The 120501-nt window shown below is 44.5% G+C and overlaps 3 protein-coding genes across 7 annotated transcripts; 2 read left to right on the top strand and 1 right to left on the bottom strand.

The window, feature by feature from the left end:
• The first annotated feature begins 5945 nt into the window (after positions 1-5945).
• Positions 5946-55439, top strand: AGMAT (agmatinase). Of its 3 annotated transcripts, XM_030185895.1 has the most exons (8): positions 5946-6208; positions 29891-30087; positions 36945-37147; positions 39208-39256; positions 42056-42251; positions 44432-44611; positions 49842-49926; positions 54528-55439. In XM_030185895.1, the coding sequence occupies exons 1-8, from the start codon at positions 5981-5983 to the stop codon at positions 54599-54601; spliced, it is 1212 nt and encodes a 403-aa protein (XP_030041755.1). In that variant the 5' UTR covers positions 5946-5980; the 3' UTR covers positions 54602-55439. The 3 variants fall into 3 exon arrangements, with proteins under 3 accessions (XP_030041755.1, XP_030041756.1, XP_030041754.1); XM_030185896.1 differs by lacking the exons at positions 29891-30087; positions 36945-37147; positions 39208-39256; ... (2 more) ...; positions 49842-49926; positions 54528-55439 and adding exons at positions 10412-10614; positions 10933-10981; positions 13429-13624; ... (1 more) ...; positions 21580-21664; positions 23203-23556 and having other exon boundaries at positions 5946-6405; XM_030185894.1 differs by lacking the exon at positions 5946-6208 and having other exon boundaries at positions 29534-30087.
• Positions 55440-57027: 1588 nt separating this feature from the next.
• DNAJC16 (DnaJ heat shock protein family (Hsp40) member C16) lies at positions 57028-91889 on the bottom strand. Its single transcript, XM_030185897.1, is given in 20 exon segments — positions 57028-58391; positions 61455-61519; positions 61521-61579; positions 61582-61623; positions 63043-63111; positions 63114-63139; positions 63249-63320; positions 63322-63336; positions 66369-66445; positions 68503-68685; positions 71787-71970; positions 72505-72635; positions 78028-78186; positions 79851-79955; positions 80069-80253; positions 85866-86196; positions 86764-86830; positions 87511-87687; positions 90382-90427; positions 91850-91889. Coding segments are annotated over 18 exon segments (2331 nt in total). The 5' UTR covers positions 87678-87687; positions 90382-90427; positions 91850-91889; the 3' UTR covers positions 57028-57997.
• Positions 91890-92770: 881 nt separating this feature from the next.
• On the top strand, positions 92771-119734 carry CASP9 (caspase 9). 3 transcript variants are annotated; one of them, XM_030185920.1, is made up of 11 exons: positions 92771-93022; positions 100161-100299; positions 103040-103247; positions 106873-106950; positions 108801-108847; positions 109280-109456; positions 109548-109637; positions 110848-110995; positions 115097-115279; positions 115375-115484; positions 119048-119734. In XM_030185920.1, exons 2-11 carry the CDS (start codon positions 100168-100170, stop codon positions 119138-119140), a joined length of 1266 nt encoding a protein of 421 aa, XP_030041780.1. In that variant the 5' UTR covers positions 92771-93022; positions 100161-100167; the 3' UTR covers positions 119141-119734. The 3 variants fall into 3 exon arrangements, with proteins under 3 accessions (XP_030041780.1, XP_030041783.1, XP_030041781.1); XM_030185921.1 differs by lacking the exon at positions 92771-93022 and adding an exon at positions 94207-94273; XM_030185923.1 differs by lacking the exon at positions 106873-106950.
• The last annotated feature ends 767 nt before the right edge of the window (positions 119735-120501 follow it).

Below are 120501 nucleotides of genomic sequence, written 5' to 3'. Positions count from 1 at the left end.
TTAGAAAAAGTTTGGTTGCATGCAAAAAAAACGTCATCATCGACTTGAAACCACCCCGTGGCTATTAATTTTTTAATTATTTTTTTTATATATCCGAAATATTCAAAACACTGTTCATGCATCAATTTTTTCTTCAATCACAGTCTTACAAAAAGTGCCTCAATACACATTAGAAAGTATGCTCCAGTTTGCGTATTGATTCCAACGGTCCCGTTTCGATATTCTTCCTCAGGGAACCAAACCGCAAAACATCATTGAAGCTTCATGCTGGAGATTTCATCTGCTTACATGAAGCTTCAGTGATGTTTTGCGGTTTGGTTCCCTGAGGAAGAATATCGAAACGGGACCGTTGGAATCAATACGCAAACTGGAGCATACTTTCTAATGTGTATTGAGGCACTTTTTGTAAGACTGTGACTGAAGAAAAACGGATGCATGAACAGTGTTTTGAATATTTCGGATATATAAAAAAAATAATTAAAAAATTAATAGCCACGGGGTGGTTTCAAGTCGATGATGACGTTTTTTTTGCATGCAACCAAAAAATTTTCTAAGTGATTGCTGCAACGGTTGAGACTTTTTCCCCCTTTCGAAATAGACACCACAGTACTGCTAGTGTTGTATGCAAATTACGGCACCATATATAGAATCCAGGGGATTGTTTGTATGATGTTCTGCGCCCCCCCCCCCCCCCCCCAGCTCAGAGCTGTTGTGTGTAATGCACTCAGGGACCAGTGCAATAAAGTTCACTCAGGCTTTGCACAGGATTAGCGCAGCTTTAGCACACGATTTTGTGGGTGAGCAATGAAGAAAGGGTTTTGCACATAAGCATGTCATTATCTGCTATCACAGACTATGGGGCTCATTTTCGAAAGAGAAAAATGTCTAAAAAGTGGCATATAGCAGCATTTTGGACGTTTTTCTCACAAATACGTCCAAATCAATATTTTCAAAACAAATTTATAGACGTTTTTATATGAAGTCTGTCAGAAGCGTGTTCAAAACACAAGGGGCATGTCGGGGGGGGGGGGGTGTTAAGGGCGGGATTTGGGCGTTCCTAAGACTTGAACGTTATACAACCATAACGAAACAAAACTATCCAGGACTAAAACTAAGACGTTTTGAGCTAGACCTATTTTTATAACGAATAAGGCACAAAAGGGTGCCCTAAATGACCAGATGACCACCTCATTGTTTGGTCACCAGACGTCAGCTCTGGCTCAAGGGCACATCCGTGTATTCAGTGGCTGAGTTAAATGTATAAGCCAGCTGAATACATATTGTAAGGTCTCCACCACCGGGAGACTCTTGAGTCCCTCGGCCCTTTAGCTGAGCTGTTGTTTATGAGCACAAGTTATGCATTATGGAATGGGTTAAAAGGCCAAAGATTGATAAGTCTGTATGACTCTGGAGTCTATCAGAGATTGATGAGTCTGCATGACTCTGGAATTTATGATACCCTTAGGGGGCAAGCAGGCCTGGGAAGGAGACTAGTGTAAACAGCAGAAGAGTGTTGTTTTACCAGCTTAAGAGAACCAGACGTTGGAAATTGGATAATAATCTGTGAGAGAGACAGTTTGCAGAACTAGAGTCATGTAAATCATTGTCTGAAACAAATGTTATAAGCTGCCGTCTCAGAAGAATATTTCAGAGATGCAGACAGAAAAACATCTTATGTTACTGAATTGATCTCTCATGAGAAACTATGGTGAATAAAATTATACTTTCTCATATGCCCTTAGCATTGGTTTCTTTTACTCCTCCCTGTTGAGAATGGCTGGTTTATGCTAATTTGGGAAGGGATACAAGCAGCCTAAAAACACTGTGTGCTGTAATCCACTACTAAAGAGCACACTGCAATCCACAAGGTCAGATCATTATACTTTATTGTAATCCCTTTGTGTCAACTGCTCCTCCAAAGGTAGTTCCCACCACAGCATTTCTCAAGAAGCATAGCAGTTCAACAGCATAGTATTCAAAACAAACAATCCCCCCCCCAAAAAAAAATGTTCCAAAATTTCAGCGGTTCATATAAAGCAGTTATGCAAAGCAATTCTTCAAACAAAGTAGCTCAAAAAGGGCTCAAACTCCCAGCAGTTCATGTATAGCAGGTATGCAAAGTAATTCTCCAAACCCGGTAGCTCCAGAAAGGGTTCAAACCCTCCCTGGCAGTTCGTGTCAGCAGTTAGGCAAAACAATTCCCCAAACACAGCAGAAAGGGTTCAAACTCCCAGCACCCCAAATTACACCTTCCCCATCTCAGACAGCCTGAAAATTCTCGGAGTTATAATCGACCGTAACCACACGCTAGAGAGCCAAGTGAAATCTACAACAAAGAAAATGTTCCACTCAATGTGGAAACTCAAACGAGTGAAACCTTTCTTCCCGAGGGAAACATTTTGCAACTTGATACAATCAATGGTACTAAGCCATGCAGACTTCTGCAATGGAATCTATGCGGGATGCAAAGAACAAATCATAAAGAAACTTCAAACTGCTCAAAACACGGCAGCCAGACTTATATTTGGAAAAACGCGATTCGAAAGCGCCAAACACCTACGAGAAAAACTGCACTGGCTCCCAATCAAAGAACATATTGCGTTCAAAATCTGCACCATGGTTCATAAAATTATCTACTGCGAAGTCCCGGGATACATGACAGACCTCATAGACCTACCAACCAGAAACACAACAGGATCAACACAAACATATCTCTACCTCCACTACCCAAGTCGCAAAGGACTCAAATACAAATCAACTTATGCATCCAGCCTCTCCTATATAAGCACACAACTATGGAATGCACTGCCAAAAGCTGTGAAAACAACCTACGACCATCTAAGCTTCAGGAAATCACAACAATCCAACCTGTTCAAAAAGGCATACCCTACCGACCCAACTTAAATGCCTGAACCCTTCAACACAACGAAACCAAAGCTTGTACTGGACATAACTTAACTCTTCCTCCCTACGATTCCCTAATGTGTCTGTTACACATGATCTTTATTCTACCACAACATCACTTTGTATTTGTTCATACCGGAATTGGCGATCGCCATTACGGTACTGTGTAAGCCACATTGAGCCTCCAAATAGGTGGGAAAATGTGGGATACAAATGTAACAAATAATTAAATAAATGTATAGCAGTTATGCGAAGTAATTCTCCAAACACGGTAAATCAAAAAAGGGTTCAAACTCCCCAGCAGTTCATGTAAGCGGTTATGCAAAACAATTCCCCAAACACAGCAGTTCAGAAAGGGTTCAAACTCCCAGCAGTTCATGTGTAGCAGTCATGCCCAAAACCACCACTCCTCCTCTCTCCCTTTCAAAAGAAATGAACCTAGGGAGAGTGGCAAGGGTCCCTCCCCAACCAGGCCAGCATTATACCCTGACCACCACCCGCATGACCCTCATGGGATAGCCGCCTTTTCCCTTCTTCTACCAGGCTCTCTTCCCGAGCAGCCCTCTCCTGTTTCACCTCCTTTCCTTCCAGTTTAGTCAGAGCAGCAATCTCCATCGGCTCCTCTTGCTCTAGTTCCTCCCCCTTTTTTTCCCCTTGCCAGTCCATAGGTTCCTCCCTACACCCATTGCTCAGCTGCTCTCCATGTGCTTGATTGGACAGGTTCAGAACTCCTTCCCTCATCCTGGCTCTCTGGGACAAGTTTTTCAACTCCCTTCTCTTGCCCGTCTCCTGACCTTCTCTAGGGGCTGTTGGGGATTGAAGTCCCTGTTTCTACCATGGGACCTACTCGGGGAATTCCCAGGGCTGCTGGGAATTGTAGTCTTTTCCTTTTCTCCAATCCCCCAGGGGGAAAGACTCCTTCCTTTCTCTACCCAGTCTCCCTCCCTCTCGAGCCTCCTCGTTCCTCCATGTGCCTTCATTCTCCCTCTCACCCTCATATTCTTCACAATATTTCTCCTTTTTGGGCAGTCAGCTTTGGAATGCTCTACCAAGATCCATCCGAACAATTAACGACTATCTACCCTTCAGGAAAATGTTGAAGACACATCTTTTCAAGCAAGCTTACACTAATGACCCAACTTAATCCTACCAGCCCATCTACACTACTCTTGCTCTGACATCGACACTGACTCTGACACCGATTATACCTTTGACCTTATCTCCTAATCTCCTTATACTCACCCTCCAATCTTTTCTTCTTTATCGCTTGTAAGAACTAATTTTATAAAATCCCATTCACATGGGTAAATCAAATGTTTTTATGTGCAAAAACTGATCCAACAAAACCAATAGAAAAACCAACCCTACCTCACATGTAAAAGCAAAGAGAAAAACCATGGATATGCAAGTGAATAAATCAATAACACACAATACTATACCACAATAAATAAACAATAAATAATATTTTTAAACTAGGATAAAACCCAGAAAAACAATAACGTATCTACAGCAATGTAACAATGTCCATTAATGGATTAATTGCATGACCTGTTTCGCACAGATCCTGCATCAGAGGACTTTGGTATCTGAAAATTGATGCCAAACAGAGACAGTCAAAAACGAGGGCAGATAATAAAAGTCCTGACCGGTACAATTTTTAACTATTAAAACACCCCTCTGGGATTGGGTTGTGATTTTTAGCTTGTATATAATGAAACTAACAGTGCATATGGGAGTGTACTAATGGCGTTATCTTTTCTCTTTTACAATCCAATAACTGCAGTACTCGATAGCACTGAAGGGTACTGTGGGGGCAGAGGGCAGAAATGAGAGGAGGTGTGTCTCTCAGGAGGAGTGTCTCTTCTGCAAGTCAAAGGGAGAGGACTGGGGGCAGAGGGCAGAAATGAGAGGCGGTGTGTCTCTCGAGGAGTGTCTCTTCTGCAAGTCAAAGGGAGGGGACTGGGGACAGAGGGCAGGAATGAGGAGGTGTGTCTCTCAGGAGGAGTGTCTCTTCTGTAAGTCAAAGGGAGGGGACAGAGGGCAGAAATGAGAGGAGGTGTGTCTCTCAAGAGGAGTGTCTCTTCTGAAAGTCAAAGGGAGGGGACTGGGGGCAGAGGGCAGAAATGAGAGAAGGTGTGTCTCTCAGGAGGAGTGTCTCTTCTGAAAGTCAAAGGGAGGAGACTGGGGGCAGAGGGCAGAAATGAGAGGAGGTGTGTCTCTCAAGAAGAGTGTCTCTTCTGAAAGTCAAAGGGAGGGGACTGGGGGCAGAGGGCAGAAATGAGAGAAGGTGTGTCTCTCAGGAGGAGTGTCTCTTCTGAAAGTCAAAGGGAGGGGACTTTGGGGACAGATGAGGAATGAGAGGAGGTGTGTCTCTCAGGAGGAGTGTCTCTTCTGCAAGTCAAAGGGAAGGGACTGGGGACAGAGGGCAGAAATGAGAGGAGGTGTGTCTCTCAGGAGGAGTGTCTCTTCTGCAAGTCAAAGGGAAGGGACTGGGGACAGAGGGCAGAAATGAGAGGAGGTGTGTCTCTCAGGAGGAGTGTCTCTTCTGCAAGTCAAAGGGAGGGGACTGGGGACAGAGGGCAGAAATGAGAGGAGGTGTGTCTCTCAGGAGGAGTGTCTGTTCTGCAAGTCAAAGGGAGGGGACTGGGGACAGAGGGCAGAAATGAGAGGAGGTGTGTCTCTCAGGAGGAGTGTCTCTTCTGCAAGTCAAAGGGAGGGACTGGGGACAGAGGGCAGAAATGAGAGGAGGTGTGTCTCTCAGGAGGAGTGTCTCTTCTGCAAGTCAAAGGGAGGGGACTGGGGACAGAGGGCAGAAATGAGAGGAGGTGTGTCTCTCAGGAGGAGTGTCTCTTCTGCAAGTCAAAGGGAGGGACTGGGGACAGAGGGCAGAAATGAGAGGAGGTGTGTCTCTCAGGAGGAGTGTCTCTTCTGAAAGTCAAAGGGAGGGGACTTTGGGGACAGATGAGGAATGAGAGGAGGTGTGTCTCGCAGGAGGAGCATCTCTTTTGCAAGTCAGCAGCTGCACTTTGAGCCTTCAGGAGAGACCCGAGGGCTACCTCTGCCAGTGACAGGTGGCATGGCGGCTCTGATCACTCCCTTTAAAAGCAGACTCTGCAGCTTTCCAGGAAGATTTCTGACAGCCAGTCCTCACCTAGCTTTGAAGAGACAGCCTTGGCTGAGCAGTAGCACCAGCAGCAGCAGCAGAGATGGTGGAAGGGGCACATCTGCTTCTCTGTTCCCTACAGCTCATTATCCACCTGCCCACCTCCTGCCTAGATCTAGGAAGCTTTTTCTGCAGTCCTGGGTGAATAACCAACCCGTCCCCCAGCGATGGGCTTCTCATGGTCCATTCAACATGCCACCCTGTGCTGATGACACAGCTGGGATGGCAGGAATCTGCTCAATGATGAAACTGCCCATCCAGGATTCAGCAGAGGGACTGGACGCAGCTTTTGTCGGGGTGCCCCTGGACACAGGAACTTCCAACCGTCCTGGAGCAAGGTAAGAAGCCAACAGAGAAGTCAGCTCAGAAATGTAAAGGTGTGTTGCTGGATTGGACATCTCATGATCCCACCTAGAAAGCAAGACAATACTGATTCCATGCTCAAGCCTGGATTTTGCATTAGTCCATGCAGTCAGCTGCCTACAGGTTGACAACTTTTCTTCCTCCATCTCTATATACTTTGAGCATGGTTTATTATAAGATAAACCCTCTTCAAGGTGCATGAACTCAAAGCCAAGCAGCTCTAGGTATCCATTTAGTACATAAGTAATGCCATACTGGGAAAAGACCAAAGGCCCATCAAGCCCAGCATCCTGACCCTGACAGTGGCCAATCCAGGTCAAGGGCACCTGACAAGCTTCACAAATGTACAAACATTCTATACACGTTATTCCCAAAATTATGGATTTTTACCAAGTCCATTTAGTAGCGGTCTATGGACTTGTCCTTTAGGAAACCGTCCAAACCCTTTTTAAACTCTGCCAAGCTAACCGCCTTCACCACGTTCTCCGGCAACGAATTCCAGAGTTTAATTACGCATTGGGTGAAGAAACTTTTTCTTCAATTTGTTTTAAATGTACTACACTGTAGTTTTATCGCATGCCCCCTAGTCCTAGTATTTTTGGAAAGCATGAACAGACGCTTCACATCCACCTGTTAGTTATTTTTTTAAAAAGCCCTTAACATACCACTTCACCCAGCATAAACATCAAAGTAGTGTACATTAAAACGCAGTCCCCCCCAATATTTAAAACCATTTAACTGGCTGAATATCCCCCTCTGATTATTGCCGGTTAGCGCTTAGCGGTTAACCTGTAATATTCAGCTCATCGCCAGCTAGGTTTGGCAACCAAATTAGGCTGCCAAAATAGCAGGAATATCTTTGGCTGGTTTAAACTTAACCGGCTAATGCCGAATTTCGGCTTGGCCAGTTAAAGAAACTGAGCAGATCAATGGTAGGTACATACAAACTTTATTCGTTGAGTAACAAACAATGTATTGCCCGACACAGGCCGTGTTTCGCCCATAAAGGGCTGCATCAGGGGCTATAAAATAAATAAACAAAAAATAAATAAACCAAGTAAAAGGTATATAACATATTAAAAAGCATAAAATAATTGGCAATACCATGACAAAACAAAGGAAGATAAAAGTTAAAATACATGGACCAAAATACAACATAAACAAATATATAAAGTATACTTCAAGTATATTATTTGAACTACCTAATACTACGTGGTAAATATCACATACAAACAGATGCGGTGAGAAATATTTTTTTATTTTTCAGCACGGGAGGTGTGGCCATGGGTGGAGAGTAGGTGTGTCTTGAACCAATCAGGTAGTGCGTCTTGAACCATGGGAGTAGCGTGGGAGCCCTTAGTGCAGAGTAAATACTTGGCAGTAAGGACTCACAGTGGTAATGGCCATTGTACTGCCACGCTAAACCAGTGGTGTAGCTACGTGGGGGCCTGGTCCCCCGTAGATTTGGTCCTGGACCCCCCCCCCCCCCCCGCTGACAACCCTCTTGACCCCCCTCCCGCCGACAACCATCCCCGCCCCCGTCGCCGTGGGCTACCTTTGCTGGCGGGAGACCCCAATCCCCACCAGCCGAGGTCCTCTTCTTCCAGCGAAGGCTTCATTCTGTTTCTGTGAGTCTGACGTCCTGCACGTACAACATGCAGGACGTCAGAAACAGAACGAAGCCTTCGCGGGAAGAAGAGGACCTCGGCTGGCGGGGATTGGGGTCCCCTGCCAGCAAAGGTAGCCCACGATGGCGGCGGCAAGGGAGAGTTGGCGGCGGGAGGGGGGTCATTGGCAGGGGTCGTCAAAGTTGGTGGTGGCAGCAGCGGCAGCGGGGGGGTCGGCGGTGCCGGGGGGGGGCTAAAATGTGCCCCCTCACCTCGGGCTCTGGACCCCCCTCCCTCCGAAGTCCGGCTACGCCCCTGCGCTAAATGTGGCCACAGAGTGTGGTAGACCCACTACAGGCGAACAAGAATATCTCCATCAAAACTCCAGCCTTCATTCCACCACCTGTCATTCCCTTGACAAGGGAAACACCCGATATGACCACATTTGACCAAAACAGGCTGTATCGGGAGTCTTTTGTGCAGACACATTAAAATAAAGAATAAATAAAAAACAAATATAAATTACAATTATTAACAGAAAGAATGATAATACTTAACCTGTAAACACATACACCCAAAATTCTCATTTGAAAATTAGCTTTTAAATATATTAATGCCAGTAAAAATCATTATCAGGCTTATTTTCAAAAGAGAAGGACGCCCATCTTTCGACACAAATCGGAAGATGGGTGTCCTTCTCTCAGGGTCGCCCAAATCGGCATAATGGAAAGCTGATTTTGGTCGTCCTCAACTGCTTTCCATTGCGGGGACGACCAAAGTTCCCGGGGGCGTGTCGGAACCATAGCGAAGGCGGGACTGGGGCGTGCTTAACATATGGGTGTCCTCGGCCGATAATGGAAAAAAGAAGGGCGTCCCTGACGAACACTTGGCTGACTTTACTTGGTCCATTTTTTCTTGCGACCAAGCCTCAAAAAGGTGCCCAAACTGACCAGATGACCACCGGAGGGAATCGGGGATGACCTCCTCTTACTCCCCCAATGGTCACTAACCCCCCACCCACCCTTAAAAAAACTTTCAAAATTTTTTTTGCCAGCCTCAAATGTCATACCCAGCTCCATTACAGCAGTATGCAGATCCCTAGAGCAGTTTTAGTGGGTGCAGTGCACTTCAGGCAGGCGGACCCAGGCCCATCCCTTCCTACCTGTTAGACTTGTGGTGGTAAATGGGAGCCCTTCAAAACCCACCAGAAACCCACTGTACCCACATCTAGGTGCCCCCCTTCACCCCTTAGGGCTAAGGTAGTGGTGTACAGTTGTGGGGGGTAGATTTGGGGGGGGGGTTGGGGGCTCAGCACACAAGGTAAGGAGCTGTGCACCTGGGAGCAGTTTGTGAAGTCCACTGCAGTGCCCCCTAGGTTGCCAGGTTGGTGTCCTGACATGTCAGGGGGACCAGTGCACTACGAATGCTGGCTCTTCCCACAAGCAAATGGCTTGGATTTGGTCGTTTCTGAGATGGGCGTCCTCGGTTTCCATTATCGCCGAAAACCGGGAACGACCATCTCTAAGGTCGACCTAAATGTTGAGATTTGGGCATCCCCGACCGTATTATCAAAACGAAAGATGAACGCCCATCTTGTTTTGATAATACGGGTTTTCCCGCCCCTTCGCGGGGATGTCCTGCTAGGACGCCCTCAGGAAAATTTGGGCGCCCCATTCGATTATGCCCCTCCACGTGTTCTTGTATGTTAAACAGCAAATCGTTTTTTGTTTACATCCTATTGTCAAATTTAAATTTCAGTGGAGGCAGTACTGAATTAGTTCTCACCTTCACATTCAAGAAAAATCACCTTCAGTCTGATGAATTTGCTCAATGAAGCTGGTCTGCTTTTGCCCCGCTTGAATTTGACTTTGTGTGGGTATATCTTCTCGCTTCGTTTCCTACAGTTCTATCTTCCCTAACCTCTCATAAAGAACATAAAGGATTGTGTGCCGCACTGTCTCTGCTGCAAGGGCATAGTCTGAGCCAAAGGTGGGTGGGCGGGCAAGGAATTACCTCCTCCCAACCCCGCTCAGCTGTCTTCTGACTCTCCCCCGCCCCAGCTGCCCACAAACCCGAAATATTAAATACCTGAACTGGTGGGATCCCCAAACCCCGCAGCTAGCAGCTTTTGTCTAGAGTTGGTGATGATGCCAGCCGGCCACATATGCTCAGTGCTTACACATGTGCAAAAATTGAACATGTGTAGAGTGGCTGCTGTTGGCATCAGCTCGAGGCAAGTCTTTCCTGGCTGCCATTTTGAAATGTGCTGGTTGCCCAAGGAGGAGGAAGCCTTCAGCTGGCAGGGTTTTGATGGGCCTGACCCCAAATTGGGCAATGTCCTGAATGACTGAACCTGGCACTCTTTTCATTACAGATTTGGTCCACGGTCTATTCGAGCTGAGTCAATATTGGTGAGGAGTCATAATTCCATTACAGGAGCAGCTCCGTTCCGCTCCATTAACGTAGCCGATGTTGGAGACGTGAATGTGAATCTCTACGATCTAAAGGACAGTTGCAAGAGAATCCGGGAGGCCTATCAGAAAATAATGGCCGTGAATTGTACCCCCTTAACACTGGGTAAGGAAGATAATAGTAAGAGTGGGTCTTGAGCGTGTTATGCCCGCATTGTGCCATTAACCCTGGATAATGCACAGCGTTTCCCACATTCGCTCCATAATAGGTAAAATCCAATAAGATCAGTCAAACAAACACCGTTCAGGAACACTCAAGCAGACGGATCAAACTGCAGATGAACTTCCAGCCCAGCCAACCTCAGCTCAGTGGAGTTGTGGAATTGCCTCCCTAGAGTCTCTGTGTGTTACAGCTACTCAGATAAAGTTATGTTTTCTGAACTTGAGTTGTTTGTGAATTTGTTTCGTTTCTTGGTTTTTGCAGGGGGCGATCACACAATCACATACCCTATACTACAAGCCGTGGCAGAAAAGTAAGTTCTAACACAGAACATTAATGGCAGAAGAAAACTGGGGGGGGGGGGTAAGAGGAAGGAAACTGACCGATCTTTCTTATATTTTTCTTTTGCGGTTAAGCAATTGGAGAGGGATTACCATGTTTTGGGACAGCAGATAGTATAAGGTTCCCAACTCGTTGGGTCAACCCACTCATTCGGGCTTACAGGATATCCACAATGAATATGCATAATATTCAAATATATCTCACAGAAGCAGAGAAAATGACAACAGATAAAGACCATATGGCCTATCCCGTCTGCCCATCCATACAAAGTATTAGTCGCTATTATCATAGTAACATAATAAATGACGGCAGATAAAGACCTGAACAGTCCATCCAGTCAGCCCAACAGTCACGCTCATTATCAAGCTATGATTAAACCAACAATGAATGTGACATAAAATACATTGTCTCTCTTTGGCATTTGGGAGATAGACCTTAGAAGTCCTCCCGGCCCTGTCCTTAGGCTCCAATTACTGAAGTTGTCATTGAAGCCCACTCCAAGCTATCCAAATCCATCTTGTCATTTGCGGAACTCCCTTAGAGATCCTCTTTGCCTGATAGTATTCTATAAGTTGTGCGTGTCAATTGATGACACACCCATGGCCAGACCATCCTCCTCTCTCACTCCATGCTCAATACCCTCCAACATATTCCATCCAGCCCCATCACTTTATCTACCTTTAGTTTAGCTAGCTCCTCATGACAATCTTCCGAACATCATTCAAGGTCTACCTCACTACCGTTTCTATTGGTTTTTGTCTTCTCTGGTCCTACCCACTGCCAACAGAAATAGTTGTTAAGGAAGTCCACTTTATCTTCATCAGTTTCAACATAAGTACATAAGCATCGCCATGCTGGGACAGACCAAGGGTCCATTGAGCCCAGCACCCTGTCACCAACAGCGGCCAAAAGAACAAGCAATTTGTCCCGCCCATCCTAGAAATACTGTATTCCCTCGTCTATTCAATAACATTCTATGGCTTTTTCCTCCAGGAAGCCGTCCAACCCTTTTTGAAGGCCTCCCCTTCACCCTTGAGTCTCACAATACCACATTCAAACTTCCTCCTATCACTAACGAATCTAAAAAAATCTTGTCCTCCCATTTTCCTGTATTGGCTATTTTTATTTATTTCATTTGCATCATTACTTTCCTGACTGATTTATCACCTTCTCTTAGCTTTTCCTGATACTGTTGCCTGTCTTTCACTTTCTGCAATCTCTTGTACTCTGTGAAGGCTAACCTTTTTTGCTTTGCATTTTCAACTACTACTTTTGAGAACCAAAGAGGCTTCCTTTTCCTCTTACTTTTATTGAATTTCTCAACAAAAAGGTTTGTTGCCCGTAAAATAGCTGTTTTCAGTTTTGCCCATTGCTTTTTCTGCTTCTCCTAGATAAGAACGTAAGGACATAAGAATAGCCATATTGGGTTAGACCAATGGTCCATCTAGCCCAGTATCCTGCTTCTAACAGTGGTCAATACAGGTCACAAGTACCTAGCAGAAACCCCACTAATAGCAACATTCCATGCCACCAATCCCAGGGCAAAGCAGAGAAGCTTGCATCCTGGAGATGAAGGCATGACCATCCACATGGTCATGCCTTCATCTCCAGGATGCAAGCTTCTCTGCTTTGGCCTTTACCTTTGACAGGGAGGATCAATGAGAAGACCACTTCATGCATATTCCTCATGGATATGATGAAAAAAGACTGACTGAAATGAGAACCAGTGGTGCAATGCAGGGCCACCAAGAGGAGGGGCAGGGGGTTAAGATTCCCCGGACCCGGCCTCTTAGGGGTCTCTCATGCTCCTGTGTGTCAGGACCCGGGTGATTGCATTAACACAATAACCCAGGGCCCAGCACACAGGAGCAGCAAGAATGACAGACCAAGGAAGGAGAAGAGAAGATGCAGGAAGGTAAAGGGATGGGGTGTGGTGGGTGCCTGAGCAAGGGGGGGCGGGGGCCTGAAGGGGGTGGGGCAGGGCCCGGCTCTGTCTCTCTGCGGCCCTGGTGCAAAAGGCTAGGAATGATGCTGCCAGATTTATGAATTTGGCACTCATGGGAAGGGCCGAAGAGTGGTGTGGAGAGGTGGGTTTTCTCCCCCAGAGATTGTAGACTATAATCTCAAAACATATCTCTTTTACCCCATTATTTGGAATCTTAAACTATGGCACCCTAGGCAGTTGCCCACGTGGCCTAAGTTCAAGCCCATACCTGGGGAATGATGCTGTTTATATGGATGGTTCAATAGGTGGACTGATGTGGAGAGATTGGAAGACTGTTGTTTTATTAATCTCTCCACAGCATGAAGAATTGAATAGTATAGATATGCCAGTTAATAAATGCGGTCCAAACAGGATGTCGTGAGAAAGAAACAGGCAATGAGAGAAGGTCATTGTGGTTTATCTCTTGATATTAGACATGGTCCAGTAGGATTGGTGCACATCGATGCCCACACAGATACAGGAGACAAGGCCTTGGGTGAGAAGATCTATCATGGGACGCCTTTCCGCCGCTGCGTAGACGAGGGACTCTTGGACTGTAAACGGGTGGTGCAGATTGGGATTAGAGGTTCATCATATCAGCCAGATCCCTACAAATTTAACAGACACCAGGTAAGGGATAATTATCTGTAATAGTCATTTTATAGGTTTTATATATCAAATAAATTAAACTTTATACCTTACTGTCTAAAGGTCTACTGTCTATTAGCCACCTGGAAACTGTCTGCTTTGCCTTTGCAAACGCCAAAGGTCCAGGTTAGTGTTTGGTGCTGATAGGAGCACTTCTGTCTTGCTGTACTGTTAGGATCACTTCTGCCTGCTTGTTTAAGCTTCCCTGTTTTACCCTTTTGGCTTCCCTGCTTTACCCTTCTGGTGCTGATAGGAGCACTTCTGCCTTGCGTGTTTGAGCTTCCCTGCTTTACCCTTTTGGCTTCCCTGCTTTACCCTTCTGGTGCTGATAGGAGCACTTCTGCCTTGCTTGTTTAAGCTTCCCTGCTTTACCCTTTTGGCTTCCCTGCTTTACCCTTCTGGTGCTGATAGGAGCACTTCTGCCTTGCTTGTTTAAGCTTCCCTGCTTTACCCTTTTGGCTTCCCTGCTTTACCCTTCTGGTGCTGATAGGAGCACTTCTGCCTTGCGTGTTTGAGCTTCCCTGCTTTACCCTTTTGGCTTCCCTGCTTTACCCTTCTGGTGCTGATAGGAGCACTTCTGCCTTGCGTGTTTGAGCTTCCCTGCTTTACCCTTTTGGCTTCCCTGCTTTACCCTTCTGGTGCTGATAGGAGCACTTCTGCCTTGCGTGTTTGAGCTTCCCTGCTTTACCCTTTTGGCTTCCCTGCTTTACCCTTCTGGTGCTGATAGGAGCACTTCTGCCTTGCTTGTTTAAGCTTCCCTGCTTTACCCTTTTGGCTTCCCTGCTTTACCCTTCTGGTGCTGATAGGAGCACTTCTGCCTTGCGTGTTTGAGCTTCCCTGCTTTACTCTTTTGGCTTCCCTGCTTTACCCTTCTGGTGCTGATAGGAGCACTTCTGCCTTGCGTGTTTGAGCTTCCCTGCTTTACCCTTTTGGCTTCCCTGCTTTACCCTTCTGGTGCTGATAGGAGCACTTCTGCCTTGCTTGTTTAAGCTTCCCTGCTTTACCCTTCTGGCTACCCTGCTTTACCCTTTTGGCTTCCCTGCTTTACCCTTTTGGTGCTGATAGGAGCACTTCTGCCTTGCGTATTTGAGCTTCCCTGCTTTACCCTTTTGAGCTTCCCTCCTTACCCTTTTGGTGCTGTTAGGAGCACTTCTGCCTTGTCTTGTGTCTTACATGCATGCCTTGGTGCCTGTGGGCACTCCTGTTTTGAACCCTAACCCTATTTCTGTCAAGCTTGTTCTGTATCCTATTCCCTGTCTGAGAATCCCGTATCCTCAGTAGTCCCAGTAGTAGTGTTAGTCAAGCTTGTTTAGTATCCTGTTGGTCTAGTCTGTCTGCAAGCTAGGTCCAGTAAGTCCTGCTGGCCGCCTGCACCTGGGGGGTCAACCCCTGGGGAATGGTGGTCAAGCGCTGCTAAAGACCGGTTGCTCTGTCCTGCTTATTCCCTGCCTGCCTACTGCTGTCGTTCCAGTTTGGTTGTTCCAGCTTTGCCTGTCTACAGCTTCTCCTGCCTTGCTTGTTTACCCAGTCCTGGTTGAGGGTCTTGCCTACTGCTGCCGCTTGTCGGCAGCGGTCCAAGGGCTCATGTGGTGCCAGTGTCCGAGAGCCTGAGACCGTGACAATGCTCACCATAGTACTTGCATGGTGCCAAAGGAGCTTCTTTCTGGAGTTCATAAGATGTAACATGTATAGGCAACTTATCCGGGTGCACTTGGTGCTCTGTAATATATCTCTTCACCATCATTGACTCAGCTTGAATACAAGGTGGGCCATGAAGGCCAGGTGCAGTCATCCAGGACATCACCTCCTGCAGATACAGCACAGCAAACAATCCAGGGGCGTAGCCAGACAATAGATTTTGGGTGGGCCTAGGCAAGAAGTGGGTGGGCACCAAGTGTTCTCCCCCACCCCCCAACCACCACCAAAATAATATCTCAACTGACGGAAAAAACACTTCTTTCCACTCTGGCAGTCTGCAGCAGGCATGCGCTGAAAACTGAGCATGCTCAGGTGCCGGTGTCGTGGAGAGTAGCGCTTTTGTCACTATCAGGGGGACGTCTTCAGCTGGCCAAGCTTGAGATCCCCACCGGCTACTGCTACATGTGTGCTACTGTTGGGTGGGCCTGAACCCTAAGTGCGTGGGCCCAGGACCACCTGTGGATACGCCCAGGGCTGCCGAGAGGGAGGGACAGGGGGGACAAAAGTACCTGGGCCCGGGCCTCCGGGGGGGGCCCGGCGCCACCGCTGCAGTCCAGCCTGCCCGCCCTTCATCGCTCCCTGGCATTGAACTTAAGCGCCTCACCTTCGAAAGCGCAGCAAGCAGCGGCAGACCATTCCTTCCTTCCGTGTCCTGCCCTCACCTGATGTAACTTCCTCAAGGGCGGGACACGGAAGGAAGGAGTGGTCTGCCGCTGTTTGTTGCTGCACTTTCAAAGGTGAGGTGCTTAAGGTCAGTGCAGAGGGCCTGGGGGTGTAGAGAGAGCCCGGTGGCGGGTGGAGGGGGGGCCTGGCGACCTAGGGTTACCATATGGCTCCAGAAAAAGGAGGACGGATTGAGCCAGCTGGGCTTTACTTCCATTGCTTTGAAAGCTTTGAAAGCAATGGAAGTAAAACCCGACTGGCTCAATCCGTCCTCCTTTTTCTGGAGCCATATGGTAACCCTAGGTGGGGGGGCCCCGGGGGCGGCCTTGTCCTGGGCCTGGCCCAGTCTCTTGGCGGCCCTGGCTACGCCATCCTTTCTGTTCTCAATCGGAGGTTAGGGAACACAAGAGTTAGATGTTTCAAGTTATACCTGCTAGGTGTGGAGGCCACATAAACTTATGGAGGGTCATTTTTTAAATGGTCGTCTAGCTTAAACAACTAAATATCCAAACCAAACCAAAGTTTCAGCGTGCTTGTCTGACATTGCTGTCTGGATGTCTCAACGCCACCTGAAATTAAATATGACCAAAACCGAGCTTCTCATTTTCCCCCCAAACCCACCTCCCCGCTCCCCCCGTTTTCTATTTCTGTTGATGGCTCTCTCATTCTCCCTGTCTCCTCAGCTCGAAACCTTGGGGTCATCTTTGACTCTTCTCTCTCCTTCTCTGCTCATATCCAGCAGATTGCCAAGACCTGTCGTTTCTTTCTTTACAACATCCGTAAAATCCGCCCCTTTCTTTTCGAGCACTCTACCAAAACCCTCATCCACACCCTTGTCACCTCTCGTTTAGACTACTGCAATCTGCTTCTTGCTGGCCTCCCACTTAGTCACCTCTCCCCTCTCCAGTCGGTTCAAAACTCTGCTGCCCGTCTCATCTTCCGCCAGGGTTGCTTTACTCATACTACCTCTCTCCTCAAGACCCTTCACTGGCTCCCTATCCGTTTTCGCATCCTGTTCAAACTTCTACTAACCTATAGATGTACTCACTCTGCTGCTCCCCAGTATCTCTCCACACTCGTCCTTCCCTACACCCCTTCCCGTGCACTCCGCTCCATGGATAAATCCTTCTTATCTGTTCCCTTCTCCACTACTGCCAACTCCAGACTTCGCGCCTTCTGTCTCGCTGCACCCTACGCCTGGAATAAACTTCCTGAGCCCCTACGTCTTGCCCCATCCTTGGCCACCTTTAAATCTAGACTGAAAGCCCACCTCTTTAACATTGCTTTTGACTCGTAACCACTTGTAACCACTCGCCTCCACCTACCCTCCTCTCTTCCTTCCCGTTCACATTAATTGATTTGATTTGCTTACTTTATTTATTTTTTGTCTATTAGATTGTAAGCTCTTTGAGCAGGGACTGTCTTTCTTCTATGTTTGTGCAGCGCTGCGTATGCCTTGTAGCGCTATAGAAATGCTAAATAGTAGTAGTAGTAAATAGGACTTGAAGATATTTCTATGTGATTTGTATTTTTTCTTGATGTATAATTGGCTTTCTTTTTCTATATTATTTGTAGAGCAAAGTTAAAACTTTAATTTAAAAAATAGTGATTGGCCATCATTCCCTCTACTCCTCCCCATGTTATGTGTTTCTTCTCTCAGAAGTTGTAAGCGATAGCATCCCATCTGAGCATTAGATTGGATGTACCCACTGATCATGTCTTTCTGTTGTGGCTCCGGTGTTGCAGGATTCTCTACCGTCGGATCTTGATAAGGAACTGTATATTTAGAGATGCTTTAAAAATGTATTTTTTAGTCAGTCCTCAGAGTCGTTTACACTTTTTTTTTTTCTGTCCTTACAACGCTGCTTCTGGCCCTCTATTGAAACCCACTAATTTACGGTTTTGTTTTGTTCATAATTCCTCCCCTCCTTTTGTATCTCTGTTACTGTAACTTTATTATTTATTTATTTTTGTTACATTTGTACCCCGCGCTTTCCCACTCATGGCAGGCTCAATGCGGCAGGCAATGGAGAGTTAAATGACTTGCCCACAGTCACAAGGAGCTGCCTGTGCCTGAAGTGGGAATCAAACTCAGTTCCCCAGGACCAAAGTTCACCACCTTAACCACTAGGCCACTCCTCCACTGTTGCTACTATTTGAGATTCTACATGGAATGTTCCTATTCCACTAGCAACATTCCATGTAGAAGTCGGCCCTTGCAGATCACCAATGTGGCCGCGCAGGCTTCTGCTTCTGTGAGTCTGACGTCCTGCACGTACGTGCAGGACGTCAGACTCACAGAAACAGAAGCCTGCGCAGCCTTCTACATGGAATGTTGCTAGTGGAATAGCAACATTCCATGTAGAATGTCCAATAGTAGCAACATTCCATGTAGAATCTCCAATAGTATCTATTTTATTTTTGTTACATTTGTACCCTGCGCTTTCCCACTCATGGCAGGCTCAATGCGGCAATGGAGGGTTAAATGACTTGCCCAGAGTCACAAGGAGCTGCCTGTGCCTGAAGTGGGAATTGAACTCAGTTCCTCATTTCCCCAGGACCAAAGTTCACCACCTTAACCACTAGGCCACTCCTCCACTGTTGCTACTATTTGAGATTCTACATGGAATGTTCCTATTCCACTAGCAACATTCCATGTAGAAGTCGGCCCTTGCAGATCACCAATGTGGCCGCGCAGGCTTCTGCTTCTGTGAGTCTGACGTCCTGCACGTACGTGCAGGACGTCAGACTCACAGAAACAGAAGCCTGCGCAGCCTTCTACATGGAATGTTGCTAGTGGAATAGCAACATTCCATGTAGAATGTCCAATAGTAGCAACATTCCATGTAGAATCTCCAATAGTATCTATTTTATTTTTGTTACATTTGTACCCCGCGCTTTCCCACTCATGGCAGGCTCAATGTGGCTTACATGGGGCAATGGAGGGTTAAGTGACTTACCCAGAGTCACAAGGAGCTGCCTGTGCCTGAAGTGGGAATCAAACTCAGTTCCTCAGGACCAAAGTCCACCACCCTAACCACTAGGCCACTCCTCCACTGTTGCTACTATTTGAGATTCTACATGGAATGTTGCTATTCCACTAGCAACATTCCATGTAGAAGTCGGCCCTTGCAGATCACCAATTTGGCAGCGCAGGCTTCTGCTTCTGTGAGTCTGACGTCCTGCACGACTCACAGAAACAGAAGCCTGCGCAGCCTTCTACATGGAATGTTGCTAGTGGAATAGCAACATTCCATGTAGAATCTCCAATAGTAGCAACATTCCATGTAGAATCTCCAATAGTATCTATTTTATTTTTGTTACATTTGTACCCTGCGCTTTCCCACTCATGGCAGGTTCAATGCGGCTTACATGGGGCAATGGAGGGTTAAGTGACTTGCCCAGAGTCACAAGGAGCTGCCTGTGCCTGACGTGGGAATCGAACTCAGTTCCTCAGGACCAAAGTCCACCACCCTAACCACTAGGCCACTCCTCCACTATGATGATTTATGATCCTGCTTTAACATGTCAATTCATTAATTCATGAATTATTGTAACCTAGACCTCCTTTGTCTTTCTTTTTTATTACTCGTCCCCCCTTTATTCTGTGTTTGATTTTTTTTTTAACTGCTTAGCTATCGTTATGATAGGCAAGTATACGAAATAAAGGTGCAACTTTAAATTGTAAATATGATTCAGGTCACATGTTCAGAAAATGAGGCATGGATTTCTTTTGACTGGAATCCCCTTCCATAGCTCTAATTTCTGCTTCTGTCCCAGGTTTACCTATGTTTCATTTTTGTTGTCCTGTTTTCTACAGGGATTTCGTGTGGTTCCTGCTGAAGACTGCTGGTTTAAGTCACTAGTTCCACTGATGAGTGAAGTGAGACAGCAGATGGGAGAGAAACCGGTTTACATCAGCTTTGATATTGATGGACTTGATCCGGCCTACGCACCTGGAACTGGCACACCTGAGATTGCTGGTCTTACCCCCAGTCAGGTATAATGCCAGTAAGGAAGGATAAATGGATGGTCTTACGGATAAGTGGGCTAACCCTCAGTTTTGACAATTTGCAGATTTCCAGGTCTAGTGCATCAATACATCAGTATTTAAAAACATAGGAACATGACGGCAGATAAGAGCCAAATGGCCCATCCAGTCTGCCCATCCACAGCAACCACTATCTCCTCCTTTCTCTAAGAGATCTCAAGTAACATAGTAACATAGTAGATGACGGCAGAAAAAGACCTGCATGGTCCATCTAGTCTGCCCAAGATAAACTCATATGTGTTTACCTTACCTTGCATTTGTACCTGTCTTTTTCAGGGCACAGACCATATAAGTCTGCCCAGCAGTATTTCCCGCCTCCCAACCACCAGTCGCGCCTCCCATCACCGGCTCTGGTACAGACCGTAAAGTCTGCCCTCCCCTATCCTAGCCTCCCAACCACCAACCCCTCTTCCCCCCACTTGCTCCGCCACCCAATTTCAGCTAAGGATCCATTCCTTCTGCACAGGATCCCTTTATGCATATCCCACGCATGTTTGAATTGCGTTACCGTTTTCATCTCCACCACCTCCCGCGGGAGAGCATTCCAAGCGTCCACCACCCTCTCTGTGAAAAAATACTTCCTGACATCTTTCCTGAGTCTGCCCCCCTTCAATCTCATTTCATGTCCTCTCGTTCTACCGCCTTCCCATCTCCGGAAAAGATTCGTTTGCGGATTAATACCTTTCAAATATTTGAATGTCTGTATCATATCACCCCTGTTTCTCCTTTCCTCCAGGGTATACATGTTCAGGTCAGCAAGTCTCTCTTCATACGTCTTGGAACGCAAATCCCATACCATCCTCGTAGCTTTTCTTTGCACCGCTTCCATTTTTTTAACATCCTTCGCAAGGTACGGCCTCCAAAACTGAACACAATACTCCAGGTGGGGCCTCACCAACGTCTTATACAGGGGCATTAAAACCTCCTTTCTTCTGCTGGTCACAAGTACCTGTCCCATGCTTTCTTAAATTTCAGACACAGTCCTCGTTTCCACCACCTCCAGCGCGTGCACAGCGACTGAAAACAGGACAGGGCGCCAGGCAATGTGAGACCAGTGCGGGACAAACTCTTTAGCTGGTGGGGGTTGGGGACTCCCGCTAGCCAAACCGGGAGCCCCAGAGCCAATTTGGGGGGGGGCCCAGGCCCCCATGGCACCCCGTAACTATGCCACTGGACTATAGCTCCAAATCTTCTCCTCTTTTTGTGGAGAGGAACCACATCCACTTTTCTCCAGTCCTCCAGGACCTCTTCTGACACAAAAGAACCAATGAAAAGGTCAGACGACAGAGCCTTCAGAACTTCCCCAAGTTCCTTCATTATCCTCAGCTGTTGGCCATCTGGCCCCGTTGCTTTGTCTACTTTCAGTTCAGTTTCACACAAACATAGTCTTCTGAAAATCATTCAAGGTCTTCCACACTTCCATTTCTATTTAAGTTTGTCTTCTGCAGTCCTAATCCTGGCCATTCCTCTGTGAACACAGAACAGAAATATTTGTTAAGCAATCCTGCTTTCTCTTGTTTTCTAGGCCCTGGAGATTATTCGTGGCTGCCAAGGACTGAATATCGTAGGGTGTGACCTTGTGGAAGTGGCACCAATGTATGATGCTTCTGGTGAGTTTCAAAAAAAGCACCCAACACTCAGTAGGTTCAGATTCCAGATGAAAAATCCCTCACTCTTCCTAATTCTATCTCTGACAGAGACAATTATTACAGGAATTACTGTATCAGTGCCTCAAAGGTCACAGACAGGTCTAGTTTTCAGGCTATCCAAACTATGCAAATGAATCCCATTCTTAGGCCGTATGTCTGCAAACGTATCTGATTAACATTCATTGAGGATATCTTGAAAAAAACATCAATTTCCTTCCATCACTGGGAACCCTGTACAAGATTACTGGTTGGCAGGGCCGCCGAGAGGGGGGGACAGGGGGGACAAAATTCCCTGAGCCTCCGGGGGGGGCCCAGCGCCGCCACCGCAGTCTGGCCCGCCCGCCCTCCGTCGCTCCCTGGCATTGAACTTAAGCGCCTGACCTTCGAAAGCGCAGCAAGCAGCGGCAGACCACTCCTTCCTTCCGTGTCCTGCCCTCGCCTGACGTAACTTCCGCGAGGGCGGGCCACGGAAGGAAGGAGCGGTCTGCCGCTGCTTGTTGCTGCGCTTTCGAAGGTGAGGTGCTTAAGGTCAGTGCAGAGGGCCCGGGGGTGGAGAGAGGACCCGGTGGAGGGGGGGCCCGGCGACCTCGGGTGGGGGGGGGGGCCCGGGGGCGGCCTTGTCCCGGGCCTGGCCCAGTCTCTTGGCGCCCTGGTGGTTGGTACCACATCAGTCCATAGGCACTAACATTTCAGAATGATTGGGGGTGTGAAACACAATGGGGAGTGGAGGAGTGGCCTAGTGGTTAGGGTGGTGGACTTTGGTCCTGGGGAACTGAGGAACTGAGTTCGATTCCCACTTCAGGCACAGGCAGCTCCTTGTGACTCTGGGCAAGTCATTTAACCCTCCATTGCCCCATGTAAGCCGCATTGAGCCTGCCATGAGTGGGAAAGCGCGGGGTACAAATGTAACAAAAATAAAATAGATACTATTGGAGATTCTACATGGAATGTTGCTACTATTGGAGATTCTACATGGAATGTTGCTATTCCACTAGCATGTACGTGCAGGACGTCAGACTCACAGAAGCAGAAGCCTGCACGGCCACATTGGTGATCTGCAAGGGCCAACTTCTACATGGAATGTTGCTAGTGGAATAACAACATTCCATGTAGAATCTCAAATAGTAGCAACAGTGGAGGAGTGGCCTAGTGGTTAGTGGTGGTCCTGGGGAACTGAGGAACTGAATTCGATTCCCGGCACAGGCAGCTCCTTGTGACTCTGGGCAAGTCACTTAACCCTCCGTTGCCCCATGTAAGCCGCACTGAGCCTGCCATGAGTGGGAAAGCACGGGGTACAAATGTAACAAAAAAATGGGGATGTTTTACTAAACCGCAGTAGCGTTTTTAGTTCATGGTAGAAATCAACTGGCGGTAAACGCCGAGACGCCATTGGCAGTAAATGCTGAGACGCCATGGCCTCTCGGTGTTTAATAGAATAATTTTAGCCCGAAGTTAGTCCGTAGCAACCAAGTTTTAAAAATTTGTCATCTTTCTTTCAGGCAACACAGCTCTGATTGCTGCCAACATGTTATTTGAGATGCTGTGTGTTCTGCCAGGAGTGAAATGCTTCTAATCAAATCTATCCCAGCCGGGACGTCAACTCAACCGATGCACTGAAATCTAAGCTTGACTCCAGGATTGTACACAAATCTTCTTTCCATGTGCCAAAGTGTGCCTTTCAATAGATTCATCATCACAATTAGTGCAAATGCTGAAGCCCTAGGAAGGATGATTACAAAACGCACATGGAAATGGTGCCAAAAGGAGCACAAACATGTGATAGAACATAAGAGTAACCATACTGGATCAGACTAATGGTCCACCTAGGCCAGTATCCTGTTTTCCAAATAGTGGCCAAGCTAGGTCACAAGTGCCTGGCAGAAACCCAAATCGTGGCAACATTCCATGTAGAATCCCAAAGAATAGCAAGATTCTGGAATCCTAAAGAGTGACAAGATTCCATGCAGAATCTCAAAGAGTAGCAACATTCCATGTAGAACCCCAAAGAATAGCAAGATTCTGGAATCCTAAAGAGTGACAAGATTCCATGGAGAATCTCAAAGAGTAGCAACATTCCATGTAGAACCCCAAAGAATAACAAGATTCTGGAAACCTAAAGAGTGACAAGATTCCGTGCAGAATCTCAGAGTAGCAACATTCCATACTACAATCCCAGGGCAAGGAGTTGCTTCCCATGTCTGTCTCAATAGCAGACTATGGACTTTTCCTCCAGGAATTTGTCCAAACCTTTTTTAAACCTAGATACATTAACCGCTGTGACCACATCCTCCGGGAAAGTGTTCCAAAGCTTAACTATTCGTTGAGTGAAAAAATATTTCCTCCTATTCATTTTTAAAGTATTTCCATGTAACTTCCTCGAATGTCCCCTAGTCTTTGTACTTTTGGAAAGAGTAAAAAATCGATTTATTTCTACTCGTTCTACACAGGAGTTTGTAGACCTCAATCGTATCTCCCTTCATCTACCTCTTTTCCAAGCTGAAGATCCCTAACCTCTTTTGCTTTTCCATATCCTTTATCATTTTGGTCGCTCTTCTTTGAAACTTTTCTAATTCCAATATATCTTTTTTGAGATACGTCGACCAGAACTGAACACAATACTCAAAGTGCGGATGCACTATGGAGTTATACAAAGGCATTTTAGTATTTTTGGTCTTATTCACTGTCCCTTTCCTAATAATTCCCAGCATCCCGAGTTGTAAAGGAGTGAGGATGCTTTGATGTCCCCATGCATACCCCCACCCTCCCACTCTGTCAGACAGTCAAAGTAATGCTTTGATGTTTCTCTCATATATACTATCTGCTACCTCATTTGCTTATTTCTGATCTGAGGAAGAAGGGCAACCTTCGAAAGCTAATCAAGAAATGTATTAAGTTATGTCCAATAAAAAAGGTATCATCTTATTTTCTTTTCCATGTTTTATTTTGTTTGATTTCTATTGATAACCTTTAAGAGTGGACTAACATGGCTACCACACCTCTCTACTAAAGGAGTGAGGGAATACCAGAGATCAGCTGGTACTGGAACAGGAATGATATTGGCAGACAGGATGGGCCTTAGGGTCCACATCTGCCAGCTGATCCCATTTCTAAAAGAGGGGGACAGAACAGTCGTCACCCTGGAAATTCTGATGTGTCAGGATTCCAACCAAACCTTTCACGCACTGCGGCAGATAGCAACCAAAAATCACGTAGGCCCACATCTTCCGGGTGGTAGAAATGTACAGGCACCTAGGTTTTAGGAACTGCTTTTCTGTTAAGTTCTGATGACTAGAAACCAAATCAGACCATACCACCCTGTTAGTCAGAAACGGGTTGAGGCAAGGGAGTAAATAACAGCTGTCCTCTAAGGACAGACCCAGGTGCAACTGTTATCACAATGAATGAATAGCTCAGCTCCATTCAATCCAGCAGACATCACACCAGCACACGAGATCTCCAACCAATGCCTATAAAGTCATGAATACACTTTCGCCTCCAGGGCATTATATCAAACAGATTCACATGTCAAAATGCAATATCAACACCAGTATGAATGTCTTAAAATAGTTTCCAATACAGTTTATAATTGCTTTACAAATAAAAATAATAATTAAAATGAAAGGATCAGTGCTTATTTTTCTTACAACAGATGTTGAGAAATGTTTGCTTATATGCTAAGAAGGCAAATTCCTCTATGATTTTCTTTGTGTTTTTTCAGCCTGAGAAAAGCATGTTCCAGCGAGGGTTAAAATTAATATGCGTGCATGCTTCCATGTCCAGCACTGTTGGAACATGTCCCATTCTTTCACTCCAGTCCTGAAATAACACACCACAACATCTGTTGAAGACACCCTACTGCCATTTTTCACTCTGTAAACATAGACCAGGACATCTTTATAATCATTGGTACTATCCATTACTGCACCATGCAAACCCACCTGTGAGAAACCAAAACTACATAAATACATAAGTAATGCCATACTGGGAAAAAGGCCAAAGGTCCATCGAGCCCAGCATCCTGTCCACGACAGCGGCCAATCCAGGCCAAGGGCACCTGGCAAGCTTCCCAAACGTACAAACATTCTATACAATCAAGCCATTGTGACATCACTAATGAGGTTGGCTCTTATTGGTGGAATGAGCCACTATGACATCACAATAGGTTAAATCACTGCTCTATGTAATAAAAGTGAGCCAAGTAGAGGACATAAGTACATAAGTAATGCCACACTGGGAAAAGACCAAGGGTCCATTGAGCCCAGCATCCTGTCCACGACAGCGGCCAATCCAGGCCAAGGGCACCTGGCAAGCTTCCCAAACGTACAAACATTCTATACAATCAAGCCATTGTGACATCACTAATGAGGTTGACTCTTATTGGTGGAATGAGCCACTATGACATCACAATAGGTTAAATCACTGCTCTATGTAATAAAAGTGAGCCAAGTAGAGGACATAAGTACATAAGTAATGCCACACTGGGAAAAGACCAAGGATCCATCGAGCCCAGCATCCTGTCCACGACAGCGGCCAATCCACGCCAAGGGCACCTGGCAAGCTTCCCAAACGTACAAACATTCTATACATGTTATTCCCGGAATTGTGGATTTTTCCCAAGTCCATTTAGTAGCGGTCTATGGACTTGTCCTTTAGGAGACCGTCCAACCCCTTTTTAAACTCTGCCAAGCTAACCGCCTTCACTACGTTCTCCGGCAACGAATTCCAGAGTTTAATTACGCGTTGGGTGAAGAAATATTTTCTCCTATTTGTTTTAAATTTACTACACTGTAGTTTCATCGCATGCCCCCTAGTCCTAGTATTTTTGGAAAGCGTGAACAGACGCTTCACATCCACCTGTTCCACTCCACTCATTATTTTATATGCCTCTATCATGTCTCCCCTCAGCCATCTCTTCTCCAAGCTGAAAAGCCCTAGCCTCCTTAGTCTTTCTTCTTAGGGAAGTCGTCCCATCCCCGCTATCATTTTCGTTGCCCTTCGCTGCACCTTTTCCAATTCTACTATATCTTTCTTGAGATGCGGCGACCATTGATATTATAAAGTTATCCCATAATTGCATTGTCAAAGGACTATCACTAACCACACCTTCTCCGAAAGACATTACACAATGTGATACCTGCAAGCAAGCCTTCTCCAGAGTGTCCCCCATACTCTGGAATGCGCTTAACGCAAGACTATCTCTACTTCAGGAAGCAGGTGAAAGCTTGGCTCTTCAACCAGTCCTTTAATGGAAGACGTAACTAACTTGTTAGTCTCACTCACACACACAAGGAGTGACTCGGTCTGCACATACTCCAGCAGGACATGTTTATCCACTCATACCCTAGCTGAGATAGTATTTAATCATCTCTCTGACCTCATCTGCACCTTTCTTTAAATTAGTCACCTTACCATTGGATGTAGGGTGTGGTAATGTTCTGACCACCAGAGGAGAGCGCTTGGGGATACCCACCAGCTCAGGCATTTATTGCGGTGGGGCAGTGGGAAGAACAGGGATGGGGAAAAACTGTGTGCCCCCCTTATCTTGGGCTCAGGCCCATCCAAATTGGCCTGTCTTGCTATGTCACTGTGCAAAACTAGCCAGTTAAATGTCATTGAATATCGGTGGCCAGTTTGCTCAGCGAGGTTTAACCGACCCTGAGGGATAAGTGTTGGTATTCCCCATGTCTACTTGAATAGCATTTTATGGACTTTTCCTCCAGGAACCTAGCCAAACTTTTTTAAAACCCAGATATACTAAGTGCTTCTACCACACCTTCCAGCAACGAGTTTCAGAGCTTAACTATTGAATGAAAACATATTGTCTCCAATTCGCTTTTTGAAAGCGTAAACAATCAATTTGCGTTTACCCATTCCACTCCATTCAGGATTTTGTAGACCTTTCTCACATCCCCTCATCCTTCTTTTCTCCAAGTTGAATAACCCTAACCTTTTAAGCCTGTCCTTATATGAGAGGAGTTCCATCTCCTTAATCATTTCGGTCACTCTTTGAACCTTTTCTAATTCGGCTATATCTTTTTTTGAGATACGGTGATCAGAATTCCACAGAATACTCAAGGTGAGGTCACACCATGGCGTGATACGGAGACATTATAATATTCTTTGTCTTATTTTTTTTTAATCCCTTTCCTAATCATTCCTAGCATTCCGTTCGCTTTCTTGGTCACTGCCACACACTGAGCAGAAGATTTCACAGTATTGTCCACAATGAAAGCTACATCTTTTTCTTGGGTGCCGACTCCTAAAGTGAAAGCTAACGTGGAGTAACTATCATTTGGATCATTCTTCCCAATGTGCATTATATTGCACGTGTCCACATTAAATTGCGTTTCCCATTTGCATGCCCAATCCTCCCAGTTTCCTGGGATCGTCCTGTAAATTTCCAGTCTGGATGCCGTTTTACAAGTTCAAATATTTTCGTGCCATCTGCGTGTTTAATCACCTCACTGCTGCTGCCTGCTGCTCCTGTTGTGTTTTGGGTAGGTTATCTGCCTAAACCTAAATTTATTTATTTGTTGCATTTGTATCCCACATTTTCCCACCTCTTTGCAGGCTCAATGTGGCTTACAATACATCATGAATAGTGAGAATGCATGATAAAGTATACATTTAGTAATAAGCAGAAAGATTTTGGGCAACATGATAATGATAAAACATGATAGTGTATTAACAAGCAAACATATTAAGAAGTATTTAAGTAAATGCATAACTTACCTATTTAGCAAGGTAATATTAATGTCAAAAGGCTTTAAGCAGTGGCTCAGCCTTCGACCTTCTCTAATGCCTTATTGTGCAGTGAAAACGTAGCCTTTTAGCAAGTTAAGCTAATGGGTTTTATCTGTATAAGGGCGGAATGTACAAAAGTAACCAAGGTTTCACTTTGCCACCTGCTGGCAAATGCATAGCAGTGCTTTGAATATCAACTCAGTTCACCAACAAAAATAAATAAATAAAAAGCCCTGAGCATAATGAAACTTTCATTCTTAACAATTAGAATTCCTTTCTGTTATCAGGTTTCATATCAAGTGGAAATAACAGTCTACATAGAAGTGCAGTCCTCATGACATTTTCTTTTCTCTTTTACCTTCTGACAACTGCAGTAGGTAGAAATCATTCTTTTCTTTAGGGACAGGACTTTCATTTTCTAGATAGTGCAGGAGGGGACCCTGAGGACAGTAATAAGAGGAGGAGTGTAGGGAGGGGACTGGGCACTGGGGACAGGGGGCAGAAATGATAGGAGGTGTGTCTCTCAGGAGGAGTGTCTCTTCTGCAAGTCAAAGGGAGGAGACTGGGAACAGGACAGGAATGAGAGAAGGTGTGTCTCTCAGGAGGAGTGTCTTCTGTGAATGAAAGGGAGGGGACTTTGGGGACAGAGGATGGGAATGAGAGGACATGTTTCTCTCAGGAGGACTGTCTCTTCTGAAAGTCAAAGGGAGGGGACAGAGGGCAAAAATGAAAGGAGGTGTGTCTCTCAGGAGGAGTGTCTCTTCTGCAAGTCAAAGGGAGGAGACTGGGAACAGGACAGGAATGAGAGGACATGTTTCAGGAGGAGTGTCTGTTCTGCAAGTCAAAGGGAGGGGACTGGGGACAGAGGGCAGAAATGAGAGGAGGTGTGTCTCTCAGGAGGAGTGTCTCTTCTGCAAGTCAGAGGGAGGGGACTGGGGACAGAGGACAGGAATGAGAGGACATGTTTCAGGAGGAGTGTCTCTTCTGCAAGTCAAAGGGAGGAGACTGGGGGCAGAGAGCAGAAATGAGAGAAGGTGTGTCTCTCAGGAGGAGTGTCTCTTCTGAAAGTCAAAGGGAGGGGACTTTGGGGACAGATGAGGAATGAGAGGAGGTGTGTCTCGCAGGAGGAGCATCTCTTTTGCAAGTCAGCAGCTGCACTTTGAGCCTGCAGGAGAGACCCGAGGGCTACCTCTGCCAGTGACAGGTGGCATGGCGGCTCTGATCACTCCCTTTAAAAGCAGACTCTGCAGCTTTCCAGGAAGATTTCTGACAGCCAGTCCTCACCTAGCTTTGAAGAGACAGCCTTGGCTGAGCAGTAGCAGCACCAGCAGCAGCAGAGATGGCACCAGCAGCAGCAGAGATGGTGGAAGGGGCACATCTGCTTCTCTGTTCCCTACAGCTCATTATCCACCTGCCCACCTCCTGCCTAGATCCAGGAAGTGGGTGAATAACCAACCCATCCCCCAGAGATCGGCTTCTCATGGACCCTTGAACATGCCACCCAGTGCTCAAAACACAGCCAGGATGGTAGGAATCTGCTCAATGATGAAACTGCCCGTCCAGGATTCAGCAGAGGGACTGGACGCAGCTTTTGTCGGGGTGCCCCTGGACACAGGAACTTCCAACCGCCCTGGAGCAAGGTAAGAAGCCAACTCAGAAATGTGAAGGACTGACAAGTGCTGAGATTGAGGCAAAGAACCGATGTAGGAGATTTTATACAACAGCTGTGCCAGATATTACAGTAAAATAAAACAGGTGTGAATCAGTGCCGTAGCCACAGGTGGGCCACTTAGGGCTCAGGCCCACCCAACATTAGCACACGTTTAGCGGTAGCCAGTGGGGATCCCAAGCTCCACCAGCTGAAGACTTCCCCCTGATGGTAACGAAAACGCTACTGTCCACAATACCGGCACCTGCGCATGCTCGGCTTTCAGCGCATGCCTGCTATAGACTGCCAAGGTGGAAAGGAGCGGTTTTTTCACCAGCTGAGATTATTTTTTTTGGGGGGGGGGGGGGGTGATGAAGGGAACACTTGGTGCCCACCCACTTCTTGCCTAGGCCCACCCAAAATCTGTTGTCTGGCTACGCCTCTGGTGTGAAGGGGTTTGGGGCTTTCGTTTACACCTTTTTCTGCTTGGCCCATGATTTGCGAGATGAGTGGTCTAAAAACCTCACTCCTCTAAGCTTTTGAGATCGTTTAATCACTGGGAGGTATGATGAAAGCTGCAGCCTCTTAGATCTTTGGTTTCTAGTGTGTTTGTGATATCTTTCCTTTTCCTTCTACTGTTTTGGATTTTAAATTGTACATGGCTTGGGACTTGGCGGGTCCAATTTTTGGCAATTAAGTTTTAGTAATAAACATAAACACAGATATTTCCCCATCCACGGAGATCCCACAATCTATTACCTGAGGCCATCTACAATTATTAAGTGACTTGCCGGAGCTGCAGTGGATTTGAACTGGGCTTCCCTGGTTCTCAGCCTGCTTCTTTAACCACTAGAATATTATTATTATTAATTACATTTGTACCCCACGCTTTCCCACACAAAGCAGGTTCAATGCGGCTTACAAAGTAAATAGAATTACAAAGTCTTGAAGGAGAATGTTACAAGTTGTAGTAAACATGGTAGAGGGGATAGGGCTGGCCAGACTTATATGGTCTGTGCACTGAAGAGGACAGTACAAATAAAAAAGTAGCACATATGAATTTATCTTCTTGGGCAGACTGGATGGACCGTGCAGGTCTTTTTCTGCCGTCATCTCCTATGTTTATGTTTAGTGGGGTTTTGAGGATATGTAAATTGAGCATGGAGAGGTAAACAAAGATAGGATGAGCAAAGGGAGGGGTAAGGAGTAGGAAGGATGGAGAGGAAGAGATTGAGGAATGAGCATAAGGAGATTGTGAGACATGGTCATGTTAATTTGTACAGCGCTGCGTAAGTCTAGTAGCGCTATAGAAATGTTTAATAGTAGTAGTAGTATAATAATCGTCGGGGCAGGAATCATGTGGATGGGCTTAAAACATAGAATGCAATTACTGAATGATTTGTATAAAGCCCCCCTCCCTCTCCCTCATATCACTGCTTGTGAAGTTATAACTTGCTAGAGCTTTGTAGTAAGTTCATTCCTCTGTAACTGTGCAACTGGTCACGGGACCACATTAAGGTCGACTGATGTCCTAAGCACGGCCCAAAATGGTGCCCCTTGGCCTTTCCATTGCATAAGTGTCATTAAGGGGGGATGGGACTTGATATACTCATTTTCTGTGGCTATAATCAAAGCAGTTCACATGTTATATAGAGATACTTATTATGTACCCGGGGCAATGGAGGGTTAAGTGACTTGCTCAGGGTCACAAGGAGCTGCAGTGGGAATTGAACTCACTTCCCCTGGTTCCCAGGCCACTGCATTAACCACTAGGCTGTTCTTCCACTTCACACTTCTCAGACTCAATGAATGCTGAGAAATATCACTGTTGTACAAAACAAAACACCACATGTATGTATAATGATTAGAAAAAAACACTGAAATCCACTTGGATATTGGGTGTGCAGACGGCAGTGAAACAGTTAAGGGCATGACAGCTAGGGGAAAAAACTCTGCGGTGCCCCCCCCCCCCCCCCCCCCCATTCCTTTGGTGCCCTAAGCATTTGCTTATTTTGCTTAATGATTAATTCAGAGTTGACTGGCCAGAATACAGTCAGAGCTGCAAAGCAGAGCAATAATGATCCCGTGCTCAGGGATCGATTTCATATTAGTCAGTTCAGAGAAGCTCCCAATAGGCTGCGTGTTGAAAACGCCTCTCCCTCCTCCTCCGTCTCCCTGTAATCCGAGCAATAACATCCCATAAAATCTGCCCTCTTTAAGGTGCAGGAACCCAAAGGCCAGGAGCACTAGTCATGTAAAAGGTGGGATAATGTGGGGTACAAATGCAATAAATAATAATAATTATAAAACCACATTACATCATATAGACATCAAAACGGTTTATATTCAAAATTATGGCCCTTATTTTACAAGCTCAGACATGTACAAAACCCGGCAATTACATGTATATATAGCAAACACCTGTAAAACCCAATTTCAGAAAGTTATGTGTGTACCATCTACATTTACTTTGCAAGGGGGCATGAGGGTGGGCCTGAAATTTACACATGTATTCCCTATTGCAGAATGGAAAAACACATGAATGTACCCTCGACCCTGGGATTTATACCTGCTCCTTCCCGCGCATATGTTGTGGCAAGGTGCTTCTTAGGGCAGGAAGTAAGGCTGAGCATACTTCCTGCTCAAAAGGGCCCCTTTACAAATCTACATTCGGCAAACTGACCTTCCCCTCCCAGCATCAGATCCCCCTCCCCCCGGTCAGGACCCTTCATATTGGATTCCCTCCTAGAACAGACCCTACCCCGGAGCCAATCCGTCCTCAGAACTGACCCCCCCCCCCCCCCCCCACCTTATTGACAAGCTTCTCCCAACACATCTTCCCCCATGTGCAGCCCCAGGCCCCCACTCATCTCCACAGCCTATGCAGAGGAGATCCTGGTGGTCTGTGGGGATCAGGAGTGGTCGCCCTCTGTTCTCACCCCATCCCACCCAAAGAACAAAACATTGCATCCACTACCCCTAGTGGTAGTCTGAAGGTACTACTGCTAAGGGGGTCAAATTTCCAGAAAATGGCAAAAGGCCTTCCTTATTTGAAAGGTTGACACCTAGTGGTAGTACCATGAGACTACTGCTAGGAGTCTTGGGTACCATTTTGTTCCTGGGGCATGATGAGGCAGGAGCAGAGGAGGACAACTCCAGACCCCCAACCTTGACCACCAGGATACCTTCCAGGTAGGCCCTGGAAGGGGGGTTCTAGAGCTGCCCGAGAGGGTGGGGATGGATTTGGAACAGCTGGGAGGGGTTTACCATCAGAGGGAATTCAAAAGAGGATTGGGGGGAGGGTTTGTTCCAGGTCAGAATCGGCTCCAGGGGGTCTAATACAGGGGCTCCTGATCTGGAGGGATCTGATAGGGGGGTGGCTTTGGTTATCATAGGTGCTACACATATGAGTTTTCAAGGTAGCTGCTTTACAGATGTCTATGCTGGCACATACAGGTAGAGGCTGATGCCACGCACGCTTGTAAGACCCTGTGCTTTCCCCATGTCCCACGTTTAAGTTGATCTTCCTCCCAGAGGAAGTTAGTCATCATCTAACTTACATATGTAGAACCTATCCTTGCCGGCACCTACACATGCACACCTGCCTTCTAAAATGATGACCAAATTCTCTACATGGTCACTTCCACATGTATTTTGGAGGATATACATATTTTCTAAAATGTATGCACACTTATATTAACAGGGGCCCTTTTACTAAGCCGCGTAACGCTCTGCGTGCACCCAACCTGCGCCAAAATGGAGTTACCACCCGGCCACCACATGGCTTTTGCGGTAATTTCATTTTTGGCACGGCCGATACGTACAACCGAAAAATTATTTTCTGACACATGTATAGGATGCGCGCCAAGTGGTATTTGGCGCACCTAGGTCATTACTGCCCGGTTACCACGTGAGACTTTACCGCTAGGGTCATTGGCTGGCAGTAAGGTCGCAGACCCAAAATGGACACGTGACAATTTTGATTTTGCCACATGTCCATTTTCGGCAAAAAAAAAAAAAGGCTTTTTTTACAGGCGCGCTGAAAAATGGATCGGTGCATGCCCAAAACCCACGCCTACGCTACTGCAAGCCATTTTTTCAGTGCGCATTTGTAAAAGGACCCCTTATTTCATACCATACCCCCAAGCTAAATAACCCTCCTTCTCTAAGTCTACCCCTTATAAAATGAGGAAGCTTTTCTAAGAAAGCAACGCAAAAGGCAGCCACTAAAGGGCCTTCCAGATCATGCAGGAATGCAGGTCCCTCACTTAAATTTTACTTGTTACTTCTGCAGGAAAATGAAGGGCAGCCTCAGACAGAGACAGAGGAGCAATGAATCCAGCGCATGAGGCAACAGCTGATCTTTCCTATACCTTAATCCAGCGCAAATTAGCTTTTCCATGAATTCGCATTATCAGCATCAATAGAAATCAAACAAAATAAAACATGGAAAAGAAAATAAGATGATACCTTTTTTATTGGACATAACTTAATACATTTCTTGATGAGCTTTCGAAGGTCGCCCTTCTTCCTCAGATCGGAAATAAGCAAATGTGCTAGCTGACAGTGTATATAAGTGAAAACCTTCAAGCATTACTATGACAGTCTGACAGGGTGGGAGGATGGGGGTGGGTCGGAGGTATGCATGGGGACACCCAACAGAAAGGACTTAACAAGGATCTGGGGTTCCTAGCCCATTATAAACCATAAAGCTGTATGTCTCTGTTGATCACCCTCCCCTCACCTATCCACACCCACCCTGTTAGAATATCAATGATATGCTTTGATGTCCCCATGCATACCTCCTACCCACCCCCATCCTCCTACCCTGTCAGACTGTCATAGTAATGCTTGAATGTTTTCACTTATATACACTGTCAGCTAGCACATTTGCTTATTTCCGATCTGAGGAAGAAGGGCAACCTTCAAAAGCTAATCAAGAAATGTATTAAGTTATGTCCAATAAAAAAGGTATCATCTTATTTTCTTTTCCATGTTTTATTTTGTTTGATTTCTATTGATAACCTTAAGAGTGGACTAACACGGCTACCACACTCCTCTGCATTATCAGCATGAAATTTACTGAATGGGTTTCTGAAACCTAGAAAAAATTTCTGAGGTTCAATGAACCTGTTTTTAAGATATATTTTTTTAACATTTTGGGACCCTTTTACTAAAGCTTAATGTGTGCTTAACAGTATTAGCACACATTAAAAACTGCACATCCTACATGGCACTGAGCATAAACTGTAACTACTCCCCTAAGCAAGGCTCATATATGGTTTTAACCTCCACCTTAACCATATATCATATAGAAATCATTCATATGTTTTTTATCGCCTCAGCAGTGCACATGACCAACTTCACTCTTTTATTGGACATTCAACAGCACCCAGATCCTCACTGGCGATAATATTTTATTAAACTGTTTCTTCATTTACTTATTTAACTGTTCATTTTACTTTTTAATCTCTAAGTTACTTATAAGCAATACTTAACTTGCACTGAACGGTCAGACCAGGGGTTCAACAATGCCTGACATGCATGTTTCGCCCTAAAATCGTCATTCTACGCGCGTACACCATTACCACCCGGTTAACGCGTGAAACCTTACCGCTAAGTCAATGGGCGGCGGTAAGGTCTCAGGCCCAAAATGGATGTGCACTAATTTTTACCGCACTTCAATTTTCGGCCCCCCAAAAAAGGCCTTTTTTGCAGGTTCGTTGAAAAATGGACTTGCGTGTGTCCAATACACGCGTCTACATCAGCGCAGGCCATTTTTCAGTGCACTTTAAGTACATAAGTACATAAGTACATAAGTAGTGCCATACTGGGAAAGACCAAAGGTCCATCTAGCCCAGCATCCTGTCACCGACAGTGGCCAATCCAGGTCAAGGGCACCTGGCACGCTCCCCAAACGTAAAAACATTCCAGACAAGTTATACCTAAAAATGAGGAATTTTTCCAGTCCATTTAATAGCGGTCTATGGACTTGTCCTTTAGGAATCTATCTAACCCCTTTTTAAACTCCGTCAAGCTAACCGCCCGTACCACGTTCTCCGGCAATGAATTCCAGAGTCTAATTACACGTTGGGTGAAGAAAAATTTTCTCCGATTCGTTTTAAATTTACCACACTGTAGCTTCAACTCATGCCCTCTAGTCCTAGTATTTTTGGATAGCGTGAACAGTCGCTTCACATCCACCCGATCCATTCCACTCATTATTTTATACACTTCTATCATATCTCCCCTCAGCCGTCTCTTCTCCAAGCTGAAAAGCCCTAGCCTTCTCAGCCTCTCTTCATAGGAAAGTCGTCCCATCCCCACTATCATTTTCGTCGCCCTTCGCTGTACCTTTTCCAATTCTACTATATCTTTTTTGAGAAAGGACCCCTTTGTAAGCCTATGTTTGAATTGTACAGTGCTGCGTAACCCTAGTAGCGCTTTAGAAATGTTTGTTAGTAAAAGAGTGAAGTTGGTCATGTGCACTGCTGAGGCGATAAAAAACATATGAATGATTTCTATATGATATATGGTTAAGGTGGAGGTTAAAACCATATATGAGCCTTGTTAGGGGAGTAGTTACAGTTGAAGGGCTCTTAAAGAGAGAGTTAGTGGTGCCAAGTACGGACTGAGCATAAACTGACAGAATTTCCTCAGTGAATCTGATCTGCTTTTGCCCCTCTTGAGTTTGACTTTGTGTGAGTTGACCTCCTCTCTTCATTTCGTACAGTTCTGTCTTCCCTAACCTCTGATTGACAACGTGAAAGGTTGCGTGCTGCACTGTCTCCGCGGCTGGCGATGTCCTGAATGACTGAACCTGGCATTCTTTTTTTTTTTTTGTTACAGGTTTGGTCCACGGTCTATTCGAACCGAGTCCGTAATGGTGAGGAGATGTAATTCCAGCACAGGAGCAGCTCCGTTCCACTCCATTAACGTAGCCGACGTTGGAGACGTGAATGTGAATCTCTACGATCTAAAGGACAGTTGCAAGAGAATCCGGGAGGCCTATCAGAAAATAGTGGCCGTCAATTGTACCCCCTTAACACTGGGTATGGAGAGTGGCTCTCGAGCGTGTTATGCCCGCATTGTGCCATTAACCCTGGATAATGCACAGCTTTTCCTACATTCACTCCAGTTAAATGTGTTATCACACATAGTTCCTTTAACACTAGTGAGTGCACAAAATCAGAAGCAGATGTAAATGTACACATAAGATGTACATAAACATAGTAAATGACAGCAGATAAAGGCCTGTACGGTCCATCCAGTCTTCCCAACAAGATAAAACTCATTTTACATGGCATGTGATTTGCTCTTCCCATTTTCAAGGCACAGACCGTAGAAGTCTGCCCAGCGCTGTTCTTGTACTAAAAGTTCTGAAGATTCTGGAATCCTAAAGAGCTACAAGATTCCGGAATCCCAATTAGTAGCAACAATCCATGTAGAACACCAAAGAGTAACATAGTAAATGACGGCAGATAAAGACCTTATGGTCCATCCAGTCTGCCCAACAAGATAAACTCATTTTACATGGTATGTGATACTTTATACCCGAGTTTGATTTGTCTGTGCCTTTCTCAGGGCACAGACCGTAGAAGTCTGCCCAGCACTGTTCTTGTACTAAAAGTTCTGAAGATTCTGGAATCCTAAAGAGTTACAAGATTCCGGAATCCCAATTAGTAGCAACATTCCATGTAGAACCCCAAAGAGTAACATAGTAAATGACGGCAGATAAAAGACCTGTACGGTCCATCCATTCTGCCCAACAAGATAAACTTTTTTTCACTTTTCCGCCCTTCCCCCATCGCCACCCACCCCATTCCCCTGTTCTAATGATCTAACCTCGCTTAATACAGGCAATAATAGCCTAGAACCATAACAAGATACACCTACCAGTGCTTGCCCCCACTCAAAAGGTATGTTGTGATTATACAGGTGCATTTTTTAAAGTTGTCTCCTAGGAGACTGCTTTCCGTTAGAAGAACCACGACACACAAAGTGGGCTGAGGAGTCTTAAAGAAACCCACTCCTAGAGGACACCTCCCAGTGGAGACTATTTACTGCTAAACATTTCTAAAGTGCTAATGGACACACACAGTGCTGTTCACATTATGTGTAGGTACTTTCTCTGTCCCTAGAGGGCTCACAATCTAAGTTTTGGTACCTGGGTCAATGGAGGGTTAAGTGACTTGCCAAGTGTCACAAGTAGCTACAGTGGGAATCGAACCCAGTTCCCCAGGATCAAAGTTCACTGCACTAACCATTAGGCTACTCCTCCACTAGCAACATTCCACGTAGAAGCCTGCCCTTGCAGATCAGCAATGCAGCCGCGCAGGCTTCTGTTTCTGTGAGTCTGACGTCCTGCACACACGTGCAGGACGTCAGACTCACAGAAACAGAAGCCTGCACGGCCAAGTTGCTGATCTGCAAGGGCAGGCTTCTACATGGAGTGTTGCTAGTGGAATAGCAACATTAACATTCCATGTAGAATCTCAAATAGTAGCAACAGAATCTCAATAGTAGCAACATTTCATCTAGAATCTCAAATAGTATCAACCTTCCATGAAGAATCTCAACTAGGGAAAGGAAATGGGACTTGATGTACTGTCTTTCTGTGGTTTTTGCAACTCCATTCCAAGTGGTTTACATAGTATATACAGGTACTTATTTGTACCTGGGGCAATGGAGTGTTAGGTGACTTGCTCAGGGTCACAAGGAGCTGCAGTGGCAACTGAAGCCAGTTCCCCAGGATCAAAGTTCACTGCACTGACCACTAGGCTACTCCTCCACTAGCAACATTCCATCTAGAATCTCAAATAGTATCAACCTTCCATGTAGAATCTGAAATAGGGAAAGGGAAATGGGACTAACCACTAGGCTACTCCTCCACTCCAGAGTATATAAGATACAAGACACTCTTCATTTCTGCTGTTTTAACTCATGGACACTATTGTGACAGTCAGTCTCGGTTTCGCTTTCAGTGTCTAGTATTTTGTACTTCTTCTTCTTGCCTTGAGTTGGGCCTCTAGTATCTGTGTTACAGTAACTCATGTAAAGTTATGCTTTTTTATTATGTTTGAAAATGTCCTTTGTTTCTTGGATTTTGTAGGGGGCGATCACACAATCACATACCCCATACTACAAGCCGTGGCAGAAAAGTAAGTTCTGGCCCAGAACATTAGTGGCAGAAGAAAACTATCAGGAGAAAACTTGGGTGGGGGGGGGGGTAAGAGGAAGGAATTTGACCGATCTATCTTAATCTTTCAGTTTTGCTGCTGATCAATTGGAAAAGAATTACCATATTTTTGATGGGGAATAATATAAGGTTCTCAACTCAGTGGCTAGAGACCACCCAACCAATCTGGTTTTCAGGATGTCCAAAATGGACATGCATCGTATTCAAATACGTCTCATACATATTCATTGTGGATATAATGAAAAAAAGTGGATGGAAATGATCCTCTTGATATAAACGGTTCTATAGATGGAATGGTGTGATAAGATTGGGAGACTATGTTTTATTTTTCTGTAGACTGCTGAGGATTGAAAACTAGAGGTACAACCATTAAGACATGGTGAATAGGGAAAACAGATGCAGTCTGGTCCATTCCCATAAGATGTTTGCACGTTTGGAGGGGGCCTGAGCCCGAAGTGGGGGGCCCAGACCCCCCAAGGCCCCCCATGGCTATGACACTGGTCCTCAGGGACCACCTGTCCAATCAGGTTTTCAGGACATCCACAATATATATGCATGAGAGAGATTTACACTCACTGCACTCTTGGTATGCAAATCTCTCGTGCACATTCATTGTGCATATCCTGAAAACCCAACTGGCCAGGTGGTCCCTAAGTCTAGGCTGAAAACCACTGATTATTCTAGAAGATGCTACTCATATTTCATTTAGGGCGAGATGCGGTCACAATTAATAAAGCCTTGACCAATATTTGTATGGCAGGGATGCAAATCTCACCTGTTACTGCTGGAAATATCAATGCATAAGAGGGACGGGGTGGATTAGCACTTCCAGGTTTAAAGGTCTATCATGTAGCTTCTCTTATGTCCCATGCCAGGAAGTGGAACAGGGGCTTTTCTCATTACACGCCTGCAGTGGTGGATAATCGCCCAACCAGACCCTTAGATCTTAGATTTGTGTCACAATCTGCCCATACATATTGCTTAGATCTTCCCTCTTGTGACTCCGTTGTGCAAGGCTTGGAAATAGCTTTGCACCAGATTGCAATGTAATTCCCAGACCACTGCCCCATTGCCATTCAGAGATAATTTAGACGTCAGCTGGGCATGTAACGGGATATTCCAAAGGTGTGAAAAGAGAGCATTTATACGATAGCAGATATAACACCAAGTCCTTTCGAGCTATGAGTCAGCCGTTCTCCCTCCCCACAAGGGAGTTTATTGCTTTTTTGCAGTTCAGGCACTATGTAAGGAGTCTGGATAGAGTTGCCTTAAGCGCTCCTAATTTAGAAGCCCTGCAGGAAACTTTTATTCTGGAAGCAGAAGTTAAGGTCTTGGTATCTCGGCTATGTGTAAGGTTGGCCCTTTTGAGATTTTGTTATAATTCTGATCTGTTAGCAGCTATGTATCAGATTTGGCCCAGATTATTTGAATTGGCCATAAAAGAGATACTGAATCTGTCTGAGAATATTATACTTCAAGAGACACAAAGTAAGGTTTTCTTGCACGTCTCCAGCTCCCGTAAACTCAGGTGTGTGTATCAAATGTAACATGGTAATAGGTTCCTTGGACCAAGCTGTTTTGGCTGTGCCTCTCTGCCATTAAGCAATTTGGGGTTTTGATTACCAAATGGAGTTATAGGGGTGATATGAATGCTGGACCCTGAGTTTATGATCTTTGATAATGTCACTAAAGTGCAAAAGAGGGATACATTCTTGAAGCTATTTCAGAAAGCTTTCCTTCAGAGTAAAAAAGTACTGTAAGTCACTGGAGGGCCCTTACCTGCAGACTTTGTCACACTGGTGGTTGGCTTTACCAGGGGCATAGCCAGACTTCGGCGGGAGGGGGGTCCAGAGCCCGAGGTGAGGGGGCACATTTTAGCCCCTCCCCGACACCACCGACCCCCCCCCACCATTGCCGACCCCCCCCCCACCGCCGCCACCACCACCAACAATAACTTTGACCCCCCCATGACACCGACCCTCTTGCCCCCACTCCCACCACCAACCCTCCCCCGCCACCTACCTTTGCTGGCGGGGGACCCCAACCCCCACCAGCCGAGGTCCTCTTCTTCCGGCGCAAGGCTTCGTTCTGTTTCAGTGAGTCTGACATCCTGCACGATGTACATGCAGGATGTCAGGCTCACAGAAACAAAACGAAGCCTTGCGCCAGAAGAAGAGGACCTCGGGTGGTGGGGGTTGGGGTCCCCCGCCAGCAAAGGTAGGCGACGGCGACGGCAGGGGAGGGTTGGCAGCAGGAGGGGGGGGGGGTCGAGAGGGTCATCAGCAGGGAGGTCCAGGGCCAAATCAACAGGGTCCAGGCCCCCATGGCCCCACATAGCTACACCACTGGGCTTTACATGGTATAATGGTCACGGAATAAATTTCAGCCAGATTGGCACAGTGAGATCATGAGCCTACTTTTATGCATACCTGGACTCCATATTTGCACTCATTTCCTTATAAGAATGCAGCCCTCAACTTCTAACGCCATGATCATACTGCCCTTCCAGTGAAATAGTCAAGAACTTTAAACTTTCTGTTCAGGAGGGGGAGGGGTGGAAGAAGGTTGGTACCATTCCAGTATGCACGGTGTCCATATTTTATTGGGTTTTGGCTTATATTTTAAAATTTGATTGGCACCTTGTCTATTGGTAAGATGGGAACCTGGAAAGATGGTTTAAAAAAAATAGGGGACCAAGCTGTATGTAAAGAGATACGAAAAGGCAATGGTGGGGTCATTGTGGTTTATGTCTTGGCATTAGACATGGTCCAGTAGGGTTGGTGCACATCGATGCCCACACAGATACAGGAGACACGGCCCTGGGAGAGAAGATCTATCATGGGACGCCTTTCCGCCGCTGCGTAGACGAGGGACTCTTGGACTGTAAACGGGTGGTGCAGATTGGGATTAGAGGTTCATCATATCAGCCAGATCCCTACAAATTCAACAGAGACCAGGTAAAGGATAATTATGTATCTGAAATAATTTTTCTTTAAAAGTATAACTCACTGAATACCAGCTCAAGCATCGTTCACAGCTTTTTGAGCTGATTATGGCGTCAGACTTCGGGTCAACTATAATTTCCATTTTCACCTAGGCGATGCTCGATGTAGAGTCAACTTACTTTGTGCATAACTCGCAGAAGTGAGGTACTTCAGTCAGTGTATGTAAATTCATAAAACTACTATTTTCTAGCTAGAAAGGATTATTGATAAGCAATTACAGATTCTTCAAAGGCAAGTATTTTTGGTGGATTCGTGAGCTCATAGGAGCCAACTTTTCAAAATGATTGGGGGTGCTGAATTTTTTTTTTTTACAGGTGGTGCATTCCCCCCTCACCCTCATCCCCCCCTCCCCTGTCCCCCCTCCACCTCCCTCCGAGTTCCAGGGTACCCCCTCCCTCTGAGTTCCAGGGTCCCCCCTCCTCCCTCCCTCCCTTCGAGTTCCAGGCCCCCTCCCTCCAAATTTTAAAAGTCATCTATCTTACCTTGTCGGGGTTAGGGCGGCAGCAGCGGTAAAAAGCATGCAGGCTCTCTCTCTCAGTTCTGGTCCTGCCCTCATTTCCTGTTTCTGCAAGGGCAGGACCACCAGAGCTGAGAGAGAGAGAAGGGAAAACAACTTAGCACTGAGCCGAGCCTGCATGCTTTTTACCGCTGCTGCCGCCCTAACCCCGACGAGGTAAAATAGATGACTTTTAAAATTCGGAGGGAGGGGGCCTGGAACTCGAAGGGAGGAGGGAGGGAGGGAACGAACTTCCGGTGGGTGAACAAACTTCCGGTAGGTGAAATATTGGGGGTGCTCGAGCACCCACGGAGTCAGCGCCTATGCATGAGCTTAAAGCAGCGTTTGCCAAACTGCACGCCACGACAAATTCACAGGGGTGCCGCGGGACATTTGGAAGTTCACACGCTGAGTGTGGAACAACGATTGGCACGGTATCGTTCACTTTCCTCTCTCCACCGCCCACCCGCTCGCTCGCTGCAGACTGCCGGCAGTGATGTAAGCGCTGCCTTTGGCCTGCCCCCCCCCCCCCCCCGAAGCCTTCTTTGTACAGCATCCCACCTACAGGGGAACAGGAAGTAGCTGTACAAAGAAGGCTTTCGGGGCAAGCTGAAGGCAACGCTTACACATTGCTGCTAATACCGGCAGCCTGGAAGTTTGAAGGCCTGCTCCCACCCAGGGACCCTGGCTGCTCACTACTCAGGGAGGGAGGACGGGGCTGCAGGACATTATGTTGCCTCCTTCCTGTGCTCAGGGCTCTTCTTCATCCTCCTCTCCCCAGGAACAAGGTAAAAAATGGATTATAAATGGATTACAAGGCGGCATGGGTTGGGGGAAGGGACATGGTAGAAGGGGGAGAGAGGGAGAAATATTGGACATGATGTGGAGCAGGGGTAGGGTTTTGCAGCTATTCCAGTGAGACATTTAGATTTTTTTAGCCAGACTCTTCTATAACGATTTTTGTCAGATCATGCACACAGCCTTTTTAAAGGTAGAGTGATTTTGATTAAGGCTGCGTGTAATTGAATACTCTTCAAGGACTGATATTACCAGAAAATACATACATGGTGTAACAGACTCCTGATGCAGGCCAGTTGGGCCGAAACACAGCTGTGTCGAGTCATATCACCTCAATAAATTCATTTCGGTTTTTTTTCATTATACTTGTGTCGTCCTCCTTTTTTTTTATTTTTTTATTTTTTTATTTTACCCATAGTTTTGTTTTTTATAGTTCTTTCTTCCAATTGTGGATTTTGCATTTTTTACTTTTTATTTTTTTATTTTTCACTGTTCCTTTTTTATTTTTGTTTTTTTCCCTCCTTTTCCCCTTTTTTTCCTTTTTTCTTTTTTTGCGTCATCTTCGCTGTCTTTTATTACTGCAGGGCCCGGGGGTTGAGACTTGTGTGGCTGGGGGGGGGGGGGGGGGGGGGGGAGATGCCACAAAAAGTTTTTCACACACCAAGCGTGCACACAAACCCAAAAAGGCTTAAAGGATGTTTCCAAGAGAAGTCCTGGAATCCCCTTCCTTACCTCTAAATTGTGCTTTTGTCCCAGCTTGCCTTGCTTTCCTTTCTTCCACAAAATTTTGCAATTTTCCTGTCACGATCAGTTTGTTTTCATTTTTTTTTTTCTACAGGGATTTCGTGTGGTTCCTGCTGAAGACTGCTGGTTTAAGTCACTAGTTCCACTGATGAGTGAAGTGAGACAGCAGATGGGAGAGAAACCGGTTTACATCAGCTTTGATATTGATGGACTTGATCCGGCCTACGCACCTGGAACTGGCACACCTGAGATTGCTGGTCTTACCCCCAGTCAGGTACAATTAAGTTATTATAAAACATTTATGTACCACCTTTCTGAAATGACCACTCAAAGTGATCCACAAAACAAAGGTTGATCTAATTCAGCTGCTCAAATCATTCACATAACAAAATAAAAATTCATAATAAAAAATGTACCTAGAACAATGTAATGAAAGATAAAAAGTGAGGAGAATGGGTGAGGATACCAACACTTGTATATTTAATTTTTTAATTTTTTATTTTTTAATTTTTTAATTTTTAATTTTTTTATTTTTTATTTTTTATTTTTAAATAAAATATACAAGTGTTGGTATCCTCACCCATTCTCCTCACTTTTTATCTTTCATTCCACGGTTTCGTGAGGGTTTCACCTCCTTTTTGTTTTTGTTTTGCCTAGAACAATGTATCCAGTTCCTCTCATTAAAAAATCATATGCGCATTTTAGTATAAACTACCAAAAACAACAAAGGTTCATAGGAGTCCCAAAAGAAATGTGGATCACAGAGGTCACCAAGACCCTCTGAGCCTTTAATTCCTCCTTTGATCAGCAGGCCAGGAGGGAGGAAGGAAACCAACGAAACAGATCAGTAGTAAATTCAAACAAGGTTTATTAATAAAATAGCATCTAGAATATACTTCCCAACACAGGATTTGTTTATAGTAAGGATCAAAAAATAGGTAGGTGTCCTAGCTTTTGCCTTTGAGTATACATATGTGGTTTCATTTATTTAATTTTTGAAAGAGACGGCTTGTTAATTATCGCTCCCTATAGTGTATGTAAACCATATGTACATTTCTATACAATTCGATATGATGGATTTTGTAAAATTAGTTGTCTTAAAATTTGATTTTATATGTTCTGGTTTGAATATGTGTAAGGGAGTTGTTTTTTCTATTTGCTCTGTATGTCTCAATATAAATTTGTCTCATATTTTATATGTTTTATCGATATATATATATATATTACCCTGTTCCCCCGAAAGTAAGACCTAGCAAATTTTTGTTTGAAAGCAGGGCCGCTGAGAGCCGGACAAGGCCGCCCCCGGGCCGCCCCCCCACCCGAGGTTGCCGGGCCCCCCTCCACCCACCCTCCATCGCTCCCGGAACTAACCTTAAACGCCTCCTTTCACCTTCGCAGCAAGCAGCAGCAGTGCAGATCTCTCCTTCCTTCCGTGCCCCGCCCTCGCGGACGTTACGTCACGTGAGGGCGGGACATGGAAGGAAGGAATGGCCTGCCCTGCTGCTGCTTGCTGCGAAGGTGAAAGGAAGCGTTTAAGGTTAGTTCCGGGAGCGACGGAGGGTGGGCGGGCCAACCCCGATCCAACCCCGATGTTTCCCTGAAAAATAAGACAGCCCCTGAAAATAAGACCTAGCGCATTTTTGGGGGCAAAAATTAATATAAGACAGTGTCTTATTTTCGGGGAAACACGGTACTACTACTACTATTTAACATTTCTAAAGCGCTACTAGGGTTACGCAGCGCTGTACAATTTAACATAGAAGGACAGTTCCTGCTCAAAGAGCTTACAATCTAAAGGACATATGTACAGTCAGTCAAATTGGGGCAGTCTAGATTACCTGAAAGGTATAGAGGTTAGGTGCCGAAAGCAACATTGAAGAGGTGGGTTTTGAGTAAGGATTTGAAGATGGGTAGGGGGGGTCTTGGCGTATGGGCTCAGGAAGTTTATTCCAGGCATAGGGTGAGGCGAGGCAGAGAGGGTGGAGCCTGGAGTTGGCGGTGGTGGAGAAGGGTACTGAGAGGAGGGATTTGTCCTGTGAACGGAGGTTTCGGGCGGGAACGTAAGGGGAGATGAGGGTAGAGAGGTAATGAGGGGCTGCAGACTGAGTGCATTTGTAGGTAAGAAGGAGAAGCTTGAACTGTATGTGGTATCTGATTGGAAGCCAGTGAAGTGACCTGAGGAGAGGGGTGATATGAGTATATATGAGTATCTCTCTATATAAAAGGCAAAACCAACGTTCTATGAAGCCTCCAGCTGGAAGTGTGAAGGGGGCGAGATATCCGGTTTCCCTATGAGTGTCTGCCCCACCCTCTCTGTAACACAGTCAGTGAAGGAAAACAGCAGAGCACGAAATCAAATCGCTCGCTCTGTAACAGTGAAGGACTCAGAGGGGGGAGGGGAGAGAGGCCAGAGGGCAGGGACACACACACACTCCCACATGCACACAGAAGAAAACATTGCTAGCCCCCGTTTCATTTGCATCAGAAACGGGGCTTTTTTACTAGTATATATATAATATGTGATGTGTTTTATTTATTTATTTAGTATAATTTGATTGAGATGTCTATATAGTGTTTTACTATATATGATTTTGGTTGGTTATGTCATGGTATATGTGTATTATCAGCTGATATTGGTTTTATCTATTTATGTATTTGTTATTGATTAGTGTTTATATTTTATTTGATTTTTATAGCGCCTGACGCAGCTCTGCTGGGCGAAACACGGCCTGTGTCGGGCAGTATATTCTAGATGTTATTTTATTACTAATAAACCTTGTTTGAATTTACCACTGATCTGCTTCGTTGGTTTCCATCTTGGAGTTTGCGGATCGTTTGCCTTGCTGTTTTCAGGTACTGGGGAGGTGCCGGTTACCTGAATCGCACTCCTCAATGCTGTGGCTGTGGATGTCTGATCACACCACAAGCCTTTAAGCTATCGGTTTCAGGAGCTTGCACTTCTTCGATGAGAAAGTGTGCGCTAAGAGGCCCTTTTACTAAGCCACGTAGGTGCCTACGCACGTGCTACGTGCATCAATTGTGAACTACTGCCCAGCTCCTACGTGGCCCGGGTGGTAATTTCATTTTTTTTAGGCACGTCCACTAAGCGTGGCGCTTACCGGGCAGCAATTGGCATTGTACATGCGTAGACCATTACCGCCCGGTTAACGTGTGAGACCTTACCGCTAGGTCAATGGGTGGTGGTAAGGTCTCAGGCCCAAAATGGACGCGCACCAATTTTTATTTTGCCACACGTCCATTTTCAGCCCCCCAAAAAAGGTCCTTTTTTGCAGCTGCACTGAAAATGGACCTGCATGCGTCCAGTACACGTGTCTACACACCAGCGCAGGCCACATTTCAGTAAAAGGACCCCTAAAGGACCTCACAGTTCAGCTTTCCAAGACAACAATCTGGCCACATCAGGAAAAAGAAATATGACTCGGAAACGTTCTTCCGTGCCATTTTGTATTCTGATTTGACTCCTTGTTTTCAATAATTTTCAGTAAGAAAGGCCGTTTTAAATAATAAGAACCTAGCAAAATCATGCTGAGCCAGACCGAGATCCAGTGGCCAGTCCAGGTCACGAAAAGTACGTCTATTTCTCATACAGTGGGGGAAATAAGTATTTGATCCCTTGCTGATTTTGTAAGTTTGCCCACTGACAAAGACATGAGCAGCCCATAATTGAAGGGTAGGTTATTGGTAACAGTGAGAGATAGCACATCACAAATTAAATCCGGAAAATCACATTGTGGAAAGTATATGAATTTATTTGCATTCTGCAGAGGGAAATAAGTATTTGATCCCTCTGGCAAACAAGACCTAATACTTGGTGGCAAAACCCTTGTTGGCAAGCACAGCGGTCAGACGTCTTCTGTAGTTGATGATGAGGTTTGCACACATGTCAGGAGGAATTTTGGTCCACTCCTCTTTGCAGATCATCTCTAAATCATTAAGAGTTCTGGGCTGTCGCTTGGCAACTCGCAGCTTCAGCTCCCTCCATAAGTTTTCAATGGGATTAAGGTCTGGTGACTGGCTAGGCCACTCCATGACCCTAATGTGCTTCTTCCTGAGCCACTCCTTTGTTGCCTTGGCTGTATGTTTTGGGTCATTGTCGTGCTGGAAGACCCAGCCACGACCCATTTTTAAGGCCCTGGCGGAGGGAAGGAGGTTGTCACTCAGAATTGTACGGTACATGGCCCCATCCATTCTCCCATTGATGCGGTGAAGTAGTCCTGTGCCCTTAGCAGAGAAACACCCCCAAAACATAACATTTCCACCTCCATGCTTGACAGTGGGGACGGTGTTCTTTGGGTCATAGGCAGCATTTCTCTTCCTCCAAACACGGCGAGTTGAGTTCATGCCAAAGAGCTCAATTTTTTGTCTCATCTGACCACAGCACCTTCTCCCAATCACTCTCGGCATCATCCAGGTGTTCACTGGCAAACTTCAGACGGGCCGTCACATGTGCCTTCCGGAGCAGGGGGACCTTGCGGGCACTGCAGGATTGCAATCCGTTATGTCGTAATGTGTTACCAATGGTTTTCGTGGTGACAGTGGTCCCAGCTGCCTTGAGATCATTGACAAGTTCCCCCCTTGTAGTTGTAGGCTGATTTCTAACCTTCCTCATGATCAAGGATACCCCACGAGGTGAGATTTTGCGTGGAGCCCCAGATCTTTGTCGATTGACAGTCATTTTGTACTTCTTCCATTTTCTTACTATGGCACCAACAGTTGTCTCCTTCTCGCCCAGCGTCTTACTGATGGTTTTGTAGCCCATTCCAGCCTTGTGCAGGTGTATGATCTTGTCCCTGACATCCTTAGACAGCTCCTTGCTCTGGCCATTTTGTAGAGGTTAGAGTCTGACTGATTCACTGAGTCTGTGGACAGGTGTCTTTCATACAGGTGACCATTGCCGACAGCTGTCTGTCATGCAGGTAACGAGTTGATTTGGAGCATCTACCTGGTCTGTAGGGGCCAGATCTCTACTGGTTGGTGGGGGATCAAATACTTATTTCCCTCTGCAGAATGCAAATAAATTCATATACTTTCCACAATGTGATTTCCGGATTTAATTGTGATGTGCTATCTCTCACTGTTACCAATAACCTACCCTTCAATTATGGGCTGCTCATGTCTTTGTCAGTGGGCAAACTTACAAAATCAGCAAGGGATCAAATACTTATTTCCCCCACTGTAGATCCCTTCGCAGGGATAAGCAACAGTTTTCCCAAGTCTCTCTGGCTAATACATTTTTATGGACTTTTCCTCCAGTAACTTATCCAAACCTCTTTTGAACCCCACCATGTCCTGGAGTAACAGTTTAATTATGCACTGCATGAAAAGAAAAAAAACATGAATATGATTTGTTTTCAATCTGCTGCTCATTAGTTTCATGTAGTGTCTTCTTGTTTCAGTGTCTGAAAGGTTTCTAACCCACTCATGAGTTCATTAATAGCGGACATTTTGCTACACTAAAAAGTGATTCTTCTCTCTTTCCTTAGGCCTTGGAGATTATTCGTGGCTGCCAAGGACTGAATATTGTAGGGTGCGACCTTGTGGAAGTAGCACCAATCTATGATGCTTCTGGTGAGTTTAAAAAAAAGCATCCAACCCTCAGCAGGTTCAGAATAGATCCCACACCAAAAAGAAAAAAAAGAGTCACTCACTCTTCCTAATTCTCTCTCTGACAAGAGACAATTATTGCAGGAATGACTACATCAGGTCCAGCTGTCGAGCTATCCAAACTACACAAATCAGCCCTATTCTTAGGCCGGTTGTCTGCAAACGTCTGATTAACATTCGTTGTGGGTATCTTGAAAAACCAAATTGATATTCAGATCTCATCAAGAGCCCCTGTACTAGATTACATGATCACAAATCAGTCACACTCTTCCAAATGGAAAATAGGTTTGCGTAGAATGGAAGGGAATAGCATTTATTTATATGCACTTGAATTCATCTGAAAATATACAGAAGCACAACATTTGCAGACCAGAGTTTTTATCTTCCTGCTCTCCACTCCTTTTCTGATCATAAACAATTATTGAGCATTAATGGACACAACAAAAACACGAATTTGCAATTTAAAAGGGCAAGTTTCAACCTGCCTACATACCTGTAAAGTCCATGGTTCAATTTACTTACTTAACTTACTTACCAATTCCCACTGCAGGCACGGGCAGCTCCTTGTGACTCTGGGCAAGTCACTTAACCCTCCATTGCCCCAGGTACAAATAAGTACCTGTATATAATATGTAAGCTGCATTGAACCTGCTATGAGTGGGAAAGCGCAGGGTACAAATGTAACAAAAATTTAAAAAAAAAAGCCCGTTTCTCATTGAAATGACAGGCGCTAGCAAGGTAATCACCTTCTGCCATTAATGTTTTTAAGGGAAGTTCCAGTGTCCCCCCTCCCTCCCAGTTCCAGGGTCCTCCCTCCCTTCTTCCCAGTTCCAGGGTCGTCATCCCTCCCTCCCTCCGAATTTTAAAAATCATCCTGACTTACCTCGTCAGGGTTACAGCGGCCGGCAGCTGCGGTAAAAAGCATGCAGGCTCGGCCCTTACTTCAGTTTTCCCTTCTCTGTCTCTCAGCTCTGGTCCCGCCCTCATTTCCTATTTCTGCAAGGGCGGGACCAGAGCTGAGAGACAGAGAAGGGAAAATTGAAGTAAGGGCTGAGCCTGCACGCTTTTTACCGTGCGAGGTAAGTCAGGATGACTTTTAAAATTCGGAGAGAGGGACGATGACCATGGAACTAGGAGGGAGGGAGGGGGGACGCTGGAACTGGGAAGGAGGGGGGATATTAAGGCCTAGTTTCTAAATCTGTATACCCCTGCTCAGCTCCAAGAAACACAATTTAAGCTTTTATATAATACTTACATGACTAGGGAGTGAGGGACAAAATTGGGATTTTGGGCAGACAACAATTCTTACACTGTGGGACAACAGGCTCACTCCTTCATATGGTTATAGATTGCCCTGCACTCACTTTTTAGAACCAAGACTTTGATGTGTTGAACAAGACTCTTCAGGTCACTTTGGATTGGAATATGCAAGCTCTACTTTTAGGGGACAAAAGTTTTATTAGACCAATCAGTGGCTCCAGAGGCGAGAAAAATGGTTTACAATTGCCACCTTGCTGGTTAAAAAGGTTGTACTCAGTGGATAAACATCTCCCACACCTTCTCCTTTTCAGTTTTAGGCAGCGAGAATGAAAGAAGTTGCTGCTTTTGAACTTAGAACCTAGTGGAACAAGCATCAGCGTTTGGTCGTCTTCTCCAACAGTTGGCTGCAACTAGACAGTAGACCCCTTACTCTGCACTGTTCTCCTACTGAATTTGTGTGTACTCACATATTTTATACATGCTACCTGAACGCAACAAAACTTGAACTACTGCAAAAGGTGTTAACTAAGGTGTCCTTTTTACTAAAGCATGCTAACAGATTTAGCATGCACTAAACGATAAGATGCCCATTATAGTCCTGGGGGTGCCTTATTATTTAGTGCACCTTAGTAAAAGGACCACGAAATCTAAACTCAGTTTACAGACATGTGCAACTCTGCCTCTGCTCTGCCCAAATGATACCTCCAGAAATGACGACACATGAATCATTTAAAAGCAGGTAACATGTCCTGTACACAGGCATGTACTTTTCATGTGTGCACATTATGGATCTGTTCAGTGGTGCAATTTTACAAAAATCCTTTACACGTGGAAAAGCCTTTTAGCGGGATTATACCTGTAGGACAATCAACTAGAATGAGAAATTCTACAAAGGCCTGTTTCTACAGATGAAGAACCATTTTATCCATGCAAATGGTTTTGTAATTGCCTTCCCTGTATGATAAATCTCCCAGTTTGAAGAGAGGAAGGTCCCAGGCTTAAAGAAACACTACATTTTAAATTAATTAATAAAAATATTGGCTGGGCTAAAATGTTCCCTGTGGGTATGCAACGTCCTAGAAGTTAGTTCAGAGCAGAATATGATCATAACAAATGCGATTCTGATTTACAATGAAAGAATAGGTAAATTGTTAAAACTCAAGTCGAGTGCATAGCTGAAAGTGCTACAAAAGTCTGTTGATCCTTGAATAATGTAATTCAGGTGATCCTTCACAGTTTTGGAAGAGTCACCTTCCGAACTACATTGGCTACAATGCTTAGATTTTTTAAAAATAAAAGGTCAAGGGGAAATGGATTTGATATACTGCCTTATAGTGGAGGAGTGGCCTAGTGGTTAGGGTGGTGGACTTTGGTCCTGAGGAACTGAGTTCGATTCCCACTTCAGGCACAGGCAGCTCCTTGTGACTCTGGGCAAGTCACTTAACCCTCCATTGCCCCATCTAAGCCGCATTGAGCCTGCCATGAGTGGGAAAGCACAGGGTACAAATGTAACAAAAATAAAATAGATACTATGGAGATTCTACATGGAATGTGCTACTATTGGAGATTCTACATGGAATGTGCTATTCCACTAGCAACATTCCATGTAGAGGCTGCGCAGACTTCTGTTCTGTGAGTCTGACGTCAGACTCACAGAAACAGAAGTCTGCGCAGCCTTCTACATGGAATGTTGCTAGTGGAATAGCAACATTCCATGTAGAATCTCCAATAGTAGCAACAGTGGAGGAGTGGCCTAGTGGTTAGGCTGGTGGACTTTGGTCCTGGGGAAACTGAGTTCGATTCCCACTTCAGGCACAGGCAGCTCCTTGTGACTCTGGGCAAGTCACTTAACCCTCCATTGCCCCATGTAAGCCGCATTGAGCCTGCCATGAGTGGGAAAGCGCGGGGGTACAAATGTAACAAAATAAAAAATTTCTCTGGTACAACTAAAGCGGTTTACATTGTATCATATGCAGGTACTTTCTCTATCCCTAGAGGGCTCACAATCTAAGCAGTTCTTTTACTAAGGCACACTAACAGATTTAGGATGCGCTAAATGATAAGATGTCCATAGGAACATAATGGGCATCTTATCATTTAGCACACGCTAAATCTGTTCATGCAGCTTAGTAAAAGGACCCCTAAACCTTTGTACCTGGGTCAATGGAGGGTTAAGGCTTGCCCAAGGTCACAAGGAGCCACAGTGGAAATGGAACCCAGTTACCCAGCCTACAGCACTAATGATTAGGGGCACCCGGGCAAAATAGCCCTGACAACATAGCCTTGTAACAAATTGGCCCTTAACAAAATAGCTCTTGACAAAATGTCCCCTCCCACGTAATAACCCTTGACAAAATAGCTCTTCTTAAAAATAAAAAGTATAGGCTATCCAAATGGAACCAATCCTTAAGGAAAAGAAGAGGGAGATTAAAACAAGTGCAATAATCAATTAACATTTCTCCCCTCTTCCCTTCTTATCCCTTCACATGCGGCTATCCCCCCTTCAGATGTCTCTCTCCACCAATGATGCCCCCTCTGTCTTCCCCCACCATTCAGTATTGCCTAGCTCTCTCCCCCTTTCCACTCCCTGCCGACTCCCCGATTCGGTGGTTGTCAACACAGAGAAACTGCATGCCGCCGATAGCGCTGCCGTTCCTGCCCCTTATGATACAACTTCATGTTTGGGTAGGAACGGCAGCGCTGTCAGCAGAACGCAGAGCTCTGTGACTCCATGTAGACTTTCTCTGTATCGACACAGCAACCGAATTGGGGAGACTGCAGGTTCGGGCGGAAGCTCCCAGTTTGATTTTCACACTGCCGCTGGCCCTGAATGAAAGTGAGAAGAGAGGAAGGTCGTCTTGGGATGAGGCATTTGTCCCACCCATGCCCCCCCTACAAAGTGACACCTATGCTTCCAGAGTTGTCCAGGGATCAGTATTCATCAAACGCAGGAACAGTTTGTTCTGCCCCTGTCGGGGCCTTTTGTCTGTTTTGTGGGCAAGCTTTTTTTGTTGGGGTCTATTTTGTCGGGGGGGGGGGGGGGGGTTATCAGGGCTATTTTGACCCAGTACTATGATTAGGCTACTCTTCTACTCCTGGTGGATCTCAGGGCCAATGGAGCTCTCTATTCTATTGAAGATTAAAGATCACCATTGCCAATGGCTTCTGCTAGCTGCTAGTCAAACAGGCACCCGCTCTCCGGATGGAGGACACAGTATGCACAGGACACGATGTTTATGTTTTTAGCCATAAGCTAGTCCGTAGCAACCAGGCTTTAAACATTTGTCTGTCATCTTTTCTTTCAGGCAACACGGCTCTGATTGCTGCCAACATGTTATTTGAGATGCTGTGTGTTCTGCCAGGAGTGAAATGCTTCTAATCAAATCTATCCCAGCCGGGACATCTACTCAACTGATGCACTGAAATCTAAGCATGACTCCAGTATTGTACACAAATCTTCTTTCCATGTGCCAAAGCGTGCCTTTCAATAGACTCATCATCTCAATTAGTGCAAATGCTGAAGCCCTAGGAAGGATGATTACCAAACGCACATGGAAATGGTGCCAAGGGAACATAAAAATGTGATGTGAGGGAAAACCAGAGATCAACTGGCACTGGAGCAGGAATGATATTGGCAGACAGGATGGGCCTTAGGGTCCACATCTGCCAGCTGATCCCATTTCTAAAAGAGGGGGACAGAACAGTCGTCACCCTGGAAATTCTGATGTGTCAGGATTCCAACCAAACCTTTCACGCACTGCGGCAGATAGCAACCAAAATCACGTAGGCCCACATTCCAGGTGGTAGAAATGTACAGGCACCTAGGTTTTAGGAAATGCTTTTCTGTTAAGTTCTGATCACTAGAAACCAAATCTGACCATACCACCCTGTTAGTCAGAAACGGGTGAGGCTCCAAGCTGGAACTGAGGTAAGGGAGTAAATAACAGCTGTCCTCTAAGGACAGACCCAGGTGCAACTGTTATCACAATGAATGAATAGCTCGGCTCCATTCAATCCAGCAGACATCACACCAGCACACGAGATCTCCAACCAATGCCTATAAAGTCATGAATACACTTTCGCCTCCAGGGCATTATATCAAACAGATTCACATATCAAAATGCAATATCAACACCAGCATGAATGTCTTAAAATAGTTTATTTTAGTTTCCAATGCAATTTATAATTGCCTTACAAATAAAAATAATAATTAAAAAGAAAGGATCAGTGCTTCTTTTTTCACAACAGTTAAAAAAAAATGATAAAAGCACAATTTGCCAAATAAATTATTCTTCTAAGAGTATCAAAAGTGCAAAATATTTGCCTTGTTTCTGAGCCATCTCTTGGTCTGAGGTAGCTCACAAAGCCAAAAAAAAACAAAACAAAAAAGGTGAATTCAGCAGCTTAAGGACGTGCTACAGTCTCTCACTAGTATAGTGAACAGCTCAGGAGCTCAGCAGTGCTCCGGAAATGAGGAAGCACTTCCAGCCCTTACTACGCTAGTTGAAAGTCAGACTCGGAACCTGGCATGTGCTATGGCCCATTCCAGACTCAGCAGAAAAGACAGGCAGGAAGTTTTGGCCAGATTTTCCTTGATTAAATTAGAAAGGTGCTTTGCTTCAGTTTTAAAAGATTCTGCTCACGGTTTGTTCTGAGACATCAAAGCAATCCACTCCGCCTGACTGCTTTCCAAATCACTTCAACCTTTGATTTCAGTGCATGCTTTATCCAACTGCACTGTCCCTATGCAGTTTGATCAAATCACCTTTACAGAAGTCTACACACACAATGTACACCATCTTGTAAAATGACCAATGAAAAGTTAGAAAATGATCTGCAAATTCAAAAAAATAAAAAAAGGCACATACATAAAGTAACAATTGTGGCATCCTATGATAAAAAGGAAAATTGTTTTTCACTTCATAGCCTCACAAAGACAAACATAAAACTCTTGATTTTGATTGCATTATGCCTTTTCATAAACAATTCTACGCACCAAGCCTGCAGCCCTGGTACTGTTATATTTTCATTATTTGCTCTTCCTTTAGGAGAGCAAATTGCATAAACCGTTTTATAGGTAAAGTACAGCTGTACCTGCTGAACCTGTGTGATTGAAATCCCGGGCTACATCAATCAGGCACGGTTTCCCAATTTGTAGGAGACAGAGAAGGGACATAAACGTTTTCAAAACTAGGTGAAGACCTGAAAGTCCCAAATATAACAATATAAAAAACCATACTGCCCGTTCCAGCTACACAATTTAGATTTTCTTAAGGGGCTGGAGAAACTGGAAACCATCAGTACTATGTGCTATGGAAAATTTATGTGTTTTGCTTTGGGGTTTTAGTTAACCTTTAACACTTCATCATGCTGAAACTGAGCGATGACCATTGGACCAGAAGTGCTTAATTATTATCCCAAACCTTCTAACTTTGGTATTTGATTTTGGAATAGCCCTTGAGACTCACTGGGCTGGTCATGTTACCCCCCCGTGTTGCAAAAGACAAGTTTCCTTACTGTTTTCTTTATATTTTTCAGCCTAGACGATTCATGTTTCTAAGCACCACCTCTGTCAGATTTGTTAACAGACAAAACTCTCTTTCAAACAAAAGACGTTGATAAGGGAATTATTAAATTATACCTAAAACAGAAGCAAGCACCTCGGAAAATGTTACCTAACCCCACACCTGTTCCTGGTAACTTGAGAGCATTTTTCTGGATAACAAAATCATTACAGCATAAAGTTCCTTGATACAAAGAAAACGTCTGGTTCATAGTAAGGCCAACTGTCCATCCCTGTTCTCCTTGTCTTGTCCTAAGGCTGGACCACCAAGTTGTTACGCTAGTGTTCAGACCGACTAGGAAGCATTGCGATGTAGACTTCTACTGGCTCAGAGCAGCTTCACCCTAAAGTACAACCCGAGAAGCTACTGTTTATGGCTCCTAGAATACACACACACACTAAAACCGACACACAGACGTAGAAGGGATTTGTAAACGTAGAGTGAGATGATGCAACATTTTTACTACTTGTTCTGTGCTCTCCCCAAACCCCCACCCCCATCATAAAATCAGGATCTTTCCGTACAAATGGGTTATAGCTCACAGAACAGCAAATAAAAATATATATGTGTGTCTGTGTATATTATCTAGAGAGACGCACACAAATATATACACACACACAAATATTTTCACCTGCAAAATACAGGGCCTGATGTCAGTATCCCCCACCAAATGTACCATAACCACACGTATCTGTGTTCTGCACTGCTCAGCTTTCTGAGAGGCAAGCTTAAATTATATACGCACAGACGCACACAAGTATATTGTTACTGCTTCTGAAAGCAACGTGTGAGGGTGGCAGTAACTGAGTACACATACAAGGAGAACGTTTATTCCAAGTACCAAGGTGACTGCTGGCAGACAAGGCTTTTGCTGCCCCAGAGGAGGGTACGTGGAGGTCAGCAGCAGTGAAATGGATGAGGCTTTATGGAGGGCAGCATATCGGGGGAACGGTGTTGAAATGTTCAGAGAAGATTTTCCAGAGCGATGCATTTTTCCTTTGCACACTGAGCGAGCCCCAGCTTTCAGTGTTTGCTCCTAGGGTAGAGTTTATGCTTTCCTAGTGAAAGAAATATAAATATTTTAGTCATGTGCCCCAGGAGCATGAAGCTACGGTCTACGGCTCATTTCCTTTGGAAGTGAAATTCTGGAAAGCACTGTTCACAGCTCTGCTCTTGCAAAGTTCATAGTGCTGCAGTGTCTGTCCAATCTCTCAGTCTAGTGCTGGCCACGAGGGGATATAGAACCTCTGCAAGGAGCCCTCTAAGAGACGCTCCATCCACAAAGACAATTTGTTTAGTTTCCTTTTGATGTGTCCAAAGTCTGGGCTAAAGGAGACTTTTCTCAGCGTCTCTCCAGAGGGCGGAGAGTTTGGCTCCTCACAGGCTTGCGTTTTCTCATCGTCCACAACAGGCTGAGCCTTGAAGAGGCAGAAGTATTTTTTATGGCCGTTTAACGCTAGCACATAGCCAGTGTAGTCACGTTCCAGAAAGTGCTCATCGTACTGGTAGGCAATGGGGGCTACGTCCTGAGCAAACTCCAGGAGATATTCCAACCACTCCCTGTGCTTTTCGATGTTCAAGAATGAGAAGTGAAGAGAGCTGCTTCTGTAAACAATTAAAAAAAAAAGTCACAATTAGATTCCAGGAGCTACTACTTCTATCTAGCAAATGTTACAGGATTCACATGCCAATATATAATGGATACCTTCAACTGAGTTGTCAGCAGAGGTGAACAAAAGTAAATTAAATTAGCGACAGAATTCAAATATACATAAGCCCAGAACAGCAGAAATTCACAAATGGCTATCTGACAAAACTTATTCTCACTGAATGGCAGTACAAATGCATCAAGATCCCAGGAAGACATGGCAAGTTCACTCAGCAGGGAATGGTATGTTCTCAGTTACAACAGGAGGAGGTGACAAGTCACTCAGCAGAGGCAACGTGGCTACACTCACCATCTAATGGCAAAAAGGATGTGGCATTATCCCCCTGTGTGCCATCAAGCTCTTATGGATAGCAATTGGGCAATATCCTTAGCACAGGTTAGGATAAGAGCAACAAAGGGCACTAACCACCAGTACAGAGCACGTAGATTTTGTCCCTCAGCCAGCAGATGGGGCAGAGACTCTAAGAGATGTGAGAGGTACCTTATAAGAGGCACCGTGCAGTCACTTGCTCTTCAGTATTCTCTGTCTCCAGCAGATGGGGCAGACTCTTAAGAGATGAGCTCTACCTTATAAGAGACAACGTGCAGTCACTTGCTCTTCAGTATTCTCTGTCTCCAGCAGATGGGGCGGACTCTTATGAGCTCTACCTTATAAGAGACACCGTGCAGTCACTTGCTCTTCAGTATTCTCTGTCTCCAGCAGATGGGGCGGACTCTTATGAGCTCTACCTTATAAGAGACACCGTGCAGTCACTTGCTCTTTGGTATTCTCTGTCTCCAGCAGATGGGCAGAGACTCTAAAGAGATGAGCTCTACCTTATAAGAGACACCGTGCAGTCACTTGCTCTTCGGTATTCTCTGTCTCTAGCAGATGGTAAAAGTTATTCCATGAAGCAAAGGATTAGTCTGGTCAGGTAGCTCAGGCCTAGTTTGAAAACTGGTCAGAGGGGTATCCAGAATCCTGCCAGGGGCCACATTCTTGGGGGATATTAGAGGAGTCCAAGTCCTGCCCCATACCCAGTAGACCTCTGGGGGTTTTATTTTGGAGCATCTTTTTCCCACTCCCACCATCACCACCATCTTTTTTCTGATAAGGACTGGAAAAAAAAAAGACTAGCAAATTAAATAAGTGAATGCACTTCTGAGTCAATAAGAGGAAATTGAGCTGTATTCGGAAATGGATAGGGAGCCAATGAGGTGGTTTGAGGAGAGGGCTAATGTGAGTGTAGCGACACTGGTGGAATCTAAGTCATGCAGCAGAATTTTAAAGGGGAGAGAGATGGTTTAGTGGGAGACCTGTGAAAAGCAAGTTGCAGTAATCTAAGCATGAGGTGTGGCCTAGTGGTTAGGATGGTGGACTTTGGTCCTGGGGAACTGAGGAACTGAGTTGGATTCCCACTTCAGGCACAGGCAGCTCCTTGTGACTCTGGGCAAGTCACTTAACCCTCCATTGCCCCATGTAAGCCGCATTGAGCCTGCCATGAGTGGGAAAGCGCGGGGTACAAATGTAACAAAAATAAATAAATAAAAAGGAAACATGAATATAAAAAGTAGATATTAATTTGGGGGGAGGGGGCACACTGGCAACCGTAAGAAGGAACAGAGGGAGGGGGCTTCCTAAGCTATTCTGTCCTTCCTTTTCCACCCAAGAGACTTGATCGTGTTGGAGCAGCCTAGAGTTGTACCTCTGAAGCAGTGCAGTGACAGGCAGATCGGTGCATATGGCGATAGAGGATCAGATCTGCACAGCTGCAGCAGCTGTTGTATCGGGCAGATAAAGGTTCCATTGGAACACATTAAATGCTGCTCCTATTGTAGAAGTCACCAGGACAAAAGTTAGGATAAACTTAAGAAGTGGCCAACCAGCTGTTACCCCAACTACTTCGTCATCCCAAATGTCATCCAGCCCATCTTGCATTTGGAAGGAGAAAATCAGGCCCTGTGGGTTCCACATTTCCAAATGGAGATATTGTTGTCAGTGATTTCAGTAGTACACAATGGAGAGTTTCTTACTACACTAAATCTCAAAGACGGGAACCTGCATATTCAAATGTGGATGCCGCATCAGAAGCTTTTAAAGCTTGCTGTTCTGGGCCACCACTACCAATTCCAGGCACTTCCTTTCGGACTAGCAAGAATCTACGGAAGGGTGTCTGTTCATACAGTTCCTTTGGTTTCTTCCGAAGGTGGGTGTCAACTTTCCATCTCAATTAAGTGGTCATGTTACTGTCATTTCAGGAGGACGACTGTGGAGATGTACATAAGTGAAGCCATACTGGGACAGACGGAAGGTCCATCAAGACCAGTATACCGTTTCCAACAGTGGCCAATCCCAGGTCACAAGTACTAGCTACTTAACATTTCTAAAGCGCTACTAGGGGTTACGCAGCGCTGTACAATTAACATAGAGGGACGGTCCCTGCTCAAGGAGCTTACAATCTAAGAGACAAGTGAACGGACAGTCCGATAGGGGCGGTCCAATTGGGGAAGTCTGGATTTACTGAACGGTAAGAGTTAGGTGCCGAATGCAACATTGAAAGAGGTGGGTTTTAAGCAAAGACTTGAAAATGGGCAGGGAAGTACCTGGCAAGATCCCAAAACAGTACAATATATTTTATGCTGTTTATCCTAGACAATAAGCAGTGGATTTTCCCCAAGTTCATTTTAATAATGGCTTATATGGACCTTTTCTTTTAGGAAGCTATCCAAACCTTTTTTAAACCCTGCTAAGCTAACTGCTTTTACCACATTCTCGGAAATCACAGGTTATGAATCTGGCTACTAGATTTCAGCCATAAGCATAAACTATGGTCCCTCCTTCCCCCATCCCCAGGGGCTATGAAACTGTCCTCTGTGGCATCTGTAGCCAAACCATTTAAAAACCCAATTCAGGAATCAAACCAAGATCTTCCTGCAGGTGTGGCCTGAAGTTATATGAAATGATTTTAAGCAATCAGGTAACATGAATTCTCAGAAACAATGAATAAGTCTGTACAAACCCTGTAAACGTATAGACCTCCTGTGCAAATTTATGCAGTAAGCTGGCCTTAGTAGAGCTGGATAGAAATGAGAACCACATTAATGTGCCCAGGCCGGAGGCGAACCAGGTTACTGGTGTAGTTACGTCTGTGAGCTCGGTACTTCCACAAAGCCCTTTCTTAGGAACCTCTGTTAGAAAAGAAATGTTGAAGGTGAGGGAAGGAACAGGTGCAACCTAATACACATCCTTTAATGTGCATCTACCATGAGGCGAAGCTTTCCAAAATATCACAAGAGATACATTTTATGCCAAGAGTCTCCAAATCTGGTCCTTGAGGGCTACAAACTAGCCTTTAAAAAAAATTGGATTTCTCTCTGTTACTGGCCAATAAACACTTTATTATAACATACAAGCATACATTTTAACTCGGTATAAGACATATCCATTTTATGAACCTTTTTCTGTGTGTAAAGAATCTTTATGCACTTATATAAAATCGTGAGGCTGCCACCTGCTCACCGTAGAAATCCTGAAAACCACACCGGTTTTGTGACCCTGCAGGACCAAATTTGGAGACCGCAATCTAATTCCTTCATGGAAATCAGCCACGGAATAGCCCAACTGCTTTCACACAACATTTCTTGAAAATGATGGCAACCTCCCCATTAAAAGCTTTCACAAATGGACACAAATCCCCAAGACAGAAACAGCCAAATGTCACATACTGAACATAAATGAAACATACATACATTCCTGATCACTGGGAATATCGGTTCACATTAGCAGGCTGATGCTTTCAATGAATAATGCAGCATACAAAGTTTAATGCAAGCTGTTATTTGCATAATAATGATTTGCTTTGCATACATCCCTAGCATTATGCTGTATTATTGGCAAATAACTCACATTATTGTCCGTTAATGTGCGTTGTCATAACATGTAATACAGCTTAGTAAATGGGACCCCAAGTTTGCACCTAAGACAGCAGAGGCTGATGGACTTGCCCAAAGTCACAAGGACTGTCAATGGGATTTTAACCTTGGGGTCTCTGGTTCTCAGCCTGCTGCTGTGACCACTAGGTTACTCCGAGCAAGTAAACTGGAATAGGACCTGGACCTCTGCAGAAACTGCAAGAGACAGAAATATAGCAAGGATGGTCCAGGAAGGAGAAACAACCAATGATCAAGTGTGGTATTTTAATCGGAGGAAGACCCAACTTGGCCAATTTTCAAACAGCAGCCTTCATCAGGGGTCATCAGATTCTTAAATAGACAATGCAACATGGTTGGACACAATTTCCTGCCAATGCAATGACACTTCTTCACAAGAACACATTGCACTGGCAGGAGACTGTGTCCAGCTGTGTGTTTATTGTATTTTTCTGATGAAGGCTAATGTCGAAACTTGGCCAAAGTTGGGTCCTTCTCTGACAAATGCCTCACTTGCATCATTGGGTTGCTCCTCTTTCCTGGACCATCTTTGCTGTTTTTTGTGTCACTAAGTTACTCCTCCTCCTGTCTGTGTAGGTCACAGACAGAAGGGGGAGTGGAAATACTAAACCTGGATGTCTCTGTGTAGGTCAAGCACAGAATATGTGGTACGGATACCAGACCTGGGTGTCTCTCTGGTATAGGTTGTTTCATTGGCCTTTTCATCCTTTTCTGTAGTCTCTTCTTATCTTGAGAATTAGTTCTCCTCTCATCACTTGAAGGTCACTGAAAGCAACACCGCAAAACAGCATATTAAGAACTTTGAACGGGGGTTGCTAAGTGACCTACAACAAAGAGCTAATACTTCAAACATTTATTTATACTCTTCTTACCTGAATGCCTGAACAATAACTGTCCCAAAGAGGATGAAAAGCGCAGAAAATATCAGGGAAAAAGGGCATCATTTCTCGCCTGAAAAACGGGAAAGTGCAACATCAGATGTTTTCCATCATAAGACTGCCATACTGGACAGACGAAGAAGGTCCATCAAGCCCAGCATCCTGTTTCCAACAGTGCCAATCCAGGTTACTAGAACCTGACAAGATCCCAAAACAGTACAATACATTTTATGCTGCCTATCCTAGAATACGCAGTGGATTTTCCCCAAGGCCATCTTAATAATGGCTCAATGGAATTTTCTTTTAGGAAGTTATCCAAACCTTTTTAAACCCCGCTAAGCTAACTGCTTTTTTACCACATTCTCTGGCACGAATTCCAGAGTTTAATTACATGCTGAGTGAATAAATATTTTCTCCTGTGGGTTAGCAGGATTCCAGCTGGTTTAGTCTGGGTTTCTTTTTGTTTTTTTTCTGCATTGCACATCCTGTGGTCTCCCCCAGTTTTAGAGCAACTTTCTACATGATCAAAGTGTGTATGTAGAGATGCCAAAAGAAAAACTCTGATGCAGGTGATGTACAATGTCACAGAATGACCTCTCCCCAGAATACTGAACACGCTTATGAAGCTTTGTTTAGAACATATCTCAAAAAGAAAAGCAATATGACAAAATACATTGTGTTGTCTGGCCTTTTTTTTTACATAATTGAAGGGCATCGATATTCAATGCTGATTTAAGCAGCCAAAAACTGTTCCCGGCCAGTTAAATCATTTGCTCATGGCTATCCGCCGATATTTAGTGGCAATCAACTGGTTAGATCCGCTCAGTATCATTATAGTAAGCTCAAACACATCCCTATCCTGGAGGTGCGTACTTAGGTCCTATTTCATAAAGAGAGGCAGAGGCCTACTTTTCTTTACAAAATATCAGTTTACTAGTAAAAAAGCCCCGTTTCTGATGCAAATGAAACGGGGGCTAGCAAGGTTTTCTTCTGTGTGCATGTGGGAGTGTGTGTGTCCCTGCCCTCTGCCCTCTCTCCCTTCCCCTGTGCTGTCTGTCCTCTCTGTCCCCTCCCCCCTCGGAGTCGAGTCCTTCAGTGTTAAGCTTCCTGCTGTGCTTGTGTTACAGAGATAGTGAGGGCTTCTGCCCTCTCTCCCCTCCCCCCTCTGAGTCCTTCACTGTTACAGAGAGAGCGATTGATTTCCTTCACTGTTTGTGTTACAGAGAGAGCGAGGGTGGGGCAGACACTCATGGGGAAACCGGATATCTCTCCCCCTTCACACTTCTGGCTGGAGGCTTCATTTAGAACGTTGGTGGTGCCTTTTATATATAGAGATGTAGCTTACCCATGCCTACATTGCAGGTGTAGAAGTGGTATGAAATGCTCATAGCTAGATTTATGAAGAATGCTTGTACATTCTAAGATTTTACAATCTGCCACTAACTCCACTCATGAGCATGCTCTTTTGCAAAGCCTGTGTATACTTATAACACCAAATTACTGCTTGTATCCCAAACACTATTTAATCTCATCAAACATATAAACGGCGAGTGACCGTACTCACTCGCAAATGCGCAGTAGAGACATCCCTCTCTGCCCCGCCCCCGCTTCAATACGTGATGATGGGGGCGGGACAGAGAGGGAAGTCTCTACTGGCATGCTGCAGACGCCGGAACCGCTCCCCCTCCCCCCCCTGGAGTCGCCGCCGCCCCTCCATCTGGCCCGAGCACTGTGAACTTACATCAGCACGCAGCAGCAGGCACATCAGCAAAGCTGCCGTCGGGCTTCCTTCTCTGCCTTTGTCCCGCCCTCGCCGACGTTACGTCACACGAGGGCGGGACACAGGCAGAGAAGGAAGCCCGCCCCGACGGCAGCTTTGCTGATGTGCCTGCTGCTGCGTGCTGATGTAAGTTTACAGTGCTGCTCGGGCCGGGTGGAGGGGCGGCGGCAGCGACCGAGGGGGGGGCCTCGGAACCCCCCCCCCCCCATTCCAAAAGTAGCCCGTTTTCACGGGCTCAACAGCTAGTATATTCATAGATAGCATCGATCACAACAAACAGCCATTGCTATATATAACTCCTCATTATTTCTTGAACGGGGATCATCAGATTTTTTTTGACCACCTCCACCATCTGGGGACCAAGCCCCAGTATTACAATGGTGACGCCCACTTCTTCATTGATCAACCTGCATGAGATCTTAATTCTTATTTTCTGTACTTTTTTTTTTCTTTTTGTATCCAAAAGTTCTTATGTAATTCAATTATATTCTTCTTCTTAAAGCAGTAATTCCAACTTCATAACACGTTTTTGTATACAAACAATACTCATGATACTTCTTAGCTTTGTAAACAGTTTTCAGCAGCTGTGTTTCTCCCAGTCCAGGTTTCGATAATCTTCTCTATATGCAGCCAGGCTCCTGCCTGCTTAAGTCGCCTGTGGTTGCCTAACTCCCAATATTCAGTGGCACTAAACCAGGCAGTGCCACTGAATCTTGCCTATTAACTACCCATAAAAAAAATGGGCAGGGGGGATGAGGAAGGGGAGGGTGGGGAGATAATCTGTATAAATTTGGATTGGTGTTGAAGTTAAGGTTGAGTTGTTTATGAGTTATGAGTTTGAGTTGTTAAGAGTGAGTCTAGTGATGCATGCCTCTTCCGTGACAAAGATTAACGAAACCCGCACAAACCCGTGTTTTCAACCCCAGTGCCCGGATGTGGCCCAGCACTGACTATCCGGGAATAACGCTGGTGGCTAAAAAAAAAAAAAATGCTCACCACCGTCGGCTGAATATCAACCCCTAAGTTTCGCTATCACAAGTTACTGACAATGGGCACAAGGAACACGATTCATAATTTCACATGAATGAAATGAAAGTGGCAGTGATATGGAACATATAAGTTCTGTCCGTCAGAATAAGTATTTAGGAGCGTGCACTCAAGTTTTCTGGCACAAATTAATAGAAAATCAAATTATTCTCTTCTTTTCCCTGGTAAGTCCACATTTTTCTTTAAAAAATAAATAAAATAAAAAAGTGCTCATTCTAAAAAAGTGTGTTTTTTTTAAGAAAAACACATAAAAGTAAACCAAGGAAGCTGACACGCACCAGTTGTTATGGAACAAACTGTCCCAGCAATCTGACCAATATTCTAAGGCACTGTAGATCCAACGCAGGAAAAAGACCTGTCAAATAACAGAAAACCATGTTAGAAAACTGCTTCCAGCATTAACGCATTATAGCGACGGGCCACATCACCATACAAAAGTCAGTACAATGTAAGACACAGCCCAAGACCAATGTGTCCTGCACCCCCCCTCCCAACCATCTCTCTACGGAACATCAAAAATGCACACAACCAGTGTCCTGATTCATGCCAGCAGCTGCATCAGCGAACACCGTAGGACATGGTACTGCCTCCATGAGTTGGGACAATCAAGCAATGTTATTCTCTGGTATCAAAAGTCAAGGAGTTTTTGAGTCATAGTACTCAGTCTGTTTTACTGCAGAATGCTATATCAGGTGCATTCAATACAGTTTATCATAATATACTATTGAGTAAACTAAGTACGTTTGGTATTTCTGAAGTGGTTCAGAAATGGGTAGAGGGTTTCCTAAAAAAAACAGACAATATTGTGTTAAGAAAAATAATTCTCTCTCATTTAGTTGGCGTTCTGGGAGTTATCTTGGATACTCAATTGATACTGGAACCTCAGATAAATCATTTAAGCAAAAATATATTTTTTTAAATTATGTCAATTGAAAGTAATTAGATCTGCTTTTTTCCTGAAAATTTTCAAGTGTTGGTACAGACTATTATTCTACCTCAATTGGACTACTGTAATGTTTTATACATGGGACTACATTAAAAACTTTTAATAGGTTACAGCTTTTACAAAATACTACAGCGAGTGATACCTATAATATTACACCTATCCCTGTCCCATTTATGATGTAAACTGCACTGAACCCTGAATAGTGGGTATTAGCGATATATAAGATCTGAATTGAATTTGGATGAGGTAAATTTGATCAAGCAACACCACTGTTGAGAAACTTACATTGGTTGTCCATTATACATAAGTTGAATTTAAGGTTGCATGGTTAATATTTAAAATTTTACATGGTTACTGTCCTCATTCTGTCACTTTACATCCATTTCTTATATTCCGCCTATATTGTTAAGTTCAAGGCGGATTCCATATAAAGAAGCCAGAAGCACAAATTCTGGGAGAGTACAAAAGAGCACATCAATACTTAAAATATAGACACAGTAACAAGAAAATCCTAAATATTAGTTCCTTAGGATTAGCTGGAATGGAGGCGTCATCTAGTGGTTAGTTCAGTGAACTAAGAACTGGGTTTGATTCCCACTGAAGCTGCTCATGACCCTGGGCAAGCCACTTAACCCTCCACTGCCAGACAGATTCTGAGCCCTCTAGGGCAGTGGCTTAGCAGGGGCTGGGCAGTGGGGGCGGTCCGCCCCGGGTGCAGGTTACTTCCTGTTCCTGGGCAGAGGGAGCAGGAAGCCAGTAGAGCCGACAGGCCGTGGCTGCTCTCTGCACCTTCCAGCAGCCAAGAATGCACGGGGGGGGGGGGGGGGGGGGGGGTGCACAGCGGTGATCCGCCCCAGGTAGCAGCCCACCTAGGATTGCCACTGCTCTAGGGACAGGAGAAAGTATCTGTATACAATATGTAAACTGCTTTGGTTGTACCACAAAAAGGCAGTATATCAACGCCATGACCCCTTTGCTCAGGATTCCTCCCCTTATCTAGCCTAACTTCAGAAAGAGCTACACTCCACTCTTCCAAATACAAAAGGTCTGTCCGCAGTACTTGGTAATGTAGACAGGAGCAGATATGGGAACAAAGTAAACACTGGAAATTCATGCAGGGTGAGAACTGCATGGAAAAAAAAAAAAGAAAAGCAGAAGAGAGAAAAAGAAATCCACTAGGAAGATCCAGCCTGGCTTATTTAGGAGATGAAAAGCAGCCTATGACCTGCAACGAAACAGAAGAGAGGAAACAGCACAGCACCTACTAGGGAGAGCCAGTCTGGCTTACTCAGGAGAGGAGAGGAGAGGAGAGGCGGCTTATGACCTGCAAAGATTCAAGAAGCTGACATGGCAGAAGAGAGGATGCTATGCTTCACCATCTCTCTACGGATGCAGTGCAGACTGGACCCGTCAGCACTCCTCCACCCCCCTCTCAGTATTTTGGCCCATCCCCTTGGAAAACATACTGGCGCGAGCTCATCGTTCAGGTCCTGCAGCACCATTTCAGATGACAGCAAACTGGGGTCCCTCCTCAACTGGTCCAGGTAATCCAAGAGAACAAACTTGTTTTGTTCACTTCCACTCCAGATGTCAGCCAGAGTTTTGTAGACCACTCTTCCTACAGAGTTGCGCCGCTCCAAAATTACCACCTGCCCAAACAAATCAAGAAGTCATCAGAACACAGTAGAGGATGGAAGAAAAAAAAAAAGGCCAAATGATCCTTCTAGTCTGCCCAGTTATCCCCGTTCAGCCAGCTGCTAGACAATGCAAGACTGCTTAAGCTGTATGTAGACAATGCCTTTGTAATACTTAACTTCGATTACTGTAATGCTTTATTTTGGGGTTTATCAAATAATGTGATAAAATCACTGCAGCTTGCTCAAAATGCAGCAGCTTCTCTCTGGTATTTCTAAGATTTGATCATGTTCTCCAATTTTAAGTGAACTACATTGGTTACCAGTTAAATGGTGCATTCAGTTACATAGTTACATAGTAACATAGTAGATGACGGCAGAAAAAGACCTGCACGATCCATCCAGTCTGCCCAAGAAGATAAATTCATGTGTGCTACTTTTTTTTTATTTGTACTGTCCTCTTCAGTGCACAGACCGTATAAGTCTGGCCAGCCCTATCCCCGCCTCCCAACCACCAACCCCGGCACAGACCGTATAAGTGTGCCCAGCACTATCCCCGCCGCCCAACCACCAGCCCCGGCACAGACCATATAAGTATGCCCAGCACTATCCCCGCCGCCCAACCACCAGCCCTGGCACAGACCGTATAAGTCTGCCCAGCACTAGTCCCGCCTCCCAACCACCAGCCCCAGCACAGACCGTATATGTCTGCCCACACTAGCCCCTCCTCCCAACCACCAGCTCTGTCACCCATTCTAGGCTAAGCTCCTGAGGATCCCTTTCTTCTGCACAGGATTCCTTTATGTTTATCCCACGCATGTTTGAATTCAGTTACCGTTTTCATCTCCACCACCTCCCGCGGGAGGGCATTCCAAGCATCCACCACCCTCTCCGTGAAAAAATACTTCCTGACATTCTTCTTGAGTCTGCCCCCCTTCAACTTCTTGAGTCTGCCCCCCAAGGTACTAACTCTTTTTTTTTTTTTTTAAAGCACTGAACAATGAACATCAGCTACTATTTTGAGGACTTATCGCTCCCCACATCCACCATGATCAGCAGATAAACCGATCTTGGAAGCGCCTACTTTCCGTCATATACGGTTTGAGGAATAGAGACTAACCAACCATGTTCTATGTTGAGGAGGTCTATTTGTGGAACTCTCTTCCAACAGAACTACGTACTATGAAGGACTGATGTGAAGTTTCAAGTATTGCTAGAGGCTTTTTTATTTCAAATGTGACGGAATCTAAAACTGTTATTTGTTTATAACCTTTGTTATGAATTTCATTAGCTGAAATTGGGGCTCATTTTCAAAGCGCTTAGACTTACAAAGTTCCACAGGTTACCTTAAAAATCGGTGCTGAAAAACCACATGCTTAGGGCGATTCTATAAACTAAGCCTAAAATTAGGCGCAGTTTGTAGAATACGCGCATGTGCCGTTCTTGCGACTAAAACTTAGGTGCAGATCGGGTGTATTCGCTTAGTTTTCTGAATACCTACAACCCGCCCATTCCACGCGCATTAGAATTTACACGCACCGTGTTATAGAATACGCCTGGAATGTTGTGGGCATAAATTCTAATTAGAGTCAATTAGTGCCGCTAATTGGTTGTTAAATACCAATCAGCGCTGATTGGCTTGTTAATTAAGTTGTGTGCAATTTGGCCATGCAGGCCAAATTATTGCACACAACTTAAGGCGCCATTTATAGAATGTGGGGGTGTCTAAGTGCTTTGAAAATATGCATCTATGTTTTGGATACATATGCTATTTTTATTATGAATGCTGTATTGTGAACCACCTAGCACATAGGCTAGTGCAGTGTAGAAATTGTGGAAATCCTATATAATAATTCTCACCACCAACGTTCTAATGTGGGACTGTCTGTGTCCGTGGCTCCTGGAGTTGCTGAGCTAGGCTCCATAGCCAGGATGATGTCACTAACAGCTGATTCCCAGGCAGGAGGAGTCCCTACTTCTCCCCCTGCCTGGGAATCAGCTGTCAGTGCGCCGCTCCCTGCCACTTCAGAGCAAGTGGCAGGGAGTGGTGCATCAAAAAACTACAAGCGCGGCACCACAGAAACCCCCCCCCCCCCCCCATCAAACACCCCCTCCCCCTGCCTGGGAATCAGCTGTCAGTGCACCACTCCCTGCCACTTCGGAGTGGCGCATCAAAAAACTACAAGCGCAGCACCACGGAAACCACCCCCCTTGGCGCATCACCCAATCCCCCCCCCCCTCCCGGCACATCAAACACCCCCTCCCCCCACCCGAAGCACATCCACCCCCCAACCCCCCCCCCCCGGCGCATCAAACCCCATCGCCACCCGCAGATGCCAGTAGTAACGCTGTGTGGCCACTGCTGCTTCTCCTGTTGAGCAGCAGCGGCCGCTACAAAAAGAAAAGAAGTAATAAATGTTTTTAAACCCAGCCCAAATCATTTGCAAATGCCCGAGTCTTACAATGCAGTCTCTGCAGCCGCTCCTCCTCTCGCCTCCTCGTCACTGCCCCTGGAGTAAGACCCCGGAGGAGCAACGTGACGTCACAGGCAAGAGGAGGAGTGGCTGCAGAGACTGCATTGTAAGACTCGGGCATTTGCAAATGATTTGGGCTGGGTTTAAAAACATGTATCGCTTCTTTTCTTTTTGTAGTGGCCGCTGCTGCTCAACAGGAGAAGCAGCAGCGGCCGGACATTGTTACTACTGGCATCTATGGATGGCGATGGGGTTTGATGCACCGGGGGGGGGGGGGGGGGGAGAGGGAAGGGTCGCTGGACATGGATGGCTAGAGGCGGGGCAGGGGACAGGGAGGTGGGGAGGGGGTCCACACTCACTCACTGTCTCTCACATACACTCTCTCTGACACACTCCATCTCTGTCACACTGTCTCTCACACAAACACACACACACGCTGTCTCTGTCTCTCTCTCATTCTCTATGACACACACACACCATCTCTCACACACACTCTCTCTCTCAAACATACACACTCCGAGGAAAACCTTGCTAGCGCCCGTTTCATTTGTGTCAGAAACGGGCCTTTTTTACTAGTAAATAAATATTACCAAAAGACAGTGAACTGGAAGTAAGAGTTTCTGAAAGCCTGTATAAACTTACAGCAGACTTTCCTTGGTACTTCTCCAGGTCAGCCAGCAAAGCAGCAGTGAATTCCTTCTGTCGATCCTGAAACACTTGCACAAACCTCACAGTGTCTTTAGTATTGGCCAGAGCAAAGGACAAGAAGTTATAGTAGGCTTTTGCAAACTGCTCTCCCTCTCCGGTCAGTAAGACCACACAGTACCTGCAAGACAGAACAACAGCCTTTTGCAACCTTCAGCCACATCTGGAAAGAGGATGAAGAGGCGAAGGTGACTATTTTATCCCTTTGTTGCAGACTTGAGGCTAAAGACGTGCAGTTCAGTAGTTAAGTTTAAAGGACTAGACTACAACCCCCCCCCCCCCCCCCCCCCAAGGTGTCCAATCAAGATCTTTTGGTTTATTTTTCTTAATTACTTTTTCATTATTTCTATATTTATTATTTCACCTTGACAGTGTATATCAGTAAAGCAAACATTTACTTTAGTGCATTCTGAATTGTACATTTTACACAGCAGAATGTGAAAAATATACAAGAGTGTGAAGACACTTGCAAAGTGCCCTACGTTGAAGGACCCTCATAACACATAGTACAGCTCCAAAAGGCTGGTACAAGAGTGACCAGGGTGATTCCAAAGGTAAAGTTCCAAAGATGGACCTAAATCTATCTAGAATTTCTCCTGCTGAAAACTGGTAGCAGACAACAGAGAGAACAGAGAGAGAGCAGAAAAAGTCTTACTTCCTCTGCCGATGAGACTTCCTGACGGGGCACAATTCCTGGAACAGTTTCTGATTGGTGAGTCTTGCCACCAGCAAGAACTTGTTGTTGGAAATGAAGTCATCGATGGTCTGCTTTTTCATACCTCTTGCCTGAATACAAAACAACAAAAGCAGAAAATTGAGCAAAGCAGTGGTGTTCCTTGCCTGGATGGCACCCGGGGTGGAGCGCCGATGCACCCCCCCCCCCCCCACTAAATTACAGCTTCCCCCCCTCCGGCGAAATGACACCCCCCCCCCAGGTGCACGCAGCTGGGGGGGGGGGGGGGGTGCCGCGGTGCGCGCCTGCTCCGAGTTCGCTAAACTTCTTTGCTTGTTCGCTACAGCTCCCTCTACCCCGGAACAGGACGCAACCTGTTCTGGGGCAGAGGGAGCTGCAGCGAACAAGCAAAGAAGTTTAGCGAACTCGGAGCAGGCGCGCACCGCAGCACCCCCCAGCGGCGTGCACCCGGGGCGGACCGCCCCCCCCCACCTTGGTACGCCATTGGAGCAAAGCCCAAGAACAGCAACGATAGAAATTCTGTGCGCCAAAACCCCTCCCATTCTAAGGGCTTGATGCCATCACCTTGTCCCATAATTCACAAAACACGATTAACTTTGGCTGTGTGCCATCTCCACATTACACAGCTTTTTTTAAAAATACCATTACAACATTTTATTACCCACCCAGGTTTCTGCCCCATTACCAGTTAGATCTTTAAAAGGAGGAAGAGGAATCAAACATATAAAAGGCGAGTGTCGTACTCACTCGCAAATGCGCAGTAGAGACTTCCCTCTCTGCCCCGCCCCTGCATCAATACGTGATGAGGGGGGCGGGACAGAGCGGGAAGTCTCTACTGCGCATGCCGCAGACGTACTCACAACCGCTCTGCCCTCCCCCCCCCCCCCCCAAGGTCCCTGCTACCGGCTCCCCCCACCCGGAGTCGCCGCCACCGCCGCCCCTCCACCCGGCCCGAGCACTGTCTTTCTTATTGAACTTACATCGCACCACGCAGACGCAGCAGGCACATCAGCAAAGCTGCCATCGGGACGGGCTTCCTTCTCTGCCTGCCGCGTTACGTCATACGAGGGCGGGACACAGGCAGAGAAGTAAGCCCGTCCCGATGGCAGCTTTGCTGATGTGCCTGCTGCGTCTGCGTGGTGCGATGTAAGTTCAATAACAGACAGTGCTCGGGCCGGGGGGGGGGGGCGGAGCAGCGGCAACCTCGGGGGGACCTCGGAACCCCCCCCCCCCATTCCAAAACTAGCCCGTTTACACGGGCTCAACGGCTAGTATTTGCATATTCCTCCGTAACGTTTATCAAAATGCACTAGGGATTGAAAACTCTCTTCAGGATTTACTCTTCAGAGATTAAATGCACTTCGTCTCCCCCTAAAAACACACAAAAATGTATTTTGAGGCAGTAAACGGGAAACAGGAATACACTGGAGTGCATTTCTTGCCTGGAAAATATACCACCAACTTCATTCCTGTGCACACCTCTCTCTCTCTTTCCTCCAGTCCTCATAACCTCTTACTTCACCCCCTACTTACCCTTTCTCCCCCCTCCTCACCCCTTCAGCTTTCTCTTCCCCTCTTTCTTCCTCACAAACCACTGCTACAGCCAACGTTATTCCTTCATTTGCTAGGCCCCAGTCGGAGCCAAAGATTCTGCTGACTCACCTAGAGAAAAAAAAAATCTACTCTCGCTAAGCACATTGCAGGTTATCTAGATTACAGAACCGCCCTCATTTATACACTTACTCTGCGTGCAAGTATCTAGAATACTCACACTTACACACATCAGTGTAACACCTACTTACATTAAGGGCTAGCAGAGTACCTAAGTGCTAGTCTACAAATAACCATTTACCTTACAGCTCATATTTACAAGGGGTTGTAAACACAGGGGCAGAAAATGGGCAGGGTTCCCACCCACGTGCCTTACAGAATATTATAAAATTGCAGAGTTTCCTGCCGCTAAGTCTATGGCTGGTGGAACTGCAGGTGTGTAAATGTTAGGAGAACTGATACCAGGTGCCCACATTCCATTATTGAACAGGCTCCTTGGGGTGCCAAAACGGAGGCGCCCAATTGCAGAATTGCCCCCGTTGAGTTTTCAAATCCTGACTATATATGTTCACCAAAGATTTTTCTAAGCTCAATTAGGTTCTTTCCATGTGGGAATTTCAGCAGGTCAGATTTTACAATCTGTTTCATCACCTCTGCTTATGTGAACAGCGCCATGATTTCTGCAGTGTCCACAGAGCAGACAGAGTTCCAGACATTGACCTCGTCTCCCAAGTCCACTTGGGGTTCTGGTCCAGCATGGACTCGGAGACTAGAACATGGTATAGTGAGCTACTAATACCAATCTCGTGCAAGGGAACTGGACACTCTAAACAAATCTTCAGCCTTATATCAGCCCCTACCTCCCCCCCCCCCCCCAATCTACCTAGGAGTGGAGGAGCCTAGTGGTTAGTGCAGTGGACTTTGATCCTGGGGAACTGAGTTCAATTCCCACTGCAGCTCCTTGTGACTTTGGGCAAGTCACTTAACCCTCCATTGCCCCTGGTACAAAATAAAGTCCCATTTCGGCCCTTATGACGTTCTTCCCTTCCACTCCTCCCCAGAGATTTTAATAATTACACACTCAATCATAATCATTCTAACAGCATTCCCCAGAACTGATCATCATACTTTTAAATATTAAACTTTGTGTGGGAGTATAAATTATATATAATTACACAGACATACACACACTAAGGTCAATTTCCAAAAGCCATTTACCGGAGTGAATGAGCTATTTAAAAAGTGCCCATGCTCCCCACAGACAAAATTATGCATTAATTGTTTTTTCAGTTACTGTCGCTGTCAGAACCCAGTGAACCTAGGACAGCTGCTCTTTACTGCCCCACACAACTGCCCAGTCTAGCTAATGGTTACACCTGCTCTGCACCAATACCATTTCTAAAACACACAATGGAGTCCTGATTCCTATTACCCCCTCGCCTCCCCGGAATTGACTAGCTGAACACAGAGCACCTGCCCCTTCCTCTCTACCCTACCTTCCCCCCAAACTGCCTCCCACTCAAACAACCCCCTTACTATCAGTCTGGACAAGGTAAACTAGGGGAACCTTCCAGTGTCCTCCCAAAAGAAACTGTAATGTGTTAAGCACCATATCCCATGCCCTCTCTGACAGAGACTGTATGTAAGCGTCCCACGTAAAGCAAAAATACACCTTCCCCTGACTGAGGATCCAGTTCTTTGGGTGGAGGAAGGAGGGAATAAAAGTTATAAGAACATTTTTACACTATCAGGCTCATTTTTGAAAGAGAAGGAGACCCATCTTTCGACACAAATCGGAAGATGGGCGTCCTTCTCCCAGGGTCGTCCAAATCAGTATAATCAAAACCCGATTTTGGACGTCCCCAACTGCTTTCCGTCGCAGGGACGGCCAAAGTTAAAAGAGGCATATCAGAGGCAGGATTTGGCCGTGCCTAACACATGGACATCCTCGACCCATAATGGAAAAAAAAAAAGGGCATCCCTGACTAACACTTGGCCGACTTTACCTGGTCATGTTTTTCTTTCGACCAAGGCACAAAAAGGTAGCCGTAATGACCAGATGACCACTGGAAAGAATCGGGGATGACCTCCCCTTACTCCCCCCAGTGGTCACTAACCCCCTCCAACCTTCAAAACACATCTTTAAAAATATTTTTGCCCAGCCTCAGATGTCATACTCAGGTCCATCACAGCAGTATGCAGGTCCCTGGAGCACTTTTAGTGGGTGCAGTACACTTCAGGCAGGCGGACCCAGGCCCATCCCCCTCCCCACGTTACGTTTGTGGAGGAAACAGCGAGCCCTCCAAAACCCACCACAAACCCACTGTACCCACATCTAGGTGCCCCCATTCACCCATAAGGGCTATGGTAGTGATGTACAGTTCTGGATAGTGGGTTTTAGGGGGCTCAGCAGACAAGCACACAAGGTAAGGGAGCTATGTTCCTGGGAGCATTTTATAAAGTCCACTGCAGTTCCCCCTAGGGTGCCCGGTTGGTGTCCTGGCATGTCAGGGGGACCAGTGCACTACAAATGCTGGCTCCTCCCACGACCAAAGGGCTTGCATTTGGTCGTTTCTGAGATGGGCGTCCTTGGTTTCCATTATCGCCGAAAATCAGAAACGACCAAGTCTAGGGACGACCATCTCTAAGGACGACCTAAATTTCAAGATTTGGGCGTCCCCGACCCTATTATCGAAATGAAAGATGGACGTCCATCTTGTTTTGATAATACGGGTTTCCCCGCCCCTCCATCGGGACTTTCTGCGAGGACGTCCTCAACAAAACATGTGCGTCCCTTTCGATTATGCCCCTCCACGTGACCTTGGTACACTCACTTACTCTATTTCACGGTATAGTTTTCACAAGGTTTTGCTGGTTACTGTATATTTATTTCAGTCTCTCAATAAAAAAATTTAAAAAAAAGATGTAAACTAGAACACACAATGGTACTTGAGATCTGCTTTGACCCCCATCTTGGTATCTCACAGTATCAAAGCCCAAGATGCTACTTCTACAGGCAGATACAAGCAAGTCAATGTACGCCCATGAGAAAACCTACAAAATGTGGATGCTTATGCCTGGTTTCTAAATGCTCTTTTTAATAAGTAGATGCAATTTTACCTTTGAAGAGGACAACTTTCAAAGCCAGGTGCATTAACTGTCTGAAAAAACTGCCCTCCCACAATCCAGCTGAAAGCAACGGACTAATTTTAGCTCCATTTGCAGGACGCCTTTCAGAGGATGTGTTTTGAGCAAGACTGAAAATAACAGGTAGGTTGTTATTTTCAAATCCACACAGATTATTTTCTATGAAAAATCCTTTCAACACTGGGTGCAATTTTCACAGGGAAAGTACGCACACACTTACCCTTTGCAATTTGGTGCAAAATTCACAGATACAAAGTGACTGCAGACTTCGCACAAAAGCAGATGGTTGCAAAATTGCTCCCTAAATCATAGTATGCCATCAATCAATACGGCAAATAAGAGGACAGTTCAACTGATCTTTTTAACCCTTAATTTGTATACAACTGTTAAATACAATGAACACAATGTATTAGCACTAAGAAGTGTCTCCCTCTTTCAATCTCCTGGTGAATGAACTACAGTACATAATATTCCAACCGGTGCATTATGGGCCATGCACTTTTGCACAATGTCACATTAGAAGAGGGTTCTTATACACCATAAGTACATAAGCATCGCCATGCTGGGACAGACCAAGGGTCCATCGAGCCCAGCACCCTGTCACTGACAGCGGCCAAAAGAACAAGCAATTTGTCCCGCCCATCCTAGAAATACTGTAGTCCCTCGTCCATTCAATAGCATTCTATGGCTTTTTCTTCCAGGAAGCCGTCCAACCCTTTTTTGAAGTCCGCTAAGTTAACCGCCTTAACCACCATCAGAATATAAGACGGGTATAAGTTGAATTACCTGTACAACATCAGCAGGTTTCTTGATATGCTCTTTGAAGACTAGCATTGTGGGAACATACATATTTATGTTATATTGACTGGTCATCTGCTCTGTCTCTCTTAGCCCTAGATTCACATATCCAAATGACAGATAATCTTTATAGGCAAATGCAGTCAGCTAAAGGAAAAAAAAAAACAGAACAGGTTTAAAGTCACGTATAACAATCAGAGTTGTTAAATGGTCTTTTTCTACTACGTGTGCATTTCACTGGCTGGCACAAGCCAAATCAAGAGGGGAAGGGAACTTAATCCTCACTGTTGGATTCCTAAGGTATGTCCTTGGCCTTCATTTCATCTACTTCAGTGAGGTCAGCAGTTTCATTTCTTAAGCTTGATCACTGGGATGATTGCAAAACTTGATTACAAGACCCAGAAGGAAGCCAAGTGTGTCTGACTAAGAAACACCATCAAAGATGGCAAGGCCTGAAATGACCAACTAGCGGTAGCAGCCCATCACCTAAGGCAGATTTAGGGCATGCATGGAAAGATACAGAGGGGAGTAGGTTGAAGAGGTTAAGAATCAGGTAAAACACATAGTGGTACTCAGTTGCATGCTGGAACTTAGTTTTGGACAAAGCTACACAGAAGGCAAAAGTAGAGACTAATAGACGATTCACCACTGGAGACGTGAGTCCAAACTATCTGATAGTTTGTATCCAGCATATTCTGTTTGGTGCTACGTGATCAGTGAGTTGACAACACATATACAAGTAGGACTCTTCGTTTTGCATTCATTACTTGGTGTATTTATTGACCCCTGATGCAGACGCTTTTTAGCGTCGAAACACGGCCTGTGTCGGGTCGTTATCTCTGATATAATAAAGACTGTTGGACTCACGTCTCCAGTGGTGAATCGTCTATTAGTCTCTACTTTTGCCTTCTGTGATTCGTCATCGTAGAGAACTTTTCCTGTTCTATATTTTGGATTTTGGACAAAGCTACACCAGGCACACTAGATAGGCCATTTTGTTTTTTATCTACCACTAGTAAAAAAGCCCCGTTTCTGATGCAAATGAAACAGGGGCTAGCAAGGTTTTCTTCTGTGTGCATGTGGGAGTGTGTGTGTCCCTGCCCTCTGCCCTCTCTCCCTTCCCCTGTGTTGTCTGTCCTCTCTGTCCCCTCCCCCCTCGGAGTCGAGTCCTTCAGTGTTAAGTTTCCTGCTGTGTTTGTTACAAAGATAGTGAGGGCTTCTGCCCTCTCTCCCCTCCCCCCTCTGAGTCCTTCACTGTTACAGAGAGAGCGATTTGATTTCGTGCTTTGCTGTGTTTTCCTTCACTGTTTGTGCTACAGAGAGAGCGAGGGCGGGGCAGACACTCATGGGGAAACCGGATCTCTCTCCCCTTCACACTTCCGGCTGGAGGCTTCATTTAGAACATTGGTGGTGCCTTTTATATAGAGAGATTATTTACTGTATCGGATTATTGGATCAATGTATTGTGTGGTAAAATAAGCTGATAGAAAATTAAACCTGGGCATCTACATGAAACGTTAACATTGCCCTCCACCAATCTCAGTTTAATTTTTAAAGGAAGCCGTATTCAAGGGTACAGCTCAACATAGGAAGGAAATTAATTAAGGGCTTATTCCAACTTAAAATACAACCCCCTTCCCCCTGATCCTTTTTCAGTTGTAAAAGAAAAGATAGGGCAACATTCTATGTGACTGAAAAGGACGTTTAGGACCAACTTAGAGTCTTCCTCATCGGGAAGGACAGGATAGAGTGTAGCCAGGAAGATTTCTAGTCTCAGAACCCATCAATAAGCAAATAACTTGCTAATCTACCTTGTACAGCAGCGGCACCAGTGGCACCTGATCAAAAAGCAGCACATGGGGTTTGTTCTCCTTCTGCCAGCCAGACAGGAAATGGATATAATTTTTATCTGTGATCTTGAAAACAAAAATTTTAAAGAGCCTCAGTTTTTGTTTCATAAGACAGAATGATGCAGAATATATTTAGACACAGTTCTTCAGCCCGTCCATTGCTAACAGCCCTCGTATACCTTCTCTATGAGATTTCCAGGGATAAGACCCTCCACAAAATGTCGCAGATTCTCCCGAATAACGGCATTGTGAAAGAAGGAGATTTTGCCATTTATGACTCCTAGGATAGAGGGTGTGCTGTGAGCGCCCAGGTGATGTGCCAGGCGACGTTCATACCCAGCATGGACAACCCCAATTCCAACGCCTGAAAGACAAGGACAAAAACATCAGAACCAAGCATGCGCATTGCTATCATCGTTTTCATGGGAACGTAGCAAAAGTCAAACAGGGAAGTAGCTGCACCCTTAGTAACACAGTAAATGACGGCAGATAAAGGTCTGTACGGTCCATCCAGTCTGCCCAAAACTAAGCCAGTGCGAGTTACGCCCATTTATGCCCTGTTTAAAGTGCTAAAGTTATTTGTTTTGCTTCTGCTGCTTCCTCTCTTTCTATACTGGGATCCTCGGTGCTTATCCTATAGATTTTTTCATTCCACTATTGTTTCTGCCATTTTCAGGTCTGTGCCCTGAAAATCAAGGTAAGATACACAAAAAGTAGCACATATGAGTTTATCTTGTTGGGCAGACGGATGGACCATGCAGGTCTTTTTCTGCCATCATCTACTATGTTACTATGAGGCTTATTTTCGAAAGAGAAAAACGCCCAAATTCCGACCTAAATCGGGAGATGGACGTCTTTCTCTTGTGGGTGCCCAAATCGGTATAATCGAAAGCCGATTTTGGGCGTTTCCAACTGCACTCCGTCACGGGAACGCATAAAGTTGACGGGGGCGTGTCAGAGGCGTGGTGAAGGCGGGACTGAGGCGTGGTTATCGGCTGAGCAGAGATGTGCGTGCTCGGCCGATAATTGAAAAAAGAAGGGCGTTTTCAGAGAGAATTTAGGTCACTTTTGTTGGACCCGTTTTTTTCACGAACAGGTCCCAAAAAAGTGCCCTAAATGGCCAGATGACCACCGGAGGGAACCGGGGATGACCTCCCCTGACTCCCCCAGTGGTCACTAACCCCCTCCCACCAAAAAAAACCGAATGTTAAACACTTTTTTCCCCAACTTGTAAGCCAGCCTCAAATGTCATCCCCAGCTCCATGACAGCAGTATGCAGGTCCCCGAAGTAATTTTAGTTTAGTTAGTGCTGTGCGGGACCCATCCAGAGAGGAAAAATCGGAAGAAAAAAAAAAAAAAACAAGCAAGTGCAGTCAGGGACGTCTAAATTACCAGGATAGTAAAAGGGGGAATCGAACCAGCAACCTTCTGATTACAAGCTCAGTGCTCTTGCCAGTGAACCACATTATTCAGGTGCTTAGATGTCCTTCCCTTTCCATTAAGTCCCTCCAAGTTTCTGTCAGCCAATCACCGCTGTTTAGCTGACACAGATGTCAGCTAAATGAGCTGTGATTGGCTGACAGAAACTTGGAGGGACTTAATGGAAGGGGAAGGACGTCTAATCAGTGGTGCACTGGCTAGAGCACTGAGCTTGTAATCAAAAGGTTGCTGGTTCAATTCCCCCTTTTACTATCTTTTAATTTGGACGTCCCTGACTGCGCTTGCTTGCTTGGTTTTTTTTTCTTCCGATTTTTCCTCTCTGCATGGGTCCCGCGCAGCACCAACTAAAGTAAAATTGCTCTGGGGACCTGCATACTACTGTCATGGAGCTAGGTATGATATTTGAGGCTGGCATAGAGGCATCTCAGAGGGACCAGTGCACTATGAATGCTGGCCCCTCCCATGACCAAATGCCTTGGATTTGGTCGTTTTTGAGCTGGGACGCTTCGGTTTCGATTATCGCTAAAAAACAAAAACGCCCAGCTCAAAAAACGCCCTAATCCAATGTATTTTTGAAAAAAAAGATGGACGTCCATTTTTTTCGAAAATACAGTTCGGCCCGCCCCTTCACGGACCCGTTCTCGGAGATGGACGTTTTTACAAATGGGCGTTCGCGTTCGATTATGCCCCTCTATGTTTCTGTTCCCATCACCTCCCCTGGGAGGGTATTCCAGCCATCTGCCATCTTCGCCATAAAATTGTATTTCCTGATGTTACTGCTAAATCTACCTTCCTGCAACCTCAGTTCATGCCTTCTTAGTTGTATCACTTCTCCATCTTGATAAAAGATTTGTTTGTATATTAATACCTTTCAAGAACTTAAATGTCTGTATCGTAACCCCCCCGTCCCTCCTTTCCTCTACCGTATATATATTCAAGTTTCTTCTCATATGTGTTTTCGGTGCAGACCCCATAACATTTTTGCTGTTTCCATTGGAGGTGAAGTTGTTAATAATCAGAATCAGCAGGGTTCAGAAGCAACATGACCTGCCAGACTAAACTTGACAGGTTTGAGAGTTTTATCACCAAAGATGGCACGGGGAAAAAACGCCGATGTTACTCATCTGGATTTTAAGAAAGTCGAAACTGAATACACCTTTAAAAGGCTGATTTTAAAAACTGAGGAAAACGGGATTTAAAGATAAAAATCATGTGAGTGTCTGAAGGGGAAGCACCACTGAGTCCTACTGAAAGGCACTGGTACAGATTGTAACTGGAGTAAAGTAGGAAGTGGAGTTCCACAGGGGTGAATAACTGGATCATTGTTATTCAATGGCTTTATCCTATTGCAAAGTTTGCAGATTACACTAAACTTTTGTTTCTCATTATAAAACACAAAGATTTTACAGATTTTATACGTGGATAGATATATCTTAACCAACTGAAGAGAAGTGGCAGCTGAGATTTAAATAAGATATGCAAATCAATTTATACGTTTTCCAGCAGTCAGTGAACATATAACTTCACTGTCCGTATATTTTTGAGGAATATGGATAGTTTTGGGCCCAATACAATCCATATACCTCTCGCAGCAGCCAATTTCTTAGGGAAGCCACAAGGGGCAGTAGCGAGGGGGCTTCGCTCCTGCCCCCCCGATGACCCCTTGGACCACCAGGGACATCAGGTAGGCCCAGGAGGCTTACAAAAAGAAAAACAAGGGTTATGTGGGTGCCAGCCAATATTCAGTGCTGGCACCCACATAGCGAAGAGGGCAAAATTAGGACAGTTTCAGTGTTTTCCTAAATTCTCCCACTTAACTATACGGGTGCTGGCACTGAATACTGCCAGCACCGACCCCTGACCTGCCCGTTTTTTTTTATGGGTAGTTAAGAGGCAAGATTCAGTGGCACCGCCTGGTTTAGTGCCACTGAATATTGAGGGTTAGGCAACCACAGGCGACTTAAGCAGGCAGGAGCCCCTCCCGTCCGCTTAATTTGCTTTGAATATCAGGTCCACTGTCTTTATTTTTATTGCTTGTATGTGATGTGACAGAAACCCGCGAAGCATCCACAGATTATTATGATGGGACCCAGACAAATCTTTTGATGAAGAAGTTTCAAGCTAAGTACTGTTTGAATGAGATGTAGATGCTACGAACTGTCTTTTAAAAAATACTCATAATTTTTGCCCTTTTTATTAAAATACAAATTCAAATTTAATTTTGGAAGGTTTTTCAGCCAGTGGCATAAATATCCTGTATGCCAGCGTTTTAATACCGCTGGCAGGAAATCGGAGGCTTTTTCCTTCCAATTAAAAAATTATTTTTGAAGAGACATTTGCGGCTTTGCATAGTCTTAATAATGGAGTTGGGTAAGGGAAAGGGGACTTGATATACCGCCTTTCTGAGGTTTTTGCAACTACACTCAAAGTGGTTCACATATATTCAGGTACTTATTTTGTACCAGGGGCAAAGGAGGGTCAAGTGAGTTGCCCAGAGTCACAAGCAACTGCAGTGGGAATCAAACTCAGTTCCCCAGGATCAAAGTCCAGGATCAAAGCGTATGGTTCGGAATAAGGTATCTTGCAAAGATATCGCCCAAACAGGGAAGACAGGGTTTCTTGATAGTGAGGTTGCAAAAGATACTGTAGTGGATTCAAAGTCCTTAAATACAAATAATAAAAATCAGACAACAAATAGTAAAATAATAAATAAATAAAATAGTTCAACATGATGTGATAAGGAATAACAAGTCTAGCTTGAAGTGTCTATATGCAAATGCTAGGAGCCTAAGACATAAGATGGGAGAATTGGAATATATTGCACTGAATGAAGAAATAGACATAATAGGCATCTCTGAGACCTGGTGGAAGGAGGATAACCAGGTGGACACTGTCATACCGGGGTACAAATTATATCGTAGTGATAGGGTGGACCGGATTGGGGGAGGAGTAGCATTGTACGTTAACGAGAGGCTTGATCAAATAGATTGAAAATTCTGCAGGAAACAAAAGACCTCTTGGAATCATTGTGGATCGAAATTCCATGTGCAAAGGGGAAAAGGACGGTGATAGGGGTGTACCACCGTCCGCCAGACCAGGATGAGCAGACGGACGCAGTCATGTTAAAGGAAATTAGGGAGGCAAATAAATTAGGCAACGCAATAATAATGGGTGATTTTAATTACCACTTGCAGCAAAATTCTACTGCAATATAACCCAGTATTGGAGGTGTATAATCACTAGTATTCATGAAATGTGGAGAAAAAAAGACTTCAGAAACCATGGAGAATACTCATTATGCAGGAACAACCTTTCAATTTTTAGAGTACTCCTTCAATCACTAGTCTTCACAAAAAAAACTCCACTCTTCTTATTCATGTAATACATGCACATACACCTTCCGCAATACTCAATGGTAGAGGCTTATACAAGCATTATGCATCCGGTGAAATAATTGTTACTTAACTTAAATGCTCTTGTTGCTGTCAGTCCGTACTGTCTTCCACAGCATACGGTACTCATGAAGCCCAACAGGATGGCACAGTTATTCAAAGCAGTCAAATCGAAGATTGTGAAAAACTACAAGAGGACCTTACAAGACTGGGAGACTGGGCGTCTAAATGGCAGATGACGTTTAATGTGAACAAGTGCAAAGTGATGCATGTGGGAAAGAGGAACCCAAACTATAACTACGTCATGCACGGTTCAGCGTTGGGAGTCACGGACCGAGAAAGGGATCTAGGTGTCATCGTAGATGATACGTTGAAAACTTCTGCTCAATGTGCTGCTGCGGCTAGGAAAGCAAATAGAATGTGGGGTATCATTAGGAAAGGGATTGAAAACACAAATATTATTCTGCCATTATATCGCTCCATGGTGTGACCGCACCTTGAGTATTGTGTTCAATTCTGGTCGCCACACCTCAAAAAAGACATAGTGGAATTGGAAAAGGTGCAGAGAAGGGCGACAAAGATGATACAGGGGATGGGACGACTTCCCTATCAGGATAGGCTGAAGAGGCTGGGGCTCTTCAGCCTGGAGAAAAGGCGGCTGAGGGGAGATATGATAGAGGTCTATAAGATAACTAGTGGAATGGAACAGGTCGACGTACAGCGTCTGTTTACGCTTTCCAAAAATACTAGGACAAGGGGACATGCGATGAAGCTGCAGTGTGGTAAATTTAAAACGAATCGGAGGAAATGTTTCTTCACTCAACAAGTAGTTAAACTCTGGAATTCGCTGCCAGAAAAGGTGGTTAACAGCGGACTTCAAAAAAGGATTGGACGGCTTCCTGGAGGAAAAAGCCATAGAATGTTAATGAATGGATGAGGGAATAATACAGTATTTCTAGGATGGGCAGAACAAATTGCTTGTTCTTTTGGCCGCTGTCGGTGACAGTGTGCTGGGCTCGATGGACCCTTCCTTGGTCTGTCCTAGCATGGCAATGCTTATGTACTTATGCACTAACCACTAGGCTACTCCTCCACTCCTTGGTTTGGGCTTAGAAACTCGAGCAGTAACATTTTCTTTCCTTACCAAGTCCTTCCAGCTCCTGTACAACCTCCTTCCACACAGGTTCAATGTGGATGCAGCTGAAACACCAGTCCGAGGTAATCTTAATGAGGTAAGGTTTGTGGAAGCTGTCCGGTACCACTTCGTTAATGTAATGGGAGAAATGCAGGAGGTACTTCTCATCTGTGGAGTCTCTTCTTTCCGAGTTAAAGGGGAAATGAAAGAAAGATTCATCAAAGTAAAAGTTCTCGTGGAAGTGTCGGAAGGGATGGTGCTGCTGCTGAGGATAACCCTGGTTCTCACCCACATCTCCATATCGGTCAAAGTTGGATCTTTTCTCTTCACTGGAAAGAATCTGAGAGTAAACAAATTAAGTGACAGTCAATGACAGGAGGGGGTGTTCTTCGATACTGTAAGTCAAATACTCTTGTTATTGTTATTCTGAGTTTCTTGTAAAAAGCACATCACTGAAAGAACCCCACAGAAATAAAGACAAATGAAGCACAGAAACAGGACCCAGAGACTGGCGTACATGTCCATGCAAGTTATAGTGCATAAAACCTACAAACTGTGCAAGAATGAATATGCAGAGAGCACGTTGTACATCTAACTCGAGATCTGTGGTTTTGCACATTTCGCCAGAGGTCCTCAAGCTCAGCCATGTCTACTTTCTATGGCTATTTTGTAAGCTCCAAAATGTTAGCTGAACTGGTATCAGTTAAATGTGACCCATTCCAGACAAATCACACTGCTGAGTCAACTGAGCTTATTCAAGCAATCATGACATGGTTGTGTTGAGTGCCATTTTACATAATACCAGCAGGGAAATCCATAATACACCCAAAGAAAACAGAAAGGACTTGTGAAGTGTGACAGACGGAAAGACAGGGTGGAACACGTACAAACAATGGTAATACAATACCTCATATGCTTTGCTGACTTGTATAAACTTATCTTCAGCCCCAGGATTCTTATTTTTATCTGGATGCCTGAAACACAAGTGAAACGAGACTGTTACTCATATACTTAAAAAAAAATATGTATGACTTCTAACAGAAGGGCATTAACAGGTCAATGTTGAGCCACCACAACTGATTAAATGATGTCAGCTGACTGGACGGACATCTGAGCTAAGAACTCTGTTCTGCCACCCTGATAAAGTAATTCACTGCCATCCAAATGCCAAACAGTTGCATTCCCCATGAGATCAGAAAGAATGGGGAAAGCAAAAGAGCCGCCAGTCTGGAATAGGAGCATAGGAATTAAAAGAAGCAAGGCTAGGTGAAGTAGACATTGGGACTGGAGGAGAGATCCAGGATGCGAGACAGGTGACTGAAATGGCAAAAATAAAATACCCAATGGCCATTTCTATCAGCAACACGAAACACATACAATCCTTGATATGACTCTCTGGAAGGTCCTTTCAAACACCCTATTAGATGTCATCTTTACATAGGGAATATTTAGAGACTTTCTGGTCAATCTGGGTACAGTAAATACTACAGCTTGAAAGTATAAACTTCTCACAGAGTTGCTTTTATCTGAACTCAATCTGATCATTCTTACAGTAGTAAAATAGTCCAAAAGGTTAGCCTCCCCTTATGTTTCTACAAGCGAGGATGATAGTATTACAGCAGCAGCTTCTAAACCCCCCGTGGAACACACTTACCATTCCCTGGCCAGTTTCTTATAAGCCTTTTTTATGTCCACCTGGCTGGCTGTCTTGCTGACACCAAGGACTCTGTAGGGATCAAAGTCTGCCGCAGACAACATTTTCAGAACCAGAACCAAAACAACTAAAAGTTGCCAAGAGAGCCGTAGATTCTGTAGCCCCATGATCTTGTTTCTGAAAGTGGAAAGATTAAACAAGCAGTGAATAAACGCAGTTCTGAAATCCTACCACCTACTTCCATAAATCACTGCAACCAAAACCTCAAAGTGCAACTCTGGCTTGCTGTTTTGGCCATTAACTAGCTACTGACCCGAGTGCCACTATTAGTCCGTAGACTGCGAGACAAGAATCAATGAAAAACAGCAGAAGTCAAGAAATGTGTACAGATTTGTGACAGGAGCAGGCAACAGGGACAAAGAAATATTTGTCCAAGACTCACTTGCTGAGGAAGAAATGCATTTACCACTCAATGATTCCTTCCTCATCAACTGTGCTTCTTGGAAACTTTCATTCATCCCTTATTTCTAGCCAACATGCATTTTTTTTTTCTTCTTATACCATTTCTTCTTTGCAGTGGTGATTTTCCTTCTCACCACTGGTTATGATGCCTTACAGCATAATCTTACCTTGTCCATTTCTGCTTTCATGGCGGTACACCAGCATTTCTTCCGGGAACAAACATTCAGTGCTTTCTAATCCTACCTTTCCCTAATTAAACAGGCAAAAAAGCCAAGAATGTCAACTGGAGTGAAACACTCAGTCCATGTGCTGCTTAAACAGGCCTTGCTCATAGCCAAGAGACTTTAAATACACAAGAGAGAACCGCTCACCCCACAATAGCTGTCTGTCCTTTGTAGCCAAAGTGGGGCCCCCACACACACTTTTAAAAGCTGGGAATTGGGAGTCACACCCACTTGCTCCTGCCACTAGCACCACCATCTGGCAAAATGGTAGAGGGGTCAGTCTACAACATAAGACACTGCACTTACTGCATCAAGGCCTAAGTGTGCAGGGATTTCACCCTCCATTTGGATGCTCCAACTCAACTGCATTTTTACTAGTAACTGCATTTGTTAGGGGGTCATGGACTTGACATACTGCCTTTCTGTGGTACAGCTGTGGTTTACATATTCTATGCAGGTAATTCTCTGTCAGTACTGGGCTCACAATCTAGGTTTTTGTATCTGAGGCAATGGAGGGTTAAGTGACTTGCCCAGGGTCACAAGCAGCTGTAGCGGGAATTGAACGCAGCTCCATTGCACTAACCATTATGCTACTCCTTCTAGAATCCCCTTTCCAAGGTTCAGTGCAGTTTACATAATAATTGTTACAAAGCAGATGTTGTTAAAGTGTATGCATGAGACAAAATAACCTAACAGCGACTCTAGTTAGCAATTCTGATGTAAAACCTTGTAAGATTTGAAAAACAAAACAGGCAGCTTTAAACCGGATTCTTTCTGATATGGGACACAAGTTTGATAAGATAAGAAGCAACACTAATATTCAATTTGAATATTAATCTGGCAGCTGTGTTCTGTATGATCTGCAATTTTTTCTGATAAGACACTTAATACCAAAAAATAAAACATAACAGTAATCTAGGTGTGGTAGGATTAACATTTGAACTAACAGTGCAAAGACTTTTTGGTCAAAGAAAGATCTGACTAGATGTGGCTGTCTCATTTTGAACAGAGATTTCTTCCATAGCTGGTTAACGTGTGAGGGGGTTAGAGGTTACTATGAGATGTATTTTCAAAGCACTGAGACTCACAAAGTTACAGCGATTACTATGGAACTTTGTAAGTCTAAGTGCTTTGAAATGAGCCCCAATGTCTCCAAGGTACTAGGAATTTATTTGGATACTTCCTTATCTTTGAAACCCCAGATTAATGCTGTAGTTAAAATTCTCTTTTTATATTTAAATCTTTTTATTCAAAACAATATCTTCAATTACTGTTACAATTTGCAATTCTAATTAGAAAACTTAACATGTCTTCAATTCAACTTTTTCCAACATATAAATTCACGAAAACAGATTTCAAACATTTCCCCCCCCCCCCCCCCTTTTTTTCTTCTAACATTAGGGGCAAGAAATCAGAAAGGCATGGCACATTTCAACAGGATTGTCTAGAGGCATTAACTATTAAGGAAACTGCTCCTAGCCGCTGGCTGTAGCGTGTCCCAAAAGCGACTCCACACCGCTTGCAAATGTCTGCCCTCTGTTGTTTCAAAGTCCTTAATCCCTCGTCTCTCCAACTTTAGTCTCTCAGTCATTTGTACCCTCCACTGTGCCACACACTTTTCTATTTTGGTCCAGTCAACAGTTCTTTCTTATTTGAATTATTGCAATGGTCTTTATTGTCTTTTTACTAGTTCACTCACTCTCTAGATTACAAGTTTTACAAAATACAGCAGCTAAAGATTTGGGGGGGAAAAAGGTCTGACCATGCTACTAGTTCTCCGGTTAAATTGCATTGGCTGCCTATGAATGCTCATATTTCCATGTTAGGTGTATAAAATGTTTGAAGGTACATGTCCAGAATATTTATTTTCTTTCCCACGGTCTCCTACTTCTTCTCAAGCAGGGGTGGGGGGGTTCATTTTCCCTCATTTTCTGAGGTTAAATGAAAAAAATCTTAACAGACATCATCTTCTTATCAAGCAGTCCATATTTGGTGCTCTTTGCCTAGTGAATTCAGGACTATGCCCTCCTATCTCTTCACAAAAGTGTAAAGACTGTTTCAGAAATATTTAACCATATAAATCAATGGGGGGGTTTTTTCTCTTTTGTTATCCGCTTTGAACCTAAATTATGGGAGTTGATAGACAATAAGCATCATATATCAATAACTCCATGCATTTTCTTACCTCCCTTCCAGCTCTAGTCCCTTCAGGTCCACTTGCTTGTAATAACCTAGGATTACCAGACAGTCAAAAAAATGAGGCAAGCAATTTCCATATATAAAAAAAAAAAAAAACTATAACGTAAAGTACAAATTAAGTGAAATCATGTTGATTCCCTTCCCCCTTGAACAGAAGGCACAACACAATGAACAACTGATGTGAGAATCTCACTTAAATGAACCGCTGCCAACTCTCAGAAAAGGAGTAACCCCCTTACTCCCCCGCCCCTTCGCTACAGGTGGGCAAGAGTCAATGTGCTAAGCAAGAGAAGGCTAAGATACCAGCTCATTTTCAAAGCCTTCCAAAGTTCCATAGGTTTCTATGGAACTTTGGAAGGCTAAGTGCTTTGAAAATATGCCTCAATTTAGGAAGCAAATCTAGCCGCACAAATTTATTAACATAGAAAAAAGGGGCCTGGATCCATCACTAATAATAATAATAAACAGTTTCCCATTATTTTTGCATCTCTGATTTCATTTACTGCCTTTGTTACTTCAATTCCCTATATATATCTCCTTTGCCTCCTTATCCCTCAGCTATTTCACATTTTCTTATTTCCTTGCTTTTCTATGTTCTCTCCCCCCCCCCCCCCCCCAAATATAGCTGCACAAAAAGGGGCCTGGATCCATCACTAATAATAATAATAAACAGTTTGCCATTATTTTTGCATCTCTGATTTCATTTACTGCCTTTGTTACTTCAATTCCCTATAATCCTTTGCCTCCTCATCCCTCAGCTATTTCACATTTTATTTCCTTTCTTTTCTTTGTTCTCTCCCCCCCCCCCCCCCCCAATATAGCTGCACGAAAAGGGGCCTGGATCCATCACTAATAATAATAAACAGTTTACCATTATTTTTGCATCTCTGATTTCATTTACTGCCTTTGTTACTTCAATTCCCTATAATCCTTTGCCTCCTCATCCCTCAGCTATTTCACATTTTATTTCCTTGCTTTTCTATGTTCTCTCCCCCCCCCCCCCCCCCCCCCAATATAGCTGCACGAAAAGGGGCCTGGATCCATCACTAATAATAATAAACAGTTTGCCATTATTTTTGCATCTCTGATTTCATTTACTGCCTTTGTTATTTCAATTCCCTACATAGTTGTCCTTTGCCTCCTCTTCCCTCAGCTATTTCACGTTTATTTCCTTGCTCTCCCCTCATACACACCCCCCCCCCCCCCCCCCCCCCCGTTTCTTCTTCAAATGTCACCGTCTCCTCCAGGCCACCATCTCTCTCCCTCACCTCCATCGGCCCTGCAAGAAGGGTGAAGATGAAAGAACGGCGGGACCGGGTACAAATAAACCAGCGACTACCTCTCGTCCCCCCTCCCCCCAACGCAGCCACTCTCCTTCCTTCCTTCCTTCTCCCTCGCCTCGCTCCATCTACCCCAGGAGCAGTAGCCTTCTCTTGCTCGGAGCCATCTCTCACCTTCCCCGCTGTCCCGGCACTGGCACTTCCCTCTCTCGCTCTTCTCGCGAGACTTGCCTACTTCCGGCAGCGGCGCGAGACCTGAGTGAGCGGCTGGGACGGGAGCCGAAGAGGCTCAAATCGCTTTACTGAATGCGCGTGTGCGGATAAAGAAAGCTGCACCGGACACACACATCTGTTTGAAATGGGACGTACGACAAGAGTCTTATAATCTCTGCACTGCTTGTTACACTACTACTATCATGTTTTTTTCATTACAATCTTACCCAAGATCCTTCCGTAATACTAAATGTCTATTTTCTTGTCTATTTCCATCATTCATGATGTATTGGAAGCCACATTGAGCCTGCAAAGAGGTGGGAAAATGTGGGATACAAATGCAATAAATAAGTAAAATAAATAAGGCGATAAAACACTGGATAAAAAGAAACAAATGCATTTAAAGAAAGGTGGTGTATCGAATCCATTAAAAAAAAACCTCTCTCCATTTAATGCCTGAAAAAAAAATACAAGAAATGCATGTTTTCGATTTTTGTTTGTACGTTTGATATCTGATCATTCTCATTTTCAGTTTCTTCCCTTCATCCCCTGCAGCTATCTCTGACCTTACAACTCCGTCTCCCTCCCTGCATGTTCTATGTCAAAAATCAAGACAGGAGGAGACTGATCTGGAGCAGGGGGAACTTTAAGGAGAAAGATTCAAATAACTTTATTGACAACTTTTACATATGTAGCAAAACTTAAAAACTTAAACAAACAAACATCGAAACTGTTAAAGAATGAGGAAAAAAAAGACAAGGGGGAGGGCGGGATCTGTCACCCTGGTAACCACAAAGACCAATGGCAGAAAGAGCAGACTGAGTCAGACCAATTGCAAAGCACTAGAGCAGCTTCGTTTCATCGTTGATTTGCGCGAGCCGAGACAGAGGAGACGAGAGGAAAGTGTTTCCTGGAGTGGAAATACAAGCGCGACAGTAGAGACTAGAGAAGGAAACGGACGAGAACAAGAACTTCACAAGAGTAACGAGAGCAGACAACCGGTTCCCTAAAAAGGGTCCAGTGGGAATTACTTAATGCAGCCACTGGTGATCCGTGCACATAAAAAGACACTGAAGTGAGGTCCGGATACTGAGAGTCAGTCTGATAATACAGCAGGTGAAAGTGAAAGGCGAGGTAAGGGACCTTGGACTGTTGCTTTTATTTATTTGTTTGCTGCATTTGTAGCCCACATTTTCCCAGGTTCAATGTGGCTTACATTATATTACAAAAAATAGAGTGATGAACAGAATAAGAGGTTTGTTCTAAATTAACATATTACTACGTAAGAAATAAGGAAGGTATGTCTGTAGAATAATTTACATAACACATAATAAAAAGCAATAATATATGATGACCAATAATGATAATATGGCTAATATTATCGTCTTCCGCCAGGGTCGCTTTATTCATACTACTCCTCTCCTCAACACCCTTCACTGGCTCCCTATCCGTTTTCGCATCCTGTTCAAACTTCTTCTTCTAACCTATAAATGTACTCACTCTGCTGCTCCCCAGTATCTCTCCACACTCGTCCTTCCCTACACCCCTTCCCGTGCACTCCGCTCCATGGATTAATCCTTCTTATCTGTTCCCTTCTCCACTACTGCCAACTCCAGACTTTGCGCCTTCTGTCTCGCTGCACCCTACGCCTGGAATAAACTTCCTGAGCCCCTACGTCTTGCCCCATCCTTGGCCACCTTTAAATCTAGACTGAAAGCCCACCTCTTTAACATTGCTTTTGACTCGTAACCACTCGCCTCCACCAACCCTCCTCTCTTCCTTCCCGTTCACATTAATTGATTTGATTTCTTACTTTATTTATTTTTTGTCTATTAGATTGTAAGCTCTTTGAGCAGGGACTGTCTTTCTTCTATGCTTGTGCAGCGCTGCGTATGCCTTGTAGCGCTATAGAAATGCTAAATAGTAGTAGTAGTAGTAGTAGTAATATAATCAATTCAGAAGGATCAGTAGGTGATTGGTTTAGATATAGAATAATCAAGTTCTTAAGGAAGATTCTTATTGTAAGTTTCTTCAAACAAGTGCGTTTTCAATCATTTCCTGAAGTCTGTCAAGTTACGTGTTATTTTTATAGTGTTCGGTGGTTTATTCCATGCTTTTGTGCACAGAGGTATGTGAAGGTAGATGCATGTAGTGATTTGTATGCTTCCCAACCTGCAGCTGGAACCACGGAATGAGTGAGTAAAATGCAGTTCCAGACTGGAGACTTTCTGGACGGTCCTGGTTTTTGAAAACATCCCAAAACAATGTGGGATTTGTAGTGCCTGATCCTGCCCTTTGAAATCAATGCTGGAAGTCCCATAATGCAACAGGATGGGGTCAGAAATCCAGGCCTGGACTGTCTCAAACGCTCGAGCCTGGAACAGGGTAACTTGGCATCTGCAGTTTTTAATAGTGCCCTAGATCACAGCTGATTTGTTTTCCTTTTAGTTCATATCTTTTTTTGATTATTATTTTTAGCACAAATATGTATACAAAATGATGTTTTATCAGAGAACTACATTACATCTTGAAATGAATAGAACTATAAAAACAATTACAGAAAAACAATACTAAAGTTCTAAAATATTTTTTTTTAAAGGGAGAGGCTATATAGAGTCATAACAAACTGGTAGTTTGCTGTGAATATGAAAGGGTGTGAGTAAATATAAGAGGCTGGTTACCTTGAGCCTTTATAAATCCATACATCACAGCTGATTTCTGGCAGGACACACACATCTGTCAGGAAAATTAACAGTTAATTAGAACTTGTGGATATCGGCAGGTTTATAATTCTGTCAAAGTAGTTTCTTTTTAGCTTCTACACAGTTAACTCTAGGGGCCCTGTTTACTAAGCCGGGTTAGCATTTTTAACACGCGTTAACCATGTACGCGCCTACAATATCCCTATAGGTGCCTACATGGTTAGGGTGCTCGTTAATTGTAGATACGTTAAAAACGCTAATTTGCCTTAAGTAAATAGGCTCCTTTTTCTTGCCGGCTGAAGGCTGATATAAGAGCTATTACTGCTACTTAACATCTCCTTAAAAATATGAAATTTAGAATATTTAATAAGTATAATGCTTGATAGGAAATACAAGAGAAATATAAATAATAAATCTATTCCATTGCATAGAGAGGACCACAATAATGGGGCGGCAGAACCTATAGAGAAACCTAATATCTGTAAGAAGAATTTCCATGAGATAAAAGGAAAGAATAGTACAAGGCCACTATCCAAAGAAGATGAGGGTCATTTATCACTTTTAAAAAAAACATATTTTACGTTCTGATATTTCCTAATACGTTTACATTGGAACTTTGACCCTATCTGCTGTACCTTGGCTTCGTAATCAAAAATTACTTCCTTCTTTTCTGGGTAGCTCTTGCTATACCAGGAAAAACCCTTAAATGAGTATTGCGTAATAAAGCCTGCTTATGTTTAATAAACGACTTCAAAACAAGATCACAATCAGACTCGTAGGCAAACTGAATCACCACGGTAGCCAAAGATTAGCCTTTTTCTGCTAGAGAAACAGAGTTTGGATGCTGTTTCTAATTAGCTGCGGGAATTGCAGAAGTGTCAACTCACCCCATAATCCTGGTGTCAATATTTAGCAGCTGGAACATATATACACGCACCATGGGAATCAAAGTGGCCAGCCCCATTTTCCAAATCTTTACCATATGTTTGTTTAACATTTCTCTCAGACATGGCACGTTTGGAAAAATAATAGATCGAAGATTTCTATTTCAGAGAAATACATGGCACGTTTGGAAAAATAATACATGGAAGATTTCTGTTTCTCTCAGAGAAATACATGGCACGTTTGGAAAAATAATACATGGAAGATTTCTATTTCTCTCAGAGAAATACATGGCACGTTTGGAAAAATAATACATCGAAGATTTCTATTTCTAATCACGTTTTTCTGTTTCCTCCATTTTCCTGTGGAGATGCAAATTGTCTACAACCAAAGTATCCTTGTTTCCTCAGTTTCTTACATTGTAAATCTAAGTCTCCCACTACAAGTAAAAATTGATTGTTCTTGTGTTGATACCACATCAGTCAGCGGCGTAGCCAGACAGCAGATTTTGGGTGGGCCTAGGCAAAAGTGAGTGGGCACCAAGTGTTCTTCCCCCCCAACAACAAAATAATATCTCAGCTGGTGGGAAAATGTTTCTCTCCGCCTTGGCAGTCTGCAGCAAGCATGCGCTGAAAGCTGAGCGTGCGCAGGTGCCACTATCGTGGAGGGCAGTGTTTTTGTTATCATCAGGGGGAAGTCTTCAGCTGGCCGAGCTAAATGTGTGCTACTGTTGGGTGGAAGCCAAACAGAGAGGGTAACCAGCATACATAGAAAGTACACAAACAAAAAAAGGAACACAGGGCCATCAAGACTGAGTATTTTATTGATAAACTAGCCGTTAAGCCCGAGTGGCCTAGTGGTTAGGGTGGTGGACTTTGGTCCTGGGGAACTGAGGAACTGAGTTCGATTCCCGGCACAGGCAGCTCCTTGTGACTCTGGGCAAGTCACTTAACCCTCCATTGCCCCATGTAAGCCGCATTGAGCCTACCATGAGTGGGAAAGCGCAGGGTACAAATGTAACAAAAATAAAATAGATACTATTGGAGATTCTACATGGAATGTTGCTACTATTGGAGATTCTACATGGAATGTTGCTATTCCACTAGCAACATTCCATGTAGAAGCCTGCGCGACCACATTGGTGATCTGCAAGGGCTGACTTCTACATGGAATGTTGCTAGTGGAATAGCAATAGAATCTCAAATAGTAGCAACAGTGGAGGAGTGGCCTAGTGGTTAGGGTGGTGGACTTTGGTCCTGGGGAACTGAGGAACTGAGTTCGATTCCCACTTCAGGCACAGGCGGCTCCTTGTGACTCTGGGCAAGTCACTTAACCCTCCATTGCCCCATGTAAGCCGCATTGAGCCTGCCATGAGTAGGAATGCGCGGGGTACAAATGTAACACAAAAAAAATTTAAATAAAAGTTTATTTTCTAATCACTTACAGTATAAACATTATTTTTTTAACATATGAGGGTCAAGATCAGGAAGAGGCAGGAATTTAGAATGTAAAAACTCATCTCTTTGAGATGACTCTTAAGTGGGAACTGAACTGGAGGAAGATAGGCCAATTGAATCTTTTTATGCGCCTAAACCAGATTTCCGAGATCTGGCCAAAGGTATGCGTTCTATGACATGCATTCTTTTATTTGCATTTAGGGGGTAGTCAATAATGTATGTTAAGCAAAAATTGTGCGTTATTTGCTTATTAATGTGTGTTAAAACAGCAAATCATGCATTATTATACTGTAACTATAGCTGTATAATAATGAGATGCAAAGCATCACATTATTATGCAAATCGAATAACACGCATTATTTTGCTTCTTCATACTCCCAGATGCCATCTTAAAGGGGCTGATGCTTCCCAAAGCTGAAGAGTGCACGCCCCTGGGATTACCCCTTTCAGAGACCGATGCTCAAAGCCTAACACCAGCGTTAAAAGCTCGCATGTTAATGTGCACAGGATGTTCAGAGGGCTCTAGTGCGGTGTTACGAAACACCTAGCCACCCATCTGGGGCTACCCCGTGGCCATTTAGAGGGTCTATCCCCAGCACAGCTCAGGTCCACCTGCCGCTTGTGCTCTACACTAGCACCCTCCTCCCACCGACTGGGTCCCAACTGCCTCTGGGCAAGTCTCCTGCTCAAATTATCACCAGTGATTCCTAGGTTACTGGGGCCACACTCCCAGTGGTCTCACAGTTCCTAGAAAGCACTCATAGACCCAACACACAAACCACCAGGATTCTTAGTCCAGACAAGCAGAGGCAATAAACTAAAAATGTTTATTTTCATGAAAAATTAGAACAATGAACAGAAAAGGTGCAATCAGAAAGCAATAACAGGTAACTGAACGATGGATCAATTATAACACAATCTAAATAGTACCTGGAGAGTTCAGTGCATATAGCTGCTCACAGGTCCTCAGCAAAGAGATCTTTCTCTCTCTTCTCCCTGGCTAAGATTGGAGAAGAAGCCAGTACTTCCTAGCTGAATTTGAGCTCTTGAGCCAGTCGGAGTCCAGAACAACATTTTTTAAAAGTAGCTGGCCGTATCACTGCAGGTTGACTTCTTCTCTATGTTAAAAAAATAAAGAGGGAACAGTCATTTCTCTGTCACAGCTTTAAACATAAACATGCACCACCTACTAGCCAAGCTAGAGAAAGAAACTTCATGAAATATTCTTGTAATTCATATGCTGGAAAATTCACCATTTCGCCACTTGTGGGTATTAATGTGCCCCACATATGGCTACAAATTTTATTGACACGCATTTAAATGATGCAGATGAGACTAGTTAGCATTCCTTCCCAGTGCTCAAACGGAAGTGCTGCAATGCACAGAAGCAAATGCTTTCCTTAACAGTGAAAAGTTAACGTCAGCTCAAGGGTGTCATTAAAGGTTTTCAGGAGAAGGTTTCTTGTCAGTTTGGTACATTGAACTGTGGGTTTTATCCTCTTTTGCAAGCAGAAGGAAGCCCGTGTCGGTTTTAAGTGCTGAAAGTAAAAAACGAGCATGTGCGAGTCCAAGCAAAACTGAAATTGAAAGCACACGTTGGTGCCTGTTGTCCTGTGCTTAAATATGAGCCTTTCAAAAATGTAAGCTGAGTGAGTGTCCGCCAACTGGCATTGCTACTCGTAGGGGGTGGAGCTTCAATATTGTGTTTTCAATCTCTATGGATGGGCAGGTTCCCTGGAGTCCTGCAGAACTTGCCTGTCCCTCACTATTGAACAGCACCACCCACTGGCAGGACTCTAGATGGAGGACTGCTCAGAGTAAACAGTGCCTGAGGCTGTGTGGTAGGACAGTACTCTGTAACCAACCCAAAGTGCCTAGGCTCTGTTATCGAATAATGTGGGTGCCTAAATGTGGCAGGGATGCATGAAATTTATAGTAGTCAGTTCATTATGTGTGTAAGTGGAAGCTCCGCCTTTGTCCTGCCCATGCTCCACCCCTGTGTACAAATACACACTATACAAGACAGTTGTGTATGTGCAGAATAGCGCTTAGGTAATATAATGGCATATATACACGCATGTAAAGAGCCTTTTTAACACATGTAAAATGTTTATAAAATTACCCCCAAAGGTTTCAAATAGGCGTCTAAACATAGGCTGGGTATCCACTTGCCTAACCAATTGGCATGAGCATCAATCCCCTGCCTTGGCCCTTCCTAAATTTAGAGGCTCGGATGGAAATGCGCCACTTTGCCTGATCTACCTCTTAGCCCCTAAATTCTGACATTTTGGAGATGTAAAAGGTTATTAGTCACCTCTCCCCTCTCCAGTCGGTTCAAAACTCTGCTGCCCGTCTCGTCTTCCGCCAGGGTCGCTTTACTCATACTACCCCTCTCCTCAAGTCCGTTCACTGGCTCCCTATCCGTTTTCGCATCCTGTTCAAACTTCTTCTACTAACCTATAAATGTACTCACGCTGCTGCTCCCCAGTACCTCTCCACACTCGTCCTTCCCTACACCCCTTCCCGTGCACTCCGCTCCATGGATAAATCCTTCTTATCTGTTCCCTTCTCCACTACTGCCAACTCCAGACTTCGCGCCTTCTGTCTCGCTGCACCCTATGCCTGGAATAAACTTCCTGAGCCCCTACGTCTTGCCCCATCCTTGGTCACCTTTAAATCTAGACGGAAAGCCCACCTCTTTAACGTTGCTTTTGACTTGTTACACTCGCCTCCACCTACCCTCCTCTCCTCTTTCCTCTACACATTAATTGATTTGCTTGCTTTATTATTATTGTCTATAAGATTGCAAGCTCTTTGAGCAGGGACTGTCTTTCTTCTATGTTTGTGCAGCGCTGCGTACGCCTTGCAGCGCTATAGAAATGCTAAATAGTAGTAGTAGTAGACAAGGCAAGAACCTTTAGGGAATAGAAGATGGGGACAATCGGAGGCACATAAAGAAAAATAGAGAGAACAAATTGCTAACGGGGTTTCTGGAAGTTAACGTTAGGTGAGCTCATAGTTCACATCTCCAGCTTTATTCTGTCAGTTCTCTAGAGTGACACCCGCAGCGAGGATCATGTTTCTCGAGCCTTAATTTTATTCCACTGATGGCAATTGCAGTGATTCCAGTGTCATGGTTATGTTAGCACAGACTGCTCGGCCAAATTAATTAGTCACTTTTTTTTTTCTGTCTTTCTAAATAATAGCAATTAACACATTTGTTGTTCTCAGAGCCAGGATGGACGAGGCCCAGAGACGCCTCCTGCAGTGTAACCGTCTGCAATTTGTGACGAATCTGGAAGTTGCTCCTCTCTGGGACCTGTTGCTACAAAAAGAAATCTTTTCTCAGGATATGATTGAGGAAATCCAGGTAGGTGTAATGAGTCTTTTAATGGATGATGGTCTCCCCAGACTTATATGGGGGTGAGAGGAGAGGCCACTCCGAACTGAAGGATCATTGTTCATTCACCTAGGAATTGCACCAAGTTAGTCCCTCCTGTTACCTGTAGTGGAATTTCTTTTTGTTTGGGGGACGTGGGCCAAGCTCTGCTTCCAAGATAATACCACTGAGTTTAATGTCTCAAATAGAACACAGATAGACCCTTGCCAAGTTAAGAAAAAAAAACGTCTTCACGTTTCAATTTTATTTACTATACCAGAAATAAAACAGGGTATCTGAGCAGTTTACAGTAGTTAAATAAGGAGAATGAAATCGGAACAAGACACAGTTGAGGTTGTAGGGAGGTAGACTTAGGAGTAACATCAGGAAATACTTTTTCACAGAGAGGGTAGTGGACACCTGGAACGCCCTTCCAGGAAAGGTGGTAGAGTCAAAAACAGTGAGGGAATTCAAGCACGTGTGGGATAGACACAAGAGTTGCCTAAATAGAAAGAGGTTGAAAACACAACATGGCTGTTGAGGTGTTATCTTGGGCAAGAGAAGTGGGAAATAAGGCTGAAGCCGGACAGACTTCTACAGTCTATGTCCGGCAAATGGCAAAAGAGGGTGAAGCTTCGACCTCTCCAGCATTGGGGGAACCAAGACCTATGCTGGACAAACTTTTATGGTCTGTGTTCCACACGGAACCCGGACAGAACAATTAAGATGAGCCCCCTATAACACCAGATCTCCTGTTTGTTGGCTTTTTTTTTTTTTGCCTTTCTTTGACTTTTTTGACAGCTTTGAGGAAATTTAAATCTCTATATGTTGCATTTATGTTTTTGTTTCTATTACTATGACAGGTTTTCTGGTTTTTTCGAGAGTTTGTTTACTGGAGCTCTGAATGGATCCCTCCTCCCCCCCCCCCCCCCCAGTCCCCACTACCTCAGGAGATCTGGTGTTATAGGGGGCTCATCTTAATTTTTCTGTCCAAGTCCCATTGAGTCCTAGTTATGTCTCTGCATACTGTCCATATAGGGGTAAATTCTATAAATGGGACTGGGACGATGTGCGCTGAGCGCAATTTCTGTAACGGGAGTTCTGCATGGATGCTGCCATGTTAAAATATGAGCGTAAGTTTGCAGTTTCGCACCCAGCACTTAAGTCATGTCAAAGGCTGGTGTAAGTACTCGGGCCTAGCCGTTGGCAGTTAGGTGCATAACCCATATTATTCTATAACATGCGTGGGTACCTCACAGGCACACCCCAGACCCACACGTGCCCCTTCCACAGACATATATGTGCCCCTCCCACAGGCCCAGGCCCACGCCTAACTGACACATGCCCATCCCTGACCAACGTGCTCCTCCCACAGGCCACCCCTGACCAACATGTGCCCCTCCCATAGGCACACCCCCGACCCACATGTGCCTTTCCCACAGGCCCACCCCTGGCCAATGTGCTCCTCCCACAGGCCCACCCCTGACCAACATGCTCCTCCCACAGGCACACCCCTGACCAACATGCTCCTCCCACAGGCCCAACCCTGACCAACAGGCCCACCCCTGACCAACGTGCTCCCCCCACAGGCCCACCCCTGACCAATGTGCCCCTCCCACAGGCCCACTCCTGACCAATGTGCTCCTCCCACAGGCCCACCCCTGACCAACATGCTCCTCCCACAGGCCCACCCCTGACCAACATGCTCCTCCCACAGGCCCACCCCTGACCAACATGCTCCTCCCACAGGCCCATCCCTGATCAACATGTGCCCCTCCCACAGGCCCACCCCTGACCAACATGTGCCCCTCCCACAGGCCCACCCCTGACCCACATGCGCCCCTCCCATAGGCCCACCCCTGACCCACATGCGCCCCTCCCAAAGGCACACACCCCTAGAAGTTGTGTGTGACAACTTGTATGTGCAACTTCTAGAATAGTGACTAATGTCAGGTGCACACGCAGTTGCTAATTGGTGCCACTAATTGGCTTTTAACTCCAATTATTAAATAAAGTTGCGCATGCAGCTGACCTTATTCTATATATCGGGCACCTAATTTTGCACACTAAGCATAAAGTTGGTGCCAGATTTTATCGACTGAGGGAAAGGGTGACTGAGAATCTACAGATAGGCAAGATAGCACGTTAACTGGCCAGCGGTGGATGTATAACTTGCTTTGAATATCAGATGTTAAGTTTAAATTCACTGCTCACAACAGGTAAAAGTGAATCGATTTGTTTTTTCACTCTTTTTGAAAGTACAAAGATCAGGGAACACTCAATGAAATTACACGGGAATACTTTTAAAACAAAAGGAGGAAATTATTTTTTCACTCGGAGAATAGTTAAGATCTGGAACTCGCTGCTGGAGGATGTGGTAATGGCAGTTAGCATAGCTGGGTTTAAAAAAGGTTTAGACAAGTTCCTGGAGGAAAAGTCTGTTATTGAGATAGACATGGAGGAAGCCACCGCTTGCCCTGCGATTGGTAGCATGGAATGTTGCTACTAATTGAGTTTGTGCCAGGTACTTGTGACCTGGATTGGCCACTATTGGAAACAGGATACTAGGCTGGATGGACCCTTGGTCTAACCCAGTATGGCTATTCTTCTGCTTTTATGGCTGCTGGAACTGCATTAAAAGGTCATACGAGAGGGTTTGTGTGCTAACCAGAATGACACGAAACAGCCTGCGAGATCGGTGAATGTCTGACTGGCGCTTTTTCCCTTACAGAGTGCAGGCACCCGTCGAGACCAGGCCAGGGCGTTGATCACCGATCTGCAGACACGGGGCAGGCAGGCCTTGCCTCTCTTTCTGGCATGCCTGGAGGAGACCGGACAGAACGAGCTTGCCAGCATACTGAAGGAAGGTTGCAGAAACCAGACAGGAGGTCCACTTCAAGTAAATCCAGTTAAAATGCACAAACCTGATGAGAAAAAAAGTAAGTACAAGTGGAGTCCCCTTATCTTCATAACGAACAGAGCTAAACTTCAGGAAATCACTAAAAACCAACCTGTTCAAGAAGGCCAACCCTACCGATCCAACGTAAATCCCCGCACCCGGCAACACAACAAAACCAATGATCGTACCGGACAACATACAACCTTTCCTCCTTCCGACCCTCTTGGTGTCTGAAACACACGACCTTTTAACTACAATATAACCTTGTATCTGCTCTCTACTGGACTGGGCGAACGCCTGTACGGTACTATGTAAGCCACATTGAGCCTGCAGATAGGTGGGAAAATGTGGGGTACAAATGCAACAAATAAATCTGATTTGTGAGGGACAGAGATTGTAAGTTGGCAGGATCTGCTGTTGGGTTGCTGGTCAGGAAATTAAGTTCTTTTTTTTTTTTACCTTCTCTTACAGTCGCCACCATTTCTGTTGCTTCCGTTTGTAATCAGTGTATATAAGTGATTATTATTTGTGACACCAATTTTTTTTTTTTTTTTAAAAGGTTCCAGAGGTAATCTGGGAAATTATAGACCGGTGAGCCTGATGTCAATTCCGGGTAAAATGGTAGAGTCTATTATAAAGAACAAAATTACAGAGAATATTCCTAAACATGGATTAATGAGACAAAGCCAACATGGATTTAGTGAAGGGAAATCTTGCCTCACCAATTTATTACATTTCTTTGAAGGGGTGAACATGTGGATAAAGGTGAGCTGGTTGATATTGTGTATCTGGATTTTTAAAAGGCATTTGACAAGGAAAGGGATACATTGAAACCCTCTGCTCATTGTGCACCGATGGCTAAGAAAGCAAATAGATTGTTGGGTATTATTAGGAAAGGAATGGAAAACAAAAATGAGGATGTTATAATGCCTTTATATCACTCCATGGTGCGACCAAACCTTGAATACAGTGTGCAATTCTGGTCATCGCATCTCAAAAAAGATATAGTGGAATTAGAAAAGGTACAGAAAAGGGCAACGAAAATGATAAAGGGGATGGGACGACTTCCCTAGGGCTCTTCAGCTTGGAGAAAAGATGGATGAGAGGAGATATGACAGAGGTATATAAAATAATGAGTGGAGTGGAACGGGTAGATGTGAATCATTTGTTTACTCTTTCCAAAAATACTAGGACTAGGGGGCACACAATGAAGCTACAAAGTAGTACATTTAAAACAAATCACAGAAAATATTTCTTCAATCAACGTGTAATTAAACTCTAGATATAAGAACCAAAATAAATCAATAAAATAAATATTCACACCAATAAAATAAGAGGATAGGAGAGCAGAAGGTTAAAACTGGGATACATTTAATGGTCTCGACCATCACACACCAGGGAAACCCACGAAAGCCTTCCTAAACGGCCAGATCTTCAAATTAACCTTAAAGGATTTAAGCAAGAGGTCACTACAGAGAGAAAGGGGTAACGTGTTCCAGATGTGAGGAGAAAGGAAGAAAAAGGCACAGTGTTGGTGGTTTCAAGGTGAGCGAATTTGGGTCTGGGAAGGACCAAACGGTGATCATTAATTGAAGAAAGTACTCTAGTTGGAGAATAGGGTATGGTGAGGTGAGAGATAGTCAGAGATGCCAATTCTAAAAGCTTTAAAGGTTAGAAGTGGTATTTTTTTAAAGTGATCTGGAACTCAATGGGCAGCCAGTGTTGACGTTTAAGCAAAGGAGTAATATGATCAGTACAATGAGCATGGTATACAAGCCTTATTGCAAAAGTTTGTAAAGTTTTTGTTACCTTTTTAGTGTGACCTGTGGTAAACCTGGTAAATGATACTACAATAGTCGAGAAGAGAAGTAAAAAGAACGAGTGTATGAAAGTTGTCATGATCAAAAAAGTGGTGAACAGTCCGCAGTTGTTGGAAAGTAAAGAAGCCGAGTTTTTTTATATGTGGGAAATCTGAGGTATAAGTGAAAGGGAGGAGTCCAACTCCCAGTTAGCGAAATGATGGAACTAGTTGGAACCGAGACCCAAAAAGAATGATAGGGGAAGATGGAGGAACAGTGGATCCTGAGAACCAGCATATGAGGATGTGGGAGACCCTCCTCTTTCCTATCAACGAGAAAGTCAGCTCTATATTAAGAGTAGAGAATGCTCCCCAATTTGAGAAGCAGCAACTTCCTCACCATTCCATGCTGGTCGAATCAAAAGAGCTAAAAATTTACTAAACCAATAATAATTGAACAAATAAGCCCTCCCTTACCCCCAACATGTTGTATTCTAAGAAGCTTGTGACGGACTGAGGGGATTCTGTGTGACAGCAGCGGATGGACGCGTATGCATGGAGAGACGTCCTGGAAAAATGCTGGAGAAAAGTTCCTGCACCAGCTTCTTCAGATGACAACAATCACCCATCTGTTCAAAATTCTGCTGCACGACTAATATTCCACCAGTGTCGTTGTGCTCATGTTAGCCCTCTCCTCAAGTCACTTCACTGGCTTCCTATCCGTTTCCACATACAGTTCAAACTCCTCTTATTGACCTATAAGTGCATTCACTCTGCAGCGCCTCAGGGCCTCTCCACTCTCATCTCTCCCTACATTCCTCCCCGGGAACTCCGTTCACTGGGTAAATCTCTCTTATCTGCACCCTTCTCCTCCACCGCTAACTCCAGACTCCGTTCCTTTTATCTTGCTGCACCATATGCCTGGAATAGACTTCCTGAGCCCCGGTACGTCAAGCTCCATCTCTGGCCGTCTTCAAATCTAAGCTAAAAGCCCACCTTTTTGATGCTGCTTTTAACTCCTAACCCTTATTCACTTGTTCAGAACCCTTATTTTATCATCCTCACTTTAATATTCCCTTATCTCTTGTTTGTCCTGTTTGTCTGGTCTAATTAGATTGTAAGCTCTGTCGAGCAGGGACTGTCTCTTCATGTTCAAGTGTACAGCGCTGCTTACGTCTAGTAGCGCTAGAGAAATGATAAGTAGTAGTAGTAGTGTTTCAGATTCCAGAATCTTGCTACTCTTTGGACTTCTGTGTGGAATCTTGCTACTCTTTGGGATTCCGGAATCTTGCTACTCTTTGGCCTTATCCCTTGTTTGTCCTGTTTGTCTGTCCTAATTAGATTGTAAGCTCTGTCGAGCAGGGACTGTCTCTTCATGTTCAAGTGTACAGCGCTGCGTACGTCTAGTAGCGCTTTAGAAATATTAAGTAGTAGTAATACGTGAGGATTCGGCTATCCTCCTGTCCTCGGAGAACATATGCTACAGGTAAATAAATAAATAAAACCTGTTTATTGTTCTGGTTACATCATTGAAATTCCCCAGAATATTTTACAGCTCTTCCTTGAATAAATCCGTAAGTTATTTTGAAGAATGAGAACTGGAATGTCAAATCTTGTTTTTTCATGTGTTCACCCTAAAGAAATCTCTTCAACTGCGCTCGGATTATTGTGTTTTAAATCTTCACGTTCAGGTACCTGCTTTTGTTTTGTATTTGAAGATATCCAACGGCAAAGAAACCAAAAAGTATGATATCTAATCAGCAAGAAAATCAACGTTTTTTTTTTTTTATTGCTGCCATTTTTAGTGGAAATATTATTTCTTAATATTCAGAAAAATAATGCAGAATCCTCATCTTTTCTTTTACAGATGGGAAAAGTGCAGGGCTTCCTCCCCTAGTTACTGCAAAAGGAGACTGGGTCGAACCACAAGGTCCCCAAATTGCAGGTAAGCAGCATTTATTTATTTATTTTACTTTTTTATTTTGTGCTGCTTTTTTATTTGCTTCCCCCAAAGATGCTTTGTTACAGACAGAAAAATGATAAATTTTATTTAAGTGCAAAGCTGAAGTATCAAGCGGAAGAAGGGACAGGATGACTCACTCTGGGCAGCGGGAATGAATAGAGGAGCTGGGTGGATTTGTTCGAAGAAAGATAAAGTTTGGGGCCACTGCAAGGGTACTACCGTGTTTCCACGAAAATAAGACACTGTCTTATATTAATTTTTGCCCCCCAAAATGCGCTAGGTCTTATTTTCAGGGGCTGTCTTATTTTTCGGGGAAACATCGGGGTTCTTAAGGAGCGAATTCCACACCCATGGTATAGCCCTGAAATTAATAATGCGTTTAGCATCATATTAAAGAGAGAAAAATATATTTTCTGGAGAGTAAAGCATAAGGGGTCTCACTTACCATATATTCTCTTGCCTTCCTTTCTATGGGAGCATTTCCCTGCTTTTAGTGGATATAAGAGGTCAATGGTTTATTGTTCAAAAGAGCAAAGACCACTGAGCATCTGGAGTCTTTTTTTCCTCCGTAACAAAAAACTGAGACACAAACGTGCTTATTTAGATATTGAACTAGAGTTTACTAGCAAGTGCCATACCAAGTTTAAATCATAATTAAACTCAACAATCATGATTATTCCAACATGCTGTAAAAAAAAAAAAAAACATCACAGTGTTTTATATAAATCTTTGTTTTATATGTACACATGCAATAAGGGGAATATCCTGATACCATTTAGCCGGGTAAATGAGTTATTTGAAAAGTACTCACCCACCCTGCAGGTAACGTTCTTTGAGTTGTATGACTGTAAGGATGTTTGACTGCAGCTGCTCTAGGTGACCACTTGATTTACCTACTTGTTAAGCCAGCCTGGGATTAAGTAGCAAGAGGTGTGGATGGAAAGAAGGCAAACATCCAAGCGGAGATTTCAGAGAAGCAGGAAGGGAAGTAGTCTAGGATGTGCCAAGGGAAAGGAGGGAACCGATGGATCTTCGTCATGAGCTGTGTAGTGGGAGAGAAGAAATTGTGTAGTATTGGGGCAAGGAATGGATGAATTATACTAAGTTGGGGAGGGTCAAAGGAAGACGAAGACTATCCTGGTAGCACCCCCTGCAGGACAAGAATGCAGACAGAGATACGGGAGGACTTGTTAGTATTTCTCAGCTTTTTTTTTTTTTTTGCACCATTCAATACGCTGGATCGTCATATCCTGTTAAGACACTTGAGGGAGGTGGATGGTATTAATAGCATGAAATGGTTTCAGTCCTTTTTGCCTGACTGGTCGTAATTTTGGTTCTGTAGGGCCAGAAACGATCCAGCATGTGCACCTCTTACCCCAGGGTGCCATGCTCTCCCTGGTTCTTTTTAGTGCTTACCTTTGCATCATAGTGGGTGTTGGCAAGGTCTTCAGGATCAAGCAACCTATAGGATATCACGTATGGAACAAGTAGGTTTGTAACTATTTGAAAATAACAGGCCTAGTATTTTATCCAGATAACAGCACCTGAGAAGGCTTCAGGGAGTTTGCAGAATCTAGTGAAAACTACACGTTTAAATGTACAGAAAAATGCTTGGTGTTGGACAGGGTAGCCTAGGAAGTTTACAAGGGAAGCGCGAGAGTTGAGAACTCCTGCCACAGGGATCTTTCCAGTATCTCAGATGACTTTGATATGATGTTACCTACTGTAATGCTTCCCCACTGAGAAGTTCGCCAACTTCTGTTTGCAGAGGCACGTAGACAAGTGTCAGGTCTTGGTACTGACTATCAAATCTCTCTTATCGGGTTTCACAGGTTCTGGTGAAAATCGTATCAAAGAGCTGAAGAGGAATGCTGATAAGGTTTTCATTCTACCTTTATTCTTTCTTTCGTATCTGAGACTCATTAGCAACCGCAATCTTCTGGAAACCCCAAGGGGAGCAGAATAGCAGGAGGTCTGGCAGATGAGGCTGTAAAATCTGAGACACTGTAGGTTTGAATCCCAGCTTTGTGTATTTCATTTTGTGACCTTCTAAAGTTCCTTAAAGTTCTCCTGTATTCAAACTCTCCTAGTGTCACATTAGAAACCAAACGTCATCTTAAAGGATCACAGAATCATTAACACATCAGACCATTCCATGCGTGATCTTCTGGGTTAAGCTTAGCCTTCTTAGTTTGGGTTCTGGTAGATTCTACGTGATCCTCTCTGACCTTTTTAGGTTCGGGTTTTATATATGGGCCTGAATCCATTATAGATCCTTTCTGATTTTATTTTCTTTGTTCTCTTGTAATAGGATTTTATTTTGACTGCAGACCCCTGTGGTCACTGTCTTATCATCAACAATGTGGATTTCCTGGAACATACCAACCTCTCCCGCCGAGATGGGTCCGACATCGACTGTGAAAAACTGGAGAGACGCTTCCGATCGTTTCATTTTGATGTTTTGGTCCAGCGGAACCTGAAAGGCCAGGTAATGATTTGACTCGCGTGATCCGTGGCCCTCCCGCTCCCTCTCCTTGCCCCTCCTCTTGATGATTCCTTGTTTTCCATTGTGGCTGTAGGAAATCCATAGTGAGCTGCAGAAATTGGCTGGGAAGGATCACAGCCACCTGGATTGCTGTCTGGTGGTCATTCTGTCTCACGGCTGTGAGGTAAGAGCAGGACATGAGAGGGGCAGACTCAGGAGTAATGTCAGGAAGTATTTTTTCATGGAGAGGGTGGTAGATACGTGGCATGCCCTCCCATGGGAGGTGGTGGAGATGAAAATGGTAATGGAATTTAAACATGCGTGGGATAAACACAAAGGAATCCTGTTTAGAAGGAATGGATCCACGGAATCTTAGCGGAGACTGGGCGGCAACGCTGGTAATTGGGAAGCAAAACCGGTGCTGGGCAGACTTCTACGGTCTACGCCCTGATCGTAATTACATAAGTACATAAGTAGTGCCATACTGGGAAAGACCAAAGGTCCATCTAGCCCAGCATCCTGTCACCGACAGTGGCCAATCCAGGTCAAGGGCACCTGGCACGCTCCCCAAACGTAAAAACATTCCAGACAAGTTATACCTAAAAATGCGGAATTTTTCCAAGTCCATTTAATAGCGGTCTATGGATGTGGAAAGTTCAAGAACAGTGTTGGGCAGACTTTTACAGTCTGTGCCCTGAGAAAGGCAGGGACAAATCCAACTCGAGTATAAAGTATCACATACCATGTAAAATGAGTTTATCTTGTTGGGCAGAGTGGATGGACTGTACAGGTCTTTATCTGTCGTCATTTACTATGTTACTCTTTGGGGTTCTACATGGAATGTTGCTACTAATTGGGATTCCAGAATCTTGTAACTCTTTAGGATTCCAGAATCTTCAGAACTTTTAGTACAAGAAGAGTGCTGGGCAGACTTCTACGGTCTGTGCCCTAAGAATGTGAAGGACAAATCAAACGCGGGTGCCATGTAAAATGAGTTTATCTTGTTGGGCAGACTGGATGGACCGTTCAGGTCTTTATCTGCCATCATTTACTATGTTACTTACTATGTCAGCTATTCTGTCTCACGGCTGAGAGCTGACGACAGAGAAGGAATTTTGGATTTAGTTCGTACTTTTTACAGGACTTGAAATCTAAATCTCTGATCTGAAGAAGAAGGTATGTCCTTCGAAAGCTAGTCAAAAATGTGTTAAGTTAGTCCAATAAAAAAGGTATCGTCTTATGTTTTTCTTTGTTTTGTTTTATTTCTAATTATTACCTTTTTAAAAGTGAACAAACACGGCGACCACAGCATTTTATCCAAGATGAAAATATGTTGAGAGCTGTTCTCTCGGGGGTTTTCCCTAGTGTTAATAGACTTGTTTTGCCCTCTTCAGTCTCGGCATATCCAATTCCCTGGAGGTGTGTATGGGACAGATGGTATTCCTATCCCAGTGGAGAGGATCGTGAAGTATTTTGATGGGTTCCAGTGTCCGAGTCTGCGTGGGAAACCAAAACTCTTTATCATTCAGGCCTGTGGCGGAGGTGAATATGTGGGTCACGGGGAAAACAAATTTTGGGAGACTCACTTGAATCTAATCTGTAGGACGCTTTTTTTTAAGGGTCCCAGAAAACAACAAGGCAACTGATCTGCAAAATCCAACGTGGAAAACAAACTAGCAGATCAGTAATAATGTCCAAAAAACTTTATTGAAGATACCGTGTATGAGACAAATACCCAACACAGGCCGTGTTTCGCCCAACGATAGGGCTGCGTCAGGGGCTATAATGAACAACAAACATATTAAATTATAAAACATGTCGCATTATAAAACATATTTTTAAAATTGTATTTTAATTGTTTTTTGATTTCCAATTTTTACGATTGTACCCTTCTTTTGCTGGTATTTTATAATATAGGTTCAATATATATGGAATATATGTGTTGTTGATCTGTTGGTTATTATATTTATATATTATATATATATTTATATTTATTTTTATACTATAATTTTGATGAACACTTGATGTCTATTATTATATTGTATTATTTGATGTCTACTGTATATATTTTAATTTCTGAAACAAAAGGGACTCTCCATGTTCAGAATTCATGTCTATGGTTTACACGTACATGTTTCTTATATAGATATTCACAATTTTTGTTTCATATGTACATTATGTTTTATATATTTTAGATATACATATATATATATATGTTTTATAATGCGACATGTTTTATAATTTAATATGTTTGTTGTTCATTATAGCCCCTGACGCAGCCCTATCGTTGGGCGAAACACGGCCTGTGTTGGGCATTTGTCTCATACACGGTATCTTCAATAAAGTTTTTTGGACATTATACTGATCTGCTAGTTTGTTTTCCACGCTTTTTTTTAAGGACATTTGCCCAGGTAAAAGGGGCTGAATAAAAAGCGAATTTCTCAAATGCAGCTAAAGGTATGCCTCTGATCACAGAACACATGTATTTCACACACACACACGTTTAAAACACCCGTGTGATTTGCATCTGCATAGACTGTTTGAAAATTGTGTCTCTATTTTTAGTGCTAATCTTTTACGGTGGGAGAAAAATCAATGCTTTGCTGGACTAAATTTGAAGTAACATCTACCATGACCTTGGGGGAGGTCATTGTACTAAATTGGTAGTCAATAGATACAAAAGCAACCATGAGGACATCCCACTGCCCTGATCCTAAGGAAGAATATTATATATCATGTAAATATGATGTATCACGTAAACTTGCACTTGTATTAAGTGCCGTGTTATTGGTAATTCTCCTGTACAGTGAAATCCAGTTGTACTCAAATGTATTGACCTGTATTATATTGTAACCCTGTCAGGTGAGGCAGGGATTGTTGGTAAATAAATTAAAATGTTACAGAAAAAATATTACAACTTACATAAAAATCACTAACCCACAAATTATGTTTCTACGTGCTTTTCTTTCCAATCCAAGCAGTATCACTTCTTGTCTGACGTGTTACCAGGCTGAAAATTATCCAAAACCTGAAAACAGCTGTGCTTTGGCATCTCAGTGGCCTGCATCCTGGCTCCCAGTTAAATTCTTAGTAGACACCAAATCCATGTCCCATGTTTCCACACAACAAAAGGCCATAAAAACAATGCACGACCTAACAATCTTCCGAAAACTACTGAAAACCAACCTGTTCAAGAAGGCATACCATAACGATCCATCCTAAATACTAGACAACTAGACTTTACATGAACTAGACAAAACCGAGCTCTTTACACTAGACTGATAACCTTCGTTGCTACTAATGAAAGTTACGCAATACGCACTACCACTCTATTTCTCTTGCCGGAAATGAACTTTCTATAGTTGATTATCTAACTTATTTTATAATTCACTCTATCATTCAGGAACTTCAATGCAAATACCACTGTGCATTCTACTTTACCATTTATGCGCCTTAATGCAATACCACTTGTAACTCTCCAGAAATGGCGATCGCCATTACGGCATAATGTAAGCCACATTGAGCCTGCAAATTGGTGGGAAAATGTGGGCTACAAATGCAACAAATAAATAAATAAAAATTAGCAAATCGATTGTAAACAGTGTTCTAAGATCCAGAGGCTGTCCTCTTCGTTATAAATACTCTGCTCTCCATAGCTGAAAGAGTCAGGTTCAAAGCTGCTTGCGTTGTTTTTCACATCCACACTCCTGATTAATATGTCTGGCTCGATCCAATAGACTTAAAGATCAATTGCTCCTACCCTCTGTACCTCACAAGAATTTTAGCTTACTTTTCCCGGTTCTAGGAACCTCCTTTTGGAACTCCTTCCCTATTGACATTAGGACTGACAATAACTACCTTAGCTTCAGGAAGAAAGGAGTATCCTAGTGGTTAGTGCAGAGGACTTTGATCCTGGGGAACTGGGTTCAATTCCCACTGCAGCTTCTTGTGACTCTGAGCAAGCAACTTAACCCTCCATTGCCCCAGGTACAAATAAGTACCTGTATATAATAGGCTCATTTTCGAAAGAGAAGGACGCCCATCTTTCGACACAAATCGGAAGATGGGCGTCCTTCTCACAGGGTTGCCCAAATCGGTATAATCGAAAACCGATTTTGGGCGTCCCCAACTGCTTTCCATCACAGGGATGACCAAATTTCACAAGGGCGTGTCAGAGGCATAGCGAAGGCGGGACTTGGGCATGCCTAACACATGGACGTCCTCGACCCATAATGGGGGAAAAAAAGGGCGTCCCTGACGAGCACTTGGACGACTTTACCTGATCCTGTTTTGGTTTTTTTTTACGACCAAGGCACAAAAAGGTGCCCGAACTGACAAGATGACCTCCCCTTACTCCCCCAGTGGTCACTAACCCCCTCCCACCCTCAAAAAAAATCTTTAAAAATATTTTTTGCCAGCCTCAAATGTCATACTCAGGTCCATCACAGCAGTATGCAGGTCCCTGGAGCAGTTTTAGTGGGTGCAGTGCACTTCAGGCAGGCAGCCCAGGCCCATCTTCCCCCTACCTACACTTGTGGTGGGAAATGGGAGCCCTTCACCCTTAAGGGCTATGGTAGTGGTGTACAGTTGTGGGTAGTGGGTTTTGGGGGGGGGGGGGGGTCAGCACACAAGGTAAGGGAGCTATGTACCTGGGAGTAATTTGTGAAGTCCACTGCAGTGCCCCCTAGGGTGCCCGGTTGGTGTCCTGGCATGTCAGGGGGACCAGTGCACTACGAATGCTGGCTCCTCCAATGACCAAAGGGCTTGCATTTGGTCGTTTCTGAGATGGGCGTCCTTGGTTTCCATTATTGCCGAAAATCAGAAACGACCAAGTCTAAGGACGACCTAAATTTTAGGATTTGGGCGTCCCCGACTGTATTATCGAAACGAAAGATGGGCATCCATCTTGTTTCGATAATACGGGTTTCCCCCGCCCCTCCATCGGGACATTTTGCGAGGACGTCCTCAGCAAAACTTGGGCGTCCCTTTCAATAATGCCCCTCCACGTAAACCGCTTTGAAAGTAGTTGCAAAATCACATAAAGACGGTATATCAAGTACCATTTCCCTAGTTGCGATTCTACGTGGAATGTTGTGACTATTTGAGATTCTACATGGAATGTTGCAAGTGGAGGAGTAGCCTAGTGGTTAGTGCAGTGGACTTTGATTCTGGGGAACTGGGTTTGATTCCCACTGCAGCTCCTTCTGACTCTGGGCAAGTCACTTAGCCTTCCATTGCCCCATGTAAACCGCTTTGAATGTAGCTGCAAAAACCACAGAAAGATGATATATCTTTTCCCTCCTCCTTTCCCTATTTATTCTCAAAGCCTACCATGTGATTAACCACCTCCATACAATTCCCTGAGATGCTCTTAGTCAGCTGTCTGTTTTCTCTTTCCCCTACTACTCATAAGCTCAATTTGTGTTGCAGTGTTACTAGTCAAGTAATTTACTTGATGTAAACTGCACTAAACCCTGGATAGGGGATTTTAGCGGTATATGAGACCTACCTACTTGAATTTAATTGAATTCCTTGGAAAGAGCCATCATGGAATTTTTGCTGCATGCCCCTAAATGTATTTGTGGAAACCGATTGATTCTTGAGATGTTCTGTGTCTGATGTGTTGCTCCTGGGTTTTCACAGAGCAAAAGGACAAGGGATTCGAATTGGATTCAGGTGCAGAGAGTCCCACTAACGGACAGGGCGATTCTGTCCAATCAGATGCAACTCCGTTTAACGTATCTGCTGGAAGCTTTGACCAACTTGATGCGGTTGCCAGTCTGCCCACCCCCAGTGACATCTTGGTGGCCTATTCAACCTTTCCAGGTAGGCTGAAGTTGAAAGGCATGGTCAGGAGGTATCGCAAAGCACACAGAGCAAGATTAAATAGCAGAAGCTCAACTGATCACTTGCGTTTGCAGGTTTCGTCTCCTGGAGGGATAAGCAGACGGGGTCTTGGTATGTGGAGACTCTGGATAGCGTCCTTGGGCAGGACGCAGCATCTGAAGACCTGCAGGCACTCCTTGTGATGGTAACTACTTCCTGTTGGTTAAGCTACTACAATGTAATCACTCATTTTGACATTTCACAGATGGCTCTCCATGCTGTCATAAAGTACCCTGGTGTTTATGAATGAGACAAACCGAGAAACCATTCCACTTGTGCTACTAAAATACAAGATGATACATGCAACTACCTTCTCGTACATGAGCACGCAGTTGTGGAATGTATTACTTATTGCCTTGAAAACTATTGATGAAATAACCAACTTTCGTAAATCTCTGAAGATATATGTCTTCAACAAGGCCTACAAAGAGAACCCATAGCCTTACTAAATCACTTAGCCCACCCCAGTTATGAAAGTCTACCTTCTATACTTACCTGCCTAAATCTTTTCTTTTTTTCCCTTTCTTAATCTTTTTACATCACCAATTGTATCTGATATCCTGGGAAGACAATGGCATAACAGGACTCTGTAAGCCACATTGAGCCTGCAAATAGGTGGGGAAATGTGGGATACAATGTGGGATACAAATGTCAAAAAATACCTAACCAACATTAATGTAAAAAAAAAACCCAGCACGTACAAAAATAAGTGTATGAGGCATCCATGTTGGGTAAAGATGCTAATCGGAGAATGCCAGCAGTCCATGGGGCTCATTTTTGAAACAGAAAAACATCCAAAAAGCGGCAGATGGACATTTGTCTTCCACAATCCTCCAAATCGCTATTTTTGAAACACATTTGTAAGATGTTTTTCTATGCGGTTCATTTGCAGCGCATTCAAATCACAAGGGGGCGTGTTGGGGGTGGGCCGTGGGTGTTCCCAGAACTTGGACATTTTTCTGCCGTAATGGAACAAAGCAAAAACATTCAGGGCTAAAAGTTGGACGATTTGGTCTGGACCTGTTTCAATCAAGACTAAGTTATAAAAAGGTGCCCTAAATGACCAGACGACCACCGGAGGGATTAAGGCATGGCCCCACCCCCTTAAAGATGTGAAAGAAACAGTACATACCAGCCTCTATGACAGCGTCAGATGTTACCAGTCCTATTACAGCAGTAAGCAAAGAAGGGGACCCAGGCCAATATCCCAACTGTTACACTTACATAGTAACATAGTAGATGACGGCAGAAAAAGACCTGCACGGTCCATCCAGTCTGCCCAACAAGATAAATTCATTTGTGTATACCCTACCTTGATTTGTACCTGTCCTCTTCAGGGCACAGACCGTATAAGTCTGCCCAGCACTATCCTCGCCTCCCAACCACCAGCCCCACCTCCCAACCACCAGCCCCGCCTCCCACCACCAGCTCTGGCACAGACCGTATAAGTCTGCCCAGCACTATCCCCGCCTCCCAACCACCAGCCCCACCTCCCAACCACCAGCCCCGCCTCCCACCACCAGCTCTGGCACAGACCGTATAAGTCTGCCCAGCACTATCCCCGCCTCCCAACCACCAGTCCCGCCTCCCACCACCGGCTCTGCCACCCAATCTCGGCTAAGCTCCTGAGGATCCATTCCTTCTGAACAGGATTCCTTTATGTTTATCCCACGCTTGTTTGAATTCCGTTACCGTTTTCATTTCAACCACCTCCCGCGAGAGGCATTCCAAGCATCCACCACTCTCTCCGTGAAGAAATACTTCCTGACATTTTTCTTGAGTCTGCCCCCCTCAATCTCGTTTCATGTCCTCTAGTTCTACCGCCTTCCCCTCTCCGGAAAAGGTTTGTTTGCTGATTAATACCTTTCAAATATTTGAAAGTCTGTATGATATCACCCCTGTTTCTCCTTTCCTCCAGGGTATACATGTGGTGGAAAGTGTGAGCCCTCCAAAACCCACCAGAAACCTACTGTAACCACATATAGGTGACACCAGCAATCATAAGGGCTATTGTAGTGGTGTGCAGTTGGGTACAGTAGGTTGTTGGTGGGTTTTGGAGGGCTCACCATACAGTATAAGGGACTAATGTTAACGTGTACCTGGGACCTTTTATGTGAAGTCTATTGCATTGCCTCCTAGGGTGCCGCCCCAGGGCTCTCCTGGGATGTCTATGTGGCCAGTCTACTTGAATGCTACCCCCCCCCCCCCCCCCCCAATATGTCCCAATGGTTTGTTTTTGTGTTTTTCCATTGGACGGTTTATTTTTGTTTGTTTTCGAAAATGGTCACCAAAGAAGAGCGCACTGAGCATAAAACATCTAAAAACTTCTAGGAAATGGCCATTTGCAAAACAAAAAGCTAGAAGTTTTTCTGGTTCATCCCCACCTTAGTAATTCCCTTATCTCTTATTTGTCCTGTTTGTCTGTCCAGTTAGATTGTAAGCTGTGCCGAGCAGGGACTGTCTCTTCATGATCAAGTGTACAGCGCTGCGTACGTCTAGTAGCGTTATAGAAATGATAAATAGTAGTAGTCTGGGATTCTGGAATCTTGCTACTCTTAGGGATTCTGTGTGGAATCTTGTTACTCTTTGTCCTTATCCCTTACTTATCCTGTTTGTCTGTCCTGATTAGATTGTAAGGTCTGTCGAGCAGGGACTGTCTGTTCATGTTCAAGTGTATAGCGCTGCATATGTCTAGTAGCACTATAGAAATTATAAGTAGTAGTAGAAGTAGTAAAAATGGCCATATTCACCACTCGATTTTTTGACGTTTTCAGCAAAACATCCAAAGTTGGATTTAGACCTCATCTCAAAAATACTCCTTCACATAGGCTCACCGTCTGCCTCAAATTGTTAATCCCAGAGTGTCGGTTCTTTTACAAAGTGCATCGTGTTCATACACTTCTACGGTCCAAATTTATACATCAAACCATTAAATTTAAATAATCCTGTTATCTTGATACCGTCATATTCAAGGGTAAAATAAATTCCTCTCCAGATCACAGTGCTGTAGTCTCCGGATGTATGAGTTGAACCCAACATCGATGTTTTGGGGCAGCTTTTTTCAAGGGTCCACCATGCTCGCCTCTGAAGAACGAAAATCACTTCAGCACAATGTCAGTCGCCCATAAGAAGTTGTTTAAACATTACACTAAAGTTATATTCAGAGATAGGCTCTGTGGACTCCCAAAGAAGGCAGAGCCAAAATACCAGTGTTGAGTTGAGCCCAAGTATCCATCTGTGCAAATTTTATAACTGCCATTTTCTGCACGTAAAACAGGATTTGTACTTGGAAAATGCATTGTAGAATTTTCCCCCAGAGACAGCAGTGTTCTAAGGTGGTTTACATGAGTAATTAACTTGTTTAGCCAAGTAAAACAAGAACCTCCCCCTCTTTGAGGGGGAGGGTTGGTGGCGGGGGGAGGGTCAGCGGCGGGGGAGGGGGCTGAAAGCAGGGGGCCCAGGGCTAAATCTGCGGGGACCCATGCCCCCGTGGCCCCATCTAGCTACGCCCCTGGTTCGTGCAAATCGTGTATATATCTAGGCCTCTGAGTATCCACTTACAGGTATATGTAGAGACGTTCACATGTCCGCACAGGTCCAAAGCAGAAGATATTCTTGAATGTATCAAATGTACATGTAAATAGGCCGTCATTAGACAGAATAAATCATTTCTATTTTAATTCTTCTTTCCCATTTAATTTTATCCAGGTAGCGAATCAAGTGTCGGCAAAAGGAGTGTACAAACAGATTCCAGGATATTTTAACTATCTTCGAAAGCGTTTTTTCTTTATGACGTCCTGAAGTTCAGCTCTGTCTCGCCAACTGTCTGCATTCGTGCCAGTACAGCTGCATTGAATGGCTTACTATTTTTGATGGGAGCGCAACCTTTTGATGCCTGGAATGGTACGGAAGGGTGGTGGGGAACTGTTAAGCTTCTTGCCTGTGCACTGCAGGATCTGAGTTGAACAAGGGCTGCTTGTCTGGCTGGAGCATTGAAAGATACAGAGCATGTGGACTGCAGGGCTGTGGGCGGGCCAAACATCAGACTTGTATTTTCCCCCCTCTAAAACAGGACTCTTTTTTTAATTCCTGGGTCTGCAGCTGAAGACGCGAAGAGCCTTTGGCCTGGGATCCCACAAATTCCTGGTGCTTGATTGACAGTCTGATTACAAATCTCCATTTGAAAGTGTTTGGCTTCTAGTTTCTTGTGTAACAGCACAGTCAGAAGTGGGTTGTCTCACTGCATTTTCTTTGCAGTGGATGGTAAAGGCTATGAACTGTTATTTTTTTTTCTTTTATAACTGTAAATTGAAAATGATGATGGATGAATTTAATAATTTTTATATCTTTCTTTTTCCATTGTACGTGATCAAATAAAGGAATTGGGGAACATGACCAACTGTGTGAAAATCATCCCCCTTAAGAAGGAAAACAGCATGGCTTCAGCTTATAAAGCCTTATATATGTCAGGAAAAAAAAATGAATAAGAGCATAGGCGTTGTCATACTGGGAGACCGAAGGTCCATCAAGTCCAGTATCCTGTTTCCAACAGTGGCCAGTCCAGGTGGCAAGTATCTGGCAAGATCCCAAAAGAGTAAAACAGATTTTATGTTGCTTATCCTACAAATAACAGTGGATTTTCCCCAAGTCCATCTTAATAATGACTTATGGAGTTTTCTTTTAGGAAATTATCCAAACCTTTTTTAAACCCTGCCAAGCTAACTGCTTTTACCACATTCTCTAGCAACAAATTCCAGAGTTTGGTTACACGCTGAGTGAAGAATATGTTCTCCGATTTGTTTTAAATTTACTACTTAGTAGCTTCATCGTGTGCCCCCTAGTCCTAGTATTTTTGGAAATATCACAGCATCATCATTTAGATGCACACCAGTTTTTCTCTGTTTTCTATCATCATGTTTAGTTGAAAGGGAAATGGAACTTGATATACCACCTTTCTATTTGTTTTGCAACTACATTCAACGTGATTTACATAGTATATACAGGCACTTATTTGTACCTGGGACAATGGAGGGTAAGTAACTTGGCCAGAGTCACTTAACCCTCCATTGCCCCAGGTACAAATAAGTACATGTATATACTATGTAAACCGCTTTAAATGTAGTTGCAAAAACCACAGAAAGGCAGCAGTGTTAGGTAAGAAT

The sequence above is a fragment of the Microcaecilia unicolor genome, chromosome 13 (assembly GCF_901765095.1).
Source record: "Microcaecilia unicolor chromosome 13, aMicUni1.1, whole genome shotgun sequence".
Classification (NCBI taxonomy): domain Eukaryota; kingdom Metazoa; phylum Chordata; class Amphibia; order Gymnophiona; family Siphonopidae; genus Microcaecilia; species Microcaecilia unicolor.
This window is presented reverse-complemented; position numbering and strand designations above follow the sequence as displayed.

Excerpts from the sequence above, each read along its gene's own strand:
- AGMAT (XM_030185894.1), top strand. The coding sequence starts at position 29,549 with ATGAGAGGAGGTGTGTCTCGCAGGAGGAGCATCTCTTTTGCAAGTCAG. Across the intron at positions 30,088-36,944 it reads TCCAACCGCCCTGGAGCAAG|GTTTGGTCCACGGTCTATTC; the intron begins GTAAGAAGCCAA and ends TTTTTGTTACAG. Across the intron at positions 49,927-54,527 it reads ACCAATCTATGATGCTTCTG|GCAACACGGCTCTGATTGCT; the intron begins GTGAGTTTAAAA and ends CTTTTCTTTCAG.
- CASP9 (XM_030185920.1), top strand. The coding sequence starts at position 100,168 with ATGGACGAGGCCCAGAGACGCCTCCTGCAGTGTAACCGTCTGCAATTT. Across the intron at positions 100,300-103,039 it reads ATATGATTGAGGAAATCCAG|AGTGCAGGCACCCGTCGAGA; the intron begins GTAGGTGTAATG and ends TTTCCCTTACAG. Across the intron at positions 115,280-115,374 it reads GGCCTATTCAACCTTTCCAG|GTTTCGTCTCCTGGAGGGAT; the intron begins GTAGGCTGAAGT and ends TTGCGTTTGCAG.